The 123,393-nt window shown below is 32.7% G+C and overlaps 18 protein-coding genes and 2 long non-coding RNA genes across 29 annotated transcripts; 11 read left to right on the top strand and 9 right to left on the bottom strand.

Annotated features, from left to right (window-relative positions):
- Positions 1-1,988: 1,988 nt before the first annotated feature.
- On the bottom strand, positions 1,989-10,007 carry LOC125057885 (RING finger protein unkempt). Of its 3 annotated transcripts, none has more exons than XM_047661819.1 (6): positions 9,765-10,007; positions 9,221-9,430; positions 8,275-8,558; positions 7,976-8,076; positions 7,419-7,656; positions 1,989-6,327 (listed from the first exon to the last, which is right to left on the bottom strand). In XM_047661819.1, the coding sequence occupies exons 3-6, from the start codon at positions 8,486-8,488 to the stop codon at positions 5,246-5,248; spliced, it is 1,635 nt and encodes a 544-aa protein (XP_047517775.1). In that variant the 5' UTR covers positions 8,489-8,558; positions 9,221-9,430; positions 9,765-10,007; the 3' UTR covers positions 1,989-5,245. The 3 variants fall into 3 exon arrangements, with proteins under 3 accessions (XP_047517775.1, XP_047517773.1, XP_047517772.1); XM_047661817.1 differs by lacking the exon at positions 9,765-10,007 and adding an exon at positions 9,534-9,758 and having other exon boundaries at positions 9,221-9,446; XM_047661816.1 differs by lacking the exon at positions 9,765-10,007 and adding an exon at positions 9,534-9,757.
- A 414-nt stretch (positions 10,008-10,421) lies between these two features.
- LOC125057887 (histone H3.3A) lies at positions 10,422-11,606 on the top strand. Its single transcript, XM_047661821.1, has 3 exons — positions 10,422-10,573; positions 10,728-11,015; positions 11,105-11,606. The coding sequence occupies exons 2-3, from the start codon at positions 10,734-10,736 to the stop codon at positions 11,231-11,233; spliced, it is 411 nt and encodes a 136-aa protein (XP_047517777.1). The 5' UTR covers positions 10,422-10,573; positions 10,728-10,733; the 3' UTR covers positions 11,234-11,606.
- A 5,065-nt stretch (positions 11,607-16,671) lies between these two features.
- On the top strand, positions 16,672-18,552 carry LOC125057886. The gene is made up of 2 exons (XM_047661820.1): positions 16,672-17,871; positions 18,317-18,552. The coding sequence occupies exons 1-2, from the start codon at positions 16,765-16,767 to the stop codon at positions 18,323-18,325; spliced, it is 1,116 nt and encodes a 371-aa protein (XP_047517776.1). The 5' UTR covers positions 16,672-16,764; the 3' UTR covers positions 18,326-18,552.
- A 270-nt stretch (positions 18,553-18,822) lies between these two features.
- Positions 18,823-23,490, bottom strand: LOC125058119. Its single transcript, XM_047662159.1, has 4 exons — positions 23,074-23,490; positions 22,784-22,998; positions 22,319-22,575; positions 18,823-19,038 (listed from the first exon to the last, which is right to left on the bottom strand). The coding sequence occupies exons 1-4, from the start codon at positions 23,144-23,146 to the stop codon at positions 18,984-18,986; spliced, it is 600 nt and encodes a 199-aa protein (XP_047518115.1). The 5' UTR covers positions 23,147-23,490; the 3' UTR covers positions 18,823-18,983.
- Positions 23,491-23,666: 176 nt separating this feature from the next.
- Positions 23,667-26,675, top strand: LOC125057940 (UPF0193 protein EVG1 homolog). 2 transcript variants are annotated; one of them, XM_047661900.1, is made up of 5 exons: positions 23,667-23,930; positions 24,152-24,332; positions 25,631-25,788; positions 26,017-26,268; positions 26,473-26,675. In XM_047661900.1, the coding sequence occupies exons 1-5, from the start codon at positions 23,807-23,809 to the stop codon at positions 26,586-26,588; spliced, it is 831 nt and encodes a 276-aa protein (XP_047517856.1). In that variant the 5' UTR covers positions 23,667-23,806; the 3' UTR covers positions 26,589-26,675. The 2 variants fall into 2 exon arrangements, with proteins under 2 accessions (XP_047517856.1, XP_047517857.1); XM_047661901.1 differs by having other exon boundaries at positions 26,017-26,272.
- LOC125057939 (ATP-dependent DNA helicase Q1-like) lies at positions 26,670-28,692 on the bottom strand. The gene has a single exon (XM_047661898.1). It carries the CDS (start codon positions 28,564-28,566, stop codon positions 26,689-26,691), a length of 1,878 nt encoding a protein of 625 aa, XP_047517854.1. The 5' UTR covers positions 28,567-28,692; the 3' UTR covers positions 26,670-26,688.
- A 967-nt stretch (positions 28,693-29,659) lies between these two features.
- On the top strand, positions 29,660-32,156 carry LOC125057947 (N-acylneuraminate cytidylyltransferase A). The gene is made up of 5 exons (XM_047661909.1): positions 29,660-30,100; positions 30,169-30,368; positions 30,460-30,673; positions 30,833-31,000; positions 32,048-32,156. Exons 1-5 carry the CDS (start codon positions 30,039-30,041, stop codon positions 32,139-32,141), a joined length of 738 nt encoding a protein of 245 aa, XP_047517865.1. The 5' UTR covers positions 29,660-30,038; the 3' UTR covers positions 32,142-32,156.
- Positions 31,954-39,051, top strand: LOC125057946 (sorting nexin-8-like). The gene is made up of 7 exons (XM_047661908.1): positions 31,954-32,156; positions 32,226-32,441; positions 33,043-33,268; positions 34,524-34,629; positions 35,318-35,450; positions 35,863-36,082; positions 37,247-39,051. The coding sequence occupies exons 2-7, from the start codon at positions 32,236-32,238 to the stop codon at positions 37,400-37,402; spliced, it is 1,047 nt and encodes a 348-aa protein (XP_047517864.1). The 5' UTR covers positions 31,954-32,156; positions 32,226-32,235; the 3' UTR covers positions 37,403-39,051.
- A 1,611-nt stretch (positions 39,052-40,662) lies between these two features.
- Positions 40,663-42,452, top strand: LOC125057992 (raffinose invertase-like). The gene has a single exon (XM_047661982.1). It carries the CDS (start codon positions 40,800-40,802, stop codon positions 42,339-42,341), a length of 1,542 nt encoding a protein of 513 aa, XP_047517938.1. The 5' UTR covers positions 40,663-40,799; the 3' UTR covers positions 42,342-42,452.
- A 659-nt stretch (positions 42,453-43,111) lies between these two features.
- LOC125058071 lies at positions 43,112-44,455 on the top strand. The gene is made up of 2 exons (XR_007118317.1): positions 43,112-43,519; positions 43,677-44,455. It is a non-coding gene; the product is annotated as an uncharacterized LOC125058071 (long non-coding RNA).
- A 2,206-nt stretch (positions 44,456-46,661) lies between these two features.
- Positions 46,662-69,847, top strand: LOC125058020 (glutaminyl-peptide cyclotransferase-like). Of its 3 annotated transcripts, none has more exons than XM_047662019.1 (5): positions 46,662-46,926; positions 47,517-47,847; positions 54,340-54,572; positions 56,754-56,979; positions 69,383-69,845. In XM_047662019.1, the coding sequence occupies exons 1-5, from the start codon at positions 46,837-46,839 to the stop codon at positions 69,532-69,534; spliced, it is 1,032 nt and encodes a 343-aa protein (XP_047517975.1). In that variant the 5' UTR covers positions 46,662-46,836; the 3' UTR covers positions 69,535-69,845. The 3 variants fall into 3 exon arrangements, with proteins under 3 accessions (XP_047517975.1, XP_047517974.1, XP_047517976.1); XM_047662018.1 differs by lacking the exon at positions 69,383-69,845 and adding an exon at positions 58,098-59,609 and having other exon boundaries at positions 46,663-46,926; XM_047662020.1 differs by lacking the exons at positions 46,662-46,926; positions 47,517-47,847; positions 54,340-54,572; positions 56,754-56,979 and adding exons at positions 62,516-62,707; positions 65,624-65,954; positions 66,461-66,693; positions 68,250-68,475 and having other exon boundaries at positions 69,383-69,847.
- A 376-nt stretch (positions 69,848-70,223) lies between these two features.
- LOC125058019 lies at positions 70,224-75,010 on the bottom strand. 2 transcript variants are annotated; one of them, XM_047662016.1, is made up of 6 exons: positions 74,637-75,009; positions 74,281-74,418; positions 73,957-74,143; positions 73,344-73,540; positions 72,489-72,650; positions 70,224-72,253 (listed from the first exon to the last, which is right to left on the bottom strand). In XM_047662016.1, exons 2-6 carry the CDS (start codon positions 74,407-74,409, stop codon positions 71,393-71,395), a joined length of 1,536 nt encoding a protein of 511 aa, XP_047517972.1. In that variant the 5' UTR covers positions 74,410-74,418; positions 74,637-75,009; the 3' UTR covers positions 70,224-71,392. The 2 variants fall into 2 exon arrangements, with proteins under 2 accessions (XP_047517972.1, XP_047517973.1); XM_047662017.1 differs by lacking the exon at positions 74,281-74,418 and having other exon boundaries at positions 74,637-75,010.
- Positions 75,011-75,688: 678 nt separating this feature from the next.
- LOC125057894 (probable enoyl-CoA hydratase, mitochondrial) lies at positions 75,689-82,661 on the bottom strand. 2 transcript variants are annotated; one of them, XM_047661834.1, is made up of 7 exons: positions 82,528-82,661; positions 82,302-82,442; positions 79,892-80,068; positions 78,283-78,431; positions 77,772-77,976; positions 77,334-77,524; positions 75,689-75,892 (listed from the first exon to the last, which is right to left on the bottom strand). In XM_047661834.1, the coding sequence occupies exons 2-7, from the start codon at positions 82,390-82,392 to the stop codon at positions 75,830-75,832; spliced, it is 876 nt and encodes a 291-aa protein (XP_047517790.1). In that variant the 5' UTR covers positions 82,393-82,442; positions 82,528-82,661; the 3' UTR covers positions 75,689-75,829. The 2 variants fall into 2 exon arrangements, with proteins under 2 accessions (XP_047517790.1, XP_047517789.1); XM_047661833.1 differs by having other exon boundaries at positions 75,689-75,895; positions 77,337-77,524.
- A 3,310-nt stretch (positions 82,662-85,971) lies between these two features.
- LOC125057845 (cancer-related nucleoside-triphosphatase homolog) lies at positions 85,972-87,272 on the top strand. Its single transcript, XM_047661760.1, has 4 exons — positions 85,972-86,219; positions 86,310-86,566; positions 86,729-86,923; positions 87,058-87,272. Exons 1-4 carry the CDS (start codon positions 86,123-86,125, stop codon positions 87,130-87,132), a joined length of 624 nt encoding a protein of 207 aa, XP_047517716.1. The 5' UTR covers positions 85,972-86,122; the 3' UTR covers positions 87,133-87,272.
- Positions 87,194-89,272, bottom strand: LOC125057844 (leucine-rich repeat and death domain-containing protein 1-like). Of its 3 annotated transcripts, none has more exons than XM_047661758.1 (4): positions 89,027-89,271; positions 88,069-88,947; positions 87,906-87,991; positions 87,194-87,552 (listed from the first exon to the last, which is right to left on the bottom strand). In XM_047661758.1, exons 2-4 carry the CDS (start codon positions 88,920-88,922, stop codon positions 87,296-87,298), a joined length of 1,197 nt encoding a protein of 398 aa, XP_047517714.1. In that variant the 5' UTR covers positions 88,923-88,947; positions 89,027-89,271; the 3' UTR covers positions 87,194-87,295. The 3 variants fall into 3 exon arrangements, with proteins under 3 accessions (XP_047517714.1, XP_047517715.1, XP_047517713.1); XM_047661759.1 differs by having other exon boundaries at positions 88,069-88,225; positions 89,027-89,267; XM_047661757.1 differs by having other exon boundaries at positions 88,069-89,272.
- Positions 89,273-91,972: 2,700 nt separating this feature from the next.
- Positions 91,973-95,365, top strand: LOC125057846. The gene is made up of 4 exons (XM_047661761.1): positions 91,973-92,624; positions 93,314-93,432; positions 94,407-94,561; positions 95,165-95,365. Exons 1-4 carry the CDS (start codon positions 92,492-92,494, stop codon positions 95,334-95,336), a joined length of 579 nt encoding a protein of 192 aa, XP_047517717.1. The 5' UTR covers positions 91,973-92,491; the 3' UTR covers positions 95,337-95,365.
- Positions 95,366-96,459: 1,094 nt separating this feature from the next.
- Positions 96,460-98,823, top strand: LOC125057847. Its single transcript, XM_047661762.1, has 4 exons — positions 96,460-96,713; positions 97,355-97,478; positions 97,561-97,587; positions 98,687-98,823. Exons 1-4 carry the CDS (start codon positions 96,641-96,643, stop codon positions 98,799-98,801), a joined length of 339 nt encoding a protein of 112 aa, XP_047517718.1. The 5' UTR covers positions 96,460-96,640; the 3' UTR covers positions 98,802-98,823.
- Positions 98,824-99,881: 1,058 nt separating this feature from the next.
- Positions 99,882-102,576, bottom strand: LOC125058004. Its single transcript, XM_047661995.1, has 3 exons — positions 102,443-102,576; positions 101,431-101,669; positions 99,882-100,204 (listed from the first exon to the last, which is right to left on the bottom strand). The coding sequence occupies exons 1-3, from the start codon at positions 102,514-102,516 to the stop codon at positions 99,939-99,941; spliced, it is 579 nt and encodes a 192-aa protein (XP_047517951.1). The 5' UTR covers positions 102,517-102,576; the 3' UTR covers positions 99,882-99,938.
- A 2,431-nt stretch (positions 102,577-105,007) lies between these two features.
- On the bottom strand, positions 105,008-105,711 carry LOC125057857. The gene is made up of 2 exons (XR_007118270.1): positions 105,263-105,711; positions 105,008-105,143 (listed from the first exon to the last, which is right to left on the bottom strand). It is a non-coding gene; the product is annotated as an uncharacterized LOC125057857 (long non-coding RNA).
- Positions 105,712-106,287: 576 nt separating this feature from the next.
- LOC125058087 lies at positions 106,288-108,422 on the bottom strand. Its single transcript, XM_047662125.1, has 3 exons — positions 108,298-108,422; positions 107,113-107,349; positions 106,288-106,452 (listed from the first exon to the last, which is right to left on the bottom strand). The coding sequence occupies exons 1-3, from the start codon at positions 108,380-108,382 to the stop codon at positions 106,298-106,300; spliced, it is 477 nt and encodes a 158-aa protein (XP_047518081.1). The 5' UTR covers positions 108,383-108,422; the 3' UTR covers positions 106,288-106,297.
- Positions 108,423-123,393: the final 14,971 nt, after the last annotated feature.

Here is a 123,393-nt window from a genome sequence, read left to right as displayed (position 1 = left end):
AAGTTACGATTTGTAATACAGTAGAAACGGAATACAATAAAGAACTGGTTAACCGGTAATATTAAATGTTCTGGTCAGTTCGTTCTTAATGTTATACAGATTATTCGTCAACGTGTAATGGCTATATCGTCAATTGATATTAGTTTAATGTCGAACTTCTTTGTCCTCCCCAGACGGGACTTTATGAAAAAAAAATTTTTTTTTGGCGGTAACTGATTATCTTCTGTGAAAAATAACAAATGATCAAGTTTCTACTGTATATATGTTGTGGGCCTAAACATTTTTGCTATAAGATATCGAATTATAATAGTAAGCTAAATTTTCAATGAGTGCCTATATTTCAATTATTTTAGTAGATTTTAGAATTAAATAAGACTCATCCAGGTAACATACCTTTAGTGTATTTTTGCAATAACATATGGAATAATGGCAAAAGCATTTTAATGCCTGAATATAATTTTCGTAAGTTGACAGACTGTCTTTTCAAAAGTCTGCTCACTATTCAAAATCTTCTCGTGTCAATACGAAACGATTGCAAGCAAAAATAATTTCTATAAATTTTCCATAATAAAAACCTGGTCGTTAGTAAAATAAATTGACTTTTGCCCTTAATCCACCAAGTCGCCTTAGAATTTAGTGAGCACGTGTTGCGAGCCGGCCAAGAATTGTAGACTGTACAGCACTATTTTATTTATGCACGTTTAAATATTAAGAATAACATTGTTAAAATCCTATTAACGTTTCAATAGGAACGAGACATTTCGATTTACATAATATTTGCCATCATTATTGACAGTTTTGGTAAATGTTGAGGTTTATAGAAGTTACATTTTCAAACGTCATTGTCAAATATTAGTATGGGAATTTTTAGCGCGCTACACTAACATTTTTCATTCATAAACAACAAACAACATATGGTGGGTTCCACTAAGCGTCCACAACGCTCACGCTCACGACCGCTGATTTCATCTAATAAAATAAATTTACCAAATATATATATTATAATGATAATAAATAGCTGTTGAATATAAACTAAAATCAAGCATAATTATGCAATATAAGTTTAAGACAATTGATTTTTGATTTAAATATAATTATATTTACCTCTTTCTGCACGAGCAGCTTCAGCTTCAGAATCGATAGCTTCTACTACAATTTCTCTTTCAGAATCATATAATGTTATTTTTCTTGTCGCTATCTTTAAGCTTTGAATATCATATTTCAAAAACAATTTTAAAATTGCGCCGAATTATTCTCAACGTTCACTTTGACCCACCTCTTTAGATGGGTCGTTGTGAGCCTTGCGTGAGCATTAGTCATGACGTCATGAGTGAAGTTTTCGCCGTGACCACAACGACCGCGGCCGGTATGTGGAATGGCTAAAGGAGAATTTTGATCGTCGTGAGCGCTTAGTGGAACGCACCAATAAACATACTCTTGGGTTATAGTAATCTTTCCGTTTTCAAGCAAATAATGGACTCAAGTATTGAAAGAAATGTATTTAACCTAGTTATAGTTTTGAAAATACTCAAACCAATCCAAAGAATTGTTGCAATATGATGACAAGCTTTAGTTAGATTAAAGAGTTATTTTTTGCTTTATATGATATACCTGATCTAAGATATACATTAAGTGATATATTGGCACTTTTTTTTTTTACTTTAATTTATTGAACAGTTTGCAGACATCTCACACATAACGCTTTAACACAGTCTGCAAATCTGTTTAACACGCGTTTATTTTTAATATTAATGTGTTTAAATGAATGTATTGTTTTCAATTACATGACGAAATATATTAAATGAATGATACCTGTTGTTTTATTTCCTTCTATGTTGACTATATAGATTATGGAACGCTGACGGTTCGTGCGATTGCCTTTTAGGATGGCAACACTAATTATAGTAAAGATTCTATATTATATTAAGATTATTTTTTAATATGTTTGACTGACTGAAATTTGTCGAGGGAATAAAATAAAACACGTATTATAGTTGAATGGAATTTAAAATTTATTAAACCTACCTAACTATAATAATTATAATCTTCATCTGTTGCATGTTATCACATGGATTTGAAAATTATTAGAAATATCTACTATGACAGAGTACAGGTTTTGATTGCATAAATATAAAAGGTTTTAACTTTTAATCATAATTTATTTGATCTCAGCGTGCAAGCGCTATTAGTTAGTCTAATAATTTTACCATTTCTAATTAACAATTAAAATTTGAAAAAATTTGTTGGACCTACCTATCTAAGATTAAATAATTGAAAAAATATAGAAAACCTACTATTATGCTTACTCAACAAAGGATAATATTTGTATTAAACAATAATAGGTCCTAATTAACATAAAATGCAAACTTTAAAATGTAGCGAAATAACCAAATAATAACTCAAAACAAAATAAACCACATCGCACCAGTCAAAAATAAAATCTCAGAATAATTTATTTTATAAATAATACCAGCTAAAAATAAAAAATAATTTAGAATTTGTCAAAATAAAATTTACAATCTCCATGTGATAGTCAATTCATATAAAAATAAATATAATTCTAATCCACATCTAAACATTAAAGTTCCGACCACTGCAGCGACCCCTGCCATTAAACATTACATGCATTAGTAAATTAAGCAATTTAAACTCCCATGGAATGGAAATGTTATTGAGGGCCGAGTAGCTTCAGTGGTCAGCACAAACCAGAAAAACACTAGCGATAATAAGCTACTTAGGCAGACACAGGACACTTTGTTAATCACCACTACACAATCCTACATTTAAATGCAAGCAAACTTATCCATATCCAGATTATTCGAGTACTTAGGCCTGAACAGCTTTTTGAAAACACCTTGCCAATTGAAAAAAATTTAATCATCTCCATGAACGTAATACATGGCAACACTAATGAGGTCAAATGTCTATAGCTAAATACTTGTTTACTAATTAAACATTATGCTGGTACTATTCTGAGATAAATTTTATCACTACAATAACTTGAATATTGAAGGCGGTTGTGGTCATATTGCTTCCGAATACAATGCACACGCTACACTTAGTATAATCCAATACAATTTGAAAACACTACTTACATCTAAATATATTTCTAAATTAAATTTGTTATTCCTATTACTATAATATGTTGATACAAAAGTTTTTAAAGATATTTTAGTAAGTTCAAAATATAAATATACTTTGTTACATAGAAAAGTTGAAATAAATTCATATAAAATGCTTTATATATTCCCATATAACCAGAGTACACTTTTTAGTACATAAAACAACTGTTGATATTAAAATAGTGAGATACCTACATATTTTATTTTATATAAAAGTTAAAAAAAAATATAAATCGCAACATTTGTTAAATTTACGGAGGATATAGGTTTTGCTGATGATGATACATATGGCCTAGTGAATAAAACCTATTTTCATACAGTATGTAACCAAAACTCTATGAACAATTTAAAATTTAAGCTAAGATAACAATGCCCAAAAAATACATAGTTGGGGTCATTCACCGCAAGGTCATGAACCTACAGCTGTTTAACAAGGTTTAAAGAGATCTTCTAGAAGGCACTGGAAATTCATGACATTTGTGAAAGTATTAATATAACATCTTTAACAGTATTTTTAAAGTCCACAGAGGTTAGTTACATTTTGAAAGAGGCTGTGTAGAATTAAGCTATTTTTTAACCTCAGGATTTCTTATGATTCGATTTCTATTGTTTTAGGATCACACCCGATACAAATTTATAATGTTTCTCAAGTCTTATACATTTTATAGTTTAAGATTATTTGGTACATTTTAATCTTTCTTGATTCAAGAGCGTCAATTTATAAAATATTTTTCGCATTGAAAACTTTTGCTTCCAGTGCTGCCTGGAATAGTTATCATTCAGTTAATAATTTATATTGTAAAAAATGGTAAATAAAGATCTGCTAACTGAGATTTTCTTGTCTTCATTATAGCAATCCTATTAATAAACAGCTTGGGCAATTACAGAAAAATCCCTTTATCTTTTATATAAGGGAATAAATAAGTCAAATTCACTGACTGTTCAGTGATAGAATTAACGGCTTATTGTATAAAGAGTAGGGGTTTCAAAGATTTTAATAATTCATTTGGAATGTTCATATAAAAATGCGTAACTGTTAATGGATGACCTTATAATAAAAGTTAAAACTTCCCCAATCATATTAAGCGCTTCGCTGTCTTTATAAGAAAATTCAAATGAACACTTTATCAAGAGATATCAAAATTAATATGATTTAATATATTAAATCCTTCATGAGATTGGTCCATAGATAAAAGAGGTGAATGTTGTGAAAAAAAAACAAGTACATTACAAAACCTTAATAAAAATGTAAAAAAATTCAACAAGTTTACTGTCACCTATAGTATCTAAGATAGTGCAAAATTATTCCAACTGTAATAATTAAAAACTACTCTCATAGTTAAAATATTAATACAATCACAAGCAACAATTGTCTATGACTGATGAAAGAATTGTCACAGATAATTATGGATTCCATAGCCATGTACTACAGAAAAGCAAAGATTGAATATTTTGAAATCTAAATTAACACCAAAAGCATTTTGTAACATTAAATTTTAAAAACTGCTACTTTGAACCATGCACTACGGTAAATTTACTTTTAAGAAAATATTTAAACGCTATATAAGCATTATTCATATAAAATATATAAACCGTATTATTTGTATTTGAATGTTACACTAAGATAAACAAATTGTTTTGGTGCAAGTTGGATCACCGCAATATTTTATAGATTTTCCACTATTCCTATGTATATCTCATATAAAGCCACAATATTTCCAATTACGAGTTATATATTTTAATACATGATAGAAAACTTTGCATATTTTATTTAGTAAATCTATTAGAATCGTCACTTTCATATTAATATCTGTTTAGTATCGCTCCTTCAAATGCATTTTAGTCAGCGGCAGTAAATTTGAAAAACTACTCACTTTTACCAATAAATATGGAAATCTTAACTTTCTACTGTAAAATATCTTAAAACCATTAGTCGATACGATATAACTCATCGGTATAGTCTAGTCATATATAAAAATATTGAGAAATTTTGCACTCCAAACACTTACAATTTTGAGACAGTATCGAGTAGAGAGCGACTACTTCTACATCACATGGGTAACCGAGTGCATCTGTTGAGTATTATGATGTGTAATACTACTGCAACCTGGCCGACCGTCGATCTACTGGTGATGCTGGATGGGAGTCTGGCAGTAGGGGCACTCCTTGGCTGTGCCGGCGCAGCTTTCGCACAACACATAGTGGTTGCAAGGGGGTAGAGTCACGCTACGGGGCTGCTCTTCGCACACCATACACTTCGTCGCCGTCTCTAGATACAGCGCCTTCTCGATTTCCTCCAAATCAGACCGCACTTGTACTTGGAGAGACTTCAGGGCCGTCAGGGGCAGGCCACGTAGCTCCCGTCTGCCGGCGCGTGTGGTTTCGAGCTCGCGTTTGAGGATCAACGCGTGGGCCAAGGCCTCGTCCCTCTGTCGCTCGGCCAAAGCCGCTTTGCGTTGCGCTTCGTCGGACTCCCTTTGCCAGGCTTCGCAGGCGGAACGGGCCTGCGCGATTCTCTCATCCCAGCGAGCGGCCGCCGCCCTCGAGGCCACCACTTCCTCCCGCAGTCTCGATAACTCGGCCGGGGCTGAGGGCGAAGTCGCCGCGAATTCGAACGCGTTACCCGCCGCTCCGAAACTTCCCGCTTTCATCGGATGCGAGTTGAACAATCTGTCCGTATCACTAGCGTACCGGAGAAAAGGCGGCAGCGGTGATCCTCCGCTTGGTGGGCTGAAGCCCCTGAGAGAAGGACGTGGAATGTTCACGGGAGCCGATCCACCGAGTAAACCCTCCCCATCTGATAGATCACGATCCAGAGAGGCCACGAGGTTCAAAGGATCGTCCAGGTGAATATCGTCGAGGGCGTTTCCGACTACTTCTTGGAGGACTGTGGCGTCGAACGTGGACCGTGGCGGCCACGACGGTTGGGGCTTCTCGTGGTCTTGGTATGACTGCAGAGCTGTCGTTTGAATGGGACGCGATTGATGTATAGAGCCTCCGCTGGAGGTCGAAGCGCACTCGGAGCCGTCTCCGCTGCCGTTGGTGTGCGGCTGGGGACTAAGAGGACGGCCGAGGCCTAAGGCTCCGCCGAGCACGCCGACGTCATTCTTTTTGTCGTTGGGTAACGCCGAAGAAAGAAGATCGGCGAGATTGGTCCCACACTCCAGTGGAGCACTCATGTCTCGATTTGATGACAAATCTTCAGCTGCAATTGGAAAAAATAAGTTATACCTTAGGAAACCACAACACATACCACGGAAAAGAATGATAGGGTCGATACGGCATCTTTATCTACAGACGAGGCTTATAAAGATTTTTATTTAAAAAATATTTCATGGTCAAATAAAAAGATATATGAACAAAATAAACAAGGTTAAGCTAATCGTTAAGTTTGTTCATTACGTGGTATTTAATAATTAACACGAGAGGCTCATTACATGTGGGATATTAATAATATAAATAGTATATAAATGTATAATTATATCCTGTGCAACCAAGAAAGTTTCATATATATCACGAAATAATATTAAAAATATAAAGCCTATATCGTGGTATTTAATGACAAAGCCCTCGCTTGTTAAAATTTATGTTATGGATATTTACTGTCCTAGCAATACTTTAAAAGAGTATTCACTTTACCGCAGCGTAACACGATCATTAATCACAAATTTCACTATTATTTTAATTTAAAATTATACAACTGACTGGACGCTTCGGGTACCGGAAGCCTACGCGCGGATTCACTGGCGAGTTAAATGTCATAACATTAACAGCTGATTTTAGTGTTACCAGCGTCACCTATTTCCTATTTTCACCGTTGGTTATAACAATATTAATAAACAACAAAATTTTAATGAGTGTTTCTAAAAAGCGTAGGCTTTCGTTATTGTATATGTATAAACAAAACAACACATTTAAATTTTATTCCCCCCCCCCCCATCCTCATAAAAAATGGAACAGAAACCAAAATTCTGTAAACATGTTAATAAACTAAACATTGACATTTAAAAGCATCAATAAAAATGATATCTAAATCACTTAATATATTGGTTAAAAATAATGGCAATTTGAGGGGTTGTTGAGTTATTGCAGAAATGTTTATTCACACTAATCATTAAAAGTTAATCATCATAAACAGTAGAAGATATCATTCTATTGAATATTAGTACTAATATTTCTTTGTCACAATAAATTTATCTCAGTTTTTAATACACATCCTTCCAGTATTATATATTTCTTGAGCCGAACCAGAAGTTTAAAAAAAACATTTTTTGAGTAGGTTATATATTTACTTACGTTCAACATGTGCAAAGGCACAGAATAGACCCCGTGGGCAGTAGCCAGCTTGCTGTACATCATTGCATTTAGTGGATTTGTATATCTCTGGATGGAACTGCTGCTCCGTGCGAGTGTGGCAGTACCCACAGGCATCTCCAGCTTCACAACTGCTAGGTTCTCCCCATTCCTCTCCGTGCTTTACATTAGGACATGGTGTGCTACGGTACTTGTATTTGCGAGGTGATCTACGTTTATCCTGTTAAAACAAACATTTTATTAATGTAATTGGGTTCATTTAGTTTTAAAATATCAAATCCTATAGCAAATCTTTTACAATGATAAGTTTTTTAAACTTAGTTTTTATACAAGACAATCAAATCTAAGAATTTAACCCAAATACTTAGTGAGCCAGAAACATAATTTTAAGTAAGAAATAATATATGATGGCACAAAATTCATTTTAGAGACTACAATCATTGTATTGTATTTTTATCAACAGCAAAGCAGAACGGTTGTGAAATTGCTACTGGTTTTTGCTGAAAACCAGAAATTAAAAGAAATAAAATAATACTCACTTTACTATTATGATATTGTGGACATGCATACCCTTGTCTACAAAGCCTAGGTGGTCTTTTGCATGGTTCTGTTTTATATGATGATAACACATAATTTGTATCTGTAAAAAAAAGCATTTATAAATATTTCTATGTAGTACAAGCACATTGAATAATGTTTGTATGCTGGAGATGTTAATGGATTTCATGTACTAAATTCAATTCTTATTGAGCTAAATTCACAGGACACTATAGGTTGGTTACTAATATTATATATGATATTGAAAATTTCTTAATATTAAAAATATACTCATATATACCTTGCCACTTAGGGTCTTCATTCATCAAATTACGTTCTCTATCTAAAGCATTAGGTGCGGCTGTGTCCCCATCAGTTCCATTTGGATTTTCTAGAGCCTGCAGTTCCCTCATGTCCAACACTGGTGGTCTAAGGTCGGGAGCTCCGTGAGCAAAGGCACAATGAGCCCCATTCTTCGTACAAAGGCCCCTCGCATCTGTGTCATGGACACACATACAAGTTTTGTAATACCGGAGATGATATCGCCGCTCAGTGTCTCCAGCTGTTCTATGTAAGTATGGACAACTGAAAAAAATAAAATTATTTAGTTAACTTAACCACTGTTATTCTAAACTAAGACAACTAAATAACCTAGCATTTTATTTTACTCCAAAAAGAACCAGAACTAATTTTTCTTGCATAAAAGCCTTTTTATATGTTTAACATTTTGTCAAGATGATATTAAATGTTTAAGAATAAAGTAGAAAATGTTTTTTCATTTAACATACCTACTATGACTGGAGTTGCATTGTTTGACTTATTAATAGCTAAATACATTTTTAAGGAGCTGTTTATAATTAATCATCACTTTCACATTAAGATTGTAACCTTTGTCTTTGGAATCATATTATCAAAACATCAAATAAAACTTTAAACAGCTTTGAAATACTATGCTTTTATTATTTATGTTAAAGAAAGGACAATGGACAATAAAGACGATATTCCACCAAATACAAAAGAATGTTTCCCCTTAAGGAAACAAGATGTTGATGCGTCTACACAATTTGGTAGTATAACACTCACTTTAATATTAGTAAACAATTTTTTTATTGAAGTGAAAGTTTCTAATTTAATGAAAACTACACATATTGAAGAACAAATGTACCAAGCAAGTCCAATAAGAATCGCAAATAAATATTTGTGTATTTTTATGTTCACGATAAAACAAAGCGTCTGAAGGTACTTACTCGTCACCATCCTCGCAAATTCCCGAAGTCTCGTTGTATTTAGTACAATAATTGTCTGCGCTATAATTAAACGATCCATCCCGCTTACGTACAGGCCTTCTACGTCTTTGATTATTAAAATGCCAGTGGAAACATGTAAAAGGTCTATGTTGTGTACATTTATGTTGTAGGAACAACGGGCACTGTTCCACACGGAATTCCTTTAGATATCTGGAAAACGAAACCACTGATGTAAGCGAATCGCACATCACTGCAAACTTAATCACAAGTACTTTTATTTCGACAAGTTATTGAGACTGAAACAAGTAATTACTTATAATGATTTGGTTTTTCTGTTTGAGCTGTCAACAAAGGCTTAGATTCCGACGGCATTTTGGTGAACTATTATTGCGCCTCTCGCGTCGCGCAGGGCACGCTCACCGATGACCAATTAACATTCAATAAAATAAGATCACGTGATTACAAATATTTTAGAAAGTACAAACTTTATTTATTGAAAACAAATACGTCTACGTTAAAGTACTACAAAACATTTGATTATGACCTTGAACTTAAAAAAATAGTTTAGCATCGTGTTGATCAATGTATTTCCTAAATATTGCCTAAAAACATTGTACAATAGTAGTCTATGCTTCAAAACTCTGAACTTTAAAGACACGGCAAATTATTTACACTCTGTAGTCTGTACTTGTGAGTTGTGTAGTCACATTAAATTTTATTTGTCAAAATTATTGTATTTTAAGCAAAAAGAAAAGTTCAGAAGTCGCAGTACCCATTCATAAAAAAATATAAAACCTTAAAACACCCTAAAACAACAGACCAATGTCAGACGTATGTTATCCATTTTACTCTTTCGCTCCAATGATTCACTCCATGCCAAATTGAAATAAAAAATAGGTCAAAACTATATTATAGTAAAAATTTATATATAGTCAAAACTGAAAATTAAAGATTCTTAGCACATAAAATATTCATCATAACGTACTTATGAATATTCGTTTATTTCGTACATATTTTATTTTTAATAGAATAATAGTTTAATAAAAATATGAATTATGGCTCAAAAGTAATAATTTTATGTGAGGTAACATTAAAAATGTCAAGATTCATAAAACTGTTACCCAATCACAACACTGGAATTTATTTGGGCCTCCAATAGTATTCGGTAAATTTAGACCAATGATCGTTCACTATTATTAAAAACCTTAACCAATCCAATACCAAACACTAAGCGTCGCTGTTCGCCCGCCATTCTCTCGTCGCCATATTGAAGTTTTACTTAAGCATACGAGCGCTGCTTTGTGCGTTAAATCGAGTTAAATTAATAAATTTTTACTTAATAACTTCAAAGAGGTACGAATAATGTTTATTATTGCACAATATATTAGTTTAACTTAAATTTGCAAACTGTGTCTTAGTGGTCATTATTGTTTTGATTATTGTCCTAAATGAGTGTCGGAACCGTTTATGTTTACTGTTTTCCTTTATAGTAATTTATTTTTTTCAGTAAATAATGGCTCGTACGAAGCAAACAGCCCGTAAATCCACAGGAGGCAAAGCACCTCGTAAACAGTTAGCCACAAAAGCGGCGCGAAAATCAGCGCCCAGCACTGGGGGGGTCAAGAAGCCCCATCGTTACCGCCCTGGTACAGTCGCTCTCCGTGAAATCCGTCGTTACCAGAAATCTACCGAATTGCTCATTCGTAAACTGCCATTCCAGCGACTTGTAAGAGAAATCGCTCAAGACTTCAAGACTGACCTTCGTTTCCAGTCTGCCGCTATTGGCGCTCTTCAGGTAAAATGTAACACAATACTGAATTTACATTACAAAACTTCTAGACTGAATATTCTGTTTACTAATTATTATTTTTTCCTTTATTGCAGGAAGCCAGTGAAGCATACCTTGTTGGTCTCTTTGAAGACACTAACTTGTGCGCTATCCATGCTAAACGTGTGACTATCATGCCTAAAGACATCCAGTTGGCCAGACGAATCCGTGGAGAACGTGCTTAAATTAAGATTAGTTTACTTTATTATAAATTATTTGTAATTCAAATAGACATAATATCTATCAATTTTTGTATGTTCACAGTTTCTTCACTTTAAGCATTGTAATCATTGTAACTGTAAGGCGTCAGAACTGATTTTTTTTAAAATATTGTGTTTGTAATATGTAAGTTAGATTATGTGCAAGATACCTATTTAGGTGACTGTATGGTTTTTATTGTCAATTGTCATCCGTGTGTGATCTTGTACTAACAAAATGTTTAGTGAGTTGTGTTAGTAAATAGGTAATGTTGATAGTATCGGAGAAGAAACAAAATTTTATGCACTTTGGATTAGTAATTAAGATACTTGGTGTTAAATAAATATAATTAGTCTTACATTTACACTTTTTCATTATTAAAACTCCCAATTTTAATTATGTACTATTTATTGACCAGTAGTATAAAAATGACATCTAATCTTGGTCATGTTTATAGGTGTAGCACAATGTGATTGACCATTTTCAATGTATGCAATCTCATAATGTCAATCATGTTTTTTTTGATATATAGAAAAATCTACTGGTCAGCATCTCTGATTTACACAAACCACATGGTTGATAGTCACTATTCCAGTGAGTAAGATGGTGGAATTGAAAATAAAACAAAAAATTAAGATTCCTAAATTATATTTAATACATTATCTACAATAAATAGTCTTATTTACTAAGCAATGGCTAGACTTTTTTCTTTTTCTTCAATTTCCTTAAGACGCTGTTCAATTTCTACTACACTCTTACCATTTTCTTTGTTGAAGCGGTAACTAAGTAATAATTGCTGTTTTTCTAGTCCATGTACTCTATCATATAAAGTTTTTTCAAACTCTGAATCTATGTCACTTTCTTCTCTAAATACACAAAAATAAAGTAGAAATACAGCAACACTGCCTACCACACTGTATGGCTGATACCAGGGCATTTTCAAGTTATGTTTATTAACAATGGGCATTATCCTAGACTTAGAAGCGGCACTAGTAGTGAATTTTATTGGAGCATTTTCATGCAAACCATCAGGTTTGTTGCTATAAAACCTTTTCTTGTAGGTTCTTATACAACCCCTGAAAAAAAAATTAATTGTTTGTAGTGAAGTTAACTCCATGCCACTTAAAATAACATCCAGAAGAATATACAGTGTAAACTCCATGTAACATCCCTCGGTGTAATAACAAACCCTTTAAAGCGTGTCATCCATACAATGATACACTCTACATAGCGACTACATAATAAAAAGTACTTTTTAAGTTGCGGAAATTAGTTAAAACTGTGGATCTGTATACGTTATTTTGTTGCTCTATTGTCCTAGCTCGTAATAAACTCGACTCATATGAACTTACTAAGAAATCCATTTTTTGTTTACAAATTGGGATTCCTTGTACATGCTTCATCATAAAGATGCCTCAATATAGCAGTATGAATTACATACATATGTATATGAATAAGAAAAAACAACATAATACAACATTATTTCTGCAGTACAGCAAAAGATGTCAACAAAAATAACAGACAATACGCAATAGCGTTCAAATAAGCATTGTGTTTTATGTATATACTAAAAACTTTTTCTTTTTCTGATACAGATTTTTCTTCTATTTAACGACAACTCTTTGTAACGTCAAAATATGCACAGTCCCTTGAGTGTTATATAGTTTACACTGTATGTACAATTTTATGTCAGTAGATTACTATGAACATTTGCTATGTTCAAACCCTCATCCCAAGAATGATTGCATAATTAAATGAAATAGTATTGAAAAGATGATTCACAATAGTTATTAACTACCCACCATTATACTACATATAATGTTCTATGTATCTATTATTCTAACCACAATATCCTTATCTACATAGAATACAATGTTTTCATGATTTGGAACTTAAAAATTTATAAAATATTGGGGCCTTATGAAAGATTTGAAATATGCCGTGGATCAACACAGCTAGTGGAAAGCCTTGAAACAAATCGATGATCGTTTTAATAGAAATTATTTAACTAAACTCTAAATTTTACTACTCTGTAGTAAATACCTGATCTGAAGAATAGATCTATTCATGATTTTTCTTATTGTAATCAACTAATATTTATACAGCAATTTCATTTTTCTTGAAAACAAAACCTCGATTTTTAATAGATTGATACTTGATAGTTATAAAAATGACAATTTATACTCAGTGATGTGCCAACTGTCAACTTGATTTGCTAACTCGATCCTATTGTCGATTCAAATAAAATAGGATACAAAATATTGATTACATACTAGTACCTAATCTCATCTATAAATACATATTATTAAGTTAAAAGCAACATTAACTACTGAACCTGTAATGATTCAACCAATTATAATAATTGTTCAGTCATATTATGTTTGTAATTTTAATATTTAGTAATAAAGTAGATTCAACGCGAAGCAGACGTTTCATTGCACTAAAATTATACTTAATAGTTCACCAGTCAAAAAGCAACCTTATTGCCACGACCATATGGTCGCAATCTCGCCGGATATTGTGTCTACTGAGCTGCATCGAAGGAACAATAGACTACGCATTCCATTGCGATAAGGAACTCGTTTAGCAACTATTTTGTGCAATTTTTAGACTTATAACTTTTGAATAATATTGAAATAGAACGTGCAAGTGACTTTAAAGTGATCAAATAATGGCAAATGTGGAACAATTATTAAGTGTACTTGAAAATAATAATGAACTATTAAAAAAGACTCAAATAAATATTAAAAAATGTGCAAAGGCTAGACTTACGAAAGGTTATCTACAAACACGGATGGAGTGTATAGAAAGTTACTGGAAGACTTATAAAAGTGCACATTTAGATTTAATAAAAATTACACCGCGTGAACAAAAGTCAATTTTACCATATTTTGTCAATGAGGATTATTATTTGATCGAGAATTTATATTTATGTATGGTGTCTGACATCAAGGATATGTTAGAAGGTCTTGAAATTCAAAGAGGACAACAATCCTGTAATCAGGGGAACGGCTCCACTGCAGTCGAACACAACGTACAATCACAGGTTCGACTCCCGCGCATTGAATTACCTACTTTTTCGGGTAATTATGAAGAATGGCCTTCTTACAAAGATATTTTTGTTGCACTGGTACATGATAACACGGCACTGTCTAATGTTCAACGACTACATTATTTGAAATGCAGCATAACAGGTGAAGCAGCATCCTTGTTAAAACACATCCAAATCACCGAGTCGAATTACTTATCTGCTTGGGAGACTTTAAAACTTCGATATGGGAATAAACGAATGATAATTAATTCATTATTTAAACAATTATTTTCACAAAAGAAAATTATGTCACAATCGGCTTTACAAATAAAAGGAATATTAGACACAACAAATGAAGTTTTAAACAGCTTACAAAATCTTAAGGTATCCACAGAGTCATGGGACCCTATAATTGTATTTTTAGTAGTTCAAAGGTTGGATCCAGATACTCACAAAGAATGGGAACAATTTTCTTATGATATGAGTCAAGAAGAATTATCTACCTGGTTTGAATTACAGAAGTTTTTAGAAGGAAAATTTAGAACGTTAGAATTGTTAAATCCACCTTTTAAACCAACTCTAAGAGAACGTGTTTTCCACATGTCTATAGAGAAGACTTGTATTATGTGTAAGGAAAATCATAGCTTATGTCGTTGTAAAACATTCTCAAAAATGTCACCTGCAGAAAGAAGTCACTATGCACAACACAACAAACTCTGCTTCAACTGCTTGGCTCCAGGGCATTCGGCATTTAGATGTAATTTACCTCTTTCATGTCGAATATGCAAGGCTCGTCATCATTCTCTTCTTCATCAGTCAACTAAAGCAAATGCGTCGGCATCTTTAGAACTCAAGCAACCGATGACATTACCTCAGGAAGAGGAGAAGACTCTTGCTACAATGACAGCTTTACATAATGTTACAGAACATATCAATCTATTGGCAACCGCAATTGTGGTTATAAAGGGAAACTATGGGCACACAACTGTACTAAGGGCGCTAATAGATTCGGGGTCGCAGTCATGCTTTATTACTCAAAAGGCAACTCAAGCACTAAAATTGCAACGCAAACCTGTAAATTTGGTCGTCACGGGTATGGATAATATGAAGGTAAACATCAAACAAGAAGTCAATTTTGATTTATTGTCACGCTGGGAACCTAACTTTGAGCTACCAATACACGCCTACGTGATGTCACAGCCATTAAAGATTAACATACCTTCATCAGAATATTTGCAACAGGAACTGCGTCACTTTGAGAAATTGAATGTAGCAGATCCAAATTTTATGGATTCCGGAGCATTGGATTTGCTATTAGGGGTGCAAGAGTATACAGCAATTCTTAAACAAGGATTAATCAAGGGTCCATCAGGCACAATATGCGCACAGAAAACCAGCCTGGGATGGATTGTGATGGGTGGAATAAACATCAACATGAAACCAAAGCATAAAATGGCAATGAATATCACAACTGATGCAAGTTTTAATGATTTAATTAAAACTATTTGGGAGATAGATACAGACACAAAACGTAATTTAACTAAAGAAGAATTGAGATGTGAAGAATTTTATAAAGAAACTCATGCTAGGATTAACGAAGGAAGATATATAGTTAGATTACCCTTTAAAACTGAAGCACCATTGTCATCTGAAGGAAATACAAAAGAAACAGCAATTAAGAGATTAATGCAGCTTGAAAGAAGATTTAGTAGAAATCCAGAACTAAAAGACGAATATCTGAAAGTAATAAACGAATATAAAACATTAAATCATATTGAAGAAGTAACTGAAAAAGAATTACATAAACAATCAGTTTACTTACCTGAAGTCGATGAAGAAAACATTATCACGAAGCGGAATATCCTCTCAGATATACAAAAGTTGTTCGACCCTTTAGGTTGGATCGCACCTAGTATTGTTCAAGCTAAAATATTAATTCAAAAACTATGGCTTGAGAAGGTTGATTGGGATGAGGATCTTAACATTTTTCTGAAAGAAGAATGGTTGAAGATTCGCCGAGATCTTATGAATGTGAATAACATTTCTATCGATCGATGGTTAAGTACTTCATGCTCCAACATGGATACAATTCAAATTCATGGTTATTGTGATGCTTCTATTTTAGCTTACGCCGCCGTGGTGTATTGCCTAGTCAAGAAAATGGACGGTTCATATAGAACATCATTAATTGCAGCCAGAACTAGAGTGGCTCCCCTCAAGACAATTTCGTTGCCAAAATTAGAACTTTCTGGAGCTTTGCTTTTATCCCGATTATTGAACCAAGTAGCACAGGCCATGAGAATACCGATGGAAAGAGTTTTCGCATGGACAGATTCATCTATAGTCATAGCTTGGTTGTCTGGCGAACCCACGAAATGGAAGCCATTTGTGGCTAATCGTGTAGTAGAAATTTTAGCAAATCATAAAAAAGAACAATGGCATCATGTCCAGTCACAAGAAAATCCAGCAGATATTGCATCTAGAGGTATGTTCATCTCCGATTTGAAACACTGCAACCTTTGGTGGAAAGGACCTACTTGGTTACAAAAAGGAGAAATCATCTTAACAGACGAGAACATATTTACAACAGATCTAGAAAAGAAAAAGGAAAGAATTAAAACTCTCATATTGACAAACATTAATGAAGAAAAGAGATTTTCTGTAAAATTTGAAAGATTTACTACCTTAAATGAACTATTAAGAACCATAGCTTTTTGTAAAAAGTTTATCAAGTTTAAAAAGGATAATAAAAATATAACAATCACAACAGAAGATATAGAAGAAGCATTATTAACATGTATCAAAATAGTGCAAAATGAAGAATTCGAAACTGAAATAGATTCGTTAAAGAAAAAGAACAATATTAAAAAGAACAGTAAATTGAAGACGCTTAATCCATTTTTAGATAATAATGGAGTGCTCAGGGTGGGCGGAAGATTAGCAAAATCAAGTTTAGAAACAAATACTAAACATCCTATAATCATTGGAAACAACAACACTCTTGTCTCACTTATTATCGCCGACGCTCATAAAAGAACATTACATGGAGGTATTCAGCTAATGCTTTGTTATTTACGCTCTAAATATTGGGTATTGCGTGCAAAAGACATGACAAAGAAGCATATCCATCGATGTCTAATTTGCGCTAAGGAAAGTGCAAAGGTAAAAACTCAATTAATGGGTGATTTACCTTCCGTTCGTACTACACCTTCTCGACCATTTATCAATGCAGGTGTAGATTTCGCTGGTCCATTTCAAATTTTGATGAACAAAGGAAGAGGTATCAAAACAAACAAAGCCTACGCTGCGATTTTTGTCTGTATGTCTACTAAAGCAATTCACTTAGAACTAGTCGGTGACATGACGTCAAATTCATTCATAGCTGCATACAGACGATTTACATCAAGAAGAGGTAAATGCGCACATCTTTGGAGTGATCAGGGAAAAAACTTCGTAGGAGCAAACAAAGAGTTATGTAAAGCATGGGAAGATGCAAAATTGCAATTTGACCAAGAAATCATAGACAGCTTAGCAAATGATGGCACTCAGTGGCACTTCATTCCTGCATACTCACCAAACTTCGGAGGACTCTGGGAGGCTGGAGTTAAGTCAATGAAGTATCATTTAAAACGAATTCTTAATAACAACCTTACCTTCGAAGAGTTGTCCACTGTATTATGTGAAATCGAAGCCTGTCTTAACTCACGGCCACTCTGCCATATAAGCCAAGCAGATGATACTCTTGATCCACTAACACCTGGACACTTTCTAATTGGTGAAGCCCCAATAGTTGTACCGCATCCAAATTTGAACGATATCAAAATTTCGCATTTAGCCCGTTGGCAATATACACAAAAGCTATTAAACGATTTTTGGTGTCGTTGGCAAAATGAATACGTGACCAATCTACAACAACGGCCAAAATGGTTAAAAAGAATAGAAGAATTTAAAATTGGTGATATCGTACTGATAAAACAACAACATTTACCACCTGGAAAATGGATCCTTGGACGAATTACTGAAAAACATCCAGGATCAGATGGTGTAACTAGAGTTTATAGCGTTAAAAATGGAAATAATATTGTTAAACGATCTGTATCTAATCTTTGCTATCTCCCAATTAATGAAGCTTAAGTGCCAAATTGTTAAAGTATATATTAAGGGTTTGCATGTAATCTTTTGAAAGGACATTAAAGGTCCTTTGGTGGGCGGATATGTTCAGTCATATTATGTTTGTAATTTTAATATTTAGTAATAAAGTAGATTCAACGCGAAGCAGACGTTTCATTGCACTAAAATTATACTTAATAGTTAACCAGTCAAAAAGCAACCTTATCGCCCCAACAATAATTATTTTTTATGTGTAGGACAAACAAAATATACGGTACATAATTTTTTTTAAAGATTTGTATTTTATTTAATTTGAGAAAACCGTTACAATTAATTTATATATATAATTCATTAATGAAGTATTTTCTTATTTCACATAATATAACAATGGAAGTATTTAAATCAATAATTGAAGTATTTGAATCTTTCAAACAAACAATAATGTCTTTTTAAAGTATTTATTCAGTCCATTGCATTTTTGACCATTTTAGCTATCGTTGATCTCGGCGATGAGCAAGCAATGAACAGTTCACCTAGATCAGTATTTTTTTTTAAACAAAACAAAAACCATAAGACTTACACCATTGTCTTTTAAATTAATTTCTTAGATTTGCAACTTTTTCTTCAAGGTACTTTAGTGCATTTTTGATTCTAAAAAGTAAAAAAGTCAGTTAAAATTGAATGTGTATTTTTCAAACTATTGCATAGCTTTAATGCCGCTTTGAGCGCGGCGACCGAATCAAGAAATTCCGTAAACGAAAACAAAAACCTAACACACGATGACGTAATATAGGTGCGGCCAATACGCATTAGAGCGGGATATAATTAACTTCTTATTTATTCAATTAACAAAAATGTTTTCTTATCGGTCATCACGCTCAAAAACTTTAAAAAATAAAATACTGCAAAAATTAAAAATAAATAAATAGGTATATATATATATATATATTTGCATAAGTTGATAAAAATGCTATGCAATAGCTTTACCGCGGCAGTCCCCGAGTGCCACACGTTTTTTAAATTTATTTCGTACTCCTTCAGCTCACATAAATTATATATAACAAAAAAACAATTATACTAAAATATGTCCAAGATGAAACACATAATATTGGATAGGTTCAAACATTAACTATAATGGTAGGGGAGCCCAAGAGGGGATTTCGGGATTTACTCAAGCGCGGCAGATTAATATATAGGGGAATACCTTGTACCCGGTTAAGTACCTCCACAAAATATGAGGCCCATATATAAAGCCGCACGTGAAGGAGACAGAATCAGTTTAGTAAAAAAAATTGACCATCAGAAATTCCCGAGCGCGTCAGATTAAGGTAGGGTGAGTTAATTACATCCTAAAAAGTGTATATTCCACTAATCTGACAATTTGAGAGTGACGGAAAAAAAGGGGAGGGCAACAAAGTTGTAAAAAAAAAACGTCATCTCGACATTCTCGAGCGTAGCTAATTTTTTTTTTATTTTGAAGGAAATAATTCAAGAATAATGAAAAATATATAATCTGACGATTTCCGCAAGCCGAAATAACAAAAATTCGTCGATAAAGTTAAATGCGTGCAGCTGCGTGATGCCTACATTTCCTTAAACCGATCGGAATCTACTAAACGGCGTTCTAAACATTTCCCTCAAAATTACATTTCCTGTGAATTTGAACCGATTCGGACCGATAGATTTTGAGAAATTTTGAAAAATCTTAAAAAAATAAGAAATATTTTTTTTTAAAGTGGTTTCTTTATCGATCAACTTCAAAAACTAAAAGCTTGAAAAACCACGTCGATCGCCACCAAGCTGGTCAAAAGCGGTTGATTCGTTCGAGAGATATCGTACACGAAAGAAACCCGAAAAAGTGTTTTTTCGGGATTACTCCGAAATTTGTGGTTCGATCAATTAAAATTGCAAAATTATTTATGAGGATGATAAAACTGCGTCGAATGCCGCCAACCGCGTGAAAATTGCTTGATCCATTCAAAAGTTATTGCGGTTTGAAAATTCCAAAAATAGTGTTCTATCAGACTTTCGAGCTGGGAGAGCTCAAATGCATAGAAATGTTATTTCTTTGAACTCAGCGAGCTCAAAATATCAATTTTAAGCGCCCAGGAATGGAATTAGCGGGAAGTTGCAGGGATGGCCCTTTAGGTGAACCGTTTTTCTATTTTTTTTTTGTCAGATCAGGCGAATCCCTCTAGATAATCGTCAGATTATGAGACAGTACGTTTAGAACATAAAGATGAACCACATATATCTTAATCTGACGCGCTTGAGTATTTCAAAATTGCGATTTTTTTTTGCAAATTAAGAAAATGGCTGTGGGTTTGCGTCCCATCGAAATCGTCAGATTAGTAAATGAGAGCTTTTTTTTGGTGCACTTAACACTCCCTTAGAAAATCTGACGCGCTCGATAATTTTTTTTTTTTTTTAATTTTCAACCCTTAAATACAACCACCCGCATCATGCAAACGATCAGATTAATATACGTACATTATTAAAAATACGTAGGGCATAGATGCTATCAATATCTGACGCGCTCGAGGACGTCCATGCAACAGTTTTTTTTTACATATTTAACAATCTATAGCCGCTTCCCCCACCGATGAAAAGGAATTTATCATATAACATTTTTTTCTTCTTTTTATCTAAGCTTTGCATCCCAATAGGTCTCTACGACGCTCGAGTAAATCCCCATTTAGCATCGTGGGCTCCCCTACCATAAAAGAAACAGTTAAAAAAAATAGTATCATACTTACATTAGTACCAAATATGGGTGTGTTGTGTGATGGTGTGTAAGTCAGGGTATGTACGTGTGTATGTTGAGGTGCGCTCATGATGCATGTGATTAGTCTGATAGGCAGGAAGTGTAATTTTTCAAGTAGTGAGCTTCATTTATTTATTTATCTGAGATGGTGTCATGGAGTAGCACTATATAGTGTTATTTTCGTCGAGTCTAGTGTCAATTTTTAAACGGCTAGCCTTTTTTCTAAATCACGAACCCAGTATACTTCTATGACTAAAGTTATTTTTGTTCTTTATTCTAGTAAATTTTATTTTGATGTATTATATCGATATTCTATTTTTGCTATAATCCTTACAAAGTTTATTTAAGTCATTTTGAAGTGAAACTTCTTTAGGTGCATGTGGGTAAATTTCATACGGATGAAACTCAATAATAATAATATTAGCGTCACGATTGAGAGAGAGTGAGAAGGGTGAATTATCTTATAAAAATTATATTTTTGAAATAAAAATTTCGTAAAGAGAATTTATGAAATATTTTAATATTTTATATTTAAAAATAATTTATTGATTCTCAAATGACGAATTGTACATTAAAATGCCACGAAGAAACAAATTAAATTTATAATTTTTACTAATTTTCGACACTTGATATTTTAATGACAATTAAATTCCTAATATAACTTCCTTTTTCCCTCCTTCTAAGTCGCGGAAATCTAAAGTTTTAGATTTGTTATGAACAAGACTTAAAAATTAGTTTGCCAAAGAAGTTTCACTTCTGACATAATATGTACTTCATGTAAGCGAACATACATAGGTACCTTACGTTCGCTTCTAATAATTATAGATTGCTACTATTTATATCAAATAGATTTGCAGGGGACAGAGGACCTAATACCGATCCTTGACGAACTCCATAAATTATCTTTTCAAATACTTTACTAAAAACGAAAGCCTTCGCAAAATGAATGGAGTCGATAAGTTTCAGTCAAAACTTAGGTATGAGGAATCACCCTATGTAGGCTCCAGGTAAGTAACCCTTAACCATATACTTAATACATACATATATATATAGTTTTGAATTTCATGGATATTTAAGTTATGATGTATTATAAGTAGTAAGTTTTTTTGCGAGTAAACGGACATCCATTAATACTGCTTTAAAATACATTTAAAGATCTATAAGTACCGAACGAATTCATCCCCAGTGTCTGGTTCGGCGAGTAAGCGGTTGCGCTCTGCTATAGCTTTCTCCCGTCTTTCAATTGCAGTATGCAATCTGCCATCATTTGATACTATCTCTTTTTCTGGTGTGTTATTTCGTACTATGGGTTCGGTGCAGACTGGTTTTATTAGAAGTGCCCAAACATCGTATTCATCTGAAGTTTGCTTTACCGCTTCACAATAGGATGACCGAATTTTCCATACGTTAGAAATATTATAATTCTAGAAAATATGCTAGATTACATAAAGATAGTTCATGAAAATTGCTGTTGGTAAAACAATAGGTAAACATGGATCGCAATATTAAGCTATGACCCCCGCTTATATTACGATCATGCTCCGCAGCGTTCGTAGTTGACAAATACTTGCGCATACGATTGTATTTCATAAATAAAAATTAATGAAATAACTATATGATTGCAATACTTACTATGTCATCTTTTAAATCTTCAAGTTCCTTTTTTAAAACTTCGACTTCAGACGTAATAGCTATATTTCTTATTTTCTCTAACTCTATCTGCGACGATAGGTTTATTATCCTTTCATTTAAAGCCTTCTCCTCATCGTGCAGTTTGTCTATTAGAGTCAATGTATCGCGAATACTTCGTTGAAGTAATGTAATACTAGTTTCATCTGACAAATTTAAGAGATTTCATTTTATTTATAACAATGAAGAAATAGTAGGTTTTACGTAATTGAAAGTTAATAAGTGTTACTCACATTCTCTTTTTTCTTTTAATTTTGCTTCTTTTTCTTGTTCCTTTAGCTTAATTTTTTCTATTGTCGAATCCATTATTTTAAGATAAATGCAGTTTATGTTTTACAATTTTGTTCATATAATTATATAATAATGTGATATATAATTACTACAATTAAATTATTACGAGGATGGTAAAGTTATACTACTTAATTTCCCGCCACTTTTCAAAATGTAATATTTTAAGGAAGTGACCATAGGCTAAGTCATTATATTGTAGTAGGCAGGCTGTTTATTCTGTGAACGCTTTTTTTTCAATTTTAATTGCCTTCCGGCCAGGATAAATTCTGAAGAGCTCGTTTTTCGTATTATTTGTTCTAGACATTTTCACAATCGAATTTAAGGAATAAGCTTTGATAAAATTATATTTTATACAAAAATTAAGGACTGTAGCCAATTACATTAATTTTAGTTTAACACGATACTATGGTTACTGAAATAAGACAAAACCTTTAAAGAATATAAGGTTTTAATAAGCTAAATTAACAGTAAAATATTTTGGTTACATTTGATGCATTGACAAAAAGACACTAACAAAACAGATTGACAATGACATCAGTTTATGGTTAATAGTTTCATGTAAGAAGTTTACATCAGTTACAAATGACATTTGTTGGTTTCGTATCCCGGGAGATTTAAATATTGTTTATCATTCCTATTGCTTTGTTCATTGTCTTATATACTTGTTAGTAAAATATGGAAACTCCAGATGCAAACGGATTTGTAAACGTCTTATGGCCTAGTAAAAGTGTTCCACATGGAGGGATTTTTCATACTAGAGTTGTGGAACCATCACGAGCTCAACAAAATTTTTTAAAAGGTAATTTTGTAGGATGCTGCTGTCCAAGTTTTGTAATAAAGGAAACGATGCGGTATTATTAAACTATTATAGTCGTAAGTGGTAAATTTATTTTTTTATATAGTACTATACTATTACCTAAGATATATAAGTTGAGAGATTTTCATCACTTTCAAATATAAATATGTACCTATTTAGATATATTTATTATGTATACACTAACGTAAATATATTTATTTTAGTGTTGCTTGAGGAATCAAGGTTAAGTATTGCTCAACGTCAAAAGTCAGACCTCGGGCTTCGGCAGTATGACAAAAAAGAAGACCATCAATCACAAGTGGACATTCCTTTGGTACGGCCACGAACCTCGCGACGCCGATCCCTGTCAGCTATACGGGAATCTGGAATTTTGGACGCAGTAGAGTTAGCAGCATTCCTTTTTCTTCATCAATTATATAAGTTTTAAAAGCGTGAATATAGCTTAAAATAGATTAATAAATAATTAATAATCGTAAATATAGCGCGGTCTTCGTGTGAAGATATTTCAAAATAATTTAGTTACACTTTTATGCGAAACAGTTACATATCATAAACAGTCCATGCGTCGGGTTGTCTCTCTCTCTAAAATATGGCGAGGAGACCGATGGCTGGCCATGCGTCATGCTCGTGAACAGGTGCTGCTTGTGGTGACTGGTCGTACTTGAATTCGTGTATAAGTGATGTTGGTTATTTCGACTATGTGTTTGCGTTTTGTTCCCACGAGAATGTAAGTGCGTGCTCCTATTTCACCATGCCTCCTGCTGATAGAGGGCAAATATTTGTTTTTAATTTATGTTATTACTAGCTGACCCGGCTAACTTCGTTCCGCCTTAATAATAATATCATCGTTGTTACTTTAGTTAAACTTATTTTAGGATTTCATTAAGGTGATAACTTTTTAGCAAATAGAGAAATGTTTTATTGCTTGCCATTGCAAAAGAAGAATGGCAGTTTTACACATTAGGCCTCTTCTCTCTATCGCCAATATTGCGATACTGCATGCTAAAGCACTTTCTGCTTTACAACATTTTTTGATGAGGTAACACATGTTTTCGATCAAGATCAAAGCCTGGTTATGCATCTCCTCATTTACCTCAAGTTCGGAATTTCTTGAAGTGACACGAATTCGACTAAAATGATGCGTAGTTTTGTCAACAAATGTCACCACATGCCGTGTGCATTCGTAAAATTAATTAATTTATTTATTGTTATTCGATAACTTATCCGATATTTTATTACTTATTCTGCTATTCGGAGTGGAGAAAAATCCATCAAAAAAGACATAACTAACATCGGTCCAGCCGATCTCGAGTTATAAGTGTTGTAACAAACACGACTTTCTTTTATATATATATAAGATAAGATTATTAATTACTTAAAATGTCACATGGGACATGGTGTAATGGTTGCAGCTCCTTACAAACATTTTGTAAAACAAAAAAAAGAAATAGCGATTAAAAAGAGTGGCGGAGAGTTTATTGCCAGTTCTTCTCTCCCGTTCTACGCCCTTGATTTGAGAACTGGCAGTAAATGTAAATTTTACCTATGTGATTAAATGATTTTTTTACTTTACTATACTTTAAGTTTATTCATAGCAAAACGTAAAAACTAGTATTAGGTAAAAACTTCTAATGAAATTATTATTGACACACACACACTAAAGACCAAACAAACAATTCTAGCTATCGTCCCTTAAAGCGAGGGGAAGACCGCGAAAAACTAAAGGATCGACTTGCGAATGTCATGGCATTTGGAGAGCAAGAGCAGAAACCTCCGCCGGCCCCGCGCCGTGCGAAGTCACCTCCAAAACTGCCTACAAAAAAGGAAAAATGGCATGATTGTAGGTATCTCGTTAAAATAATTACGAATATTTTCGCCGTTCCCTCCCTATGTCATCTTTCGAAACAATATATAAAATTTTAAATGTAAAATTTATATAATAAATGCTATGAATTCATTTGCATGATCAGCAATGAGCTATAGTTGTTGGTGGTGAGTTTATTAAACCCAAACCAAATCTAACACCTTGTAAGTGCTAACAATATGTGTATCCATTACTTGTTTTTAGTAATGACGCAAATAAGGGAACGAGCTGAGTGGTTAGCGGAAATGGAGGATTTGGGTCATGGGGCACCACATCGTGAACTTATCCAGGACCAGATAGCTGAAAGGCTCCGAGCCCTAGATGCACTTGGCTTGGATGAACCTGCCTCTGCAAGGTCTAAAGGCTCCGGGTTTAGTGTGCTTCCAAGTGTGAGATCCATAGATAGTGGTAGAAAAGAAACTGCAAGGGAAAGCGCTGGATCAAAGCATAGTTCTGGTTGGTAGGAGTCATTAAACTCAAAGTAAATATATTGAAAGGATTCTATGAAAAAAAAATGGAGAGACACTCTTTGAAAGTAAAACTTTGTAGATATATATATACTTAAGATTTTATATAGATTTTCATATCATATTCTATGAAGACTAATTTGTATAATTACAAATGTTTCTTATTGGTAGTTAATTAATGCTTTACTTTCAGTGAGATCGAAGCAATCCACAAAAAGTCTTGCTAAAAAACCATCTAAAAAAGAAGAGAATGTCTTGTGCTATCAAAAGCTACCTACACTACAATATTCACCAAGACGAAGGGTATAAATGGAGATATTATTTTGCAAAATTTCTGTATAATTTCATGTATTACCAACTGTAGTGGATAAATAAAATAAAATTCCAGAGAATCAATTAAGTATTATTTTTAATCATCTATTATTAGCTTAGATTTTTTATTTCTTTTTTCTGTAGAAGATGGTCTTTTTACAGATTTTGTTACCTCATGTACACATAACTCTTTAGGTGCTGCTTTGTCTATTTCAAATTTAGTGTACTTTCTAACAGGCATTTTCAAAGTGAAAGTTTTATCAGAGACTGCTTCCATATTTGGGCCTTTTTTTAAATAAACAATTGTTGAATATGCAGTATAATGAAAATCCTCAGTGAGATAGCCTTCTACTAATAAATATGCAATAACATCTTCGGCAAAAATTCTTGAAAATGAAGGTTCTTTTCCCTTATGTCGCAATGGGACAGGTCCTTTTAGAAACCAAGCGTCAAGAAGTTTTTGAGCAGTTAGTTTAGTATCTTGCTTTGATGCATTATCTAAAATATTAGCCAAAGTCTGGCAGTGTGATTCAAGGTTTACCTCTTTTGTATTTCCAATTCCACTCATGCAAACATCACACATTTTATTACAATCAGAATCACCCCAGTCTTCGTCAAAATGTTTAGCAATCAGTTCTCTTCTACATAAATGTCCATTTAAACAGTATTTCACCATACCATACAAGAAATCCATGCTATCAACAGAAGAAAATACCATTGCACTAACTTTAAAAATGTCTTGCATACGGTATAAAGTTACACATTCTGCTCTCAGACCATCCCTGCCAGCTCTACCACTCTCTTGATAGTAATTCTCCATAGATTTACTTATTGTATGATGAATAACAAATCTGACATCAGGCTTATCTATACCCATGCCAAATGCAACTGTAGCAACTATAGCCTGATATGTTTTTTCATGCCACTTCATGTGTACTTTTGATCTTGCCTCTGCTTCCATATTAGCATGATAACAGCCAACCTTAAGACCCACTTTTCTTAATCCACTGGCAATTTCTTCAGCATCCTTAATACTATTTGTATAAATTATACCACTTTCATCTTTATATCTATACTTCAAAAGATTTTCAAGTATATTCAGACATTCATCATTAGATGTTGGTTTTTCTAATATTTTATAGAATAAATTAGGTCTATTAAAAGTAGACTTTATTATAAGACATCCTTGAATGTTAAGAATTTTCTGCACATCATTTATAACATGTGCTGTGGCTGTTGCTGTTAAGCCTAATATAGGTATGCCGGGAAACATATTTGACAATATTCCTAGATATTTGTAATCTGGTCGAAAATCATGTCCCCAATGAGAACAGCAATGGACTTCATCAATAGCTATCCTTTGTAATCTACCATTAGAAAAACATTTTTGTAAATTGGCCATGAATCTCTTACTCTTAGCTAATCTTTCTGGTGTTACGTAAAGTAATTTGATATCTGAATTTTTATCTTTTAATGCATTCAGAGCAGCATTAGTTTCTTCTTTGGGACTAGTACTGGTCATGAGCATAGCAGGAATATCTTTATTTTTTAAAGACCGTATTTGATCTTCCATTAAGGATACTAAAGGAGATATAACTATTGTTAAACCTTGGTCAACCAAAGCTGGCAGTTGGTAACACAAACTTTTACCAGCACCTGTAGGCATAACAACTATTGTATGTTGACGCGATAAAGTAGAATTGATGGCACTCAATTGCTTAGGTCGGAATGTGTTATTCTTAAATACGGTTTTTAAAGTAGATTCCACTTTTTCTGACCATTCGTAATTAGTACCTGCCCAATCCACTTGTGCTAAGGTGTCAGATTTTAATTTGTTTAGTGACTTTTTAAGTTCTGTTTTCTTTTCATGTAGTTGACGCTGTTTCGTTCTCCATTTTTCCATCTCTGTTTCTACTATAATTAATTCCTTTTCGACCTTTTTAATCTCGTGTTCTAATTCTTCTGCAGAAGCCATGGTCACAAATCTTAATAAAATGTCTTAATTAATAAATTAACATAAGATTTTAGTTATTGCTTTACACATTATAATTATTTTAATTTGTACACTCGCGCCTCACTGTCACACCTATATTAAAACATGCTTTATAGTTTATGCTCTCGTTGCCACAGATATCTGATATACTAGTGAAGATGCGAAACTCAATCTCAACTCATTGTAAACCCCATTACGCTGGCCATAGACGGACCGCATGTACGACTGCTTGGAGCAGTTGTGTTCGACCGCAAAATAAAACTGATCAGTGTTCACATTAACTGATGCGAGTTCATTTACAAGATGGATTTCGATGAAGAAACACTGTTTCTTGTACTACTATTACTACTAGTACTACTACTACGCAACCGTAGACGGAGAAGACACCTTAGCATGTGGATGCGTCCAATACTACTAACTACAATCAAGAGAACAGCATGGAATATTTCATACTTTGTATCCCCAAATGGGAGATGATACTAAAAAGTTTTTCAACTACTTTAGAATGTCCGTGGTTTCATTTGATGAATTAGTTAGTATTTTATTTTATTTAAGGGAGTGGCGCGCGGTCGGCAGCAACCGCTTGTAGCGGTCCGTGTATGGTCAATGGTGGGTCCGGCAGCTCTAAGCAGTCGGCCGTACGGCAAAACTCGACCGCAGAGCGACTGCTCCGAGCGCTCAGAAACTGGTCGTGCGGTCCGTGTATGGCAGATACGAATTTAGTATGGAAACTGCAGATCGCCGTGCGGCGACCGCTGGCGCTTAGAGCAGTCGGTATCGAATGCAACATGCGGTCCGTCAATGGCCAGCGTTAGTACTTAGTGCCATTACTTTTCATTATTACTTTAGCGTTAAGCTAGGTATAAGATTTTTTTGTTTAAAGTAAGGTTTAAGTGAATAAAAAAGAATGTTGATTTTATAGTAGGTAGGTACGTTACATTCTTCTTAAATTATATTAATTAGCTTACCAATTGAAAAAAAAAGTGTGTGTACTACACGTTAGAAGTTATTTTTCTTTGGCGTAACAAGATAAAAATATTTTCAAAAATTTTAATTTTGGCCTTATACGTTTGTAAAAAAAACGACACTAACAATTGAAAAAATTTACTCTCATCATTTTTTCCCTAACGCGCGAAACGAAGAATAACTTCAATAAGTTAAAGCTCGTCAAGTGATGAACTTCATTAAAAAAAAACAGATAGTTTTAAATTTCGTTTTTGTCGTTTTTAATGATTTTTAACATCAAACTGAAAGGGAAACAGGCAAAACATATAGACAAATACATTATTAAATTTAAATCATAATTTGAATAATAGGTACGAAATGTTATTTAATAATATGATATTGTGTCATAACAAAAGGGTCTTTGACACTGATATTAAATCGGATCAAAGTTCACGGGATGTAAATAAGGAAATAATCTATTAACGATAATTTGGTTATCTTGGAGGAAGATGAAAGTAGTCTTATTTAAATTCTTAAACATGCGGGTTGTATTTTTGTTATGTTTTTTATCGTAAGTAATATTCTATTTCAATTACAATGATTAAGTTCTAGGAGACGTAATTATTATTTTTTCGTCAGGCTCTTTATTTCAGCTTTTGCTAGCACTGCAGTTCTTATCCTTGCTCGTGGGGGCTCAAAAGGAGTTCACTTAAAGAATCTACGTGATGTTGGCGGGAAAACATTACTATCAAGAGCCATATTTGCTGCAAAACATGCACATCTCAAAGATATAACTATATCTACCGATAATCCTTTGATTGCATTAGAGGCATTGAAGAGTAAGTATAGAGAGACTAACTGTTATCGCAAAACCAAACAATGGTTAAAATAATAAATTTGTATAAAATACCACAGCAATTTTTTTTGCAGACGGTGTCAGTGTTTTTAAAAGAAGTTACGTAACGGCGACTGATTGGGCACCGTCTATTTGGGGTGTTCAAGAGTTTTTGTCTCAAAGGCCTGATATAGATGTTTTAGTTTTACTTCAAGCTACATCCCCCTTTACGTCGCCGGAACATTTAAAGCTTTCACTAACAAAACTTGATCAACCGAAGCCATATGACTGCATTTTCAGTGTAACAAGGTAAAGAAGTATTAAATAATGAATGTTTAAGTTTGTTATAAGTTAAATATTGTGTAAGAGTGTATTCTACTTTTTTAAATACATGTAAAAAAATGTCTGTGTACCTATAAATTTGTTACAAACCTATAAAGGCTATAGAAATTTAATTCTTCCCTCTAGAAGCTTCAAGCTTCGTTGGAATTCGAGTGGTTCAATTGTTTATCCAATAAACTTTAACTATAAACTACGACCTAGGAGACAGGATTGGAGTGGGGAATATATAGAAACTGGCGGGTTTTACATAATTCGATCACATATTATCCAGCAGGGATTTTTACAAAACGACAAGTAAGTTTAGAATATTAAGGTTCAAAAAACAATGTGAAGATAATTTACCAGGGTAAGTTAGAATAACTATGTTTATAAACGCGTAATCATGTAAGTTACCGTTGTAGTTATTGCAAGCCTAGGAGTAGTAATAATATTATAGTCTAGCAATATTTTAATAGCCTCAAGGGCATAGCATACCCGCTGGTCTACTGTACTCCGCTTCAGAGTCAATGAATAAAATAAATATTTCTATATCTTTAAATTACATATGCCGTCTCTATTAAAACCCCTTAATAAATAATAATTTTAATAGTTTAGAATTAGCATTTCGCATTGTCATTTGCACAGATTAGGTATTTGAATGAAATATAAAAGTGATTGATCTACAGAATTATAAAGTAGGTAGGTATATTATTCTGAGATGATATATTGTATATTATTATAACTTAAATACAAATCTAGATGAAAAGTCTGAATCAGATATCATCTATTCACAAGTTCATACTTCCTATCTCTGAAACAGAGTAATAGATTAAACTAAGTAAAAAGGTCATGTGTAGTACTTAGTAACTGGTTAAAGCACATTTAGTAATGCCAACTTAGGGGTGTTCCCCCCAAATTTAAGGGGAATCAAGACGTTCAGTGAGTTTTTTAGAGGGCAAGATTTAAGAAGTTTATATTAATCTTCGAACCCAACCAACAAATTAAACCAAAAAACACGAAGATTAATTTAAAATAAATAACGAAATCAGCTCAACGGCAATATAAGTACAAAAAACTCGTAAAAATAATGAATGAAAAAAAAATGGTACTAGGGGGAATATTTTGTAGGCGTTGGCATCACTGTGCACAGGTACAGCCTAGTGCCTACAGAAGAAAAACTTAAAAGTTAAAACTTCACAAGTTTAGTTGTTACTTGTTTCACTTGTTGTTCAAGTTTTTATATTATATTTAAACAATAAAGTATGTAGTTTTAACAGATTTAACTTTTAATGATAATAAATAAAGAAAACAATACGTGGAATTTATGTTGTGCTCATAAGTTTTAATGTTTGGTGTTTACAGTTGCACGTTATGGGAAGTTTCGCAATTAGAAAGCATAGAAATTGACTCAGAATTAGATATTTATATAGCAAATATATTATCATTAGTTCTTTAGAAGATTCCCTTACAGGTATGGTATTATTTAATATTTTCTATAAATTTGTTCCTAGATGAGTGAATAATTAATTAAATTTTGTAGAAAACTGAATATGTCAAGAAGTTCTGAAGAGGTTACATATGAAGACTTAGAAGAGACAGATGTAATAAGTGTCGAACTTGTACCAGAGAGGAAAGGTTTAATATTGAAACACTGTGAATATTATGTGAGTTCTCGAAGGCATGGTACAACTGTTACAAGGCGCTATAATGAATTTGTTCAGCTGTATGATGTGTTAGCAATTAAATATCCTTATAGGTAAGTATGTATTATTACTTCTTAAATGGTTTTTGTAACTTTAGAACAATTACAGAGATTATATGACTCATCTACTCGGACAATTGTTTGTATTATAATTTTTTTTCATTAAATAAATTAATAAGTATAAATTATCCTAGGTAAATTAAAATGGTTGCAATGATGGTTCAGTGTAGACATTTAAATGTAATAAAAATACTATTTGTTCTTTTAAAGTCTGTAACCCTGCAATGGTGCTTCTGTACTACAATATTTGGCATTATTCAGTTTTAAAGCATTATATTTCTATCACAATATAGAACAGCAAATATTTGATTTTTCTTAACAATTTAATGAATAATTCATTAATAAGTGATGATAATTATAATGTACTGTTTTCTGTCAGAGGAAATATAATACAACATTCAGATTTGTTATCAGTACAACACTAAAAATATATGGTTTCAAAAGATGACAAACACATGCCAGTTATATATGCTATAGTTGTCCAATAACACAATTTTTTTTCTTTAAGCATTTTATCCAAAAAAAATATTTTTTTATTTTAATGTGTAACCATAGACAATGTTTTCCTGAAGTATTCTTATAATATTGCTTTCAGAGCAATTTGTGGCCTACCCCCTAAAAGGGTTGTAGTGGGAGGTGGCAGTCCATTGTTTCTGCAAAGGCGTCGAGCTGCTTTGCAAAGGTGGTTGACCTTAGTTGCCCGACATCCTGTGTTGGCCCATGATGCAGATTTACGAATGTTTTTATGTGAAACCAATCTTAAACTTGATAAGCCAAAACACGATGAATTTATATTGGCGGGAACGCAAGAAGATAATCGGGTAAGTTATTTTTAACTTTTTATTTACATAAACTCTGTCAAATTGTGTCTACATGATTATGGTTAGTGCTGTATTTAAAATAGTGTTATTAAAGTGATTTATATAAAGCACTTTCAAAGCATTAAAAAATACTCTTGATATAAATGTCATCACGTAACTCGGATAGATTTTGACTTAAGATGGTAATTTCGTGTATGTTGAGTTTCAATGTTGAAGTACAAAAAAAGCTGTATACATAGCTTTCAGCTTCTATGTTTCCAAAAACAGTGTCGATAATTAGCCCTCCATAGCATTACCTTATACCAGATGGAGCATTTAAATTAAAATCATTATTTGTGTTGTCAGTCTTTCGAGATACAAATTGTTACTCTTGACGAGATATGGTTTCTTACACCTGATAGTTCTAAACTTATATGTTCTTAAACATAATGCAAATATTTGCTATAGGCAATGTTGTTCACAGAATTCAGTCTTAATTATCAACAATTAATTTCTTTGTCCTCCTGACTCTATTTAAATTGCTTTAAAGTGAAAAAATTAGATTTTTGTTGGAACATCTACTGATAACAGTTTTTTATCGGAAAAATGCAGACACAATTATTTTTACTGTCCCTTTCACTGTTCAACATATGTAATGTTTTAATTGCTTTGCTAATTGTCTATTAGTTTTGTCTAAGTAACTATATTATGTCATAATAATATGTAGTTCTGCACTTCTTGCGCTCACCTTACCTAATTTTAATTTATTTTCTCACAGTAAATGCTTTGAAGAGATCGCAAGAAAGTTATAAGGCCGCCAGTTGGCAGTTCACTTTCTTTTTATTGAATTATTTTAATTGTACAGTATTTCTAACAGCAATGAAGTCTAAATATTTAAAGAAAAAAGCTTTTACCGGATTAAAGTTATGTATTATCACGGTCACCGTGACCACGCACGCTGCAAAGCAAACGTCGGATAAATTTAAAATTATGTCAAATAATTGTAAATTTATAATAATACATAACTTTAATCCGGTAAAGGCTTTTTTCTTTAAATGTGTAAAGGTTATGTTAATCAAAGACAATACTATGAAGTCTTAATAAATAAAAATATTTCATTTGATAACCCATTACAGTTATTCTAACCATTATGAAGCTGTATTTCAATTACAAAAAAAAATAAAAAAAAATTGTAAGGTTTGTCTTCATAAAACTGGAAAATTATCCAACGCGATCATATTTTTTTACTGTTTTACTCAAATTTAAATTATGTCAGCACGAAATGACGACAGATGAAATGCAAGAGGAATTCGCGTGTGGTCAGGAACAGTTACGATTGGTGCAGCTGGGTTTGAAGAGGCTTTGCAAGATCTTTGAGAAAGGTAAGCAAAAATTGCATTAAGCCATTTTGTGATCATTTTTAAATACATTTTGAATGCGGGGAGGAAAATGAAAGATCATCGCGGATGTCACAAGATTTAATTTAAGAACACCGTATGACATGAACGCCATATTCTCAGTTCTCACCAGTGTTGCTAGACGGTCTCGGCGACGTACCCCTAGACTAATTTGATTTCCCCCCAGAAATCCCCTAGGATGCCTTCAAATACAAAGAAAAATTCTTGTGTAGTGTTATTACTGAATTTTCATGTTATTTCAGAATTTGTATTTAATTAAAATCAAATCGTTCTTTGACAGCTCAAACGAATATACAATTATTAAGGTTAACCACACGGATCCTATTCTTAGGATGTGTTCGTACTTCAATTTAGTTTCAAAATCAGGAACGTGATATACAATGGCAACAAACTGAATTTGGCGTGTTTTTGAAATTTCCCCTAATAAAAACATAAATATTCTTTCCCCCTATTCTTCCCCTAACTCGGTTTAAAGCCCCCTAAATCTAGGGGAAAAACCTCTGATCTGCCAACACTGGTTCTCACTTAACCATTCACAGATTATTATTTTTCATTTGACATTGACATATTCGTCTAGAAATTGTTGATACAATGTTTTTTATTTATAAGTCCATGTTCTCTATAACAATAAAAAACTATAAAACGCTTTCAGCTGAAAGCCGTTGTGAAGCTGAACAAGTGGATATTCGTGAATTGGGCGCTGGTTTGAGCGCATTGTCTGTTACCTCTAAGGCCGATACGCAGCGATGGACCAGGGTCAGGGAATCTATGAAAGCGGCTGCTCAGTAGGTCAACCTAAAAAAAGATTTTGTGTGTTTTTTTAGGTGATCACACGTCAAGCTAGACGTTGGCTTGAAACAAGGATTGTTCACAAATTTCAACTTCACCATATGAAATTAAATTTGTTACGCTACAACTCTGTATGAACCCGAAAACTGGAAATCCTTTTTTTGGAGAGCGTACCAATGTTTAAAAGGCCGGCAACGCAATCGCGCGCCGTCTGGCATCGTGGCTGTTGATGTATCACTTAACATCAAGTGAAAAAAAAAAGATATAATATATATGTTGCAGCCAACTATTTAACTCTCATCTGGCATCTTTTGGATAGGTTTTCCCTCCAATAGACCACATCTCACTTCATACCGTCGTCTGTCCAATTCTGTATAAAAAGTTTCCTAATAATAATCAATCGTTAAGGCTGGTGTCAGACATGGATGAGACTTCCATATCCGACGAGGAAGCACAACAGCGTCTCCTAGTAGCTCTAGACGCGTTAACCGCATACAAGGAGCTCTGTTCGCGGTTAACGCGAGGATTGCACGGCGAGCGAGCAGCGGCCGCAGCCAGTGCGCCGCATAGTGCCGCGTCGCATACACTGCGGGAGCGGCATAGATACGCTATGCGCTGTGCTGTGGAGGTTTGTCTAATTCGATATAACATCTGTGCTTTTATTTTGTCTAGTCTAGTGTAAAATTTATGTCAAGTAGGTATGAAAATATCAAATATACGCGTAAAGAAAAAAGACACCATAACCACTTTACTATTTTGTCTCTATCTGCCAAACTGTGTTTTATCCGTGATGAAAAGAGACAGACTTTATTTTAACGTTGCAATTGAAATAATTTGATTTTTATGGATAAAAATAAATTTTTATGGATAAAAAGGCAAATATAAGGAATATTATCATTTTAATTGACACTAATTATTGTACAAAATAAATCTGTGATTGTATTGACTTCACTAAACATTATGCCATAGGTTAATGAGCAACACTTATATCTGTAAAATCTAATGTCAATAATTTTTGTCTATTGAAATATTGTCTATTTTTTTCAATAGCCCCATTCATAAGCATATCACGATAATACCTTTGCTTCCGCTTGTTTAATTCCTTGTCATGCGCATTTATTTACTATTCATCTATTAAACCAAACACATTAAAATATTGTGCCAAATACCTAGGCGCGAACTACGATTACCTTATGTCAAACTTCACATTTTTGACATATGGGAGACGTAGCCAAATTCTCGACTCTGAATCTAATTCCAATAAATTAAAAATATTTTAATTATGACGTCTTATTTTAAATATTACTTTTCGGAAACAAATTAATTAATACTGCCTGAATGGTCAAACTCAAACTCAAAATATCTTTATTCAAGTAGGTAACCAAGTACACTTTTGAATAGTCATAATAGTTTTGAGTTTGAGTTTGAGTTTGGTCTTAAATGCATACAGCGCTTGCTTATGCTTGGAAAGTAATTAAACGCTTAAACTTTTTTAAAATAAAGAGAAATGCCACAGCGAACTACTCAACCGATTTCAATGATACTTAGGCTGTTCTTTAAGTTTTAATATAACTTTTTAAATCATCTCTTAAGTGGCAAGAAATTTGTGACAAGCACAAATCATAAAAAATTTAAGCTTAAATATGAAACAGTCAAATGGATATCCTCCCTTGCTGAAGTCGGTTAAAAAGAAAACGCTTAAAGGCAGTATGGATGGCACTCTCTAGGCTGCTGTTTCTTTTTTCTTTTCTTTTTCTAGGCTGCTATTTAACTTATAGTTTTATTTTAATAGGAGGCTCGTCTTTCCCGCGTATACGCACTATCCGCTCTCGAGGCTCTGCCCGCATTGCTGCACACACTGGGCACTGCTCACGCACGCATCGCCGCCTATTGGGCTGACCTGCATACCGCACTCAGGCATGCCAATATTAAATCTAACCACAGATAATACACCCCGGCTTATATTTTGTACCACAGATCTTTATAGGGTTTTGTACTACGACCATAGATTTATATAAATCGCAGTTTTTTAAGCTGTGGATAGTGTTAAGTATATCTGAGGGTTTATTAGTCTGTAGAAAGTCGAAAACTACTTTTTATGAAAATGACAGTATGTGTCGACAATTCTTCATACAAATTTAGTTTTTGACTTTCTATATACATTACTGTTAAGGCATCTTCACTAAACCCCCTGGTTTCGTAAATTACCGACCACGGCAGCAAAACTGTCTAATCTTTCAGACCATAGATACAAAACTGAAAGCTGAAGTAGGTACTTTTATAATTACTTATTTTTTTCATATACGTACACAATTATTACTAAATTTAAACGAAATTTTAAATGTAGCTACTGAGTCGCTACGAATAAGACAATGTAAGACGTGTTACGAAACAATTATTTATGACTTGTACCCGTATTTCCCAACCTTTTTGTAACATTCTTAAAAATTATGTATGTACATACATAATTTTTAATAAGTATAAAAAATTTGAATTGTTCACTTAAGAAACTTAAGGTAGGAAGAAATTATTAGCAAATTGTTGACAAAACACAGTAAGTAAATTTTAAAAACATAATGAAAAACTGAAATTCAAATTCCACATAAAACAACACTCAAATTACCCTGTGGGGCGTGGGTCCCACTTTGAGAAACACTGACTTATACCATCATCTGACGTTTAAATGTTGTTCTGTGAGTTACGATTCGGGGCGGGGATTAATTAAGTTACCAACCACAAATAAATAGATACCAAACACATCTCTTAATTTTAGAAACAGTATTGACCTATTCTTTGAATTCAGCGTTGACGGGGTTTAAACAAAACTCAAAATTTCAACAACCTCGAACTGACTTCTTGACAGACAAGATGGCGGAGACAAGATGTCATTTATGTCATTAGTGTTTATTATGAATAGTTTAGCTATGAAAGTACAAATATTACTTGGATCTAATGAAAACTAAATTGTGCCTTACCTTATATAAACATTCCAATTTATAAGCTTTTATATTATATTAATTGGTGCTAAAAATAAGTAATTTTAACTCAAGTTTGGTGGCACCTAAAATTATTGTATTACATAATAATATTTGTACTGTAAATATTGTTAATTTTATTTAATTTAAATTAATTATAAACTAGTATGACTCGAATATTATGAATCTTAAAAAGATATAGATAAGGACTAGATATATATATATATTAACTTTTTACAGTATATAACTTTAACAGCAGGAACATGATAGTTTCGTCAAATACGAAAAAGTGTTTTTGACAGCTCGTAAGTATTGGCGCCAAATAGCGATACGCTTCCTAAATTCATGCAAAAATAATTTACTTTTCTATCGCGGTAACTATTCGAGTTTATGTATTGTTTTTGGTAAGATGAAAACTTAGAAAAAAAAACAAAAAATGGCGCCTTTCGTTTGCTTGTCATTTGTCAATGAGAAAAAGCAATAATTTTTTCGTAATAATCACAACATTGTTAGGTGTACGCTATTTCCCTAGGGTTTTAATAGGAACACAATAATTACGTGAATTCAGAAGAATTTCCTAGATGGCTGACGCACAAACCGTGCAGGCCAAGAAAGGGGAAAATAAAAAAAGTATTTCCTAGCTGTTAAAAATGTGTTAAAATAATTGTGTTTTAGGCTTTTAATGTAATGCACACTGATGAGCCTATTTATTTAATTTTTTGTATGTTTTTAAAATTATATATGTTTGTGTTTATATTTTTAACCGATTGTTATTATTTAGCGTATTTATCGGAACTTTAAAGGTATCCAAAAACTAACGTCGTCAGGCGATACGACTATTAACGACTCGTAACTTTTACGAATAGTATTTTGATAAAGTTATTTAGTATTTTATAAGAATTTTAAGGATGAGAAATTTGTTATATTTTTCGATTACGTTTAATATGTACCAAAATGTTTGAATACTGTGATATAAAATGGCAATATCCACTATTTGATACTAATATATTATTTTTTTATATTTAAGCACATTTATATTAGAGATATTTGTATATTTTGAATACCAAGGTGTTAATAAAGGTTTTAATTACATGTGTTTTTTTTAACTGTTATCCTTTACAGTTAAGTGGTAATCGCGACGTGGCTGTATGTTTTATGATCATTTGTCAATCTATAAGCAAGTAGGTGATCAGCCTCCTGCCTGACACACGCCGTCGACTTATGGGTTTAAAGCAACCTTTTTACCCACGATGTTTTCCTTCAAATTCGAGCGAATGTTAAATGAGCACATAGAAAGAAAGACCATTGGTGCAAAGCCGGGATCGAACCTACGCTGAAGCCTAGACTAGGCCAACACTGCTAATGATTTGGCACATGAAACAAACGTGAAAATCTGTTGCTCTATGCCCACCAGTTATAGAACAATATCTTTTCATTTAAAACAAACTAAAAGAGAACGAAACAAAATATTATATTAATAATAATAATAATAATAATAATTTATTTTTTGCAAGAATATGGTACAAAATGTTAAGGTGATACAATCATAAATCGTTCGCATATTCTGCCACACACGATGGCGCGCAAATTTGTCTTAAAGTATTTCACATTATTATTCAATGTCAATTATTCTTATACTATCTAGTCTATTATATTATATACATTATATCATTAGCTTTATATCAATTACGGTGTTTCATGCAAATAATCATTTATTGAATAGTACATTTTTTCTAAAAGTAATTCACTAAGTCGCTTTTTAAAGAATCTAGACGGAAGATCTTTTAATTCTTTTGGTAATTTACTTGGTATTTACCTTACCAAGCCGTAAACAAAGTGATAAACTGTAGTTAATGTAAGTAATTAAAAATAGAACTAGTTTTATTCAAGCTTAAGAAATTTTCTGAGCATATGACTCGAGAATCTTATTAATATCGCTTCGATAGCTGGAACAGTTCCGGTCTCTAGGCATTTCCTTTGTAAACTGGCGAGCTGCGAATCGGCTCATAGTGGAGGTCTTTCTGGGAGTTGAGGTAGAAAAATAACATTTCCCCCATAAAAAGGTCGGCAACGTACTTACATGGGTGTCAATGGGCTTTTGACTTTTCAGCAGGCTCTTGCCCATCATATAAACATAATTATATCCTTGTCAATTGTAGGCAAGTTTTTTGTAAATTATAATTGCGTCTTAAAATTTGTAACTTACTATAACATTTTATTTTATAACGCCTCATATTAATTATACAATAGTAAATTACGTAAGACAAACGAAATTATTTACAAATATCATCTTTTGTTTTTATCATGATCTAATTTATATTAAATCACCTTCCATATTCCTTTCTAGTCGACATCTAATTATCTGTGGGGATGGACGTCTTTATTTTTTTAATTGGATTAACTGCTGTAACATCGGAGTACATTAATGACCTAAGCCATGTGGAAAGCTTCCTACGCAATAAGGAGTCATCATTGCGAAAGAAGTACAGACCGTTTTATCATCTCACCGCTCCCGATGGATGGATCAGCAGCCCCACGGGACTTACAGTTTTCAGACGAAAATACCATTTGTTCTATCAATACTACCCTTATAATGGAGCTTGGGGACATATGAGTTGGGGTCACGCAGTTAGCAGTGATCTCATAGATTGGGTTCACTACCCAACTGCAATTTTACCTAAGGATTACTACGACAAACATGGCTGCCTTGCAGGAACAGCTCTTGTAAGAAATAACTTCTTGACTCTCTTCTACACAGGCAATGTTCTATCTGAGAACGAGAGCATTCAAACACAAAACATCGCGCTGAGCGGAGATGGTACCATCTTCCAGAAATATCTATATAATCCCATAATTCGCGATTCACCTACTGGAATTGGTGAAATAAGGAACCCTAAAGTGTGGCGGTTCCGTAACATTTGGTACATGGTACTTGGAACATCCTCGAGACAACGACATGGCCAACTGATTTTGTATACATCCAATGATATGTTTAATTGGAAAATGAACGGAACACTAGTAGAATCTTACGGAGATATGGGACATATATGGGAGAGTCCAGATATTTTCGAATTAGAAGGTCACCACGTGTTAATTCTCTCGGTGCAAGGAATCGAAGCTGATGGCTTCAGATTTAGGAATCTCTACCAAAATGGATACGTTACTGGGTTTTTCAATTACCGACGAGCAAGGTTTGAGGATCTTGAAGTCTCCACGGCCACGTTTCATGAATTAGATTTTGGACATGACTTTTACGGTGCTAAGACGATGCGAGCCCTGGATGGGCGCAGATTGTTGGTTGCTTGGTTGGGAATGTGGGAGAGTAATTTTATAGAGTCGACGGCTGGTTGGGCGAGCATGTTGACGCTATTCCGAGAAGTGCGTATCAATAAATACGGAAGACTTCTTCTAATGCCTATACGAGAAATGATTGAGCTAAGGACGGAAATGTTGGAAAATGCTTGGTACAGTCCTGGAGAGTCCTTCGATGCTGAAGGTAGGTCGTTTGAACTGATCGCAAATTCGACTTCGGTGGATTCTGATGTTGGACTTATATTTGAATGGAAGGATGGCCGCTACGTAATTGGGTATTCGGCTGATCACGAATATATTATGATTGATAGAGGTGGCATAGATGGTGTGAGGCGCGCGTTTTGGTCACCAAAGAGTTCCGTTAATTTAAGGATTTTTGTCGACGCAAGTTCTATAGAAGTATTTTGTGGGGAAGGAGAAGTGGTGTTTTCGAGTCGTGTGTATCCACGAGCCATGAGCATTAGGATTTCTGGAGAAGCCCAACTTCACCTGGTGCAATATAAACTACGACGTAGCGCTGGCTATGACTATAAATTGGCTAAGGGTTTGAAAGAAAACTTTCTGCATAAGTATAATTTGTATAATAATGTGTCGTTTTAACATTGTTCAATCATTGTCTTTTTTAAGAAAATTTTCAATAGAAAAGTTTTTATATCCTACGTTAAAATATTGTTTTGTGAAAATGGAAAAATTCATTTAATAAATATTATGGTACGAAACAAGTTTTTATATTACCCATGAGATTTTCCCTCCCGGCCTTATTAAAGTAGGTATTGAGATTATAGTTTTATACTCAAGTAGGTATTCAATTACTACTAGCTACTACATTGACATTATTGTATAGATGCGATATAATAGACTATATTCTATCTTATGTCATCAAAGTAATATGTGCATACTTACGATTTTTTTAAGTAACAGAAATTTAAAAAAAAATATTATTCATAGTCACATATTACATGAAATGGAATTAATATTAAAAAAGAGACAATCACTATTGCTTGAAATAAGTGTAAGGCGTTTAAAATTCAGCACCTAAAAATAATTAATACGTCACATCCAACATTTACTCTCTAAACACTTTATTCTGGAGTCTTTCAGGGTGAGATCTATAGTGCGCACTTGGACTTTGCTCAGACTTACCTTACGAAAAACTTTGCTTAGTGTACACTAAGGTTAAACTATGCTTTCGTATTTATAGACATTTTAAGGGTGAGATTAAGCTAAGCCCAAGCTAAGACAGCAAATGTCAAAATACAAATTGATGTTTCATTTCATGCAATACTTTCTTTATTATCCTTTTAAAAAGTAAACAATAACAAATATTTAAGCATCTAAAACGGTACACATATATCTTCAATTAATTGTTATTTATGTATTCATTTATTTTATTATTGCAATAACTAGAAATTTACGAGTAACCTTTAGAAAATGTATTAATTATTTAAAGATGACAATAATTTTGTTACGTAGAACGGATCGCATTGTTTTGACAACAGCAACAGAGCACTTGTAATTTGTATCAAATATCAACAATTGAAAATTTTGCCTAAAGTGTTGTATATGTTCGGAACGAATACAACCAAAATCCTTCCATCCTGTACGGTGAGAATGAATTCAAAAGAAGGAACCGTATTTTGAAATACACGGTATTAAATGTGATCCTGCCGCTGATCATTACAAACTTGCAACCTTATAACAACAGAGGATCGCCAAACCTACCGCAATTGCAAATACTTATTGCATTTAGGCATAAAAATGCAACTGGATGTTTTCAGGTAATATTGTGTTCATAAATATGTATGGTTTTTCGATTTGAATATTATACCTATGTATTCTGAAATGATTTTAAATACATAATATGTTGAAGATATTTGTCTTCTGACTTTCAGAAACATAACATATATGTAACTAATAATAATTCATTCATTTCAGATGGTGTGTGGTGATCTGAACAGCATAAACCAATCTACAGTCTGTTTAATTATAAATAAAGTCTCTGCAGAGTTGAGTAAATTATTTCCTAGATCTGTAAATTTTCCAAGAAATATGAACACAGCCAAAAGGAAGTTTGAAGAATTAGGAAGATCTAATACTCACCATGACCTAAACAGTATAATCAGAGCTATTGACTGCACCCATATAAAAATTAATAGACCCAAAGGTATTGCTCACTCTGAAGCATACAGAAATAAAAAAGGGTAATTTTCTGTAAATGTGCAAGCAATAATAGGGCCTGATATGGAAATATTTGCTATAGTGACTAAGTGGCCTGGCAGTTCACACGACAGCAGGATATTTAGAAAATGCCTGTCTTAGTAGGTGACAGCGGTTATCCAGCACTTAACTTCATGTTAACAACACTTTTAAATCCAATGACAAGAGCTGACAATATTTATAATTATTCTCAAATAAGAACTAGGCATATTTTTGAAAGGTTTTTCGGAGTGTGAAAAAGGAAATTTCCATGTTTACAGCTAGGACTACAGTCAAAATTGACAAATACTAGTTATATATAATTATAGCTTGTGCTGTATTGCATAATATAGGTATACAGAGAGGGGATGCTTATGATGATGGTGATCTTGCTGACAGCAGAAGTTGAGTAACACAGAAACAATGAAAGATCTCCTACAGGTCTAGCATTCCGGCAATCTGTGATTGCACAATTTAACTAGGTAATTTGTTCGGTAATAAAGAATATCAAAACAAAACTTGTTTCATTTTAAACATTTATTTTCTGATTCTTTTTTTGAGTGTAATACATATTTCTAATACTAATTTATATTTTTGTTGAAGAAATTCTATTTCTAACAGATTTTTTAATTTTATATGTTCCACTCCTATCTCAAATTTTTTAGGGTAGTCAGGTAATAAATGGTAGAAGATTCAGGGAAACGAAAATAACAGATGTGAAGCGAGAGTCATCGGTTAGGTTATAGTTTGAATTTCGTTGTCACTATAATATGCCAGGGCTGCCAGGTGACATACAAAATCACACCAGTTATTTTTAAGATTTCTCAAAAATGGGGTTTGAACAATTACATAAATAATATAAATAAACAACAATAAATACCATAATAATGTGTAATTATTTTAATTCATGCATTTCATAGGTATTTATCAAGATCATTTAAAATTTCTTTGAATTCAAATTCTATTTTTCCCAAAGTCTATGGAACTCTGATACAAAATGGCAACACCGTTCATTAAAAACCGACAAAAATAAAAAGTCCAGTAAAAGATATGATGGTAGAGCAAATTTTAGGCCATTATTTTTGTTAGGCTTATAGTCAAAGTTTTTGGTAAGTCGTCGATTTCGTGGACTTGAGATTAAGCTAAGCCAACACTAGGGAGAGATTCGCAGTTTGCTCTATAAATACCGACTGTGTCTTAGCTCGATAGTTAAGTCAGAGCAAAGTCCAAGTGCGGACTATAGATCTCACCCTAAGACTTTAATTATTACTCGCCCACTCTACTTTGTCATGCGTAAACAAGACGGAAAATATATTGGATAGGCTTGCAAAAAAATGTTATTGTAATATAATTCAAACCGTTTGCAACTTTAAATCTAAGGTGATAAGAATAAAAGTCGAACCGATTTTCACTGTAATAGTGACGTCATTAAACTTTAACATAGATTATAAAATAAATAATTCGAGAATACGAAAACGATCTTAGATCCAGGTTGTTGGACTATATTATATTGTATAGCATTGTTTTGTAATAATAATTATACTATAGTTAATAATAATTAGAGTCAATAATAATAATACACAGTCTTTGTCGTAGAAATTTAAATATTTTTGCTATATCAACCCAACTAATAGGTTAATATTTTTTTGTTAAACTTTACATCAAGTTGATTAACTGAAATTGATCAACAAATTATCTACCCGAAAGAGTTCAGATTATAACTCATCTGGTTTTTATCATCTTTGGAATCTTGTGTTACTACCTTTATAAGATTACCACAAATAGTGGGAATTTTACTACATATTTCCTTCATATTATTCCTATGTTTATGACATGTTACATATCTTATGCTTGAATACGTATATATATAATATATAATATGCTTGAATACGTATGAAATACGAAGATTTTAGCCCATCTAAAGGCTAAAAATTCTTTTTAGGTCACTCAGGTATATATAAGTTATCTTAAAATAGTAATAAATAGGCATCTAATTATAATTTAAAGAAGATTCATAGAGAAGTAGGGAAGGGGATGACGGGTCTGGGCGTTACTGCATACGATTTTTTGCATTTTCCGAGAAGATTTACTATGGTAATATATATATATTTTTTTACCATAGGAAAGTAGAGATTTCAACGCACTGAAAGCACATCAACTTTTTGAAAAAAGCTGAAATTTTGACGTCAGAATTTTCGATTGAAAATTAGGGTGTTTTTTCGGTATTAATTCAAAATAAGGTGAAAAAATAAATATTTTTAATCAAATAAATTACAGTATATTTGGGACATAATAAGGTAAGTTTTCACCAAATTTCGTTTAAAAAAATAAATTTTTGTAAAAGATAGAAATAAAAAACCAAAAAGTTGGTTTTTTGAATTTTTCACATAAATTTTGAGGTTATGTGAAAAATGTGTGAATACAAAAGTTGTAGATCTTTTTATGACCTACAACTTTGCCATTTAGTTTTCTTCGATAGGACTTTTAGTTTTGCCGGAAATCGAGATAAACCGTTTTTTACCCTTAAAACTCGTAGTATTACCTATATTATCTTAAGTGACGAGACACTGAAAAGTGACTTATTATTTATTAGTGAATAGTTACCATTGATGTTAGCTACTATTGTGTTTTGTTGTATTTAGGAAATAAATAAGTAAAGTATTATATAAGTAATGGCAACATTGCTGGAATATTGTTATATCTTAAATGTTCTTAATATTTGTCAATTGTCAGTAGTGAAAGGCTTAGTCAAGGGGTGGGACGGGTACACTTTCGAAGGTTGAAAAGTTTTTTTCGTAATAAATCTCACTCAAACGAACGTGTAACTAGTTTAATATATATCTTTGTTATTTAACATATGGTTATAAATGAATGAACTTCAAAACTAAGTGTATTAACAATGGCCAAGGCCATTATTTACTTTGTCGTGGCTGTTCTGTGTATCAGTTTTGTAAATTCCGATGATACTTTAAAGTTTTATCAAGAAAAGGTAAGCTTAGATCTTAAAAACTTTTTTAATCAACACGTTTTAGTAAATCTCGCAAGTTTTATCTGTTACCGCGTGATTTATCGCTATAAATATATTTTTATCTATTATAAGCTTTTTCTGCTTGTATTACTTCGTAATTTTTAATCAATAATATTTACAGATAATTTTAAAGTTAAATGCTTATATTTTTTTATAATACAAATAGATAAAAACCAAAATATACAGAAACTTTCACTTTAAAATTCTTTAAGGAATTAAATACATAGTCCTTTTTTTGTATAGGTTTATTTCATATTAATAATAATTAATTTATTTCAAGTTATCAAATTCTTATGATTTTTTTTACAGAATACTTTTATCACTGTCTAGACTTTATTGAATATAATCACAATTATCTAAGGATTTGCAATCTCTAGCATCAATTGAAGTATTTGAAAAATTTCATTCTAAAACTGTATTATTACATTTTTTTTATTCTATAGAAGTTAACTTGAAATATATTAAAGTAATATTAATGTAAAAGGCACAATATTATATATTTAAAAAAAATTTAATGCCAGGAAATATTACTTATCTCATGATGATTACAGAATGTCCATGAAGCTCTAGAGCTAACAGATGATGACATCAAAAATATTGCCAAACTTTCTAATAAACAGGATTTTAGAGAGGTTCTTGATAAAATTCTTATACCAAGAGTGGTAGGAACCCCAAACCATAAAAAAGTTGGTGATTATATTGTAGATGAGATGAAAAACTTAGGCTGGGACGTGACTGAGGATATTTTCCCTGATAAAACGCCAGTTTTTGGCACCTTGAACTTTAGAAACATTATTGCCAAGTTGAATCCCAATGCTGATAGGTATTTGGTGCTTGCCTGTCATTACGACAGCAAGTATACAAGAGAGCATGATTTTCTAGGTGAGTTCAATTTATTCTCTGCTGCTAAGGATGTGTTTCTAGGATTAAGTAGAAATATGGTTAATTGATTTGACATTGATGAATTTTAGTGTAAATTGATTAATACCTGGATATGTAAGTGTTCTTATTCATTTTAAACAAGTGATTATCAATGGTTATGCTGCAGCCCCTTGTGGACCTTAGCCTCCTCAAGTACACTTTGCTAACACAATCTATCCAGTGCTACCCGCATACAATTTCAAACCCCTATTGTTTCGAGGTTCTTGACAACTCTATCACACCAAAGCAGCCTCGGCCTACCAGGTTTTCTCTTGCCACCGGGTTGTGAGTTCATTAAGAATCTTCCGCTCGAAAATGAGGAGAGAAATTTCGTGCTAAGGGGCCAGGTTTCAGAACCATACGTGTGTACTTTTAAACAAGTCACAGGGGTAAAATTAAGTAATAACTTTTGTGTCATATTTCCTTAAAATCATTGATCATTTATTTTACTGTTATGTCATTTAAATGTTAAAATTATATATTTTGTGTATCAAGATTTCATGTAGAGGCTCTGAGCTGTAATTTCCAATGACGATAGCATAGATTGTACCCAAAAGTTCTTGCAATCCTTTTCTATGATGCAAATGCAATCCTTTTCTATGGACTGGCAACTGGCAACTCTGGTAGTAGGTTGTAAGAAAACAACCTCTACATTTAATTTTAAAAAATAATAATTTTAAGGCTTTAAATTTAGTTAAATTAGGGTAATTTAGTTAAAAATAAGATTTGTGTATAATATAAAGTGATTATACAGTGTTTTTTGTCGCGAGAACTTGGCAAAACAGGGATCTAAAACTGGCTGTCAACTTAACGCCTTAACGGTAACGTAGTTTAAAATATCGTCAAACCTGGGGAGTATTTTGTTCTATTTAAGTTATATTTACTGACTACATACGATCATAAAATACTGCTCAGTTTTTGGAGCTACGTCCATCACACATTGGCACGGTTTATGTCTCATTTTGCTTGACAACTAGTGGAAGCAAAATCGACGACGAAAACATTCGCCCAGACAATAATTAATACTACATAATTTACTTGACAAAATAAGAACATTTTGTGTATTTAGGTTTCATTATATGTTAATAGGTAATAAATAGTACAACCACCACCACTCACACATAACAGTTATATATACATACCTTTTTCGCTTGTTCATTGCATACAGTCCCTATTATACAATATGATGACTCGCAGAGGCTTGGCTTTGCAAGAAGAATCTAAACTTAAATTAGCACTGACTGAATTGCAGTCTTGCAGGGATTTATGTACCCAGTTAACAAGTGAAAGAGAAGAAAATGAAAAAGAATTCTTAAGTGTGCTGGAAGGCAACCGAAAGCTCAAAAATGAAATGTCCTTGCTATTTCAAGAAAATAATTCACTTAAAGATCAGTGTGTTATGCTTCAGCAGGAATTAAATAAACTTGATAGTTATGGTAATGAGTATGAAGTTGCTTTGCAGCGCATAAGAAGTCTTGAAAAACAGCTATTGGAGGCTCAACAATATATTAATAACCTGGAGGCAGTCTCACAAAGTGTAAAAGATACACACACAAACATTTTATACAATACATTAATCCATGATTCAGGTTCTACACCAACTCATCATGTAAAAAGTTTAGGTAAAAACAAAATAAGAAAATATATTAAAATTAATAAATACATTAAAAAGACACAGAAGCTAGTAAAACAATATAGAAATGTAAACAGTGTGGATTTAAAAGTTCAAAACACAAAACTTCAAAATGAACTTGACTTGCATTTAATTGAAACTGAAAATGCTAAATTAAAATATGAATCTGACACATTAGATTTAAAAACAGAAATTTTAAAATTACAAGAACTTACAAACAGTCTCACTTCTAAATTTGAAGAATCACAATGTATGGTAGAAAAATATTCTTCTGCAATGGAAGATCTGCTTCAAATTTCTAATTACACCGCAGAATGTTATGAGCAATTACAGAATAAAACTTATGGTTGCAATTATAAAAGCCTCCAATTACCACAGACATCACAACACACTCACAGCCTCACCTACACCACAACAAACACTCAGTTAAAGGAAAAAATTAAGGCAAAAGAAAGGAATTTAATGTATTCCGATGAAATGGGTAAGGACATGGGTACTATTGTACAATTAAATGACGGCCAAACATTTATAAATAGCTGCTATCCCAATGCCACATTTAAAAACATTGTGAAAAATCATATAATCAAAAACAATGATAAATGTAATAATTTAATAATTTTTATAGGGAACAGGGGAAATGTAAATAAACATGATCTTTTAGTATTATATGAAAAACTTTGTTGTTTAGACTCTAAGAGGATTGTTATGTTTACATTTCCCTATAGCCAAAGCTTTCCTAAGGAAGAAAATGACACAAGATATATTCTTAATCAAACATTGCATACATTGGCAATGTATAATGATAAATTTTGTGTCATAGATACCAATAGGTATACAAAAAAGTTTTTTATTACAAAGGGTAAATATTATTACCTACCTGCTTTCTTAAAAAGACAGATAGCTGTTTCGCTATCATATTTTATAGAGATGACAGCCAAGAATTTGGCTAGACCCCTTGCTTCTATTGAGCAAGCATTAGATTATAAGACCTTGGAAGAAATTCCAAATAATATTTATTTAAATTAGATAATAGGACAACAGAGCACCACTCTTGCAATAATAAGGTAAGTATATTATGTGATAAAATTCATTCCCAAAATATTATTGTGGTTCATCAAAATATACAGGGGATGAAAAATAAAGAATTAGAAATTGAACTATTCTTGAATAGTCAAAAAATAGACTTTTTGTGCATAACAGAGCACTGGCTAAAAAAATATGAGGTTTTGTTTAATTTTTGTAACCACAGGGTTGGTAGTGTGTTTTGCAGAGAAAATGCAATTCATGGTGGCTCATTAATCCTAATAAGTAAAAAACTTAAATGCAAAGAAAGAAAGGATATTATCAGCCTCTCTGTAGAACTAACTATTGAAATCTCCTGTGTGGAACTGGAGCAATTCATTGTTGTATGTCTATATTGTCCTCCATCAGCTGTCTATAATAATGTTGAAAATGTATTAGAGGAGATATTGTGTAAATTAGTAAAGTGTAATAAAGGGCTAATTGTGTGTGGGGACTTTAATGTCAATTTACTTTGTCATTCTAATTCAAGTGTACGCATACTTAGTCTTTTTCGTTCATACAATTTAATAAATCAATTTCATTCACCCACAAGAATAACAGCTAGCACCGCAACTTGTATAGATAACATATATAGTGACATAGCCCCTTTGAATGTTTGTATTTTCAATAGATTTAAATCTGATCACACTGGTCAATGGTTTGAATTCCAATTAAGGAAACAAAAAACATGTAAAAAGAAGAAAATTGTGATAACTCCTATTACAAATGACCGTTTGGACAGATTTAGAGAAGCATTGGTCTATAGAATGCCATTTCTGTGTGGCAACTCATCCCCTAATAATTTATACAATACTTTTTTTGGATCATTTATTGATGAATTCAAGAAAGTATTTACTCAAAAGACTTTATTGGTCTCTGAGAAAACAAGTTTCTGTGACTGGGCAAATGAGGAGTTACACAGGAAAAGGTTAAAATTATATGAAATCTATGACGAAATGCAATATAACACTAGTGTGGAATTTAGGGAATATGTTAGGTTGTATTCAAATAATTTCAAAAAAGATTGCAAAACTGCAAAGTCTCAATATTTAAGTTCAAAAATAAAAAATAGCATGGATAAAGTAAAAGCTACCTGGAAAATAATAAATGAAGAATCAGGTAAAACGTCTGACAAACGAACTGATTATATGTTAAAAGTTAAAGGGAAGTTAATAAAATCTGACCCAGAGGTAGCTTCTTCTTTTGAAGAGTTCTTTACAAATGTACCACTAAATACGACCAAGTCCCTAGATTCTTCACCTGCTGCTGCGATCTCATTGCTAGAAAAATGTGTACCTGAATGTAATATTAAATTTCAGTTTAAACATATAACTTGTAATGATATCGTTAAAACTTTTAAGCTTATTAATTTAAAAAAAAGTAAAGATATATGGGGTATGTCAACAGTCATTTTAAATTCCGTTATTAATGTAATAAGCTCTGAATTGTCTATAATTTTTAACAGCTGTATCGATTGTGGAGTCTTTCCGGACGAAATGAAATTAAGTAAGATTACACCGTTGTTCAAGGCAGGTAGTGAGTCTGATCCGTCAAACTTCAGACCTGTTTCCGTGCTCCCTGCGTTGAGCAAAGTTTTTGAAAAGATAATGCTAGACCAGCTTTCTTTACATTTTAATAAAAATAAACTCTTACATAATAAACAGTATGGTTTCACTAAGGGTCGCTCCACAATCGATGCCGGTGTGAAGTTGATTTCGGACATATTTAACGCCTGGGAAGAATCATATGATGGAGTCGGCGTCTTTTGTGACCTGTCAAAGGCCTTTGACTGTGTTCATCCTGATATACTCGTTGGAAAGCTTCAACACTATGGCGTTGATGGCAAAGCTTCCAGCCTGATGAATTCATATTTAAAGGGAAGGATCCAAAGAGTTCATGTCAATGGAGTCACCTCTCCGGGTTCGCAGGTATCAATGGGCGTCCCCCAAGGATCGATTCTCGGGCCTTTCTTATTTCTGATTTACATAAATGACCTCCCATTCTTTGTCAACGAAGTTCATGAGATGGTATTGTTTGCTGATGACACTTCACTTCTATTTAAAGTGAATAGGAATAACGTATTATTGGACGATGTAAACAATTCTATCTCTCGTATAGTTAACTGGTTTAATGTAAATAACTTATTGCTTAATGAGAATAAAACAAAATGTATTAGATTTACAACTACTAGCGTAAAGCGAGATATTGGTAACCTGAAAATTAAGGACAGTGAACTAAACTTTGTTGACAAAACTGTTTTTCTAGGCATAACAATAGATAGTAAACTCCAATGGGGCCCACACATAGAGACTCTTTCGAATAGGCTGAGCTCTGCAGCATATGCAGTAAAGAAAATCCGACAGTTTACTGATGAGGACACGGCTAAAATTGTGTATCATAGCTACTTTCATAGCGTTATGTCGTACGGCATTTTATTGTGGGGTGCTGCTGCAGAGGTTCAATCCATATTTGTGCTGCAGAAGCGGGCTGTTCGGGGTATTTGTTGTGTTTCTCCGAGGGAGTCGGTACGGAATAAGTTTAAGGAATTAAATATTATGACACTATCTGGTCAATATATTCTTGAAGCCTTGTTGTATGTCCAAAAAAATATAAACGATTTTAAAACAAATGGTGACTTTCACCAGTATAATACGCGAAATAGAACTAATTTGAGTGTACGACCAACCAGGCTCCAAAAGATAAATCACTCCTTATATGGAAATTGTATTCGTTTTTACAACAAACTCCCAAGCGCAATTAGAGAATTATCACTAAATAAATTCAAAGTCCTCGTTAAACGAAAATTAATCAACAAAGCTTTTTATAAATTTGAGGACTACTTAAATGATCCTAATCCTTGGGATTGAATTGCTCCAGTTCAAACAATTTGTATGACAATACTTGGCGATTAAAAAGAGTGGCGGAAAGTTTCTTGCCAGTTCTTCTTACCCGCTCTACGCCCTTGACTTGCGAACTGGTAGTAAATGTAAATTTACGATTAATTTAACTTGACTATTCAAAAGTGTACTTAGTTACCTACTTGAATAAAGATATTTTGAGTTTGAGTTTGAGTTTGAAATGACCGATTGCTAGGTATAAAATCCCAATATTGAAGTGGGGCTTGTTATTACTATTGGGACTGAGTATCAGCGCTGCTTTGATAAATCACTCATGACAAGTTTTTTGTATAGAAGAATTGTTTAAGGTGTAGTCTAATATAAAATACCAAATTTTTAATTGTGTTGTTATTATATTACTTATCACATACTTAACAAATGTATGTTTATCTACATAATGATAAAAAAACTGTGTTGCTTTTGAACATAATATGGCAACCATGTTCCTTATTATCAAACCTTAACATACAATTATTACCCGCTGAAGTAAAAAGAGTATCCGAGCGTAGCAAACACCGTTAACAGTCGTTTCACACTAATTTCACGCGTTTCTTCCGACGAGAATAATGTACTGATTAAGCAAAATGGTTGTATCTAAATCTTTAAAGTAGGCCTAGTATTATTAAACAATTATAAATAAAATCACTGCCTACGTAGCATAGTGATAATACCATGTAACATAGAATTCAAAAGTCCTAGGTTCGCTCATTTTAAAACAATTATTTACCGGAAGGCTCAATAAGCACGCAGGCATGTATTTCAATCTAAAATAATGTTATGCGGTACAAGTCTAGCCATGAAGATATACAGTTGCGTTTTGAAACGAAAACCCTTAATTTTATATGAAAAATTGCATTTTAGGCGCAACAGACTCCGCAGTACCGTGTGCGATGATGATTAACCTCGCGAAAGTTTTGTCCAGACAACTTGACCCATTAAAATTCGGTTCACCAAGTTTGATGTTCATATTTTTCGACGGAGAAGAGGCCTTTCGACACTGGGGACCGAAAGATTCAATATACGGAGCTAGACATTTGGCTAAATCGTGGCATTCGACGCCATACAAGGACGGTGCAAATCATTTGCAGAGAATGGTATGTATTTTTTTTAACTAAAATAACTGTATTCATATAGGTTAACAAGTACATTTATGAACGTCAACAGAAAATGTGGTAAATTGATTCTAAATTTACATTTACTACCAGTTCGCAAGTCAAGGGCGTAGAGCGGCAAAGAAACTCTCCGCCACTCTTTTTAATCGCCAAGTTTTGAATTATTTAGTGAGCTTAGTGTTAAGCTTGTAGTCCTCCCTCTCTGTGGTCATTCAGAGTCCCGTGTTGTTGGTGACCAGACACTCCGAGGTACAATATAAGAACTACTTAGTACTTTACAAAAATGTGTACGTCTCGGGACGCCCGGAATGATCTAAGTTGAACTACATATTTAATTCTTTAATGTTCCGAGGATCATCTTCCGCTTCATTCATCATGCTTTTTATAATCACTTTCAAAAACGGTGATAGTTTGGTTATGTGCTCACTGTCTGAGTAGAGAGAGGATGAAGCGTCTGTCCGAAACACGGCTAGGCGTCACGGTTAGAGGGAGAGCCTGCTTACCGCTGTCGTATGGGTGAGGAAAGGGAAAGCTAGACAGACCGTAACGCGTTACGTAACGGAGCGCTTTACTAAAATTTTGCTTGGAGTAAGCTGGTGTAGGACACACGGGACATTCAGGAGTCTACTAAGGGTGAGATCCAGAATGACAACGTGCAGCTCTCCTCCCCGAAGTCGTAGGTTCGAACCCCGTGCATCAATGCACATTCTATTTAAGCGCATTAACGTGGTGAAGGATAATCTATTCCTAGAAAAACAAATGGTAACGAAACATTTTATTATTTATCATTAATAACACTCCAATTAATTGAGGAGCTTGAAGGTGAGACAGCATAAAAAATGATTTCTACACTACAAATAATTCAATGACAAACTAGCTGATTCCCTTCTTGTATGGATCTTCAAGATTCATTCTATATCTTGTATATTTAAAGTATAAACATCTTGTTATTCTAGGTTTTTATCACTTTTGTAGAGGCCATAGTTCATGCGTTATCATTTAAAAATAAACAAATTTATTTGCTTACTCTATTGGTTTTCTGTGATTATCGTATTTATTTGGATAATAATTAGTATTTAATTTGACTTCACAGCTTTTTTGAAACCTTCCTAAACTCTAAATTATTAATAATTTACATGTTACCTTTGTATTTGACATATTAATAACGCCATAGTTTCATAAATATTTAAAATCCATAAATACGGTACTTCACTCCGGGCCACCGCATGCAACTATATAAAGCGCAAATTCGGCCCCACATGGAGTACTGTTCTCACCTCTGGGCGAGACCTCCCCAGTACCAGCTCCTTCCACTTGACCGTATTCAACGAAGAGCGGTTCGAATCGTCGACGACCAATCCCTCTCAGAGCGGCTTGATCCTTTAGCGTTGCGTAGAGATGTGGGGTCACTCTGCATCTTCTACCGTATTTACCATGGAGAGTGTTCAGAAGAGTTGTTCGGATTAATACCTGCAGCTGAGTTTCATCATCGGACGTCGAGGCAGAATACTAAATTCCACCCGTATCACCTCGACGTCCCGTTTATCGTTTGCCGTTCTATAAAAAAAAATATATTGATTTGTTTCTCTCTTAAGTTATAATAAATAACGCTAAAAACTTCCTCGATTTAAATATTTATTTGGACTTATAAGTATATATGATTTATTTATTCTTTAGTTTAAATTATCCATGCCTCCTCGGTGGATATATAAATTATTACATAAACATATTATGTTTGAATATTTTACAATTGAAATTGGTAAAGTCTTGTTGCTAATTTACTCATAATAATTGCTTTTTAGAAACGTTAATTCCTTTTTAAATTAAAACGTGCGACTGAAATAAAGATAACAAATTTATTTCACATTGAAAAGAAAATAAATTACCAGTTCTGAAATTGACATTTAAAAAAAGTAATTAAATATTTGTTTTGAAATTAAAAAAAAAAATATCACTTTTATATGTAATTTTTGAGTGTGATGATTTATTTGGATTTCCCAACATGTATGGTATAATCATAGACAAATTTCTCGGCATCTAGAAATACATTTAAATGCTTCAATAATTTTTGAGGTATGCATAACCACGTACCTACTACTGGAGGGAAATATGTGAAGTAATGAAAACCTCATTAGAACCTCAAATAACGTTAATAAATTCCAGGATGTTCTGGTGCTTTTGGACCTTCTGGGTACGCCAGACCCAGTATTCTACAGCTACTTCAAGGCTACAGAACGTTGGTACATTCGTCTTGCAAGCGCTGAACAGCGGCTCAGTGAACTCGGTCAGATGTCAGCATATTCCACGGGTAAAGCCGAGCAAACATACTTCAGGCTAGTGAGTTCTGGCGCTCATATTGAAGATGACCACATACCATTTATGAGGAGAGGTGAGTTTGAATACGATTTTTTATGGTTTGTGTTTAAAATAAGCTTTACAAAAAAGCAGCTTGCCTCCGGAGCTTGGAACGGCTGGACTTTTTTGTTAAATATTTTTGAGAATATATATAGTCTATGTCAGGGATAGCATTTTTATGGAGAACGAATTTAAGAAATTGAGAAAATTTTGAGTTTATCAATATCCAAAAATAATATAAATCTTTATAGCATTAATTAGTGAACAAAAATTTAACGATTCTATAGTTTTCTTTTTAAGGTTTCAAGGCCATTTTCTATTATAATCAAATAGAAATATATACATATAATAGTATCAATCGCTTATTCGAGTACTGGGAATAAATAAGGCGCAACTGCGTTTCTCTGTGAATACAAAAGAAACAACATTTAAAGCCTATATTCTAGGTTTTATAAAATAAAATAATATAATGAAAAAATTAAAACATCTTACATCTATTATGTCAAGTGACAAATTAAACATCGTCGATCAGACGGCAAAGAAGAAAAATAAAATATAAAAAGAGTTTGTATAGGAAAATATATTATGTTTTCCTTACATACATATAAAACTATAGTAAAACTCATAAATGCTTTTCTATAAATATTAATAAAAATAGCCTGTATTTGAATACTACATAATCAGGATTAAATTAAGTCAATGTCATGTTTAACATACGTACTCGACCTTCGACGGAGTGAAGGCCTTCTCCAAATTCTTCTACTTGTCTCTCATCCTCGCCACCATTTTCCAATCCCTCCCCGCGATCCCTTTTACTTCATCCAAATTATTTTCTTTATCATGAAATATTTAGAACTAGGTCAAATGAATCGAATCAAAATAAAATATTATGTATAATTTTTCACATTCAAAATTATCGACAAATTGACAGCCGATATAATCAGCACGACAAATGACTTTTCGAAATTATGGATTGTTTAATTACATCCTTTATCCTTATAATTGGTGGTACTAAAAGTAAAAACACATTAGTATTCGAAATTTTTGAACAGTAGATACATTGTTACGCATTTCCGTTTCTTCTAAGCCAAGTGATCATAAATGTTTGCCCTTAATGATCACAATACGTTAATAATTAATTTTGATTTTCAGATGTAGATGTACTTCACGTAATACCAAACCCATTCCCAAAGATTTGGCACACCGCAGGCGATAATCTATCCGCATTGGACTTCAATACCATAGACAATTTGAATAAAATCTTCCGCGTATTTGTATGCGAGTATTTGCACGTCGCTCCTTAGCGATTGTGGCGATTTTTGATCTACGATGATTCCGAAAGATTTTGAGAAAATATAGCCTAACTCTGACTTTGATATTTGACATTTGTCAATAATTTATTGTTATTATCTAAAAGTCGTACCTATTATACAGTCTATATTTTATTTAGATAAAACAAGGTCTCGAGAAATTTCTGACTGAAAGTCAACTGTCAAGATTTATGTATAAACCATAATGTAAAATTACTCTTATTAATATATTCAGCTGGAATTTATAAAATTGATTAAAATACTAATGTCACTCAACCTACACCTGTGAACTTGTGGCGGTTTCTCGCTGACCACGATTGTTTCGCGTTTATATTTTATTTAGAGTTTCTGCTGCACTGCGAAATGTTCGTACCCTACTCTTTCGAATGGAACAAATATTTAAAGTGTTCCTGGCGTAGTCTTTATCTTTTTTGCCTTTTCATCCATAAGTGTTGATTATACGCGTATATAAATAAACTTAGTACTGACTGTCGTGTATCAGTGTTGTATGTAGAAACAATCACCAGATTCCAAATGATGATTCATTTATTTCATTTTAATGTGGTGCTTTATTATGTAAGCCTCAAATAGGTATTGAATGTTTTGTCATTATCGCTCTTGTATCACGAATAAATAAATGAAACATTTTTTGAGGGTAGTAGTGAATATTATTTATATGAAGGAATTCCTCGCAAATATATTTAATACATTCCAATTTTATGTAGGAAGTACGTATATATATAAATATATCTTGACTAAAACTATGAAATTCTACTAGTTCTAAGTTTCTTTTTTATATACATTTTATTTTTTAATAAAATTAAAAACTAAAATGCTTTTTAATGCCTTAAATATTGTTTTGTTTAACAAAACGCGCAAACTGTAAGTAGTTTTAAGTGTCCGCATGCTTTACTAACAAATTTAACAAACCAAATTTTGTAACTACCCGCATTTTAAAATAGAAAGAGTACCTGAAGAGTATTTTTCTTTTGACATTACGAAAATATTTTTTAGACAATTAATATTGAGAGATTTATGCTCATTTTTTTATTATTCAATGTTATTATGTACCTCCAGATGGTTGTGTTTGGATATTTTAATTTTTATTATTAATGTTTTTGATTTAAATGTAATTGGCGACAGTTTGCAGTTGGCTATTTTCTCTAAGCAACTGAATACTTGAGAAACAAGAAAGTGTAGAACAGTATTTAGTGTTTATGACTGTCTTTTGTTCCATTGATCGGACTCAATAATTGAACTCGGTACCATTTTGTTTTGTACTTAATTCTATTCTAGAAGAATATTTAAATTAGTACTCAATATTATAATCATGTTATTAAAATATATTATTCAATTATAGCCTTTTATTGAATAAATCAAATGACAATATTTATTATAATTTATAATAAATAGTCCTTATGCATGCAATTCGTGATTAGGAAAAAGAGATGGTTGGCAATCGTTTGCGCCTCCATTAGTCCAGACGTCGGCCCGTCCGAGGTCTGGCGTTATATTCGTAGACTTCTGCTTATAATAATAATCCCTCTTCTAAATTTCGCTAACTCTAGCTGATCAGTTCGTGGATCATCTTGCCCCCCCCCCCACTTCTGTACCGTAACAGGGACTTCCTCCAGAATCTATTCCTGCTTACATTTAACCTTTACCTTTATTAGCTTAAAGGTGTAATTAATAACGTAAAAGACTCTACTCCCGGAGGAGATCGTTTTTAGAAAAACCTTTCGGACCGTGTGCTGATGCTGTACTTAAATATTATCAATTCTATTACTTATGATTTATGGGTCTTGGATCACTCAATCTATTACCCCTTTTTTACTATAAACCAGCCGCTGATCCTTATTCTTATAGACCTATTGTCATTTCTTCTGTTTTAATGAAACAGCCTTTTGACCAAAAAATTGGATAGTAGCTATTCAGGCAAAAGCAATGAGAATAGTCCTAAGAGCTATGAAGTCGAGTCCAATCAACTGTACGAGAGCCGAATGTGTAGAGCCTCCATAATGGAGGATCCATAAACTTACGACGGCAAGTATAATAAATTCCTATTCCGTTGTGTACAATTCAGTAACCATATTCTAACACCTAAACTGACTTGCCTGGCATCTCACATACTAGCATTGTGAAAATTGATCATAACCAAAAGTTAACATTTAACTATATTGTTAACACCGAATGGCCACGATGGCATCGAATATTTACAGATGCATCTAAGCGTTCCAAAGATCGCTGTGTAGGTGCTGGTGTACTGCACTCTAACTACAATATTGTTCAAAAAACTAAACTCCCTCCTGAATCGTCCGTGTTCACTGGCGACAACTAAAACTTCAAAAAACTGTAATTTTTACAGATTCACTGAGTTCTTTAAATGCCCTAGCCCGGTTTCCGTTTGGCTCACATTATCATTCCTTGTCATTTCCGAAATTAGAAACCTGCTATTGAAATGTATAAAAGAAAATTAATCCGTATCTTTTGCATGGGTTCCTGGTCCCTGTGGAATATCTGGAAACGAGAAAGCCGATCGTATAGCCAGTGAAGCGGTGGAGAGTGGAGATGTATATATTTTTTGAAACTATGCGCATGACTATGGATTCAAAACTTCAGTGGTCCCCTCATATTAACGGATTGGCGAAGAGACTTAGTTCTGCAGCCTACGCGGTTAAAAAAATTCGCTCACTAACTGATGTCGATACAGCTAGACTTGTTTATTTTAGTTACTTTCATAGCTTAATGACTTATGGCTTATTATTATGGGGTCATGCAGCTGATGTCGAAACTATTTTCATCCTGCAGAAGAGGGCTATTCGTGCAATCTATAATTTAAAATGTAGGGAATCTCTTAGAGATAAATTCAAGGAAATTAATATACTTACCTTTCCCTCGCAATATATTTATGAAAATATTATGTATGTATAAAATAGTGATAAGTTTACTAGAATAGAACATAACGCACAATGTTAATACACGGAACAAACGCAGGCTGCAATTTCCCCGTCATTCTAGACTATCTAAAGTTAGTAATTCTTTTTTGGGGAAAGGGATACTCTTCTTTAATAAAATCCCAGAGGCTCTTTTATCTCTGCCTTGCAATAAATTTAAGAAATGTATTAAAGAAAAGCTGTGTAAAAAGGCTTACTATAAAGTCAACGATTATCTAGTTGATAAAAGGGCCTGGGACTAGTGCTATACAGGCTACCTCTAATTAATTTGGGATATTTGTTTTAAAATAAGTGTTGTTTGATGATTTGATATTTTAAAAGAGTACCGAGAGTTCACCCTCTGTCTTCTTTGCCGATGAGTAGGGATGCCTACAAATTCAAATTTAATGACGTGGAATAAGTGATACATGTATCTTATGTTCCATAATAAACATATTTTATTTTATTTTTGACTTGATGGCTCTTTCCAGGAGTTCCTGGACAGAATCCTGGGCTCAAGATAGTTCAAAAGGTCGCCATTATCGTGCTATTCAAGCTCCTATCCCAGTAATCCCTGGTTTTAGAGACTGAGATTCGGTAAAAGAGTTACAACAATACTGTCTCGTATGCCACTGGGACACGTCTACAAAGCTCATCTTGCAAAGCTTAATATTATTGACAGCCCTACGTGCGAATGCGGATATGCTGAAGCTGATTTGAACCACATAATGTTTGTTTATTATCGGCGCGACCGGTCGGTCTCCTCGAAGGTCTCATTTCCCTTCATCCTTATCCTGTTTACTTGCAACGATGAAATCTTCATATTCATCTTAAAATTCTTAATATTTGTCAATTGTCAGTAGTGGCAAAAGGCTTGGCTTGGTCAGGGGTTGGGACGGGTGCACTTTCGAACTTCGAAGGTTGAAAAGTTTTTGAAGTTATACTTTTTTAGGCGCGTTATGAAAAATTGATGAGAGTGAAATTTTACGATGCGCGCGCACCGTGACACAAAATTAACAGAATGAAGTTGCCCACGGAAGATGCTACGGTTAATGCCGTAGCATCTTTTAACATAATTTAAAATCAACATTCGAAAAATAATAGATTTTTTGTTACACTTAATGTAAGAGTAATGTAAAAATTTATTTATTTAATTTTTCAAATGTAAACTGAACTTTATTGACTATAATGACTCCTTTTCCATTCTTTGATTATTTAATTGTAATTAATTATTTGCTTGCAATCAAAAACTATTTTTAATAATGCCAAAGAAGTATAACTTGTACCGCGCGGCGCGCGTACATAAGCACACGCACCCTTTTTTTGTAATAAATCTCACTCAAACCAGTGTAACTAGTTTAATATATATCCTTGTTATTTAACATATTATGGTTATAAAGAATGAATTTTAATACTAAGTGTATTAGCAATGGTCAAGTCCAGTATTTACTTTGTCGTGGCTGTTCTGTGTATCAGTTTTGTAAATTCCGATGCTACTTTAAAGTTTTATGAAGAAAAGGTAAGCTTAGATCTTAAAAACTTTTTTAATCAACACGTTTTGGTGTTAACTTTTAGTAAATCTCGCAAGATGCATCTGTTATCGCTATAAATATATTTTTATCTATTTTACGCTTTTTCTGCTTGTAATTTTAAATCAACAATATTTACAGATAAAAATACTCATAATTTTTAATAATACAAATATAGATAGAAACCAAGAATATACATTCACTTTAAAACTCTTAAGTGTTTTTAAGAATTAAATAGTCCTTTTTTGGTATAGATTCTTTTCATAATTACAATTAACTTATGGTCCGAGAGCTGGCACCAATTTTTGGGCAGGTATTTGAGGCAAGCTGAAAACTTGTCACATACCTCTCCTATTATATTCCAACACGGAATTGCAGACCTGGCTGGTGAGTAGCGGGGCTAAATCAACCCCTACATTTTTAAAAATATAAATTTTTTTTCCCCAAAAATATATTTGAGGCAATACGCAATTTATATATGTTGCAGTGTAATACTTTATGAATACGAAAAAAATAAGCCAGACAATTTAATCGGGGCTGTAACATTGCCAGACGCGTGCAAAATTTTTTTGCAAAAAATCTAAAAAATGTCTTTGAGGCAGCTTGAAATTTTAATGGAGTGTTATTTACAACTATAAAATTAGATACCCAAAAAGACAGATCATTTCGGTAGGGCTTTCTACCTGCCAGGTGATCAAACAAATAATGGATGGGTACGGGCCTGTACTACTATAGACAAGCTGTAGTGTGAGAGAGAGCGCATTTCGACAGCTGTCTTCGTTCTTGCTTGCCGCGTGACTATTGGCTCTAGCGAGGCCACGTGACTTACAAAGCCGACACTGAAAATGAACCTTTCAGAAAAAAATTAAAAAATTGTGATCCCTCTACTTTACCTCCATGCAAATCTGAATTAAAACAACATCTTTTAAGAACGCAATATATAACAAGCATTTGGAGAAATGCATATTTATGATTCCCCAGTTCTTTGACACCTAATAGAAACGGATGGACACTTAATGACGATACGCTAGATTTTCACTGGTTTGACGGAGAGTGTATGCCGCAATTAGTATTCGACGCTGTTGTTCACGAGGAAAATAAAAATAACGATGATGAAAATCATACTACAGGTGAGAATAAATGGTTTATTTTTAATAACTGCTGCATTCAAATTTCTGTGATTAATTTAAAAAAAATATCTATTTCAGTATCAAATAGTTCTGATGAAGAATCCATGAAAATTTATATCTGACGTGAAATGAATTTAATTTATTTCTAATTTTTTTATCATTAAATAATTGTAACACTGAAGAAATATTATATTTTTATAAATCTAGTTTTGCGATTTTATATTTTAATCATTGGTTTTTTTTATACGTAACCCTTATTAATTTTAAGATGAAAAAGGTTTTAAATTTCCGTATAAATTTTGGGAATAATGTCAGAGAAACAATTTTTAGTTTTGAATGTACGGGCAACAGTATGAATTCTGTACAAAATTTTTTGGAACAAAAATTGTTGAAAAACATTTTTTTTACATTCTCTTCAAAAAATAAATATTTTTACGGAAATATCAAATATTTAAACAATTCATTACGTTTAAATTCGTATTAAAATTGGTAAAATAACTAATTTTTTAAGATAAAAAAGAAATCACAAAATTATGTCCCTTTAACGTCCATAAATCAATACAATCACTTTTATGCAAAATGTATTTAGTACAAATTCAGATTTTTTTTATTTTTTACTCTGAAATTCTAACTAGAAACCTCATGGGTTATTGTAAGTCACGTGGCCTCGCTAGAGCTAATAGTAACGCGGCAAGCAAGAACGAAGACAGCTGTCGATATGCGCTCTCTCTCACACTACAGCTTGTCTATAGTAGTACAGGCCCGTACCCATCCATTATTTGTTTGATCACCTGGCAGGTAGAAAGCCCTACCGAAATGATCTGTCTTTTTGGGAATTTTATTTTATAGTTATAAATAACACTCCATTAAAATTTCAAGCTGCCTCAAAAACATTTTTTATAATTTTTTGCATAAAATTTTTGCACGCGCCTGGCAATGTTACAGCCCCGATTAAATTGTTTGGCTTATTTTTTTTCGTATTTATTAAGTATTACACTGCAACATATATAAATTGCGTATTGCCTCAAATATATTTTTGGCGAAAAAAAAAATTTATTTTTAAAAATGTAGGGGTTGATTTAGCCCCGCTACTCACCAGCCAGGTCTGCAATTCCGTGTTGGAATATAATAGGAGAGGTATGTGACAAGTTTTCAGCTTGCCTCAAGTACCTGCCCAAAAATTGGTGCCAGCTCTCCTACTATTATTTCAAAAGGGCCTCATAGCCTAGCGGTCTTATTAAGTGGTAGCTAGGTGAGGGGTACCGGGTTCGATTCCCGGTTCGAGGGCAAGTTTTAATTTAATTTAAATTTGTTCTCGGCCTTTGGGAGGGTTGTGCGGTACCAGGCGAGTGCTTAAACCGTACATGGAGGACATGGTCGAATTTCTAAGGCAAAAAGCACGAATTATAAAAATCTTAAACTTGACGCTGGCTAATGCACAAACCGTGCCAGAGCCATACAAAAAAAAACTTATTTCAAGAAATAAAATTCTTATGATTTTTTTTACAAAATACTCTTAAACTTTATTGAATATAATCACAATTATTTAAGGATTTGGAATCTCTAGCATCAATTAAATTATTCTTTTATTGTATTTTTCACATTTTTGTACCTTACTAAAATAGTATTATTTCATTTACTTATTCTATAGATGTTAACTTGAAAAATATTATAGTTAGTTATACTGCTTCTTCTATAGTAATGTTATTATTAAATATTCTATAGTTTTAATTTTTTTTAATCCAGGATTTTTTTCTTATCTCATAATGATTTCAGAATGTCCATGAAGCTCTAGAGCTAACAGATGATGTCATCAACAATATTGCCAAACTTTCTAATAAACAGGATTTTAGAGAGGTTCTTGATAAAATTCTTATACCAAGAGTCGTAGGAACCCCAAACCATGAAAAAGTTGGTGACTATATTGTAGATGAGATGAAAAACTTAGGCTGGGACGTGACTGAGGATATTTTCCCTGATAAAACTCCAGTTTTTGGCACCTTGAACTTTAGAAACATTATTGCCAAGTTGAATCCCAATGCTGATAGGTATTTGGTGCTTGCCTGTCATTACGACAGCAAGTACATAAGAGAGCATGTTTTTCTAGGTGAGTTAAATGTATTTTCTACTGCAAAGGATGCATTTATTTTAATAGTTAGGTCAATTAGTACAGAGTGCTGTATCATAGCTTGTAGCTCAGATAAATAGTAAACATTATACTAGTGTTGATATATTTTAATTAGTAGAAATATGGTCAATTGATTTGACATTGATGAATTTTGGTGTAAATTGGGTAAAACCTTAAGATTGTTCTGTTCTTATTCATTTTAAACAAGTTACAGGGATAAAATAAAGTAATAAATATAGTATCAATATAGATCAATTATTAGAAATAATAAATATTTCTAATAATTGATCATTTATTTTACTGTTATGTCATTTAAATGTTAAAATTATATATGTTGTGTATCAAGATTTCATGTAGAGCTGATCTAGATCGTGGGACTAGTATTATTAAACAATTATTAATAAAATCACTGCCTACGCGGCATAGTGGTGATTTCATGTTACATACGAAAACCCTTAATTTTATATGAAAAATTGCATTTTTAGGCGCAACAGACTCCGCAGTACCGTGTGCGATGATGATTAACCTCGCGAAAGTTTTGTCCAGACAACTTGACCCATTAAAATTCGGTTCACCAAGTTTGATGTTCATATTTTTCGACGGAGAAGAGGCCTTCCGACACTGGGGACCGAAAGATTCCATATACGGAGCTAGACATTTGGCTAAATCGTGGCATTCGACGCCATACAAGGACGGTGCAAATCATTTGCAAAGAATAGTATGTATATTTTTTTAAAACTCGGTAAAAAAGTACACATGAAAGTCAACAGAAAATACCTATGTAAAACTTATTCTGAATTTACATTAACTATCAGTTCGCATTTACGCCCTTGGCGTAGAGCGGTCAAGAAACTCTCCGCCACTCTTATTAATCGCCATGTTTTGAATCATTTAGTTAGCTAAGTAAAGCAAGCGTATTTAGCTGTTGACCACAAGCTTAACTTCCCTCCGGCCTCTAGAAGCAACATCGGTTGCAAGGGCGAAGGGTGACGTGAGGCGTGAGGTTGGACGTTTTTATGAAAACCTTTGACTACAAAACATGACATTGATGCATCTAGATTGTACAACATGGATGAGACAGGTATATCGACAACCACCAATAAGCCACCTAAAGTACTATCAAAGAAAGGAAAGAAACAGGTTGGCAGAATTGCCAGTGCAGAACGTGGTTCGTTTCTCCCACCATTCTTAATTTTTGCTAGGAAAAAGATGCAACCTAGAACAATTAATGGTGCGCTACGCGGCACCCAAGGAACCAAATGGTTGGACAACCATGAGAGCCATAAGTATTACCCAGCTTTGGATTACGCTAGCAAGAACATCGTAATCTTACGCTCCACATACAACGCATAAGATGCAGCTTATGGATGTAGCCGTTTACGGCCCATTAAGAATATATTTTGCAAGGTAAGGTAGGTAAATGCTTCCCAAAAATCTTACCCTAGACGCATCAATTTGATGTGGCCAGACTGCTATCACCGGCTTTTCTGAAATGAGCAGTAGCTATAAATGCCGTTCATGGTTTTGAAAGACCTGGTATTTGGCCAGTGAATAAATACGCTTTTGGTGACGAAGATTACGAACCAGCCGCTGTGATTGCAGGCACATCTAACATGAATATTGGCACAGAAAGTACAAACTCACCAGAAACGATTGATATTCCAGGATCTTTTGCAGAAACTTCTTCAACCCCTTCGCCTTCACTTTTTCAAGAATTTGTTCCACCAATTCCACCAGATCCTTTAGTAGAAATAATTCCATCTCCAAACAGAGCTATTCCTTTTGAGCTTGAAGACCTTGTTGTGAAAAGATTAGTAGCGAGGTTAGATGCACACCTGAACCAGAACCTGGACGTTTCCAAATTTTCTCCGCTGTTAAGCCGGATGAAGCTACAAATGCTCGGAAACTTGACACAATGCTGCCAGAGACCGAAGAAAATACAAGTTGAGACAAATCACCAGATCCGGAACCTGGATGCTCAACCTCCTACTATAGTGTATGTTTAATTGTTTAGGTTAGCTGATGAAAATATTTGTAAGAGCAATTAAAAAAAAAACCGATTTGTACTAGTTATTTTGTGTTTAATACCTTTTCTGCTATAATCTTAAATATCTTAAGGTATTAAGATACTTAAGCTTATAGCGGCCTTCCCCTACCTACTACTGGTAATGTATGAAGTACCTTGGTAAATGATGACAGTTAAGCCTCATTTACTCCTTGAAAAATTTACAAAATAAAATAGAAAAAATATACACACAAAATATATAATTCCAGGATGTTTTGGTGCTTTTGGACCTTCTAGGTACATCAGAACCCGCGTTCTACAGCTACTTCAAGTCTACAGAACGTTGGCACAATCGTCTTGCAAGCGCTGAACAGCGGCTCAGTGAACTGGGTCAGATGTCAGCGTATTCCACGGGTGAAGCCGAGCAAACATACTTCAGGCTAGTAAGTTCTGGCTCTGGTATTGAAGATGATCACATACCATTTATGAGGAGAGGTGAGTTTGAATAGGATTTTTTATATTTTCTCTGATTTAAATAAGCTTTACAAAAAAGCAGGATTTGTATGGCTGAACATTTTTTTTTTAATATTTTTGGAAATAGATTTTTATGGAGAACGAATTAGAATTTTAAGAAATTGGGAAAATTTTGATTTTATAAAAAACAAAAAAAATGGGATCTTTCCTGTGTATAGTATATAAATTGTTATATAGTGTTAAGTGTGTATAAATTAGTAGACAAAAATTTAACGTTTTCTCGTAAGTTTTCTTAGTGGGCCCCTGCCCAAGAGATATTATGTTCTATGGATGAATGTAAAGTCTCCAATACGCATTGGGCTAGCGTGGGTACTACAGACCATTTCCTCACGCCTAGAGAGTAGTCCTATGGCCATTAGTGGGACCTATACAACGTGTAATTGAGTATGCTGAAAATTTCGAAGTTTATTAAAATAAAACTGAGTACAACGTGACGATTTTAACTGATCAAAAGAATTTGATACGGGCTCCAGATGGTATAGTTACGCCATTGCTCTCATCCTCGCCACCATTTTCCAATCCTTCCCCGCGATCTCTTTTACTTTATCCAAATTATTTTCTTTATCATGAAATATTTTAAACTACGACGTCAAATGAATCGAATCAATATAAAATATTACGTCAACACAACACATGTTTGTACTTTTTCGACATTATGGATTAATAAATGATGTTGTGTTTTTATACTATATTTTCTATCTATACCTACCGTAATTCATTCTATTTAATATTGTGGTACTAAAAGTAAAAACACCTTAGTAAATACGTTGTTACGCATTTTCAGTTATTCTAAGCCTCTATATATGAAGGATCATAAATGTTTGCCCTTAATGATCAAAATACTTTAATAATTAATTTTGATTTTCAGATGTAGATGTACTCCACGTAATACCGAACCCATACCCAAAGGTTTGGCACACCTCAGGCGATAATCTATCCGCATTGGACTTCAATACCATAGACAATTTGAATAAAATCTTCCGCGTGTTTGTATGCGAGTATTTGCACGTCGCTCTTTAGCGTTTGTGGCGATTTTGATCTACGGTGATTCCGAAAGATTTTGAGAAAATATAGCAAAACTCTGACTTACTAACCTAACTATTTGACAGGTGCCAATAATTTATTTTTATTATCCAAGTCTACATTCTATATTTTAATTAGACAAAACAAGGCCTCCAGAAATTTCTGACTGCAAGTTATTAATTACTATTATTAATGTATTCCGCTGGCGTTTACGAAATTGACTAATATATACTAATGTCGCTCAACAGTTCATATTACCTGTGAGCTTGTGGCAGTTTCTCGCTGACCACGATTGTTTCGCATTTATATTTAACTAACCGTTTCGCGCCCGCTTTGCTGGACGAATTAAAATAAATTTTATGTTTCATTATTTTATTTTTTTTCATATTTTTATTATTCTTCTTTTTAACTTCCCGCTAAGAAAATTGAAATATTTCGAAAATCGAGTTTTTAACAGATGTTGACGTTTTGCGGTTCTAGGAAGCCTCTTTTGTTTTTATTAGCGGGATAAATTTTCATAAAAGTAAAACAGCAATAAAAAAATGAAGGAACGTTGGAATTTAATAAATAAATAGCCATAAACCATCTAGGAAAAATTTCGCATCGAATGGTGGTAGTTTCATGTCGATACGATTTAGGCGTGATTGAGCCTCAAACGAAGACCATTTTCGTTATATATATATAAGATTTAGAGTTTCTGCTGCGCTGCGAAATGTTCGTACGCTGTTCTTTTGAATGGAACAAATATTTAAAATGTTCCTGGCGTAGTCTTTATCTTTTTTGCCTTTTCATTCATAAGTGTTGATTATACGCATAAATAAACCTAGTACTGACTGTTGTGTATTAGTATTGAAAGTCGAAATAATCACCCGATCCCAAATGAATCATTTCATTTTAATGTGGTGCTTTATTATGTAAGCCTCAAATAGGTATTGAATGTTTTGACATTACCGCTATCACGAATAAATAAATGAAACATTCTTTAATTGAGGGTAGTAGTGAATAATATTTATATGAAGAAATTCCTGGCAAATACCTTTAATACATTCCAATTTTATGTAGGAAGTACATATATATATATATATCTTGACTAAAACTATGAAATTCTACTAGTTCTAAGTTTCTTTTTTTATATACATTTTTTTTTAAAATAATATTAAAAACTAAAATGATTTTTAATGCCTTAAATATTGTTTTGTTTAACAAAACGCGCAAACTGTAAGTAGTTTTAAGTGTCTGCATGCTTTACTAACAAATTTTGTAACTACCCGCATTTTAAAATAGAAAGAGTACCTGAAGAGTATTTTTCTTTTGACATTACGAAAATATTTTTTAGACAATTAATATTTATAGATTTACTCACATTAATTTATTATCCAATGTTATTATGTTCCTCCAGATGGTTGTGTTTGGATATTTTATTTTTTATTAATAATGTATTTGATTTAAATGTAATTGGCGACAGTATGCAGCTGGCTATTTTTTCGAATTTGAATACTTGAGAAACAAGAAAGTGTAGAACAGTATTTAGTGTTTATGACTGTCTTTTGTTCCATCAATCGGACTCAATAATTGAACTCGGTACCGTTTTGTTTTGTACTTAATTCTATTCTAGAAGAATATTTCAATTAAGACTCAATATTATAATCATGTTATTAAAATATATTATCCAATTATAGCCTTTTATTGAATAAATCAAATGACAATATTTATTACTATATATTATTTATAATAAATATAAAAGAAATTATGCCTACCTTAAGAACTGGACTTATATACAATGGAGATATAAATATATATACATATATTGCATGAAGAATTACATAACTTTATGTACAACTTTATAGATGAGAAATTAAAATATACTATCTAGCAACGATCCTTTGAACTTTTTCATTGCCTTTTCCTGCATTTCATTAAGCTTAGTATCTAGATCTGAATCATAAGTAAAAGATTTATTTTTTGTAGAAGCAACATTTGCTTCTAATTCACTGGATTTTTCATGTTTTAAGTCACTTGTATTACATTCAGATATTTCACAATTTTCTTGAAGAATATCATGTGCATGTTCAGTAACTACTTCAGACTTTTCTATTTCTTCTGGAACTTTAAATACATCTTGAATTTTTTCAATTGTATCGCTTTCTGTGTCATGATTGATTGACTCTTTGATTGGATGGTTAGTTGCTGCTTCTAAATCATAAGTTAGATCATCATTTTTAATATCACTTATATTGCTTTCAGTAGACATTTCACTGTTTTCTTTCAGAATATCACAACTGTATCCAATATCTACTGCAGAGTTGCTATTTTGTACTTCTTCATCAATTATTTTATTTGTATCACAGTCTGTGGCATTTTTATTTATCTCTTCGACAGGATGACCACTTTCAATAACGTTATTAGTGCCTTTGATGCTTTCATGTAAGGTACTTTCCATAACTTCTGCATGTATTACATTATTTTTTAACACTTCCACCCTTTCTGTTACATTGGCATTATCTTCAATATCAAAATCATATTCTTCATCAAATTGTTGACGTAGTGTTCGGACTGGTTTTTCATTTCTGATAAATATTTCAACATCCATTTCTTCATGTGCTACATCTCGACTATTATCGTGAGTAGATTTTTTTGTGCGTTTACTCTTAAGACCCGTTGCGTCTTTATTTTTGAGTCTTTTACGTTCTCTAGATGATTCAAGTGATGCATTTTCCTAAAAATATATAGTTAAAGTATAAAGTTCCATCAAAAATTTAATAAAAATAGTAAAATTTTAACATGTATATAGGATGCCGACGTAGATAGTATGACAAATCCTATGGAGGTCCAGAAAGAGAGAAACAGAGGTCCAAAAAAAATTATTAGCCTCTTTTTCTCCTGGAATCAAACCCAGCATATTGTCACTAATAAACCAAGCAAGTTATTCGCTACACTGTATATTGATATACCTGACAGTTCAATGAGGTAGGAGTCCTTATTAATACAAAGCTTTCCAGCATAGAATGCTTTAGTATTTCGTTTTTCCACTTTGGAAGAATTTCTGTGTGCATTTCAAATTCAACCTTTGGCATGATCCAGTTGTGCATACTTTTTAATAAACTTACATTTTTCTAAAAAAAATATTATCAGTTTATAAAATCTGACATATGTACCGCCACATTTTATTTATCTATATATATAAAAATGAAACCCGTTTTCCGTTGTCACGACATAACATGAAAACGGCTTGACCGATTTGGCCAATTCTTTTTTATAATATTCCTTGAAGTACGAGGATGGTTCTTACGGAGAGAAAAATTTAAAAAATTGAGTGAAAAAGTCTAAAAACAACACTTTTCTATATTTCCATACAAAATATTCGTATGGAACTTACTTAAAAGTCAATTTGAACTTTAATTCCATATCATAAAGTTCAAGTGTTAGTGGATGGGTTCCGGAAAGGTAAATTTTTATTTTTTGACATAATGTATTTGTTGTCTTATCAACTTTTTTTTTTATCTTAAGTTAGAATAAGTATTTTAAAAAAAAATGAATGAACTGTTAGGCGGTACAATGTTCACCAGGCCAGCTAGTTCATTAGATATTTAACCATAAATGGATATGCCGATGGAACATACATGTATAAGCAACACTATTGATCTCACATCAAAACAAAGGCAAATAGAATAAAATAAAAAAAGGCAAGTTGCTCTATATGGCTTATTTAAATATCTTAAATGGCTTATTTTGTTAAAACATGCAATATTTTTAGAGTGCAAAGGTGCTAGGTTTGTAAAATGTATTATTACTATTATAATACTTACAGTAAGATCAGAAGATGTTAACCATATTGTGAATTCTACACGATGAAAAAGGGGGAGAGATACACAATCATCAGTTTTAATTACAACAATACTCCAGGTGCGCCTAAAGAAAGGCCCTAATTTTGAAACATCTGAATATTTTTTTATAAATATTTGTTTATTTATCAGTGCTTTCTTGGGGTCTATAGCAATGTCATCTGAAATTAAAAATAAACAATATATTAAAAGAGCAATCAAAAACTAGTCCTTTTGCATGCAATTCCTGACTCAGTAGTTTTCTGTTAAAACCCAAGCTTTTTCTTTGTGCACTAGTATGTTATATTATTGTATCCAAAATTTAAGAATAATGGGCACTCTCTTGCCATAAAAGAATAATCAAAAAACAAATGCATAAATCTGTTGCACAGTTCTACTTATAGCATTTGATTATTATTATTAAATCACAATCAAAAGATGTACATAGCAATTTTTTTAAAAGTTAATATCACAATGGTTCAATTAATTTGATAAGAAGCCATAACTAACCCTACTGACTTTAATAGGTTTCTATTATCTATTAAAATGTCTATAAATATAATTATTGACAAGACAGTAAAATAATATTTTGGCCTACCTCCACTATAGCGAGTCCATTTTTTTAAATTTAAAGTCCACTTCAGCATTTCTTCATCATCTTTGCAAAGAATCAGAATTGGATAAGAAAGATGTGTTCTTACAGCATAAAGAAATAATAAGACTGTAACAGATTTGCCCTGTTGAGGAGGAAAACTCAGTACACAGTAATCTGACAACTTGTTTTTCTAAAAAAAATGTTAAGCATTAATGATGATATATCTCAATTTATTGATTATTAAGTATTAACCAATGGCTCTTTGTAAGTGTAGTAGTATATATAGAATAGATATGCCTTAAATAGAGCAGGATTTTTGTAACATACCCATTTTTTAAATAGGAATCTTACACCATCAATTTGATGAGCATACATTTGATGCATAGGTTTAACACAAATATTATCTTTATCTGATATTTTATCCAACATAAGGTTTTCCAAAATTATTTTATTCATGTTTATGCTCTGAAATATAAAAAAAAATTATATGGAATCTACTCAGATTTGAAAAACTAAATAAATCTTAATTTGCCAACATATCTCTTATAAACATATGAGAACACAATTTGACAAGACCAATGAGAACTTAATTTAAAACAGTTTTATAAAAATGTTTTTTTTTCCCATTTATGGCAATATTTTAATATTTAGACCATATTTTAATCCTGTAATGCACACTTTACCTCTTTACCAAGATAAGTTCTGGTTAAGTCTGTTTAAGATGGATAGAGTCATTAAGAGAATATAAAGCATCTCCAAATAGAATAACGCTACAAATACGGAGACACTCGTTTTATGAGCAACTACATCTTCTAACTCCTGTATAATATGCCTATTGGTGAAAACATGACCCCAAGACATCAGGTATACACTTAAAATAAGTTTGTGTGTTCAATGCAATATTAGTCTGTGATTTAGTGTAATAGAGCAACAATAATTTATAAATAAATAATGCTAAAACATTGCCAAACAAGAATGGACATTCATGGTAAAAAATATTGATCGTATTTTCTTAAATAATAATAACTGTGACATTAGGAATTATGACACAGCTGATTGTTGGCAGTAAAACTATATTGTAATTTGACATTCATAATGGCGTTATGTATCTGTCCAAACTTTATACACAGACTAAGGATCTACCTAACCAGTAGGTAATATTCTTGAGGAATGTTTTTTTGTAATTGTAATAGACAAAAACTATTTAACTAATAATTTTGGATAACACAAATTTAACGACTTGAACATAACAGCATTAATTATGACTGACATATTACATATATCTACAAAAACTCCTTGAGATTGCTTTAATAACTATGTATAGAAAACCTCTCTTAGAAAAATATTTCTGTAATTGAAGTTTCATATTGATATGTTTAATTATGTTCATTTTGCGAATTGTCTATTGTCGTCATCCTCATAGCCTAACCATTGTTTTTTTCCCCGCAACTCAAAGGCTATAGCGATATGTGTGACTAGACTCACACCTATTTCTTATATCCTTTGAGTTGTATCTTATTGCTACTCAGAGAGCCGTATAAAGAAACCCATTGCATTTGCATTATGAATGAATGACTATACTATACTACTGAATGAGTTTGGAATGACTAAATAAATAATAATTTATTAGAAGTATAGAAAGCACTTATTGTCTCTTAAGGAATCAATGAGAGGTATTTATCATAGAATTCTCCATTCTTTATATAGGTACATAAAGTTGTATAAAAAAAACGCATTTTAAAAATCATGTATAATAACATATTCAATTACAAAATGCAATAACAACATATAAAAATATATAAAGTCCAAATATCATAATAATATATAACATGTAACTAATTAATCCATTTATCCTTATAACTAAGTCTGATTTAAATTAATCGTTTTTGAAGGCAGGAGTTCTCTTCTCAATAAATGCATTCATGCCCTCTTGACGGTCCGTCTGAAATAATACATACTTGTGTTAAGTTTTGCCGAGTAACAGTCATTTGAATTAAGCCTGAAGTTGTTGAATGTGTATTTATGATTATTATATGATTGTTGGTCTAGTAGGTTAAGCGTGCGTCTCTCATTCCTGAGTAGGTTTGAACCCCGACTATATACAAATGGATATTTCTAAGTAGGCATTTAACATTTGCCCTAGATCCAAAAAAGTAGATGTCGTGTGTCAGGGACAGGTGATGAAACAGATACAGAAATCTGAGGAAAAATCAAAGGTAGCACATGAGAGTAACACTTTTGTATTGTATTTTAAATATTAACACAAAATTTGAGGAACAAGTTACTATATTTATAGGTATGTAAGTTAATTTGGGGTAAAGGTCAAATATTAATTTTTAAAAAATCACTTGAAATATTAAAAAAAGACAAGAACTATACCAAGAGTAAGTCAGGCAGAAATAATTATAATGTTAATTGTTATGTTCAATATGATATGACAGTTAAGTGATACACTATAGTCGAATTTTTAATTAGACGAAGTCAACTGACGTTTACGGTGTTGTCAGTTTTTAATGAAATAAAAATAGTGTTGTGACAAAGTAAAAACCCGTGAATTAATGATCGGTGATGGCACTAGTCGCCGCGCCGCGCTTTGTAATAAGACGTCAAAAAACTGATTGTAGTTACATAGTACTAGTACCTAACTTATATCAGAGCACTTTTATACAATTTTGAAATAGAAATAATATTCTTTTATTGTTTGAAATGATTGACTATTCACACTCATTGTTCATTCATCTGATTGAACAAGAACTGAACGCATCACTATTACTTTAAATATGGCAACATTATTTTACAAAGTGACATTAGCTACTGTCAGTTGGCTTCATCTAATGAAAAATACGACTATAGTGTCACTTATCTGTCAGATACCAGCGGCCCAATCACTTGTGGTATCAGTACTGTTTGATGGTTGTATATATAATGTATTGACAAAAATTTTGAAGTTATGCTTCTTTGGCGTAACAAGATAAAAATCTATTTAAAAAATTTATAATTCGCCTTATTCTACGTTTGTAGAAAAAACGACACTGACAATAGAAAAAAGTTAATTAATACATTGATAGTTTTATAATAACGCATTATCTAGTTAAATAAAGTTTATTTAAATATCACAAAAAAATTATTTCTACATAATTAAAGAAATGGACATTTTTTATTTTAAAATGTTGACTATGCTAACTTCAGGGTGTCGGTTATTTGTGACGCGCCAAAAGAAGTTTAACTTCAAGAATAATAATACACGCAAGTTTGAGATGATTATTAAAACGCACCTCATTTTTTTTAAATTTTCTTAGACAGTGCATTGAGATAAGCCAAAAACCTAAATCTTTTTTGATATTATATTTAACAGTCAATTATTATGTATGTATACTACTTACAGTAGCAAAAGTGCCATAAAACAGTGATTTTTCGAATTGCAAGCCTGTTTTGAGTGTGGTTTCATAAGCTTGGTTCACAGATTGTTTGGCCATCTTCACAATCAATGGCGAGTGGGTTCCAATCCTTTCAGCCAATTTAATAGTTTCTTCTAGAAGTTTATCTACTGGAAACACTTTGCTTACAAGACCTGAAATTTAAATATTTTAATTGTAAAACATTTTAAGTTGCAGAGAAGTTAAAAAATTATAAAATGAAGATCTTTAATTATGGTCACTCACCAAACCCGTGACCTTGCTAGGCAAAAAACCTAGAGACATGGAAGCAAAATATTTATATTTTTTACTAATTATTATTTTGTCCCCGGTAATCAATATTTCCCAAAAAAGAATAAATATAAAGTCAATAAGTATAATTTATAAAAACAAACTTCTTACCCATTTTCTCCGCTTCCTGAGCACCAAAGAAATTGCCCGTGAGCACAATTTCCATTGCCTTCGACTTGCCCACGTACCTGGGCAGTCTTTGGGTACCACCAGCCCCGGGAATTGTGCCAATGTTGATCTCGGGCTGCCCAAACTTTGCGTTTTCACCAGCGTAGATGATATCACACAACATCGCTAGCTCGCATCCACCGCCGAGCTACAAGAAATAATTTCTATTTATTTTCTTAAATTTGAAAGAATGTTTGCTATATGTTTAGTATAATTGTTTTTTTTTATACAAAATTTATGTTAGCTGAAGAAATAGGAAATAAATAAAAACTAATCAATATTTTTTGTATTTGAAGGCATCCTAGGGGATTTCTGGGGGGAAATCAAATTGGTATAGGGTTACGTCGCCGAGACCATCTGGCAACACTGCTCACGCACTGTCCACACTCGCGCGCCCCCGTCCTCTCTCGAATGTGTGGACGGGTAATAAGAAAAATAATTAAAGTATACATACAGCAAATCCATTGACAGCAGCGATGACCGGTTTACCGCAGTTTGACACATCTTCCCATTCTTGTAGGAAGCCATCCCTGGTGTTAGAACTGTATGTGTTATTTTGCATTTCTTTAATATCGGCGCCAGCGGCGAAAGCTTTTTCGTTTCCTGAAAAACATAGACAAATATGATTTAAAATTTAATTTAAAAACAGTACCCAGATTTTTTATTTGGTCTTCGTAACATTAAAAAAACAAATAACATAAATTATTAGCCTTACAACTGCGAGACTGGCAGCCATAGTAAGGAAAAAAATAAGGGATTAAATCAAATGAAAATATCATTAATTAATTTCGGTAACTTAATGTGCACTTATGAACGTCGGTAAAAACATTTACTGTATTCAAATCAAGGGCGTAGAACGGACGAGAAAAACTCCGTCTTACTTTACATTCCCAGGGTTTTAGAAAATGTTTGTTGTTTACCTGCAATCAGGCGCCTCGAGACATGTTCAAGCAGTTAGTTATTGTGAAGTATGTACATATACTGGCATACAAGAAGTTGCCTCAGTAACATACTTGTTATAAATAAAAACATGTGGCACTCGGGGACTGCCGCGGTAAAGCTATTATTACATAGCATTTTTTATCAACTTATGCAATTATATTTTTTTAATTATGCAGTATATTTTTCTTTGATATTAATTACCACTCTACCAGACTCAGACTAACACGCCTATATTAAACAGTGATAATGTAGTAGCATTCAATTGGTGAAAGAATTTTTGAAATCGGTCCAATACTTTTTGAGCTAATTCGTTACAAACATACTTACATACAAATCTTTCCTCTTTATAATATTAGTAAAGATAGATGTAGATTAGCTGTTAACGAAAACAATTCGTAACGTTAGCTAAAAAATACGGCCACCCATTGCATCCCTTATATAATTTAGTAACATGAATCACGGGTCCGTTTTATTAGATCGGGAAACTGGCAGTATGGAACCTGATGTTAAGTGATCCTCCGCCTATGGAGACTCAAAGCCAGAGTCGAGGGTCAAGGTCGTGAGTGCGTTGCCGTCCTTTTAATAATTGGAACACTCTTATCTTGAAGGACCCTAAATCGAATTGGTTCGGGATTACTTTAGTAAGCGCTCCGCTCTTCGTTGAATACGGTCAAGTGGAAGGAGCTGGAACTGGGGAACTCCCGCCTGAGGGCATACTGTCCTCTAGAATGAATCGAATTTGCGCATGGAGTAATACCCCAAAGCCCAAGTTAAAATGCTTCTAACTCAAACTCAAAATATCTTTATTCAAGTGGGTAACCAAGTACACTTTTGAATCGTCAAGTTAAATTAATTGTAAATTTACATTTACTACCAGTTCGCAAGTCAAGGGCGTAGAGCGGGTAAGAAGAACTGGCAAGAAACTTTCCGCCACTCTTTTTAATCGCCAAGTATTGTCATACAAATTGTTTGAACTCAATCCCAAGGATTAGGATCATTTAGGTAGTCCTCAAATTTATAAAAAGCTTTGTTGATTAATTTTCGTTTAACGAGGGCTTTGAATTTATTTTGTGATAATTCTCTAATGTCGCTTGGGAGTTTGTTTGTCTAAAAACACTTACCAGTTATAATGATAGCTGCAATTGCTTTATCTGCGTCAAAATCTTTGACAGCTTTTCCAAGTTCTTTAAACAATGGTTTGCACAGAGCATTGAGTGCCTTGGGACGATGCAATTGAATGAGACCAACATTCTTCTTTTCACCAACTACTTCTATTTTAATGTTCTCGTATTGTGGAGCTGTAAAAAATAATAATCTGTGAAACGTCACGAACGCATTATGACATGCAATTCTGCGTCAGAGTCGATAACGAGTAATGATTATTGCTATATTAAGAAACAGATACTTCCAGATAATTCCCGTCAAGTTGTCCAGAGTTTTTATATGCAAAATATTATATGTAACTAGAACTTTTTGTTACTACCTGTCTGCCTATCTGTTATATACATATACATTTAATTAAGGCAATTAATTATAATAATATAGGACTAAGGAGAAGGAGAACAAGGCGCCCCAAAAAAAGGTGGATAGAAGAAATAGAAGCAGAAGCAGGAAGCGAATAAAAGAAAGCCATATACGGAGTAAGCTGGAAGAGGCCTTTACATGAGAAGGGGTTCCGATCATCGGTACTTAATGTAGCTAGGATATAGGATAACAAGATAAAAATAATGTATGAAATTTAAAAAGCCAAAGCTGTATATTATAATTTTTGTCATGATTGGAAAATAAACGAGATTTTATTATTATTATTGATAATATTAGATCTGAGGACCAGACCTAAAAAAGTTTTTTTTAATACTAATATTAATCTTTGTATAATGTATCCGAATTAATATAAGAACTTCCGGCATACTTTTTAATAAACATAAAAAAACTGTAAGGAGGTTAACATAGGTTTTCTGTTTTTAATAAAAAGACAGCATAAATCTAATGCATTTCAAACGTATTTAAATATTACCTCAGATTTCAAAGATTTATAAATTAAGACAAATAAAATAATAATCAAGAACTCTTGGAAGACTTATGGAATATATTATTAAATTTTATGATAGGTAATTATTTAAAGGTTATGCAAAAAATTATGTTTTGGCCATGAAATGATAATTTCTTTAATGACTAAGTAATTATGGTTTCAATTTGCAATTACTTATATAATATATTTTATAAAATTCCATCATTAATGCAACTGTTTGTACGGCCTAATTGTAATGTAAATAGTGTAACAGAAAAGAGATAAGTGCCAAAAACATATAATTTTATTATCATTCAGATAACAATGTGACCAAAAATAAGCGACAAGTTATGTAATATAAATGATGTAATCACAATCTTTAACATTATTTGCCGATTTAGTACTGCTATTTCATTAATACAAAACTGATGAAGTCACATAAACAAAATTGATGAAGTATGATTCTTCAAGTTGTAATTTTCCATCTATGTTATGGTTGGTATCGTTTTTGGACTCAGTTTAAGCACTTAGACGCTCAATAGGTCCGTTATGCCTACTACTTTTCCATCTATATTCCACACTATTACTTGTCTCGAAGTATTATTTGTTCCATAATCTAACTATACTGGTTAGTATCCAATATTGGTTGCAAGTAGATTTGTGAGGTTGCAAAGGCAAAAAATACTGATGGAGGTCCACATTCCATCTACATAATGTTTAGACTAGTTTATTAAGTTAAAGCCGTTGACTTTGCGCCTATAATGTGATCGCAGTAGTAATATATGGTAAAAAAAAGTACAGAGACTACAAAATATGGTTATATTTTAATAATTATTATCAGATGAAGCAGTTTTACTCTTAAAGTATAAAAATAACTTTTTGTTTTTTATTACATAACATAGCATAAAATTAAGTAATAAAATAACTCTCAAATTGTGTAGTCATTGTTTTCCTACAAAAACATTTTTTATTTTTCAAGTTAATATTTTAGGTGAATCAAGCCCCCTTTAGTTGTAGAGTATAGACTCTAAGGTTTAACTTAACACTTGGGCTCTTATTATAATAGTCTTGGAGTGTAAACTTATCAAAGGGGAATGCATAATTAGTAATTTATCCAAATTATCATGAAAAATTTATTACTAAAACTAGTACTGGCAAGGGTCTGGTTAGATTCTAAGTACTGTTATTTCTGACTTATAATTATACTTTAGGACTTAGAGTAAATTTGCACTCCTTATGTTAATATTTAATATCAGTAGAATGATAAAAACTGCATATAATTCAATTGTTGCAATGCTTAATATTACTTTATTAGTATGTATGAATTTTTTTTTTATATGAAATTTGTCTAAGCAAATAATAGGTATAATAACCTAATAGCAACCAAGTAACAAACAATGAATATTTATGTATGAGTCTTTTATCTATTATCTCTATCGAATAATCTATTTCAAGATGTAGATTGTATAAATTCCCTTAAATTACCATCTAACCATTCACCTATATATTTTAGTACTAACCAGTGCTGTAAAACTTAATGGCACCGGCACGGCTGTTGTTGATCACGTTTTTTCCAAGTAAGAATCGAGTTAGTCCCGCTACTGAAGCCATTTTGAACTTTTAAAAACTTTAAAGTATCCAGATGACTATAGGCGGTCAAACTGTAAAATTAAAGTAATAGTCGGTTAGTCGTTATTTGAACTTTGATCGACAATAATAGAACTTCCAATATATTAAAATACATACATTTACTAGAACGGGCAAAGGCCAACTAACTTGCGAATTGCGATAATAGCTAAGTACTTAAGTAGGTACCTAGGTGATAACTGATAACTATAGTCGAATTTTTAATTAGACGATATCAACTGACGTTTACGGTGTTGTCAGTTTTTAATGAAATAAAAATAGTGTTGTGACAAAGTAAAAACCCCTGAATTAATGATCGGTGATGGCACTAGTCGCCGCGCCGCGCTTTGTAATAAGACGTCAAAAAACTGATTGTAGTTACATAGTACTAGTACCTAACTTATATCAGAGCACTTTTATACAATTTTGAAATAGAAATAATATTCTTTTATTGTTTGAAATGATTGACTATTCACACTCATTGTTCATTCATCTGATTGAACAAGAACTGAACGCATCACTATTACTTTAAATATGGCAACATTATTTTACAAAGTGACATTAGCTACTGTCAGTTGGCTTCGTCTAATTAAAAATTCGACTATAGGGAGTAGGGATACTTGTTTTTTTTTTTTTAATTTATTTATTAGCCGGATACAAAGTCCATTGGCACTTTAAAAAAAAGGTATAACAAAATATCTTACACAAATAACTATACTAACTTAACATAAAATACAATTAATATAAAACAATGGTGAGCTTTAAATTTTCTCAACTGTGTTTTTTATATAATAGTAAAGAGCTTTGAATAGAACTGGACATTTCAGTAAATCTTGGACACGGCGGGGAATTTCTATTTGTGATGGTTGATATTGATGACTACCATTTGCAGTGACTGATGAGCCTAAAGCTGATCTTGTCGGGTTATTTGCTAAAGAATTTCCAAGTTTAATCGGACTAAACTCTTCTCATCAAAATCAGGGATACTTGATAATCATCGATGTTGCTATACCAAAAATATCGTAACTTCGATGTTCGATTCAGTTAACATCGATGTTATCTCACGGCTTCCCGCACGACCAATGCAACCTACGAAACAAATTATGTCTTCTATGAACGCATCCACCAATGAGGTTTATTAAAATTTTGAACGCGTATTCATTCTTTCCGCCCAGGTAACCAGGTTCCTTCATTCGTTTTTCGTAGTCTCGCTCAATCTAACTCTCTCACACTTCCTCACTACTTTTTATCAACAAATAAATATATTAAAAGGTTCTTTTTTATCACACACAGTACAGTACAGTATCACATACAGTTGATAAAAAATATCGGAATATGTAATAATTTGTTCTGTTTCTTAATAAATATCGAACCACTTCACTCTATTTTATTTATTTGTCAATTATTAATGCAAAAATCACCGATGTTATCCAACATCGATGTTTGGTTTTCGATAAATATCGAGCATCGATGTTGGGCTTTCTATTACGACATCGATGTCAATATCGATGTTTTTCTAACATCGATCATCCCTACTGATAACACTTCTTGCTTTTTGTGATTTTAAATTTTATACATCTATCATAATATTATATACTCATGTATAAAATTATATATTATACTAGCGGACCCGACAGACGTTGTCCTGTCTTAACTATGAATATTGATTTCAAATTGGTATAATGAATTAAAAAATATTTCAGAAACAAAGTGTTTATTATTCTAATGCTTTATGTTATACAACATTCTTTGTTTGTTTTTCTGGCTCGCATATCATTATATTATCAATATAATAACTCCGATCGAAGCATTTATTTTGAACGATATTCATTTTTCTTACATCCTCTGACGATATTTGCAGCACGCATTCTGTCAATGTTGTGATATGTCAAACGCCATAAGGTTACACCAAAAAGTTCGAATTGTATGGTGGTTAAGTATTCTTGAATTTTCTAATTTTCCGCGCAAAGTTTTTCTTTTTTTCTTTTATAAGAACCTTCTCTTGACAATTACAAACACAACAAAAAAAAAAAATCAGACAAATCGGTCGAGCCGTTTTCATGTGATGTCGTGACAACGGAAAACGGGTTTCATTTTTATATATATAGATAATTATATTTATACACCCGTGTGACGTATTTAGTATACTATTAAAGCTGTCTGCCCACTATCCCGTAGCATACCATGACCGTACTAGGACCGTTTCAGACAAAAAACTATTCTTTGTATTGAGAAGTATGAGACTATGCCCACTAGACCGTTCCGTCACCGGCCGACACCGTAGCGTGCCATGCACGGGCCGTCAACTATTCGTCGGAGGGAATATTTTTCCGGTGCGGACACGCTACGTGCATGGCACGCGACGTTGCCAGACCGGTGACTGAGCGGGGAGTATGACCGTTACAAACCCGTTTTAAATGCGTTAAATTTGAATGTACACATTCGGAAGTACTGAAAAAACTTTTCTCCGTCATCAACTAAGTGCCTGAATAATGTCAAATATTAACACTGATATTTGTACAAGAATGAACCGATGCCTTACGTGCGTATTGAAAAGATTTCTGCCGTGTCACATACGGGCATCATACAGATTAAATACGGGTTACATACGGGTTGTAAACGGGTTCAGAACGCTGTCGGCCCGCTTCAGTGGGCGAAATAGAGCGTACCGGATTGCTTTCCGTGCTGGATACGTTCCTAGCACGGTCATGGTATGCTACGGGATAGTGGGCAGACACCTTAATAAGTAATCTGTGGTGTGACGTACTATGTATATATATAAGTTGCTCTATGGTGTGCTCACTGTCAACGTAGAATGAACATTTTACTCTCAAACTAAGGTGTCATCACGTCTGGGAATGTGGGTTATCCACAGCCTCATCGACCAAAGGAAAAAGTATTCCCACCTCCTCGGTATGCCTATTTATCATGTAGCTAAGTAAAGTTGTTTCACTTTTGTTTATGGTTACCGATTTAACACATAATACACTCTGTGCAACACACTATAATTATACACAGATTGACCCGTTAGGGTTAATACCCGCACCGTGTTCGTGTACTTATATACGCGTGTAAGAAGTTATACTTCTTTGGCATTATTAAAAATAGTTTTTAATTGCATGCAAATAATTAATTACAATTAAATCAAAGACTGGAAAAGGAGTCATTATAGTCAATAAAGTTCAGTTTACATTTGAAAAATTAAATAAATAAATATTTATTATTATTTTCTAATATTAATTAGTATTGATTTAAATATTCAATTTAAATCACTTCTGTATAACATCAAAAAATCATTCAAATCGGTCCAGCCGTTTAAGAGTTCAGTGACATACCCACATACAGTAAAATTATATTATGTTTATGTAAGTTGCACACGGTGTGCAAATTGGATTGAAATCGGTTAAGTAGTTTAGGAGTCCATAGCGGACAAACAACATTACGCGTGATTTATGTATATTAAGAATAAGATAAGACTTACGTTGTTAATTTACGTGCTCTATGTGCTTGACATATAATGACAATGGCAGCTGATACCAGCGTCATTGTTAAATTAAATAAATTTTCAAACTTCAAAGAACTCAGTAGGGAATAGGGGCTAGGGCATTAAGTTGTTTACATATTAGTTAATAAAATTGGCTTAAATAAAATTACCTGAAAAAACGGTTTCTTATGTATTTAGGTGTCTTTATAAATTTTTTTATTAGAAAACTTTATGTGGGATGAGGTAACTCCTTCAAGATTAACGACTTCTATTGGAGGAATGAATAATACAAAGAAGCTAAAATATTTTATATTGACTGGTGATCCCGGTGACGTACCAAAATATATCTATAATCTATATTAATATATATGAATAATACATTCAAATTCATTAATATTTGTGGTTTTCTTATGTGTAGGAGTAGGAAAAACTACTATAATAAAAAGGATATGTGAATCTTTACAAGGTAAAGGTGTCAAAACATCAGGTTTTTATACTGAGGAAGTTAGAACAAATAGAATTAGGGAAGGATTTGATGTGATTTCCCTGAATGGAGTGAAGGGTAGACTAGCAAGAGACCAGAGATTACTTAGCACACCAGCAAAATTTAAAGTTGGGAAATATGGTGTTCTAATTCAAGAGTTTGAAAATGTTGCACTCCCAACTTTGCAAAAGGTGTGTAATATAACCTAATATATAGTAGGTTTTCATTTTAAGTATATAGTCCTTCGCATTGACTACCTTAATGCTGGATGGAACCTGTTTTGAATGATATTAACAAAAATGTATAGATTATACATAGAATATGATAATTTAATATGAAAACTTTTCATACAGGGTGAAGATTGTAAATTATGTCTTGTGATAGATGAGATAGGAAAAATGGAATTCTTCAGTATCCCTTTTAAGAACAGAGTAAAAGAAATCTTTACCAATAATTTAAACAATATTGTTATTGCTACAATACCAATAAGGAAGAGTGATCCCCTTATAGAATCAATAAGACACCATAATGAAGCTAAAGTTTGGGTGGTAACAACACTTTTTTATTTAGTTAATTAAATGTTTGAAGAAAATTTAAGGTTTTATTAATTAGAAGTAAATTCATTTTATAGTTTTATTATGATATATACAAAAATATTTTAATTAAGTATATCTTGTTTCAGGTAACACGAGACAACAGAAATATAATATATGAAGATATAGTCAAAGAAATATTTTGTAACATTTTATCTGATTAAATTGACAAAAAAAAAATTTCTAGAACAAAATACTAACTTAAGTTAAAAAAAAAATAGGGGGAAAATGGGCAAATTGTAATCCACTTTTATGTTTTTTAAAGTTGTTAAAAATAATGTAAAAATAAAAATGTATCACAATATGCTTTCTTTAAAATAACAATTCTTATAAATTATCATCATCAGAATAATCATCAAACTGTCCAGACACAGTTCTAAAAACTTTAGGCTGTGATACCTTATTGATGGTATCCTTGTGTAAATCAATGGGACAGAAGTGACCTTCATCAATTTTTTTTTGAATAAACATAACCCAAGGAGATTGAGTTGAAGTTCTACTTTTAGCTGTCAAATGTGGAACCCACCAATCTTCTGCTTCCCAGTCTTCAGATGAAGTTGATGAATTACTGTTTTGAGAGGATTCTGAAATTATTAATTTGCCAGTTAATATGTGGCTTAGATTAGACTAGATGGTGTAGGAATTTGAAATATTGCACTAGAATTGTACATTATGTATATTTAGCCTATAAAAAATGTAAAATGTTATAAAGGAAAAAAACAGAAAACACATTCTTTAATATAAAGATGTGTGTATGTGAATTGGCAAGGACCAATGGCACAACATATGGTCCATATGTTGTGCCATTGGTCCATATGATATGGTAAAGGTTTTGACACTATAATGAATTGTAAAGTTTAAATAAAATAATATTTATCAGTGCTCACTGTTATAGAGAATTTTATTTTGTTGAAAATAAGTTTGTATTGGTACCAACCATTGTTTTCGTTCTCATTACATTGTAATTCGTCATCAGTTAGGTTAGGAGTATGATCCCATTCATCTTTTACTACTTCCTTCTTTCTGAAAATGAAATTATAGAAATCTTTTTTAGTTTTCAGTTTGTTACAAAGTTTTTCATATTTAAAATATTTAATTACCTTCCACAATATCTTTGTTCTGAATACTTTAATCTTATCTTCTTTTGTTTTTCAATGTAAACATCATTCTCAGGTTCTTCAAAATAATTTTGGGCAAGATCAATTTCATCATAGTTATTGATTTCAGGTAAATCACAAAGAAAATTATCATACAAATCTAGGGATTTAAGATTTTTCATGTTACTCCAATTATTTGGAAGCATACATAATTCATTATTATTTAGTGATAGCACCTTTAATTTCTGTAACTCAAGTATTTCTTCAGGTAAATATAATAGCTGATTAAATGATAGCAAACAAACTTCTAAATTTTTTAAAGTACAAAATTCTTTAGGCAGAGTATCTATCTTATTGCATGACAAGTCTATTTCTATTAGATTTTCAAATACACCTATTTTTGCTGTAACACTATTTATAAATGTATTCTGTACATTAAGCTTTTCTAAATTAATACATTCTATAAGGCCTTTAAAAGGAATGTCATAAAAAACATTGGCTTTATATAAAGTATAGGAATTGCCAAGTTGTATAGACTTAGCATTTGAAAATGTTGCTATAAGCTCGTAATCTTTATTTATTCTACAATTGTGAATAATAACTTCCTTGACTAGAGTTCTATGTTGTAAAAATTCCAATAAATATTCATCTTTTAAGGCTTTTAAGTTTGTATTATTGCTAATATTTAATTTTATTAATTTTTTAGGAGATGCTGCCCAGACCCAGTAAGGAGGACTGTGTATATTGTTGTTGGAAAGGTCTAAATCTTCTATAATATGACAAAAACTTGGTACGTCGTCAAATGCCTCAATATTATTGTAAGATAAGTCCAATTTTCGAATGTTTGTAAGATCCATAATGCTTTGGGGCACTCGCGTTAAACTGTTGTGCGAAAGGTTTATTTCACATAAGTGTATCGGTAAAGTTAATTTATTGTTAAGATTAGTGAAATGTTGATTACTTAGATCAATAAACGTGATGTTTTCATTCTTATTATTGAGTATATTAAAAGCATTCCTTTTCAGTACGGTTTTCTCTTCATTTTTCTCCATTACAAAGATTATTAGATTACTTAGTTTACGTTAAAAAAATAAAACTATTAAAACAAAAATCATAAGATTTTGCCCATATAACCGGCAACCACAAGTCACAACTGACAACTCACAACATTTTACATTTTAGAATTTAGACTTTAAGGCTCTTTGACACAAGCCTTGAGGCAGTCGACGGACTAAAGACAGACTAAGTCACAGATGCGTAATGCGTTAGTAACTTAGTAATATTATTATGATTGCAGTTTGGTACAACTGACATGTTTCCAAGATGTCCGGAAACAGGAAAATGGAAATAAGTTGGACAGTCATTTTAGGTCTTTAGTTTTAGATTTTTGAAGTTATACTTCTTTTTGCGCGTTAGGGAAACACGATGAGCCGAGGGATGTGACATTCTGCATAAAAAAATCGATTTTTTTTATTAATCGATTTTTTCCTAATTTTTGAATTAATTTCTAAATAAACACCCTAAATATTTTATTTTTCATGGTTTTTGAAGTTATACTTCTTTAGGCGCGTTATGAAAAATTTATGAGAGTGAAATTTTACGATGCGCGCGCACCTGTGACACAAAATTGGGAGTGTGATTATAGCGTGCGCGAGCGCGATAGGAATAAGCCAATCTACAAGTAAAAAGAAATAGAATATGCGTGAAGTTCGTATGCCAAGAATTTTGAATGACCATAATGACATTTGTCATTTACCTTTTAAACAAATAAAGGAGTTTTAATTATTTTTTCAAAGAAATTTATTAATTTTATATTGTGCAATACTGCCAAAGCTACAACATACATCTTAGTGTTTGGTAGAGATGTTCTAAATATATAATAATATATACTTTTAACTAAATAGAATTTATGTTACACTTAATGTAAGAGAATAATAATAAATAATTATTTATTTAATTTTTCAATAATGACTCCTTTTTCAGTCTTTGATTATTTAATTGTAATTAATTATTTGCATGCAATCAAAAACTATTTTTAATAATGCCAAAGAAGTATAACTTCTTAAATCAATCAAATCAAATCAAATCAAAATACGTTTATTCAATTTAGATGCTTCTTAGAGCATGCTTATGAATGTCAACAACGTTTACAAAATTCACGAAAGAGCAGGACTACGCCATCCGTTCGCAAAACTACCAGGAGGCCTTGTTCTGAGAAGAACGGGCAAGAAACTCAGCAAGTTTTGCCCTCCCTTTACATTACAATTATTCAAAGGAAAATGTCATAAACCACAACGTCATTAAAGTTACATAAGTAAAAAAAAATAAAAATCTGTTCTGTGATTTACCACATTCACCATTACACACATATTCATACATAATTAGAACTCCTGCCAAGCATTTTTATCTTCCAGGTAGTCATTGACTGTGTAGTAACCTTCACACATTAAGGTTTTTTTGATATGTGTTTTGAATCTGTTTAAAGGCAGTTCCAATACTTCACTAGGAATCATGTTATAGCAGCGTATACTTAGGCCCATAAATGAAGTATTTATTTTCCTGTAAGACGGCTGGAAAAGTTTTCCCTTATTTCTTGTATTCCTATTGTGAATGTCGCTGTTCTTTAAAAGAGAACTAATATTACTACGCACAAAAATGATACAGTTGTAAATATATTGGGAAGGTACCGTCAAAATATCGATTTTCTTGAACAAATTTCTAAGTGAAGTGCCTGGTTTCAAGCAATAAATTGACCTAATAGCACGTTTTTGCAAGATAAAAATAGATTGTATATCTGCTGCTTTGCCCCATAAAAGAATTCCATACGACATAACGCTGTGAAAGTAACTAAAATATACTATTCTGGCAGTTTCCTCGTCTGTGAGTTGCCTAATTTTCCTAATAGCGTATGCCGCAGAACTAAGCTTGTCAGAAAGTTTAGTGATATGCTGACTCCATTGAAGTTTTCGGTCTATTGTAATGCCCAGAAATACAGTAGAATCAACTAAATTTAGTTTTTCATTGTTCAATTTAAGCTCTATAGTTGTAGTTTTAACATTAGGTAAAGTAAATCTTATGCATTTTGTTTTTGTGGCATTTAATTGTAAATTATTTGCAGAAAACCAGCACACTATTTCAGAAAGTGCATTGTTCACATCGTCAAAATTTGTCTTATATCTTAAGCGCGTACATAAGTACACGCAGGGTGCGTGTACTTTTTTTAAAATTAAAAATAAACAATAGAAATTATAAACACAAGTTAACGTTTAAGAATAATCGAAATTAACTTAATCTCGTTTTGATAGATTTTAGGTGAAATTTGATAAATGCTGAGTGTATGCCTTTTCAGAAGCACATTGCAGTGTTTTTGTTGTCTTTTTAATTGTATGTAGTCCTGTGCTGCTGAATAAATTTATTTTACTTTTAGATTATAGTGTTCCATTCAAACATGAGTTTTTGTAAAATGAACTGGTTTTATCATCCTTTCGATTTTTTACAAAAAAACATCAATGTATCGAGTACCTATATCAATACATCTTCAAAGAATCGGATTCAATGTATGGCATTGTAAACATCGTTGTAAATCGAATATCCCTAATAGTTCGAGGTCCGGGTTTTAAAAGACCAGACATAATGTCGGGAGGTGGCAGATAAAAAATCGATTATGATTGATTTTCAATTATAAAAATAATCGATTATTTCAAATATAAAAATCGCGTAAAAAATCGATTTAAATAGATTTTTTTAATAATCGATTATTTTTTCACATCCCTAGTCATGAGCGTGCGCGCGCACATCGTCAGAAAAAACCGATGTCCTGAAGCTAGCTATAGTCAACATTTTAGTTTTTTTTCTATTTGTTGTTGTTTTGTTTTCTGTTTGTTCTACAAACGTAGAATAAAATTTTTAAAAAGATATTTATTTTGTTACACCAAAGAAGTATAAGTTCTAACGCGTGTACATAAGTACACACACGTTTATAGTTTAGGTTAGATTTTATGCGGTGGTGTTAATTCTGAGCTTTTCGAAATTCAACCTTAAGATAAAGACGTGCTTATTTTTCATGTTTCATATTTATTGTCATAAATTAAAATGTATGATGTACTTAGTGACACCAAGGGCGGATCATGGTGGACAAGGGGAGCCTGTATCAAAATTTTAATTTATTTACACATTCTGTATAAAAAACAAAAACTTATTTATAAAATTTTAATCCCTGGCGCAAGCGTTCAGCATGTAGTTTTAATATGATAAATTGTGAATAATATGCGTACATAACACAATGTTACAGTATGGAGTTGGTATTTTTTCTAGATTTGTAAACTTTGCGTAATAATCAAGTGGTGTTTATCGTTAAGCAGTTTTGTAAACATTCCAAACAATAGAATCAAACCCTCTAGGGTACATTAATTTTTCATTTGGTAAAATGAAATTAGACTTGGCACTGTTTTTCGCAATTTCATTGTTATATTTATCATTAATTGCTTGTAGCAAAAATTCCGATGAGTCTAATAAACCAGATATCGCTAGAGCAGGGAAAACGAGGCGTCAGAAAATGGGTAAGAATTTTGGTTTTCGTATTTACGTCTTACTTTACAAGAGTGAATACATACGCTTTATAACTTATATTTAATTTGTGTTAGAACTCGTAGATAGATTAATTTAATTATAATTGATTAGATTAGGCGGTAACAAAAAAATGGACATTGGACGTATTATATTATACGGAGCAAGGTTTGAAATTCTAATTAAAAAAGTTATTATCAAAAGGTCATTTATTGTTATGTCATGAACTGAGAGGCTGTCCGAGAACTCAATTTGTCACCCTCAAATTGTCCTGAAAATTCAAAATATTAACTAAGCTGTTTATTGCTTTAAATTAAAGCCACCATCCATCAAAGATTGAAAGTGAGAACATATGACAACAAAAAGACACTGGTCTTTTGGCCTAATGACGACTCTCATGTCTTCCTTTTATGCCCTTTTTTATGACTTGTCACCGAGGGAGGTGAAGGTAGAAAAGCGTGAGGAAAGCGGCATGCCTTAAAACTAATAAAATTACGGCGTGTGTCAGGCATAGATGATAGATGAATATATAATTGCCTGCTAAGAAAACAATTCATCAAGAAACAGATACATAACTCTGAGGCCAAGAGCAATGGCTGTAGCGCTAGTTTTTTAATATAAACAAAGCAGCAATTATTAATTCATGAAGACTTACGGTCTTACCAATTTAATACCATTTTAGTTCGAAACTCGGCAGTTGGTACTCTGTCGAATGTAATCACGCAAATTCAAAATTTGCCAAATATGGATCTCGGGAGGCGATTCAGAACACCGTGTAAGACGGGTAATAAATGTGGCAAGGTAAGATTTATCGTTGCAATAATATAGTTTAATTTATTAATAGAGCATTATATTTATATAATATTGCAATTAATTATCTATGGATACCGTTAAACTAGACTTGGTTGTTGTTAAAATCAGGAATCTTCTGCCACTTTTTTTGATTAGTTATGGAGTAAAAGAACTTGTAAATTATCATTAATTTATAAAAAAAACCCTTTGTCTTTTAAGAATGATAAATAACACGTTAAAACTTGACGTTAGTTTACAAATTTACAGGCATGGTAAAAAAAAAGTTATAGTGACTAGTGGGACGACATTTTTCATAGATCAGGGGTCTCCAAACATTCCAGCCTTAGGGCCATACTGATTACTCCAGTAAGTTCCGAGGGCCAAAACCATATTATCATTGTTGCCGGTGGTAAAAAGTGAAATAGTCCACTGATGAAAAAAAAAGTCCGAAAAAGAAAAAAAATCTCAATTACATAAATCTTATTAGTATTTCATATGTCATTATCTTGTTATAAGTTATGTTTTTATCACAAAAACAATAACAATAAGCCTACAATAATGTTATGAGTAGTTAGCCCATGACCATATCAATGTTGATGTCATATTAATAATTATTCAACATAAAATTAGAATACTTCAGTAAACTAAATTTAATTTGCTATAAAAAATATGTTCTCTAAAAGGAGTTTTCAAGTATGCTAGCTCTCCGCGGGCCGGACAAAATCTGTCCGTGGGCCAGATGTGGCCCTCGGGCCGTAGTTTGGAGACCATTTTCTATGCCATAGATAACTATGCTTTAGCCGGTTTTTGTATTATGAATTTTTATTTAAATTTTTAAAGCCAACCAAAAAAGAAACTAATACATTTTTCAACAAAAAAAAAAACGATTTACAAGAAGAATAAATAATTTGATATTGTTTTTAAAACCTTACAAAGTCGATATAAACAACGAAATAGTTAAATCTATTTTTTGTCCTTTCCAGGTCATTAAACGCTTAATGGTGCCAAAACTGGCCCAATTAGAGAACACTATTATGGGTGTGATGAAGGAGCTCTCAAAGATGCCACCGGGATCCCGCCTTCCCGATAAATACACCAAAACTGAGCCGATTAAACTGTTGCTAGACCAGAATTACAAGTAAATTATTTTGTAGAACAATTTAAATTATGTCGAACGAAGATAAATATTTAAGAAACGAATATTATTTAAAATTGGCTCAGCGGTTATGAACTAAGATAATGTTGTGCTCAGCACTGATTTAGTATCTTTTTCATCTAAATATATACTAAATCTATAATTCTATAGTTAATACCTTCGGAGTAAGTAGTGTAAGATTTTAAAACAAGACTTATATATGCTTGATGTACGGGTCGTTAAAAATGTATTGGATTTTGATATCGCGCTGTCTTTTCTGAATGTCACCCTAAGCTCCGACTCTCAATCTTAACCATAGATCAAAGCAGAGATGAAAACATTTAGTAAAATAAATTTAGAAATGTTTATTTTTATTTTGCGCCAAATTTTGTTTAAAGCATCTGTCAGTACCGCACATAGACAGTATTTTTGCACTACACTAGCAAAATCTATTAATATTTATAATAAAAAAAAATCTATTAAATAATAATTGATTGCTTTGCCACGCGGTGGTTGTAAAATGTTTGGGATTTTTTTTAAAGCAGTTTAATTTGGTTCATTCTGTTGGGCGAAAAATAGTTTAAAATATCTTACATCTCATTTCAGAGAAGACGTATGTATGGACAAACTGGAGTCATGTTTAAAAGAAGATAAACGTCGGAAACGTATTTTGAAGAAGCTGTTTTTCAAGAAATATAATGCAGTGAGACAAGAGCTAATTGGTTATGGCGGGCGGCGGCTCTGGGGCGGCGAGGGAAATCTTTTTTATAGACGATAGATAAATAAAAAGAATAAAGAAATACTGATTTTATTTGACCTTTAAATAAAAGTGATAATAAATCCTCAATTTATTACATTATAATTTGCCACTTGATGTTTCGAGCGCTTTTAGCAATGGACTTTAGCAAGGAAGCGCGAAACTCTCGCGAATAAAAGATAACATTTGATAGAAACTAAAATTAATATATTTAAGTATTCGTGTAAATTAGTGTGTACTTTAAGTAAATAATATCTTACAATAATAACTAGGCATATAACATAGAGCATAGACTGACTGACATTTATCTAGTTTTCATTTTGATGTTTTTTTTATTTATACAAGGCAGGGAAGATGGTACATTTTATAATATATATATTTATCTCAAATTCTTTGGTAATTTGACGAATTGATGATCATACTAATGTAGTAATTGTTTCATGATTATGATTAGTTAATTAAAAAATTATGATCTACAATTACTTGGTTAATTTTATGCTTTTGGCTTGTAGGATACCATTCCTATTCTTGATTCGGTCTTATTTTATATAAAAGATGTTAATTGACATGTTTGCCAAAGGAATATGGTAGGCGCAATATTTTAAAAGGATAAACTTTAATAATATAATACCGCTTCCACGGCAATTATAACCCGAAAGTTTGATTCCTGTCACAATAAATTACTACTTGTCAAAGTGTAAAGAGTAATATAGCAATGAGGATTTGTATATAGAAGTTTGTTGTTGGATATTATTTCGTATCTATTATTTCATAGTACCTAAATTTTCTTAAGCATTTTAATGGCTTAGGTTACTCTCTATCTACCAATTAATACTTAGTACTAAATTATTTGAATCCTCAAAGAATGCTTCTTTTGAATAAATCCCTTTACGGATACAGATGTATTAGATTTACATATCTCGACGCTTGGAGCAATCGTGATGATTGATGAGAATCTGGGTGAAATATCTTATAAGTACATTTAACTATATATAGAGTATTGAGAATATAGAGAGAGGCGTAAACCCATGAACACAAATTTCACAGATTAGATCGCATCATTTTATTACTTTATATAATATGCCAATATTTGTACGAGTGAATAACGTAAGAAGTTTAGCTAGAATTAAGGTTAATTTTTACAGGAAATGGCGCGTAAATTCTATCAACTGGAAATTAATCGAATGGTCACGTTTTATTGTTTGTAATAAACAATATTTTCTAACAATAGCAGTTTTACAAACATTACCTAACTTTCGCCCACAAAGGCTTATTGCTCATAAGTTATGTACTGTTGAGGAATTAGGCAAAAATATCCGTGAAACATGTTCGATATGTGTTTATTAAAAATTGTGGTTTTAATGGCTGCCATTAAAACTATTCTTGGTGTAGATGATAGTAAGTGACTATAATATTTTCTAGGAGAACGACAAGTAATATCTATGGCCGTATTATTTAACAGTTCAACGGTTAACCTTTGTTAATAACAACGTAATCATGATAACGAAGACGATATTGAAATTAATCTAAATAAAATGCTAGGGTTTTTGTGGCTAAACCCAAAAGAAAATCTATGCCGTAAAATATGTAAATTATCGAACGAAACATGCATTACTCTCTATTATATTAATGTTATTTATAATACACTAAATAATAACCCGCTATTTTATTGAATAATACTTGCTACATTTAATAATTACTGCTTACATTTGTATTATTTAAGGAAAAATTCAATTTGATTACATTCCAAGATGTTGTTCATTTGTATGGTGATATAACAGAATGCTGGCGGTAATAGCGGGAATGCTGGTTTGCTCTTGGGTCATGGCAATGGACTGCATGTGTCCTTTTTAATTTTATGATTGAGTATACTTTAAAGCTAATATTTAGGACAATATAGTAACAAACACAATAATAGCTATATGGACGTATTATTTGCTTGAATAAATAAATTATTATTATTTAAATTACTATAATCTTTTATAAGGAGATTAAAACTTTAAGTATAAAGAGATTTATCAGAACATTATATATTTCAGGCCTGCTCTTCACAGTAACCAGAGCACCTCGATACTTCGGAATCCTTCAGGATCATAGGGGACAGCCGCTCTCCGTTGAAATTTCGGAAGAATATATGGACCAAGACTACATTGCTACAAACAGGTTTTTATCAGAGCACATATGTTTAATACATATATGTATATTATATACGTTAAATACGTAACGAATGTTACTTTTGTTTCAGAAAGCGGCATAAAATCGATTGGCATAAGTGAGTATTTTATTAAGTTTGGTTTTTGTCCAGGTTTATCAATATTGATTCTGTGGTTTCACATAATCGATATGTAATTGTTAATATCTTTATATAGTACAAAAAAGAAGAACAATAAAAACAATAACTTACCTGAAAATATAATAACTACAATATATTATTAAAAGAAGTTTAGGCAAGGTTCCGAAGATACTGGCAGCGTTCTTTGTCCGAGGAAGCTGCCACCTCTTCGGTCTCCTGTGATGTCGACTAACCTTTTCGATATTTCCTTAAAAAGCCCCAACGCGCTAAGGTCTCGACACCGATTGGGACAAAATCATATTCGGAGCCTAGAGCCCTGTATTTGCAAATATAATATAATAGTAGTTGCACGAGATGTTGTCATTTATAATGTTATTTTAAGAGCTTTAAGCTTCACTAGCAGGTAGAACACTTGATTGCGTGCTGCAATACACGCAAGTGGGGTAAATGAAACATGGGATTCCGATCAATAAATTAAATCTCGGAAAATGGCCCGGCTTCTTTTCGTAAACTGAAAAGAGTTTATGTTGTAGTTACATGAGTATGACACTGAGGGCTCGACTCTAACTCTGTTACAACTGCCCCAGTAGCTATACAGCTGTGACGCTTGAACTATAAAAGAAAACACAAGAACACTCGAAGCTTTTCAGTGGTGTTACCGTCGCATGCTTCGCATCCGCTGGATCCAGAGAGTTCGAATGGAACGACACGAAAGTTTATGTACACCGTCGGACACGTTTTGCGTCATCATCGATACGACTTGTTGCAGCTTATAATGATGGGAAAATTCAAACAAAAGACTGGCTAGCAGAAGGAAGAAGTCGTGGTTGGAACCTACAGTGGACCGGTATCACATCCACCGTGGAGCTTTTTAGACTTGCAATTCTAGTTGTTAACAGCCAACCTTTAATAATAAAGTGGCACCAGACAAAAAGCTTTACTATAAGCGGTTAAAAAAATATTAAAAATACCTACTGTAATTCTATATTCACATAGGGACTTGCTATTGGATATATGTTACACCATTTGTCGATTAACTTATTAGATATAGCTTTTCAAGTAAATTTTAAATTTTCAGGAATCCTTTAGACATGGATGACTTTGATGATGATGAAACAGAGGAAGTATTCGATGATAAAGACAAAGATGTAAAGATACCTAACAAATTTAATTTACAAGCCGGTCCAGTATAACATGTTTAACAACAAATAAAAAATATAATTTAAAAAAAAATCATTTGTTACTATCATAATACATCCGATATATTTTAATATCGGAATTAATTTTATAAGTAGCTTGCTTGCTAGTAGTAGTAGCTTTTGTTGAGTCCAAACTACTGCCAATGAACATACAACACAGAAGCAAGGCTTAGAACAGTGGTGCCAGTTGCCGAATTTCTAATACAGATTAAAATTTTAAAAACCATTTATCTTATTAAAATATAACTAAATCAGAGGCACCATTACATTTTTAAGTCTGGGCCTCAGATTTCTGTATTTGTTTCATGATCATTTGTCAATCTAATAGGCAAGTAGGTGATTAGCCTCCTGTTCCTGACACATGTCGACTTTTTGGTTGCTTAAGGCAAGCCGGTTTCCTCACGATGGTTTCCTTTACCGTTCGAGCCAGCCTTAAATGAGCACGTAAAAAGAAAGTCCATTGGTGCACAGCCGAGGATCGAACCTACGACATCAGGGATGAGAGTCGCGCGCTGAAGCCACTAGGCCAACACTGTTTCATTTATCTTATTAGGTTTACGTAAAACATCACAAAGAGCCACCGAGATAATATATGTCGAAATGAACTTAATTAAAAATCGTTTACGAATAATCGAAATATTAGATTAAATATTTTAGTCAATAAAACACGACGACGACGAGCCAAGGCTGTACATTTTGCTCACTCAGGCTTTCTTAGTTTTATAAGCCTGACCATTTCCTAAATCGTCGGAGTTACGCCGCGAGAGTAAAGCGAGACGTAGGCACTCTCTTCAACTGTTACTTTGAAGTCATTCGTTTCATAGCAATTAACATTTAATTATTTTGCTTATATTCTATTGTTGTACGCGAATGGTTAATAAAGAGTATTCTATTATTTAAAGTACCTTGATGTCCCAGGAATCGTATAATAACTTTTAAGAACGTACAAAATGTCGAATATTGTGTTAAATTTATTTTATTCCGTTTTTATGCTTCAATAAAAGATCTTGTATCACTCTGCCTTAAAACAATTAAGTAGATTGTTTTTTTAAGGATGAAATAATAGAAGAAATATAAAAATGCATATAAATTTATTAAAAAGTGGATTTTATAAAAATATCACGAAATTAACTACCGGAAATCATCGTACATTTCTGCGAAACGATCCTCTATTGATTCATGAAATTCTCGAGCAAACAGTGGCATCCTGGCCATTTCCAAGGACTCTTCAGAATAGTCTGTGGTCTCGTCCGAGTATTGATCAGCTATGTGATCCTGGTAGATCTTTTCACATTCGCTGGGATGATCACTCTTCAATGTACTTGGGTGATAGCCGATAGCGTCTATTGGACCAACGGTGAAGTACGGCATTTGTGTGGTTACTTGGAAGTGTTTATCTGTAAAAATTATACGTTTTTGAACTGAAAATTCTTTAGGCGCATGAGGGTAAAATTTTTACGGATATGTCACGAAGATGTGCAGCGTTTTTGTCGAAGAAAAGGGAGAGAGCGATAGAGACTTGAACACCGATGGTGTTTTTAATACATATCAATTATCAATATCATTATTATTTAATTAAGTAACTAAATTCATTTTAGAAAATGTGGACATAACTTTATAGCAATTATGATAATAATGAATTTGTTATATTATTTGGTAATTGTTACCATATTTATGGTGGTATTTCTATATTCATAACAACAACTAATTTTAGTTCTGGTTTGTAATTAGCCGTAGTATCCATTAATACAGAAAGACTGGCAAAATTAAATTATGGGATTTGGGTAGCTTAATTCCTCAATAATTAATTTACAAAGAAGTTCCACTTCTGACATGTGTACTTTGTTTCCACGCACTTTTTATTTATTTTCTTTGAAATTAGTTAATATTTTTTTTCTCCTGCGCGTATTTGCAATCAGCTCTAAGACTATGAGGAAATAGGAAATCTGTTCTGTGGTGCTGTCATATGGAGTGGCTACCCAATGGAAGCATCTACTCATCTACTGCCTAGAGCTACTGCCGGTCTATCTAGAATATAGTGACGTTTTAGTCGTCTCATATACTGTTCTATGGTGAGTTGGCGAGCAAAATATTTTATTTTTGGGTTGGGTTATATCTAAATATAATTTCATATATATAAAGGAATTCTTATTTGAAAGCTATTGCGTATAGTCAGCTATAATTTATTTTATTCATTTCTTGTTATATTAAAGGCATCTTTGTGATAAAGCACGTAAAAGCAATCCCAATTTCTAAACAAAACAACGGATTTCTTAAAAAGTATGGTACGTATGATGCCGACAGTCTAAAAATAATAAAAATAATTTAAAATTAATAAAACGAAATTTATAACAAGTTTATAAAGTTTGGTCCCTGTGGCAGTGTACCCTTAACGCTGGCTGCATTTCCTCGCTGTATTGCGATACTTATTCGTTGAGCGGGGAAAGCACCAGCTCTAGGGTCACCGGTTTTATCTACCAGGCGCCAACTTAAATATTTAATTAGCGCCTGTGCAATTGAACACTACGGCCCAAGAGTCTCTACTCAAAAGGGAACAAAATCGAAGTTATAGGAGAGACTCTTATATTTGAGTCCTTTATTATACTGAAAGTAAATTACTTACAGTCAATGTGATCCGGTATGATTACAGTTGCCATAGTTTTAGCGACTTTATCATCATAGTAATCACCGAATATATCAACTTTCCCTCCTTCGTGCACCTCTTTCCACTTCGGTGCTTCAGTACATTCATCTGCCAAGTGACGTCGTCCTGATCGATGATGAATTTTTGGCGGTGGCAACTCCGTAAGTGGTACAAAGCTTTTACTTATCATACCTCCCACTGGTTTCACTTTTCCAAGCCTTTAAAATTTTAATAATAATAATAATTAATTTTAAAGAATATGGTACAAAAATGTTATGGTGGTACATTAAAAGTTCACATATTCTGCTACACATACCTAATGGCGTGCTTAAAATGCATAGAAGTTACATATATTATGAGTCATATCAATGTAGTCAATTCTTATATTATTTTATCATTACATCCTCTCATTATTAAATTATATTATTACGTTATCAAATTAATATTAATTATAATGTTTTATGGTTATTTATAATAATGGTTGGATTCAAAATTCAATGCGGGAAGCACTGGATAGATTGCGATGGCGAAGTGTATAACCATGATGAGGGAAACCTTTTAGGCTATTAAAACTTCAGCTTAAGAATATTTTAAGCGGTTGGCACTGTCTCCAATTTGAGTTTTGTTGCATTGAATTATTTATTTTAATTAAATTTTGCCGATGACTTTCCCCTCAACTTGTCATTGTACATTCGGTGTAGCAAACATCAATATTCTACAGTAAAACGGCTAGTTCGCCGCCTCCCACTCAATAATAATCGACCTCTGCGTCCAAAAGAAAAGAGTGAAATTGCAGAAAATGTATTTCCCTCTTCCCCCTATCAACCCATACATATCATTCGAACTACTGATTGGAGGCTACGAACTGGATGGTTTGTATATAATTTTGACTCATAGGAAATGACAATAAGTAAGGCAAAGGCGGCAAAAACTTCACAGCCTATACCTTAAAAATATGTAAATGCGGAGAATCACAAACATAGATACGTACTTGTTAATAATTAAACTGCTCCTGATTTCAGCGTTTATGGACACAACGAACAACGTCACGAATCTTAGCCACATTTTCTCGAGTAACCGAGTGCCGATTAATGCTCAGCTACACTTATAGACGATTTAACAATTATCTACAATCTCGTAACAAAGTGCATTGTTTCAACAGGTGGTTAAGTTTTTTTTCGTGTCACGAAATCTGTGATTGTAATTCTGAATCGTGCATACGTAAGACGATTCCCAGAAACAATTAAATCTTAAGAGCGTTTGTGGGATAAAATCTTTTTTGTTTCGGAATCGTTATTATGGTACTTAAATTGGCTTTTAAACCTGACTGCTTTATTTATCTATAATGTCATATAAAAGCATATACAATAACAACAAAGGAAGAATAAAGCTAGAAACTTTAGGCCCCGCCTTCCATATAGAAAGAGGGGTAAGACAAGGGGACCCGTTCTCACCCACTATTTTCATAGCAATACTCGAAAACATCATGAACAAATTAGATTGGAGTAAAACAGGACTCTGTATAAAAGGCACCTACCTAAGTCACCTGAGGTTCGCTGACGACCTGATCCTTCTGTCAGAGACAGTCAACGAGATGCAATTCATGATAGAATCTCTACAACAGGTGAGTTCGGAAGTTGGATTGGAGATGAATCTAACGAAGACAAAGATAATGAGTAATACACGAAAAAGACCTATAACTATCAATGGTAACCCTTTAGAATATGTAGAAAATTATACCTACCTGGGAAAAAGAATAAGTTTCGAGGAAAACAGTAACATTATAGAAATAGAGAGAAGGGTCCAACAAACCTGGAATAAATATTGGAGCCTAAAATAAATATTTAAGAGTAACTTACCAATAACTCTCAAAGCTAAAGTTATGAACTCATGTCTACTACCCAGCTTAACTTATGGAATCCAGACCTGGAAATTCTCTACACAAGCTGTAAATAAAATCAATGTATGTCAAAGAGGTTTAGAGCGAAGCATGTTGAACATAAAGAGAATGGACAAAATAAGACACACAAAGATAAGAGCCGTCACTAAAGTTACAAACGCTTTAACTTTTGCCCGTAAACTGAAATGGCATTGGGCTGGCCATGTAGCAAGAATGTCTAACAGAAAGTGGACCAAACGAGTTACCCAATGAAAAGGACCACCAGGCAAGAGGCGGAAGGGGAGACCCTTAGACCGCTGGGAAGATGACCTGAAAAGATCAGCTGGCAAAAACTGACACTCCATAGCACAGGAGCGACAAAAATGGGCATCTTTGGAGGAGGCCTTTACCCAAACCGGGGTTCCTGTTAAATAAATACTATAAATATATATTACTAACATAATTTAAGCTAACCTACTAACAAAATCAATATTTTTGGTTACTTTAATATAACAACTACCAACTATTGTAAAACAGGAAATAAAAAGGCTTATTATTATTATTATTATAATGTCATATAAAATAAATCAGTGGCGATACAACCTTTTTTGGTTTCGGCCTCAGACAGTAGCGTAACTATACCACCTGGGGCCCGTGGCAAATCTTCTTTCGTGGCAATTCTTTTGATGGGGCCCTATCAGTAAAAATACTACGTCTCTACTCAGTTTAATTTTAATAATCTTCGAGATTTTCAGCGTACTCAATTACACGTTGTATATGTCCCACTAATAGCCATAGGCCTCCTCTGTTAGGCGAGAGGAAATGGTCTGTAATCCCCACGCTAGCCCTCTCCTGGGCAGGGGCCCTCTTGGGTGGAGACCCGTGGCATTTTGCCAGCCCTGCAACCCTATTGTTAGGCCTCATATTTCTGTATCTGTTTCATGTTCATTTGTTAATCTAATAGGCTGTAAAAGTAGCTGATCAGCCTACTGTTCCTGACACATGTTGACTTTTTGGGTCTAAGGCAAGCCGGTTTCCTCGCAACTTTAACGTTCCAGCAAATATTAAATGCGCACATAGAAAGATAATCCATTGGTGCACAGTCGAGGATCGAACCTACGACCTCAAGGATGAGAGTTGCACGCTGAAGCCACTAGGCCAACACGGCTCTGCATATGTGTCATATAAATGTGATTATAATAGTTATTTAATAGTCCAAGAGGTAGTGAACCCTGGGAGTAACGGTCTCCCTGTATGGTTAGAAATTTGTATACTCACGATTTATGACATGCTAAAAGCAATAGCCATGACCTGGCAGGCGTCAGCCCTGCACGTCATCAGCCCCTTTATTTTTTGGACTGTTAAGTAAATTGAGTTTCAAAACTTGTTTCTGTAAATTTGAAAATTTAATAGGATAAAGTCTATTTATTGTACATCTTAAAAAAAAATTGACAGGCGATTACAATAAGCAGAAGTATATGACAGATCAATTAGAAAACGTAAAGTTGATGAGGTAAAATAAACTTTATCCTGTATACTTAAATTTTTTATATGTTTTCAAGTAAACGTCTCAGAGTAAATATGTACAATGCCAGGCGGTTTTGAACAGCATAAGACCTTGACAGGCGAGGGCACAGCTGCTAAGGGCGTGCAAATAAGAAATGTTACATGAACGCATACAGTAAATGCAATGTATTTTATTGGGTTTTATGCAATCTACATTATTTTTATCATTCATTTTCTTCAGCATCATCCGAAATTTCGCTATCACTGTTTTCATCATCATCTGATTCTTTAACAATGTTTTCCTCATCTGGAAATAGTAAAAAAAAATATTTTAATGAATCAATAAGGTTGTTAAGAATTAAATATCAAGCTCAATTACATAGGACTGCGTATTAAATGTTACGGAATAAAATAGTTGTATGTTACCTGAAATGCATTCGTCAGTTTCAGTCGATTGTGCTGTGGCAGTATCAGCAGGTCCTTGTAAAAGTATGTCGTATATAGAAGATAGAACCGTATTCCCCTCAAACCAATTAAATTCGTAACGACTATCAATTAAGTTCCAACCGTTATTTTCAGGTGTAAGAATTGTTGGTTCTTTTAAATTACAATTTCGCCATATATTTGTAATGTAGGCAGTTCTCAATAATTGTTGATGTAGTTCACGTTTGCAGGGTGGTAAATTCGATGAATCATAGCTTACTACTTTGATTTACTTTTATTCAACGTAGTCTCTGTAAATCGTACAGTTTTTTCGTCAGTGTCTTCGTTACAAATCACACAAACCACGTGTTCCAATTCCATCTTGCACACTATTTACTGAAATGTTAATATTAAGTACAACAATACACAATATCACTGTACAATTGATAATAATATTTAATATTTAAAAAATCAAACTTTAGTTTGATTTTTTAGTTTTTTAGTTTTTTTTTTTAGTTTGAGTATACAGGATAAAGTTTATTTTACCTCCTCAACTGTACGTTTTCTAATTGATCTGTCATATACTTCTGCTTATTGTAATCGCCTGTCAATTTTTTTTTAAGATATACAATAAATAAACTTTATCCTATTAAATTTTCAAATTTACAGAAACAAGTTTTGAAACTCAATTTACTTAACAGTCCAAAAAATAAAGGGGCTGATGACGTGCAGGGCTGACGCCTGCCAGGTCATGGCTATTGCTCTTAGCATGTCATAAATCGTAAGTATACAAATTTCTTACCTTACAGGGAGACCGTTACTCCCAGGGTTCACTAGCTCTCCAGCTATAAGAATGGGATAGATACGGGATCTGCAATATTTCTGCTTTATTTCCTATTCCTATTATATACATACTGCATGTTACTTTTTTTCTGTTAATTTTTTTTAAATTTATATATAAATGACAAAAGAAAAGCCAAAAACGCAATTTTTTTTAAATGTATGAAGAAACGAAAAACATATTTTTCATAATTTTTATTAATACATTCGCCCCCTCTTTCGCTTATAGACAACTGGATCGAGATGCCAAGTCTGGTTACCACCGCAAGAGATAAGGGTGTAACACCCACCATACACTATTGGTGGATCCGTGTCTGGCACACACACATTGTCTTGACAGAATGTTGCTGTACCTTAAAACAAACAATTTTTTTGAGAAGATTTAATGAAGATTTAATTTAAATATATCCCCTTTGAGACTCGACTCTTTCCTTTAAAAGCTTCTTCGTTTAAACCCTCATAGGGCCAATTATACTAATTTCAACTTTAATATGTAATATATATCATTCACATTTTTGCGTTCTTAATTAAAATTTAATTTAAAGATTTTCTAGAGTGTGTATATTAAAAAAGTTTTTTTGTTTGTTACTCACTACTGTTTACATTCCTATAACGGTAATATATTTTACGTAAAGTTGTTCTAACCGTCAGTCTTTACAAGGATGATATTGAACATCTTTTAAAAAACTCTGTCTTTTGTTTCTGTTAAATTCTGTGTGTTTTCTTTAATAAGGCTTACTTTCCCGGCAACACACCTAACGTTGTCTTGTTTATAATTGTTATTATCTAATTAATTTAATCAATCTTCCTTCCTTTCATTCAAGACTACTTTGTTATTTCCAGGCTCTGTATGTCGTATAATACGACATGCTTTTGAGATGAAAGTATTAAAGGTGTACAGTCTGTTTCTTGAACTGCTTCAAGAGACTCCTAAAGACGCCAGAAGTCGACTTCTATATACTACTGTGTCTTGTATATGCGAACTAATGGGAAGTACCTATTAAAATCCTTACCAACATATCCTGTAGGTCTTGCTTGACGTTTATTCTTCACGTAGTCTACCACAGCCTTGGACAGAGCATAGAAGTGTTTGCTGGCTTTGTATCGCATTTTTGCGAGGGCGGCATCGCAGTCACTTTTGTCAGCCCGACAGTGGTACACCAGGTTGTTTGTGTTCGTTTTAATCATCTCTTCTCGAAGGACTTGGTATTTTGTATCCGTGTAGAGTAATTGAGCGAAGCGGACATTAACTGAAATGTTTTTGAAGTGAAAGTGTTCTTTAGGCGCATGAGGGTAAATTTTTTACGAATGAAACGCAGTAATAATAATCGTCACGAAGATGTGCAGCGCTTTTGTCGAAGAAAGAGAAGAGAGCTATTGAGACCGATTGAGAGAGAGAGAGAGAGAGAGAGTGAGTAGGACGAATTACCTTATAGAAATTCTATTTTTAAAATTAATATTTCATAAAGAGAATTTATGAAATACACATCAGTATTTTATATTTTATGCAAAGTAATTAATGAATTTATTGTTTATTGAATTAATAATTTGTATTAATTTTCGACACTTAATATTTTAAAAATCAATTAAAATCCTAACATATCTTCCTTTTTCCCTCCCTCCAAGTCTCGGAAATCTAAGTAGTTGTCACTCACATTGCCAGTAGTATTATTAATAATAATAATAATTTATTGCAAGAATATGTTACAAAAATGTTATGGTGGAACAAAGGAAAGTTCGCATATTCTGCCACACATAATGGCGTGCAATAATAACAGATAAATGTGGATGTGGTGTACTTCAATAAATAATTATCAGAATTAAAAATCTATTATACCTATCTTTTCATAGTAACGTTTGCAAGAAACAAATGAATAATATCATTAGAGGAAAAAATAGATAAAAAGTTTTAAGAAATTTTGTTAAGTAACGATCACAAACACTAATTTTTAGGTTAAAAATTTCTGTCATTTATTCATTTCGTATTCCTACAGCTATCATTAATTATATACAACAAAAAACAATTATGCTAAACATACAGCCAAAGATGGAATACGTAATACCTAATTCGGCTGAGCTGTGCTGATATGTACGTGAGGGTGTGACGGTGTGTATGTGGGGTGTGCTCATGATGCAGGTGATTGGTCATAGGTAAGCCTATTGTCTTCCACTCTGTCTTCTCGATAACATGTACTTACATCCAGCCCCTACAATATAGCCGATAGAATTTTTCACATTTCCACTTAGTTGTATAAAGAGTACAGCCAACACGACTGCTTTCATGTTTCGTACATAAAAATTGAGGACAAATTAAAACCTTTTAATTGGTTCAAACCTAGTTACTGCCCAATTAGTTTTCATGTTGTTTTATGGATTGATTTGTTTAAAAGTATGATTTAGTATAAAGTAACGACACAAAACGATAAGAAAATACACTAAGTGCATTTGCTTTGCTAATAAAACATGTTCATATTATTACTAAGTTGAATGGTTCTTGTAACTTAATAGCTATTATAAAACAAACTAAAACTTTTTATAAATTTGACGATTATTTAAATGATCCTAATCTTTGAGGTTGATTTGGTCCAGTTCAAACTGTTTGTGTTGCCGATTAAAAAGAGTGGCGGAAAGTTTCTTGCCAGTCCTTCTTGCCCGCTCTACGCCCTTGACTTGTGAACTAGAAGTAAATGTAAATTTAGAATCAATTTAACATCTTTTCTGTTGACGTTTAGAAGTGTACTTGGTTACCTATATGAATAGTTATTTTGTGTTTAAACAAATTTCACGGATTTCCGACGTAGTTACATACAACCCTACTAATGAAGATAACGTCTTTTATATGGAAATAAAGGTACAATATAAAATCAAATTCTTTATATTTGTGAACATAATTACATGGTTAAGTATTTTCTTTAATTACTTTGTTGAAAATTGCCGCGCTTGTCAATATTTTCTATTTGGTCTGTTCCTAGTATCAAAGACAATATACAAGAAAGGAGGTTAGTGTGCGCAGGTTTTATTCACTGTACCGAATAAAATATGATAAAATATAGTGGGAAATAGTTTAATAAATTATTAACCTTTAGACTTCCGTTCGAAAATCGTGGTAATTATAAATCTGCTTATCGAACAGAGAGAAAGAGAGGTGTTCAAAAGTGCGTTCAAAATGCTAGCTTACATTTCCGTACAATTCGGCACGCACCTGCACTTATCTCGTAATGCAAAAACCATAAATTCCACTGTAGCATCTATGGTATCAGGGCCTCCATCCATCATGATACTGAAAGACGCCCACTGGCCACAAACCGGTTCTTATCTAACGGCTTTGCATATTATACGCCGCATAGATCTTCATTACACGTGCTAAATATAAATTATATCGTAGCACGCGACTTTAGTAATTTTAGGGGATTATTCTACACTTTTAATAATTCAGTGCTTTATACAGGTTTTGAAACTATTATCTGCCCGTCGTTCCCGTAGAAAATAGAGGCTGTATTTGACGAGTTATATATATATATATTTTTTTTTAAGACAATTCACACCAATTGACCTAGTCCCATGCTAAGCTCTTGAAGCTTGTGTTATGGGCACTAGGCAACGGATATACATACATATTATAGATAGATATATAAATACATATTTAAACACCCAAGACCTAAGCACAACACCAAATGCTCATCACATCGATGTTCGTCTCAGCCGGGGATCGAACCCGGGACCCATGGCTTCGCAGTCATGGGTACTAACCACTAGACCAATGAGTCGTCATTTAATTCTGGTAGTCGTCAGTTATATGACGACTACCAGAATTAAATTAATGAATCAAGAGCTGTGTAATATGGATTAATTTAAGCGGCGGTTAAAAAGGCATCTCCTGGACAGGCGTGCCCTCCAATAGGCAGCAACTCATTTAAGTGTACATTGTGTTACTTAAATCAATAAATAATTTGTAATTTTTGAATTTGACATCAGGTGGGATTGTGGCCAAATGTCTGTCCAGTTCTGTAAAAAAATGAGCTATCAAACCGTTTTTCTTATTGAAGTTTGACATATTTCATATTTGACAATGCCCAAGTAGAAATTATTGTGACATTTCGGAAAATCTACATGTTTTGTCCAATCTGATTGACAAGTCTCAGTTTCTCGGTGTCTGAGACAGGCCGAAAGGAAGGCCACGCACTCGTTTCGTCTTTTGATTTACATTCTCATCCAGGTCTTCTTCTTCTTTCTTGTCAAAGCACTTCAGGCCAAGCCTGATCTTCAGTAAGATCATGTTAGAAGGATTCGTTATACTAACTATTTACTGTCCCGGACAAAACAGTTGACGAAAATATCATACACTTTAACAAGCTTACCAAATACCTTTCTAAATACTTATGAAGATTTATTAAGCATATTAAATAAATCATAACCATTCCAGTACTTTCAACACTCGTGCAGGGACACTAATTCAATATTTATGCCCTGCTCTTTGACATTATCATTAAATCCGCTATAAGTAATAGATAGTCGCCATAATATCTCAGTTATTCGTAACAATAGGCCGAGATAAGCCCTTGATGTATTATTTTGTGGTGCAATTAGTGCGTGCGGTTTTACGCGTTGAAGATCATGCAGTGTGTACTAACCATTGCGCGTTTTTTATTTACACAATGAACCAAAGAGCTCTCTATTTATGTATAGACTGAAATATTTACAATTAAAAACTCCTTGAATGCATTACCTAAATCTGTGACAATCTTTGAAAGAATTTACGATTTAGTTAAACGTCTTTAGGGATATTGCAATGAACTATTTAATTTAATAACTTGATAATTTATCTCGTCTTTGAAAGAAAGAAATGTGTCTATAATATTATGTTAAAATCGTCAAAGTACATACATATAATTTTTTTTGGCGTTGGGACATGATGACCCCATCACCCACTGGTGAATAAGGACTGTGACAGAGGTCATCAGCACAATCAGTCAACCCCTTTCTAGTGCCATGCTGTTGCCTTCGGGCTTCAGCCAAATCTGCAGGCATGACCGGGGCAGTACCACTGTCTCCCAGAAAACCGGCGTGAAGTGATGCAATAGGTTCGCCTTATTGTACTCGCGTTTCATGCGGTGAGAGAGACACCCGGAGCCCCCCGCTCTACAAGAAATATGAAGGTGCAGAAAAATAAATCTACCCCAGGGGGTGCCACCCGCGCTCGCGGTGGAGAATCCCCCTCTGGGCGTCCAACACCGGGACACTCAGCACCCGGTCCCGGTTCGTAATACATTTAATATATTTATTTAAATTTACTTTTTAATTCTTTTATTCAATAACATAATAGTAGACCATTTAATTTTCTATTTTAACCGTTAATAATAGTGGAACAAATTATGAGAAAAATCAATCAAATCATCGAAGGTAAAAATAAATACAGTGTAAACCCTTTATAACGTCATTTGTTATAACGAAAATCTCTCTATAATGTAAAACGAGTGTTGTTTGGTTTAAAACAAACCTAATACATTAATTCCCTCTTTATAACGCAAGAGCCATTCTCTATTACGAAGAAACAAAACTAACCTTTTGAGGTGCCGAATTTTCTAAGAAAGACACCTGAGGTCATAAACAGCCGTCTCACCTTTGTTATTTTTAATTGCATTAACACGTGTGCCATTATTCTTAGAAAACATTTCCTGTCATAGCAAAACACGTCAGGCAAAGTTAACAGAATATATGTGTTTAGAATAATTTATCTATTGATAGTAATAAAACTAGAAATTATTGTAATTGGTTAATTTTGTTTATAACGAACCTTTTCTATAACGAAAATATAATCGTTATAAAGAGTTTACACTGTAATTATATTTGCAGAATTAATGCGTCCGTATTCTCAAACTTGTACTCAAATGTATTAATTTTTTTGAGGATGATTGAAGGAGCTGGTACTAGGGAGCTCCCACCCAGAGGTGAGAATAGTACCTACTCCATGTGGGGCCGAACGTGCGCTTTATACAGTTACAAGCGATGACCCGGCGTGAAGCACCGTTTTGCCTTACAAAAGCAGCAAAACAAACTTTTTGGAGGTTAATTCAACGACGTGAGTTCCAATTCTGGCTGATGCTTTAAGGGTCTTCAAATAATGGTGATGCAATGAAAGGATTCTTTTTTGCGGTGAACGCGTAAACTTGTGTCTTAATTGGGTTAAATGCGACTAAATTAAGTCGATCCCATGTCGATGTAAAAGGATCTCGATTTCAGACTCAAGTTTGTTCCGACACTGCTCGACATATACGACAATTTTACGGGTTGTCCACAAGCTGGAACATTTGAGGGAAGCGCCTTGTGTCAAACCCGATTAAATTCTTTCGCAATGTCTAAACTGACCGCCAGTACCTCTTCAGCCTCTACGCATCGGTGTGTGAGGTAAGCAATAAGATCACGAGGTGAGCGACCACGGCGAAAGCAGTACTGACGGTCACAGAATTACCTTATTACACCCGTGAATAAACACTAAAAGTGAAGATGGTCGTTTGTATAACGTTACTAATTCAAAAATGTATAATTAATTATATACATCGGACAGTTTACTTTTAAAAAAAATTCTAATAATCGATTTCCAAGCGGCGTTTAATTTATCTAAATGGCAATATTAGCAAATCGTGCATACAAGTCACTGAAATCTTGCGATTGGTTGAAACAATGCGGTTATAAGGTGCCCTCTATCGGCTAATAGTTGTAACAATAGCCAGATAACCGTCTCGCCCTATTAGCGAGGCACGAATTTCGATGTAAAGCAACATTTTATAAATTATGCACGAGGAAGGGAATTACTTTGCACTTATCACAATTATATTTGCATATTTGAAATTTATTTTCGCAAAGACATGTGTCAAACGAAAAATTATTTCCTTACCCATTGCTTTTCGTAATTTCATTATAGATACTTTCCTGATGTATCCAACAAACACAGGTCACCTGCTTTGATGCCACAAAAACCCGTATAATCTTATTAAACCAATTAAAGAAAATATTTATGCCAATGGTTTCGTGAGAATTACTCTTCAAAATCGTTTGTAATTATGCAATTTTCCCCATTTATATGCTTAATAAAATTAGAGTGAAGGGCTATATTAATCTCGGTTTGAACTTGGGAATTGTGGTTCCAAAAAAATTTTTTTTAAACATTTAATGACTTTGGCCAATTTTCACGGCCTTAAGGATTTGTTTATTCAATTAGATACGAAAATGTTAAACCTTCGCTTCACACTTACAATTTAAAAGGCAATATAAACTAGGAATGTCATTATAACATAAAAAGCGATGTTTTGCTTCAAAAGAGGTTTTATTCCAGCATTGACCATAAATAGTTACGAACTATGTATAGACTACAGACCAATTATTGTAAATTGAAATAGGTTTCAATTGTTTTAATAATAAGTAATATAGCGCTAACAAAACCATTGTCGCAAGCCAGTGCCATTTAAGGGGGTAATTAAATTAATATGGTCTTCACTAATTGGTATGCTGTTGTTATAAATACGTACCTAATTGTTATGTTAAAAACGGTTATCAATAATTAATTTATAATAACGCTGTCCGTAATGATTATTATCTATTTCATATGTTCAATGATTATGGTATAACTGCATAATAGTGACAGTTGAAAACATAATGTAATTAAAATTCTATTTGTTACTTTTGTACAATTGCATCATCAGAATATGTTTTTAGACTTCGGTAATGAGTCTGGTTATATTATGTTGATTGAATTGAGGTATTACTTTTTTTTTACTTTATGCCAGTTTCAAGTAAAAGGTTGGAAAACTACACGCGAGAAAAAAAAACAAAGGCATCAAAAGGAAATAAAGGGATAAGCTAGTTAAAAACAAAATATGTACACAAACATATTACATCTTAGTATTATTATTGATTATAAAAGAAGATAATACATTATAATACAATAAAGGATAAAGCGAGATTTTAGTCGGAAACGGAACATGAAGTAATTGTAAGGAATTCAGAAAGGAGGTGCGGTCATATTGGGAACAAGAAAAGAAAATATGGTCGAGGTCACCAATATCTTCTCCACACTCGCAAATGTTACTATCAACAATACGAAGAAATATTATCAATTTTCTTGCCGACAATATTAATGGTATCATTAGAGATTAATGAAGAAAAGACAATTTCCGAAAAGTTTATTGAGTTTCTGACAAGTAATGCTACGCCACCATTTCCATCAAATCTATCATCACGCAAGCAGGTATATCCAGGGATCCTAAATAGGTACCCTGGCTTCAATCACGTCTCAGATAACGCGGCAACAACAGGAGAATGTTTATTTATCAAATATATTAAATCATGTTTTTTTGGAACAACACTCCTGCAATTCCATTGAATTAACTTGCAATCCATTATTTTTAATAACATTAATTGATTTTAGGTATTACTTAGACATTAAAATATATTCATTCACATATACAGATTATAGATTATCAAATTCAAAATATTCTGAATCTATAACCTCTGAATTTTCATAAACAACAATGGCGCCAAAATGAAATGAACCACAAAAGACAGATTCCAAATTCAAATTCATTACAAATATTGTTGAATTTGCTGGAGCGCGCGTGAAAAAGAAATCTATCACTCTATAGTCTATGCCATGCTTCGTGATACGATCATAATCTATCTGCATAGTTATCATCATAATATAATATCATTAATGATGCGGATTGGTTTGGTTTGGTTTGAGATCATTAAGTAACAAACACTTCACTAAATATCTAATCCGCACTTTGTAAAGAAATATTTTATTTTAATTTATATTACATTATTACGGATATTGAAAACAACATAGAATGGAAAGCGAGTTTCACCAAGATAAATTAGATAATGGGTGTGGCATCGTTTGTTGAAGACAAGAATGAGGAATATTTGTATCTATTTGAATATTAAACGATTCGTGACAATGTTGTCGAGGTTTAAATCGCAAAGCTGAAAAGTATGGAATGTTCTAAGATTATGCAATTATTAAGGGTTTATTAATAATAATATTTTTTTTATCTTATTATTAATAATAAAATAGATTATGGAGGCAACGGGAGGCCTTATTGCTAACAAGCTATCTCCAGGCAACCCTAGTAAGAGAAAGAACTTAATATAATGGGAAAAGTGCAAAAGTGCATAACCAAATCTTTATAAAAAACTAATCTCACGTATATTAATATTATATGGGCCTCAGATAATATTAATATATCTTATGTATCTGGTTCGGAATAATTTATATTTTGTTGTTCATCATCCTTCTAAAAAGCGATAATCTTCAAACAAACCGTTAATCAAACCCAGAACTATTATTTTATAAAATAAATTAATTGATAAAATCACAATATCTTAATTCTATAGATTTATAGATAGATGCGGTATGACCTTCTGGTTAGCAACATCAATACATTTAAATTTCCCGAGGGCGGAATGTAAACAGTTGATATCTGATTAGAGGCTCGTGGACTTATCAGATTTAAATCCTACTATGGGAATTTAAAGCGAGCTCTTTCTATTTTAGGGAATCGAAAAACAAAGTCTTGAGAATCCCAATGAACAACTTCATGTGAATAGCGTGGATAAACCAACTAATTAAATTTAAAGTGTAATAGAATGTTATGTATAAATAAGTGTTTTATTTATTGAATATTAAAAAAAAGTTTGGTACCTGTGGCAGTGTTTAATGCTGGCAGCATCTATCTAAATCTTTGATTAGCTGTGCACTTGAACCCTACGGCCCAAGAGTCTCTACTCCAAAGGGAACAAAATCAAAGTTGTAGGAAAGACTCTTATATTTGAGTCGTTTATTATATAGAAAGTAAATTCCTTACAGTTAATGTGATCCGGTATGATTACAGTTGCCATAGTTTTAGCGACTTTATCATCAAAATAATCACCTTTTAACCTTGTCTCTAACGTGTACCTCTTTCCACTTCGGTGCTTCAATACATTCATTGCCGTGACGTCTTCCTGATCGATGATTAATTTTTGGTGGTGGCAACTCCGTAAGTGGTATAAAACATTTACTTTTACCTTCCACTGGTTTCATACCCCGATCTCCCGCGTGACAAGAGAGATTCTCTTATGTAGATATTTTTTCTAGATAACAGTATCATTAAGTAATATACTATTTCATTCTGTATCGAGTTTCCCATAGTAAAGTCGATTCACACTTATCTAGCGCGCGCAGGAATCGTCTTATTTCTAAGTCCTAACTACTCCGCAAACAATAGTATTCCCATCGATTCGAAACATACTGATATTGAATTATTCTAACATTTCACTAACGGTATTTTAGAACCTTAATAAATGTTAAGTTATGTTAGTATCTGCTTGAAATATTTAACAGAAATATAACTATTTAATATTAGCGATATGTTTGTCGACGAAGGTTTATGCAAACTACGAAAAGTCGCATAAATCGGACACGTTTTGCGTCATCATCGATACGATGCAGCATATAATGATGGGCGAAATTCAAGGCAAGACGGTCTGCTAGAGGTTGCGGTACATACGGAATGGAATGGTATCACATTCACCGGGGTACTATTTACTATCTTTAGTAGTAAAATGACACCAGAAGAAGATAATCTGTGCAGAGAACCGGCGTGGTTATTTGAACGAATATTTATTTGTTACGTGATTGCATTCATATATTCACAAAATACTTTTAATTTTCATATTAAGCTGATTAACGAACGAACGTAATTGTCAACGTAATAAAAAAGACAGAGCATTGCCACAAAACTCCCCTGCACTTTCTCTTTCGCCACAGACTCTCTTACATGTCCACACGAGTCTCAACCCTTAAGTAGATTAAATTCATGCTGTGCATCATTTCATTTGACTTTTAAATCTCTTAAAATTGGCTTGTCTAAGACCCAATACGACAGTGTCAGGCAATGAAGGGTAATTACATACTTTTGTAACGGCAAATGGAAAATTATTATTGATTGACTTTTAACTTTGATTATAGTCTCATGACCGTTGTCATCAACGGATTTTAATGATTTCTCTTGTGGGTGGGTCTTTTGTGATACACATCAAATATTTTTTTTTAAACAAATTTCATATTAACAATCAAGTATTATACAGTTTTTACTATTTTCTTAACCTACAATGTAAAGTAATAATAAAAATTATTTTAGTTTGGTCCCTGTGGCAGTGTACCTTTAACGCTGGCAGCATTTCCTCGCTGTATTCCGATATTTATTCGTCACCCGGTACTGTCTACCAGGCGCCAACTTAAATATTTAATATGCGCCTGTGCCCTTGAACCCCACGGCCCAAGAGTCAAGGCCAAAGGGAACAAAATCGAAGTTGTAGGAAATGATTTATATTTTTGCAAACGTTGACATTTTTGGTTTCAGATTTCAGGGGCTCATCCGATGTTGATACCGCCACCCTGAGTGACATTGCCAGAAGGCTCGCAAGTGCATTGCCGGCTGTAACTGCTACTGTCTCTCTATTTATCCAGTTTTTTAATTTTCTTTTATTTTATATAACCTTTGGTAAGCAGTACATTTTATTTATTTATTTATTTATAGCCTTATATCAGAATACAAAATATATACATTATAACTGTTATTTTCCTTAATCTATGATAACTGATTCTGTGTGCCTACGGGCAAAGGCCTCCCCCATTGTCCTCCATTTTTCCTTATTGTAAACCAATCTCGTCCAGGTCTTAGTCTTTCCTGCCATTTCCACGATTTCATCGGCCCACCTCTTAAATTGCCTACCTCTGTTTCTTTTATGGCCTCTTGGTTGCCATAGTGTTAAAATTTTGCTCCATTTTTCTGCTCCTCTTATGGTATGTCCAGCCCATTTCCATTTTAGTACTTTTGTTTTATACACAACGTCAGCAAACCCTGTTTTATCTCTTAATTTTTTGTTACTAATTTTGTCAATTCTTCTTTTCTTTATTATTATAAGCAGTACATAATAATGTATAAATTTCGCTGTAGATTCTATGACTCATTATAACATTGTTTAAGGCATGTCTTAGAAGTTAAATTGTTAGTTACGAGCCGGCATGACATCGCTACATGCTACATAGAGCATCGATAATTTAGTTGTACAGAACAAAGCACTAAATACACTAAAACATTGTTGAACAGTCTATAAAACGAGATTTGTGCGGCTCGAAGCACTACTATAAACTAAGTGGAACCCAAACAGCGATAATATTGTAGAACAATATCTATCACAAGATATCGGGGATTCGAACAATCTATGTGTTAGTACAAGATGGGCGTGTGTGGGCCGAGAGCTGTCAGATTCCACTGCTCACGGTTTTTATTGGCTACGCCGTACAGTACGATTTAAAACTAGACAATCCACATATGTGGGTAAATTTTGACAACATTTTTGTACGGCATGATGACTGGTGATAGGTATGTGTCGTACTCAAATTAAAAACATCTAGTTACTCAACAAAAATCCCACGTAATCTAGTTTTTAATCCGCAGAAAAAATTTATTTATCTCTTTACTAACAATTAGTATTATTTTAATTTAATTTTACTTTTACTCTAGACTTAATTACTTATACTGCTAACTTTTACTAATATTTTTTTACTACATTATTTTTCATTTTTTGCGACTGCGGCGCAAACTAGCTGCTGTGGTCTCTGGCAGAATGTGGAGCAGTCTGCTCTTCAGTATAATGGTGAGTCCTGGCCAATTACAACCACAACACACACGCATTACACACTTAAAACGTTATCTTTCATTATTTTTTATATTCTTTTGTGTGTTATTTTGTGTGTTATGTATATTGTTAGTAATAGATGTTATGTCTGCTTGATGTGAAGTTATGGCTGAACTTCAATTCGTGATATTAATTTCTGTAAAAATAACATTAAAGCATAGATAGCAGCTCCTCCCAAAAATCTTGGCAATTAAAGTGATGTCGAGTTTCTCACCAGTTCTTCTCTTTCGTTCTATGCCCTTGATTTGAGAACTGATCGTAAATGAAAATTATAATTTATTGACGTTTATTAGTATTCCCGTTAGTAAAATATCATTTGATTTGGTTCACATAATAGAGTTAATCATAATTTAATAAAAAGAAAACACGTATATTTCACTCACCAAACGTTTTATATGATGAACTAGCTGCCTCAGCGAACTTCGTTTCGAATTAATATAATAAATTCAATTAAATTCAAATTTAAAGCTACATACACTTTGCCATGCTAACCCATAGAGACTGCTTGCCTTTACAGAATAAAAACCTATGTACAATATAAAATCAATTAGTTTCCATAAAAACGTTCATTAGAGTTCAAAAGTATCGTTTATATCAAGGGGCTATTATCATCTTTTTTATAAATTGTTTCTACATAAAGACACATCTACCCTGATTTAAGACTAATAAGTAATTTAAAACTTACCTAATTTTCTAAAAAAGAAGTTTAAAGTGTCTTACTACTTACAGCCTATATTAAAGGAATAAAAATAATATATTTTATTGGAGCTCTTAGGCTACATAGAATAATATGGGATATTGAGATAGTCTTATATCCTAACATTTCGAAAGGGATCGACCATTCTCCAGGCATACATTAACTATATGCATATTGGCTGCATTGCCCATAACATTATGAGAATAAATATAATTTATAAACCAGGCGTATTCTTTAATTTTGGTTCGTATAATATCTGAACGGATTCTTTAAACAAAAAGTTATTTTATTACAAAAATAAAGGATGACTTTTAAATATGACACAACCCTTTTTTTTCCTGGATTGAAGTTATGCATTAAGTATTATAAATTTACAATTATTTTACATAATTTTATTTTTTTTCCTTTTCCCAATTTCAATAGTGAAGACGGCCTATAATAATTAATTGACAAACACCTGGGATCCAATAATATCCAATTTAAAATCTCAAGATATCCGTTAAAATAGAGGACACCGTGAGCCATTTCTGCCAAAACCCGGAATTGATATCGACTAAAAGATGGACTTTTAGTCGAAATCAACTCCGGGGAAATAAATACAGATAATACAACTTTTCTATAGCTGTGATACTTTTCGACATTCAACACCTTTTGTCTTCAGTCACCATGACCACGCACGCTGTAAAGCACGCAAAACGTCGGTTAAATTTAAAATTATGTAAAATAATTGTATTTTTATAATCAATACATAACTTCAATCCGGTGAAAAAGTGTTTTCTTTAAATGTGTAAAATTTATGTCAATTACAGACAATACTACGTATATATTACATAACCCTACAAATGTTCGTGGATAGCAATTTTCAACAAACCACATCACTCTGTTACCATTAACTATTAAAAGTTCGTAAAATATTAAATAATTATACTTTTCATTCGTTACACTATAAAACTTTATAATGACTAGGGAACTCTGATAAAACTAGAATTTAATTGTTCAATAGCTTTTAGATATTTTTTTATGTAATTGGAGGCAAACAGGCAGGAGGTTCACCTGATGTTAAGTTATACCGCCGACCCTGGACACTATCATTGCCAGAAGGCTCGCGAGTGCGTTGCCGGCTTTTGAGTATAAGCAATTCTTAAGTTTTTAAGTTAGTATTTTATATCGACGTTTTTATGTGTGATTTATAATAAAAGTACTAAAAAATAGACTTAATTTAACCGAATTTTTTCTCCATAACATATAGGAATTACTCGTTTATTTCATCTTATTAAAAAAAAACATATAGTATCAGATTATTGTAAAAATCAGATACTATATGTTTTAAGAGTATTGGAAAAATCAATCACCTGAAATTATAAAAATTTTGAAACCCGAAAACAACATTCAAACTTATATATCGTTTTTTTTATTCGATTAAAAAGATAAATAGCATACTATTTATACATTTATTCACATATTCAAAATTGAAAGACAGACTTTAATTAAACTGGCATCTAGGAACCCTTTCTGGATCTCGATAAAACTAATACCTTCCTCAAATTGGATATTAAGCGTAGATCGAAGTGATACGAAAATGGTTGTCGAACAGCAATAAAGGTCAAATTGGCTCGTTAATGTGTAGTGATTACAATGCAAGTGTATAGAGTACAGGGATATACTGCATGGGATAATAGTCTGTAAGTGTTGTGCTAACGAACCAAGTAGGCTGGAGAAAATTCACGCCTCCGAACACTTTGAAATTAGGTTTAAAATATACTTACCATTATTGAAGAACATAAAAGAAAAAAAAACAATTGGGAAGTTAATATTACAAGTTATTATTATTTGTTTATATTATTTATATTTTATTATAATAAGTTTTTTATAATAAGTTTGCGATGAATGTGTCTTCCTGCCGTCTAGTCAAAAGTAAAAAATCATTTATTCGTATAGGTAACACAATGTACACTTATGACCGGCAAAAACGAAACACATTAAATGCTTCTAATTTTAGCATAGAAAACAATAAGCATAAAAATGGAAATAAATCTAAAGACGTAATTTGTCGATTTATAAGCGATCTCTTCCAAGCAACCCGTGGTGAAAATTAACACAGAAAAGCAGAGAAATAATGAATGAATTTAATATTATAAACTGCTAATATTAAAAATATTTGCAACGAACAAAAGAGGTTGACTGGTGAAGGATTATTAAATATTTATCAATGTAATGGAACATGAACATATCATGTGATAATGATGCACGGTTGGGGTTTGAACGCACGTTTAACACCTCTTCAAACCTCGATAATATTAGTTTTTTTTTGTAGTTTCACGTAAAAATATCCGATAAAGAGAACTTTAGTAAACATAATTTATATTACAAATATCCTCTTCATCGGAATCAATAACTACATCGGAAATTGCACCTTGTTAAATTTTATGAGTATTACATTACATTAAATAAAACTTTTCTACATAATAATAACTTCAATTCATTTACACGTGACGTGACGTGACGTTATTCCGCTATGAATATGTCACCACTGGGGCTTTCGGGCCAGTCAGTGGTTAGTGGTCGAAAATCCTCCCTTTAGGAAGAAACAGTACAACTTAATTCCTCCACAAGACATTTTAACACCTTTTCAGCAACTGTGATCAACGACAGACTGCCCCGGTGAATGTAAAACGAAATACGAAACGATTGTCCGTTCGACAAGTGACAAGACTTGTGATTGGTCAACGCACTGACGCGACATTATGCGTCACGTTATGATGTCTTAAATCGAAAGCAATGTTTCGTCTTCTATCGATTTTAAATTTTCACCCCCTGGGCAGTCTCATTAGAAGATATGAATACTTTTATTAATATCACACTGCACTAAATAATCTAGCAGGAAATTTCAAACGTGATTTATGTGGTAGTTAATCAAACTCGCAATGAATTAAAATCAGTTGATGTTAGCGATTACATTTAGTCCCTCCGGCACAAGTCGAGGCGAAAGATATATTAGATATATGCTTTATTGTATGATCCAATGCCGGCTTTGAGGAAACATAAAGTTATATTTTCATACCGTCACAAAAGCTTTGTAGGTAACTGTTTAACACGTATTATCGTTATATGAAGTGGAATATATTTGGATGTAAATTTGTATATTAATTACATTTATTAATTTTAACGGGCCGGTCAAATTGTCCTGAAGTGGCCCAGAGAGAGAAGAAAGAGTGGACCACTTAAAACCTAGGAGGATGAAGTAAAAGAGATAGCGGGGAAAGATTAGAAAATAGGAGCTAAGATGAGAGACAAATGGAACAATTCGGAGGAGGCATTCACTCAGTAGGAGATCGTGTACTGATATTAAATATACATACTTAATGTAATCCTTATTGTAGTCCTCGAATAAATGCTATTTTTATTTATTTCATTTGGGTATCATTCCGTTAAACGCTAGCAACACTCCTGTAAGCCTCTCAGCATTGCTGGTGACCATGGGCAGCGACATTTTAAATATTAATTTATTTATTGCTTAAACAATGTGTATGCGTGAAAATATACTAGAAATATGACATCACACGTACACATACACATCAATTATATTTCTCTGTGAATACAAAAGATTTATTTACAAAAGAAATATCTATAAATTTACATTAAATAAAAAATATATATTCACAATTTTTTTTTCAATTATATTAGAGCATAAACAAGCAACCACAAAATAAAAAAAAACATAAAATAAATAAATAATAACTAAAAAAAGTAATAAAAACTTAAACCTCACTAAGAAAATGATACACAAGTTATGGTAGGTAAGTTGGAAGATTGTTGTAAAATATATTAATGTTATTAATTAAATTGTAATTGGGCG

This window comes from Pieris napi, chromosome 17, assembly GCF_905475465.1.
Source record: "Pieris napi chromosome 17, ilPieNapi1.2, whole genome shotgun sequence".
Taxonomy (NCBI): Eukaryota; Metazoa; Arthropoda; class Insecta; order Lepidoptera; family Pieridae; genus Pieris; species Pieris napi.
Note: the sequence above shows the minus strand (reverse complement) of the source record. Positions and strands in the feature narration are given on the sequence as shown.

Bases quoted from the DNA above. Each gene is read 5' to 3' on its own strand.
- LOC125058087 (XM_047662125.1), bottom strand. From the start codon at position 108,382: ATGAAAGCAGTCGTGTTGGCTGTACTCTTTATACAACTAAGTGGAAAT. The intron at 107,350-108,297 runs GTAAGTACATGT...AAAACATTTCAG, and splicing joins CTATATTGTAGGGGCTGGAT to TTAATGTCCGCTTCGCTCAA. The intron at 106,453-107,112 runs GTAAGGATTTTA...GTTTGTTTTAAG, and splicing joins AAGACCTACAGGATATGTTG to GTACAGCAACATTCTGTCAA.
- LOC125057940 (XM_047661900.1), top strand. From the start codon at position 23,807: ATGGAAACTCCAGATGCAAACGGATTTGTAAACGTCTTATGGCCTAGT. The intron at 24,333-25,630 runs GTTAGCAGCATT...AAACAATTCTAG, and splicing joins GGAATTTTGGACGCAGTAGA to CTATCGTCCCTTAAAGCGAG. The intron at 25,789-26,016 runs GTAGGTATCTCG...ACTTGTTTTTAG, and splicing joins AAAGGAAAAATGGCATGATT to TAATGACGCAAATAAGGGAA.
- LOC125057846 (XM_047661761.1), top strand. From the start codon at position 92,492: ATGAAATTAGACTTGGCACTGTTTTTCGCAATTTCATTGTTATATTTA. The intron at 92,625-93,313 runs GTAAGAATTTTG...ATACCATTTTAG, and splicing joins AACGAGGCGTCAGAAAATGG to TTCGAAACTCGGCAGTTGGT. The intron at 93,433-94,406 runs GTAAGATTTATC...TGTCCTTTCCAG, and splicing joins CGGGTAATAAATGTGGCAAG to GTCATTAAACGCTTAATGGT.
- LOC125058004 (XM_047661995.1), bottom strand. From the start codon at position 102,516: ATGTGGCTAAGATTCGTGACGTTGTTCGTTGTGTCCATAAACGCTGAA. The intron at 101,670-102,442 runs GTACGTATCTAT...AAAATTTTAAAG, and splicing joins AGCAGTTTAATTATTAACAA to GCTTGGAAAAGTGAAACCAG. The intron at 100,205-101,430 runs GTAAGTAATTTA...TAATTTTTACAG, and splicing joins CATACCGGATCACATTGACT to ATAAACACTTCCAAGTAACC.
- LOC125057946 (XM_047661908.1), top strand. From the start codon at position 32,236: ATGTCAAGAAGTTCTGAAGAGGTTACATATGAAGACTTAGAAGAGACA. The intron at 34,630-35,317 runs GTAAGCAAAAAT...AAACGCTTTCAG, and splicing joins TTGCAAGATCTTTGAGAAAG to CTGAAAGCCGTTGTGAAGCT. The intron at 35,451-35,862 runs GTAGGTCAACCT...TCAATCGTTAAG, and splicing joins TCTATGAAAGCGGCTGCTCA to GCTGGTGTCAGACATGGATG.
- LOC125057887 (XM_047661821.1), top strand. From the start codon at position 10,734: ATGGCTCGTACGAAGCAAACAGCCCGTAAATCCACAGGAGGCAAAGCA. The intron at 11,016-11,104 runs GTAAAATGTAAC...CCTTTATTGCAG, and splicing joins CCGCTATTGGCGCTCTTCAG to GAAGCCAGTGAAGCATACCT.
- LOC125058020 (XM_047662020.1), top strand. From the start codon at position 62,618: ATGGTCAAGTCCAGTATTTACTTTGTCGTGGCTGTTCTGTGTATCAGT. The intron at 65,955-66,460 runs GTGAGTTAAATG...TTGCATTTTTAG, and splicing joins AAGAGAGCATGTTTTTCTAG to GCGCAACAGACTCCGCAGTA. The intron at 66,694-68,249 runs GTATGTATATTT...ATATAATTCCAG, and splicing joins CAAATCATTTGCAAAGAATA to GATGTTTTGGTGCTTTTGGA.
- LOC125057939 (XM_047661898.1), bottom strand. From the start codon at position 28,566: ATGGCTTCTGCAGAAGAATTAGAACACGAGATTAAAAAGGTCGAAAAG.
- LOC125058019 (XM_047662016.1), bottom strand. From the start codon at position 74,409: ATGAATAAAATAATTTTGGAAAACCTTATGTTGGATAAAATATCAGAT. The intron at 73,541-73,956 runs GTAGGCCAAAAT...TTTTAATTTCAG, and splicing joins ATGGACTCGCTATAGTGGAG to ATGACATTGCTATAGACCCC. The intron at 72,651-73,343 runs GTAAGTATTATA...TATTTTTTTTAG, and splicing joins TAACATCTTCTGATCTTACT to AAAAATGTAAGTTTATTAAA.
- LOC125057845 (XM_047661760.1), top strand. From the start codon at position 86,123: ATGTGGGATGAGGTAACTCCTTCAAGATTAACGACTTCTATTGGAGGA. The intron at 86,567-86,728 runs GTGTGTAATATA...CTTTTCATACAG, and splicing joins CACTCCCAACTTTGCAAAAG to GGTGAAGATTGTAAATTATG. The intron at 86,924-87,057 runs GTAACAACACTT...ATCTTGTTTCAG, and splicing joins ATGAAGCTAAAGTTTGGGTG to GTAACACGAGACAACAGAAA.
- LOC125057992 (XM_047661982.1), top strand. From the start codon at position 40,800: ATGGACGTCTTTATTTTTTTAATTGGATTAACTGCTGTAACATCGGAG.
- LOC125057847 (XM_047661762.1), top strand. From the start codon at position 96,641: ATGTTCGATATGTGTTTATTAAAAATTGTGGTTTTAATGGCTGCCATT. The intron at 96,714-97,354 runs GTAAGTGACTAT...TATATATTTCAG, and splicing joins TATTCTTGGTGTAGATGATA to GCCTGCTCTTCACAGTAACC. The intron at 97,588-98,686 runs GTGAGTATTTTA...TTAAATTTTCAG, and splicing joins CATAAAATCGATTGGCATAA to GAATCCTTTAGACATGGATG.
- LOC125057947 (XM_047661909.1), top strand. From the start codon at position 30,039: ATGAAAGTAGTCTTATTTAAATTCTTAAACATGCGGGTTGTATTTTTG. The intron at 30,369-30,459 runs GTAAGTATAGAG...TTTTTTTTGCAG, and splicing joins TGCATTAGAGGCATTGAAGA to ACGGTGTCAGTGTTTTTAAA. The intron at 31,001-32,047 runs GTAAGTTTAGAA...TGGTGTTTACAG, and splicing joins GGATTTTTACAAAACGACAA to TTGCACGTTATGGGAAGTTT.
- LOC125057886 (XM_047661820.1), top strand. From the start codon at position 16,765: ATGTTCATCTCCGATTTGAAACACTGCAACCTTTGGTGGAAAGGACCT.
- LOC125058119 (XM_047662159.1), bottom strand. From the start codon at position 23,146: ATGGATTCGACAATAGAAAAAATTAAGCTAAAGGAACAAGAAAAAGAA. The intron at 22,999-23,073 runs GTGAGTAACACT...AATGAAATCTCT, and splicing joins ATTAAAAGAAAAAAGAGAAT to TAAATTTGTCAGATGAAACT. The intron at 22,576-22,783 runs GTAAGTATTGCA...CATATTTTCTAG, and splicing joins AAGATTTAAAAGATGACATA to AATTATAATATTTCTAACGT.
- LOC125057894 (XM_047661834.1), bottom strand. From the start codon at position 82,392: ATGGCTTCAGTAGCGGGACTAACTCGATTCTTACTTGGAAAAAACGTG. The intron at 78,432-79,891 runs GTAAGTGTTTTT...TATGTTTTTCAG, and splicing joins TGCAGCTATCATTATAACTG to GAAACGAAAAAGCTTTCGCC. The intron at 77,977-78,282 runs GTATGTATACTT...TATTTCTTGTAG, and splicing joins CTGCTGTCAATGGATTTGCT to CTCGGCGGTGGATGCGAGCT.
- LOC125057844 (XM_047661757.1), bottom strand. From the start codon at position 89,117: ATGGAGAAAAATGAAGAGAAAACCGTACTGAAAAGGAATGCTTTTAAT. The intron at 87,992-88,068 runs GTAATTAAATAT...TTTCATTTTCAG, and splicing joins GAACAAAGATATTGTGGAAG to AAAGAAGGAAGTAGTAAAAG. The intron at 87,553-87,905 runs GTTGGTACCAAT...TAATAATTTCAG, and splicing joins TAATGAGAACGAAAACAATG to AATCCTCTCAAAACAGTAAT.
- LOC125057885 (XM_047661816.1), bottom strand. From the start codon at position 9,592: ATGCCGTCGGAATCTAAGCCTTTGTTGACAGCTCAAACAGAAAAACCA. The intron at 9,431-9,533 runs GTAATTACTTGT...TTCGTTTTCCAG, and splicing joins GAAAAACCAAATCATTATAA to ATATCTAAAGGAATTCCGTG. The intron at 8,559-9,220 runs GTAAGTACCTTC...TATTTTTTTCAG, and splicing joins ATTTGCGAGGATGGTGACGA to TTGTCCATACTTACATAGAA.